The 126,286-nt window shown below is 52.9% G+C and overlaps 10 protein-coding genes, 1 long non-coding RNA gene and 1 other non-coding gene across 18 annotated transcripts; 8 read left to right on the top strand and 4 right to left on the bottom strand.

Moving 5' to 3' along the window:
- Positions 1 to 5,088: 5,088 nt before the first annotated feature.
- Positions 5,089 to 7,608, top strand: ZFP36 (ZFP36 ring finger protein). Its single transcript, XM_041741687.1, has 2 exons — positions 5,089 to 5,189; positions 5,932 to 7,608. Exons 1-2 carry the CDS (start codon positions 5,151 to 5,153, stop codon positions 6,883 to 6,885), a joined length of 993 nt encoding a protein of 330 aa, XP_041597621.1. The 5' UTR covers positions 5,089 to 5,150; the 3' UTR covers positions 6,886 to 7,608.
- Positions 7,609 to 10,491: 2,883 nt separating this feature from the next.
- On the bottom strand, positions 10,492 to 10,584 carry TRNAI-UAU. Its single transcript is given in 2 exon segments — positions 10,492 to 10,527; positions 10,547 to 10,584. It is a non-coding gene; the product is annotated as a tRNA-Ile (tRNA).
- A 350-nt stretch (positions 10,585 to 10,934) lies between these two features.
- Positions 10,935 to 24,235, top strand: PLEKHG2 (pleckstrin homology and RhoGEF domain containing G2). 5 transcript variants are annotated; one of them, XM_041742505.1, is made up of 19 exons: positions 10,935 to 11,723; positions 12,380 to 12,506; positions 13,331 to 13,602; positions 13,679 to 13,779; positions 14,549 to 14,615; positions 14,754 to 14,800; positions 15,046 to 15,196; positions 15,466 to 15,603; positions 15,767 to 15,967; positions 16,403 to 16,495; positions 16,586 to 16,672; positions 16,994 to 17,027; positions 17,121 to 17,222; positions 17,344 to 17,391; positions 17,471 to 17,509; positions 17,675 to 17,691; positions 17,817 to 17,993; positions 18,103 to 19,027; positions 19,106 to 24,235. In XM_041742505.1, the coding sequence occupies exons 2-19, from the start codon at positions 12,398 to 12,400 to the stop codon at positions 20,659 to 20,661; spliced, it is 4,164 nt and encodes a 1,387-aa protein (XP_041598439.1). In that variant the 5' UTR covers positions 10,935 to 11,723; positions 12,380 to 12,397; the 3' UTR covers positions 20,662 to 24,235. The 5 variants fall into 5 exon arrangements, with proteins under 5 accessions (XP_041598439.1, XP_041598440.1, XP_041598441.1 ...); XM_041742506.1 differs by having other exon boundaries at positions 12,230 to 12,506; XM_041742507.1 differs by lacking the exon at positions 10,935 to 11,723 and adding an exon at positions 11,732 to 11,929.
- Positions 24,236 to 24,383: 148 nt separating this feature from the next.
- RPS16 (ribosomal protein S16) lies at positions 24,384 to 27,343 on the bottom strand. 2 transcript variants are annotated; one of them, XM_041742514.1, is made up of 5 exons: positions 27,183 to 27,343; positions 26,947 to 27,048; positions 24,900 to 25,034; positions 24,770 to 24,853; positions 24,384 to 24,647 (listed from the first exon to the last, which is right to left on the bottom strand). In XM_041742514.1, the coding sequence occupies exons 1-5, from the start codon at positions 27,228 to 27,230 to the stop codon at positions 24,399 to 24,401; spliced, it is 618 nt and encodes a 205-aa protein (XP_041598448.1). In that variant the 5' UTR covers positions 27,231 to 27,343; the 3' UTR covers positions 24,384 to 24,398. The 2 variants fall into 2 exon arrangements, with proteins under 2 accessions (XP_041598448.1, XP_041598447.1); XM_041742513.1 differs by having other exon boundaries at positions 24,437 to 24,647; positions 24,770 to 24,817; positions 24,938 to 25,034.
- Positions 27,344 to 29,036: 1,693 nt separating this feature from the next.
- On the top strand, positions 29,037 to 32,655 carry LOC121483980. Its single transcript, XM_041742512.1, has 4 exons — positions 29,037 to 29,305; positions 29,781 to 29,939; positions 30,061 to 30,105; positions 31,213 to 32,655. Exons 1-4 carry the CDS (start codon positions 29,162 to 29,164, stop codon positions 31,465 to 31,467), a joined length of 603 nt encoding a protein of 200 aa, XP_041598446.1. The 5' UTR covers positions 29,037 to 29,161; the 3' UTR covers positions 31,468 to 32,655.
- A 901-nt stretch (positions 32,656 to 33,556) lies between these two features.
- On the bottom strand, positions 33,557 to 33,970 carry LOC121483982. The gene is made up of 2 exons (XR_005985906.1): positions 33,791 to 33,970; positions 33,557 to 33,609 (listed from the first exon to the last, which is right to left on the bottom strand). It is a non-coding gene; the product is annotated as an uncharacterized LOC121483982 (long non-coding RNA).
- A 120-nt stretch (positions 33,971 to 34,090) lies between these two features.
- SUPT5H (SPT5 homolog, DSIF elongation factor subunit) lies at positions 34,091 to 63,422 on the top strand. 2 transcript variants are annotated; one of them, XM_041742510.1, is made up of 30 exons: positions 34,091 to 34,165; positions 34,428 to 34,505; positions 40,228 to 40,393; positions 44,261 to 44,326; positions 44,870 to 44,881; positions 45,374 to 45,443; positions 45,558 to 45,626; positions 45,724 to 45,789; positions 46,046 to 46,076; positions 46,416 to 46,484; positions 50,980 to 51,231; positions 52,542 to 52,631; positions 52,740 to 52,810; positions 54,335 to 54,440; positions 54,668 to 54,761; positions 54,854 to 54,990; positions 55,449 to 55,604; positions 55,701 to 55,847; positions 56,667 to 56,813; positions 56,900 to 57,025; positions 58,108 to 58,192; positions 58,525 to 58,644; positions 58,736 to 58,838; positions 58,928 to 59,055; positions 59,155 to 59,260; positions 59,691 to 59,849; positions 59,967 to 60,135; positions 60,700 to 60,903; positions 62,816 to 62,911; positions 62,989 to 63,422. In XM_041742510.1, exons 2-30 carry the CDS (start codon positions 34,431 to 34,433, stop codon positions 63,130 to 63,132), a joined length of 3,264 nt encoding a protein of 1,087 aa, XP_041598444.1. In that variant the 5' UTR covers positions 34,091 to 34,165; positions 34,428 to 34,430; the 3' UTR covers positions 63,133 to 63,422. The 2 variants fall into 2 exon arrangements, with proteins under 2 accessions (XP_041598444.1, XP_041598445.1); XM_041742511.1 differs by having other exon boundaries at positions 34,098 to 34,172.
- Positions 63,423 to 64,812: 1,390 nt separating this feature from the next.
- Positions 64,813 to 72,744, top strand: TIMM50 (translocase of inner mitochondrial membrane 50). The gene is made up of 11 exons (XM_041746591.1): positions 64,813 to 64,965; positions 65,829 to 65,988; positions 66,530 to 66,561; positions 66,789 to 66,810; positions 69,741 to 69,799; positions 69,891 to 70,010; positions 70,401 to 70,505; positions 70,600 to 70,698; positions 71,069 to 71,225; positions 71,574 to 71,680; positions 72,534 to 72,744. The coding sequence occupies exons 1-11, from the start codon at positions 64,858 to 64,860 to the stop codon at positions 72,633 to 72,635; spliced, it is 1,071 nt and encodes a 356-aa protein (XP_041602525.1). The 5' UTR covers positions 64,813 to 64,857; the 3' UTR covers positions 72,636 to 72,744.
- Positions 72,745 to 77,190: 4,446 nt separating this feature from the next.
- On the top strand, positions 77,191 to 85,023 carry DLL3 (delta like canonical Notch ligand 3). The gene is made up of 9 exons (XM_041745306.1): positions 77,191 to 77,262; positions 77,376 to 77,657; positions 78,512 to 78,566; positions 79,631 to 79,873; positions 80,901 to 81,115; positions 82,020 to 82,242; positions 83,136 to 83,727; positions 83,935 to 84,019; positions 84,322 to 85,023. The coding sequence occupies exons 1-9, from the start codon at positions 77,194 to 77,196 to the stop codon at positions 84,325 to 84,327; spliced, it is 1,770 nt and encodes a 589-aa protein (XP_041601240.1). The 5' UTR covers positions 77,191 to 77,193; the 3' UTR covers positions 84,328 to 85,023.
- Positions 85,024 to 92,178: 7,155 nt separating this feature from the next.
- On the top strand, positions 92,179 to 95,965 carry SELENOV (selenoprotein V). The gene is made up of 5 exons (XM_041734608.1): positions 92,179 to 93,797; positions 95,256 to 95,280; positions 95,411 to 95,464; positions 95,571 to 95,645; positions 95,788 to 95,965. The coding sequence occupies exons 1-5, from the start codon at positions 92,179 to 92,181 to the stop codon at positions 95,863 to 95,865; spliced, it is 1,851 nt and encodes a 616-aa protein (XP_041590542.1). The 3' UTR covers positions 95,866 to 95,965.
- A 13,728-nt stretch (positions 95,966 to 109,693) lies between these two features.
- LOC121476148 (EP300-interacting inhibitor of differentiation 2-like) lies at positions 109,694 to 110,891 on the bottom strand. The gene has a single exon (XM_041729887.1). It carries the CDS (start codon positions 110,796 to 110,798, stop codon positions 110,262 to 110,264), a length of 537 nt encoding a protein of 178 aa, XP_041585821.1. The 5' UTR covers positions 110,799 to 110,891; the 3' UTR covers positions 109,694 to 110,261.
- Positions 110,892 to 110,921: 30 nt separating this feature from the next.
- Positions 110,922 to 112,125, top strand: LOC121476137 (ferritin light chain-like). The gene has a single exon (XM_041729879.1). The coding sequence runs from the start codon at positions 111,165 to 111,167 to the stop codon at positions 111,948 to 111,950; it is 786 nt and encodes a 261-aa protein (XP_041585813.1). The 5' UTR covers positions 110,922 to 111,164; the 3' UTR covers positions 111,951 to 112,125.
- The last annotated feature ends 14,161 nt before the right edge of the window (positions 112,126 to 126,286 follow it).

The following is a 126,286-nucleotide window of genomic DNA, read 5'->3' as shown; positions in this document are numbered from 1 at the left end:
TTCTCCCAGTTCTAACTGGGACTCTAGTATGAAGGGGGCTAGATTCTGGGAGCCAGACCCCTAGGCTACCTGGGGCTAGAGGAAGGAGTTTCATTTCCAAGGGCCGCAGCCAAGTCCAGGGATCCCCAGCACCTCCTTTGTCAGCCCAGCACCCCCAGTCCTTAGCCCAGGAAAGGGGAAGTGAAGGGGTTCTAGGCCCTGACCTCAGCATGCCTGGTCTGGGAGCAGCTTACTCCCCCACCCGAACCCGGAGCCTGCGTCAGCAGCACTCAAACTAGGGGCATTGTGCAATCCGTGGTGAAGCCTAGCCCAGCTGGATGCCTGGGTCCCTGTATTTTTAGCCCCAAAGGAGAAGTGAAAAGGCCCCAGCAGGGGTGAATCATCAGTCTTGGGGAAGAACCCAGGCGCCTGGGCTCCAGCTCCCGGAAGCAGGCCTTGGGGAGGGGGCTTCAGGGAAGGAGTGGCCCACCAGGCTCCCCTTTTCCCTGAGAGCAAGCCTCGGGAGCTCAGCCATGGCTTTCAGGCCTGGGCAAGTGCAAGGCGGAGCTACCAGCCCAGGCCCAGCTGTTGGGGTGAGTCAGCCGGGTTGCGGGACTGCCCCACCCAACACCTTCTGTGCCCTGGTTCCCATCTCGCAGCCCAGAGGCGTCCTGTCCTGGACTCCACATCTGCAAGGAAAGCCTGGGTCTGTGAAGACCTGTGATTCAGCCAGAGCCCAAGTCCCTACACTAGAGTCCTGGGAAATGGCCAGCCTGTGTGTGTGTGTGTGTGTGTGTGTGTGTGTGTGTGTGTGTCTGTGTGTGTGTATACACACACCCCAGGGAGTTCCTTCCTTGAAGTCCCAGGCAGGCATGTAGGGCAGACCCCCAGGAAGGGCAGCAGGCCTCTCTGGGCACTACCTGAAGATGCTGCCCACAGGAATAAATGTGACACAAATGCAGGGCACATGTATGGAAATTGGCATTACTTTGTTAAAAAACTTTAGTTTGAGAGCCTAGGTTGGGTGGCGGTCCGTGGGTATTCATTATCATTATGATCTGTAAATAGATGTTACGTGGGTTATTTGTTAAGTAGATGAGAAGATTTACTTTGGGGGAAAAAGTCCTTGACAGAGGTCACGAAGTCCTCACTGAGAGGCTGAGCTGGAGCCAGCTTGAAGGCGAGGGAGTAGGCATGTGGGCATTTGGAGGAAGAACATCCCAGGGAGAACGTGTGGGCATTTGGAGGAAGAGCATCCCAGGGAGAAGAACATGAGTGCAAAGGCCTCGAGGCAGGAATGTGCTGATGTGTCTGTGGAACAATGCGGAGGCCTGGACCACAGTGCAGGGGGCAAGGGTAGAAGTTGCGGAAGGTCACAAAGGACCTTAGTGGAGATTTTTACTAGATCATCAGACCAGAGGGAGATTACACGGCCTGGTGCCCCACCACGCACTCCAGGGAAGAGGGCACTTGAGATGCATGGCCACAGAGGGCAAAACAGACCCTGGGGACATGGGTGCTGGTGGCCCCCTCTCCCCCAGCAGAGAACAGCAGAACCTACCATCCTACAATCACAGAGTCCCCAGGTTCTCCGTCCCAGTGACAGTCCCCCAAACAGACTCTAAAGGAACAATCCAACCACACGAATATACAAACAACTCTCTAATCACCACTTAACCCACTATCTTTCACCCCATCGCAGACTTTGCCCATGACTGGCTGACTCAGCCCTCCGCTCAGCTCAACATTATCGAAAGTAGCCTTAGCTGCGGCTAGATAATGCTTCTCAGGTACAAGTGTGTGCGTGTGTGTCTCCGCTCGGCCCATGGAGGGGGCGAACAGTGACTGGCCACCCTCCCCGTCATGTGCGCCCTAGACGTCAGGAACCAAAGTTCACCAGTTTCACTGCCTTGTGACTGGGCCTCAGAGGGAACCTCAACCAGATTTCTGGCCTCCCGTGTTCTCAGCTTCCCCCCAGATAAGGACACACACGCTTGGGAACACTAGACAGCACACACAGCTCCGGGGACCCCGCACCGGGCCCAGCCTCCTAGAGTCCCACAGACGGAGGCACAGGGCTTCCCGGTGGGGGCGCACAGATCCTCCTCCGGCCAGAAGACAGGGCAGCCTGACCCCGCGCTCCTCGGGGGGTCACTCCAGCCCCCATAGTGCTTCAGAGCTACACGCAGATGTGCGGCAGTTCATGTAAGTCGCACGCTGCCGCGAATGCCGCCTGGAAGACACTTGCAGCGTACACATGCCCACAGCCAGGGATGCTCAAGCAGCCTAGTCAACCGCACGGCGGCAGGTGGTTTCGCACATCCCTTCGCGCAGCCGCGGCAGGCGGGCCTGTCCTCACGCAGGAAACGGGGCGCACACACTCGTGTCCCACACCTACGTCCCCCTCACTGTGCACCGGCCACACCGGAGCGCGCGCACACAAACAGCCACACGACGGCGGCCGCGGCCCGCCCACCGGCTGGCCCCGCACTCGCACCCTCGGCCGCGCCCGCTCACGCCCAGGCACGCCGGGCGCGCACACGTGCCGCGAGTACACGCTCCCCTGCTCGCCCGCGCACTCGCACCGACTCTCACACCCCCGCGTTTCCCGTCCCCGCTTGTTTTTCTGGAAACTGCTCTCCGTTCCCCTCCCCCTTGGCCGGAAGTGCTCGCCGTATTTTTAGCCTCTCTGGTTTCCGCCCCTTTCCTCCTCCCTCGGCGGGGCGGGGAGCTGCCCCCAGCACCCCACGGGGGACCCCGGCCATCCCCTTCCCCACCGTCATTCCAGAGGGGATTCCCGGCCGCCGCTGGGGCCACGGATTTTCCCGCTGGCTACGTGGGGAGCGGGGAGGAGTCCAGCCCCGAACTTCCTCCCGGGCCGGGCGTCCGGGGCCTGGACAGGGTCGGGGGGAGCCAGGCTCCTCGGTGGGAGGGAGGAGGGGCTGGGGGCTCGGGCTCGGGCTGGAGAGGGGGGGGGGGGGGCTGGCCGCCCGGGCTGGTGGATCCGACGTAGGAGGGGCTGGGGGCCTTGTGTCCGGGATCTGAGCAAAGAGGTGGTTTGGAGAGCTGCCCTGTCCTCCCCCAGATCTGAGCAAGGAGGGGGCGAGGCCCGGGGCCCTGGCTCCCACCCCCTGCATTTGGGTGGCGGTCGGCCCTTCCCCGCGCAGAGCCCCCTCCAGCCTCTAAGAGCGTCGCCCAATCCCTAGCGTCCTGGCTCTCGGGGCCGATGACTAAGCAGATAGGAGAGGGGACGGGGTGAGCCTGACTCAGGGATGGGAAATGCTCCCTGTCTCCAGGCAATCGAAACTCCTCTGGGATCGCGGCCGGAGCCGAGCCACACTCCGGGGACCCCAGGGTGTCCCCCCCCCCCCCCACCTCCCGCTCTCCCTACCGCCGCAATCCCACTAGCAGCCCCGGAGTTTGGAGCCCGGCCGGGAGGCGGGCGGCAGGCACCTCCCCTTTCCCCCTTGTTCCCGTTGTCCCCGAGGCTGTGTTTACAGGCGACACAAAACCTGGTTACTAGAGAGGAACCCGGGCGTCCGGGCCGAGCCTCCTCGTCACCGCTTCCAGGAAGCCCCCCTCCCCCGCCCCTTGCGAATGAGTCACGGGCGAGCGGGAGGCTCCAACCGTGCCAAAGGCGCCCGCAGCCGCCCAGCTCACGGGACCGGCCGGGAAGGCCCCTCGGCCCCAGAACGCGCCGCACAGGGATTCCCCCGAGCTCCGTCCGACGGGGCAGGTCGGTGCGCCGGGCAGTGTGTCCGCCTCGGTCCCAGCGCGCGGCCGCAGCCCGCAGAAGTCAACTTTCCGCCTGGGTAGAGCCGCACCCCGCGGCAACGACTTCAGCCCCCATGTGTTTGCACTCCGGGCACCCAGCCCACCGAGATCCCCTTTAAAAGTGAACTTTCTCCCCAGGCCTTTGTAACAGAGGGTCACGCAGGGCACCCCCTCGACCACAGCGGCCTTGCCAGTGTGGGGAGTCACCCCTGCAGACTGGGAGTTCTCATGGTACACCCCTCCAAAAGACGCCCGTGCGACCACCAGTTGGGGGGGACCCCTTCCTTCCACCTCCAAACAACTTTCCATCGGAGGCAAACCCTCGTCCACAATAAAAGACACACACGCGCGCGCACACACACACACGCACACGCACACCCCGCCCCTTCCAATCTTGAGTTTTCTCAGAGGACGAACTTTTACTAACAGGTTCGACAACAGTAACTCGGCCTGGGTCTCCTCGTGTGTGAAACGGGCACAATGCGTCCTCGAGTGGATGGCCGTAAAGTACTTTCACGCAGCAGAGCTGGGGGGCGGGTACCGATCAGAGGGGCCATCTGCAGCGTGAGCTCCAGGGGCCCCCTTCCTGCCTCGCCAGGGATCCGGGGCCCCCGCCCCCGCGAGTCTCGGGGGCCAGGGGGCTGGTGACCAAGGTCTCCCGAGCTGGGCTGTTTGACTGAGCCCGAGCCAGGCGCGCACGTCCCGGAATCCCCCACCTGGCCTGGGTCGCCCTTCCGTGTTGCTCCTACGGGACTTCTGGCCTGTCGGTGTTTGCTTCCCCCGGTTCATCCCCCCGCTTTTTCAGTTTACGCGACCCTCCCTCGCGCTTCCCCCTCTTTTGAGTTTGTCCCCCTGGGACTGTCTCTAACTTGCTCTTCCGTCTCCCAACTTCCCCGCCTCTCCCTGCCTCCGGGGCGCGCGCGGCTCTCCCGCCACGGCCGCGGCCCCGCGCGGTTCTCTCCCCGGCTCGGTTCCCGGCGCTCTCCTCTCCCCGCCCCCGGCCGTGGTCCCGCGCACGCCCTCTTGGCCTCGGCCCGTGTCGACTCCCCGGGGAGCCCTGCCCCCACCACGGCCCAGCTCGCTTCTCCGCGCCTCGCTCTCTCCAGCCTTGGAAACTGGGCCGACACCCCCCTGCCCCCCCCGGCCCCCCCCCCCCGGCCCGGGGCACTCCCCGCTTGCGGCCGCCCGCGGGGCCGGGCTCCGGTGCGTCCTGGCCGGGGGCCGGGCGGGCCTTGCTGGGGGCGCGCGTCCGGGAAGCGCCCCTTCTGGCCCCACCCACCCGGCCCGCCCCCCCTCGCCCGCCTCTATAAAAGCCCGGGCTCGGCCGGCCGACCGCAGCCTGACTTCAGCGCTCGCCCTCCCGGCCCGCTCCTCACCCCTCGGCCGCTCGCGCCGCCATGGATCGCGCCACCATGGACCTCACCGCCATCTACAAGGTGAGCCCCGCAGGCGACCCCCGGGGCCCGCCCGCCCCCCCAGGGCGACGAGCGCTAGTGCCCACAGCTCCGGCCCGGCCCGGGGGCCCTGCCTCCCTTCCCACAGCCGCGCGGCCCTCAGGAGGCGAAAACAGAGCCCGCGACTTTCGGGTCTCGGCCCTCGGGAGTCGGGAGGCCGGGGGACTCGTCGGAGTCCAGGGCTGCCTGGAGGCGGAAATGGCCCCACACCTGGCCTGACCCCCAGTGGTTGCTGAGGGCGCGGTTTGGCGCGGAGTCCCGGGGTGAGGGGGGGCCGACTCTGTCCCTCCGCCCCTCGGGCCAGCCAGAGCCTGGGAACTCTCGAGTCCGAGGGCTTCCCGACTCCGCGGCTAACTTTGCCCGCTTCTGCAGCTGTGAAACTGGAGAACCCGATGCGAGGGGTCAGCTCCTCAGGGGCCCAGAGGCTCGAAATTGGGAGGACAGTGGTGTTGTCTGACTCTGGGGTCTTGTTTTGATCCGGCCTGGAGAGCCGGGGACTCTGGGTCCCTCGGGAGACACTTCTGTCGCGGGGGGGCGGGGGGGCGGTGAGATTCTGAACTTCCAAATCGGGATCCCTGCCATCTGGCACCCATATTTTAATGTGGGCAGGTGGGGCTCAGGCCGGGAGCCCACAAACCGGACTGGCAAGCTCTTAGGTGCCCTGCAGCTGGGGTGGGGCGTCACCCAGCATTTTCGGTTTCTTAACCGATCCTTGTTCCCACAGAGCCTCCTGTCGCTGAGCCCTGACATGCCATCTGACCACGGAGAGACGGAGTCCATCCCAGGCTGGCCCCCCTCCGGGCTCTGGAGCCCCAGCTCACCCGAGAGGAGCCGGGTTGGGATCAGTGGCCGCCTGCCTGGCCGCTCCACCAGCCTGGTGGAGAGTCCAAGCTGTGGCTGGGTGCCACCACCCCCGGGTTTCGCACCCCTGGCTCCCCGCTCAGGCCCTGAACTGTCGCCTTCACCCACCTCACCTACTGCGACTCCCACCACCTCATCCCGGTACAAGACGGAGCTGTGTCGGACCTTCTCCGAGAGTGGGCGCTGCCGCTACGGGGCTAAGTGCCAGTTTGCCCACGGGCTGGGCGAGCTGCGCCAGGCCAGCCGCCACCCCAAGTACAAGACCGAACTCTGCCACAAGTTCTACCTCCAGGGCGGCTGCCCCTACGGCTCACGCTGCCACTTCATCCACAACCCCAGCGAAGATCTGGCTGCCCCCAGCCACCCTCATGTGCTGCGCCAGAGCATCAGCTTCTCCGGCCTGCCCTCCGGCCGCCGACCGTCACCACCACCAGCAGGCCTGACAGGCCCTTCCCTGTCTTCCTGCTCCTTCTCTCCCTCCAGCTCCCCACCACCGCCACCTGGGGACCTTCCACTTTCACCCTCTGCGTTCTCTGCTGCCCCTGGGACCCCGGTGGCCCGAAGGGACCCCACCGCAGTCTGTTGCCCCTCCTGCCGAAGGGCTACCCCCAGTAGCGTCTGGGGGCCCTTGGGTGGCCTGGCTCGGAGCCCCTCTGCACAGTCCCTGGGATCTGATCCTGAAGAATATGCCAGCAGCGGCAGCAGCCTAGGGGGATCCGACTCGCCTGTTTTCGAGGCTGGGATTTTTGGGCCACCCCAGCCACCTGCAGCCCCCCGGCGACTCCCCATCTTCAACCGTATCTCTGTTTCTGAGTGACAAGTGCCCGCCCAGTACAGATCAGCTGGATCTCAAGGGGGCCATTTCTCTTTTGCTGTGGGTTCCACAGGGGCCCCGGGGCTGTGGGGAACTTGGGGGACTCAATCAAGTAGCCTCCCCCTACCTTCCAAAGTGCATTAACCCACTCCCCTGACCCCACGCTGGGGCAGGTCCCCAGTGTGCAAGCTCCGTGTTCATGGTGTTGGGGTGGGGAGTTTTCTGGGTCTTGTAAAAAAAAAGTATGTAGCAGATTTGAGGAAGGCAGTGAGCCCTCTACCCACCCCTCCCTTTCCCAATGCTGTGAATAATAGGCTCCCACTGCCCCCTCCCAATTTCTCCTAGACCCTGAGGTTCCAGAGTCTGGTGGTGACTGGAGCCTCCCCCGAGGGGGAATCCTGGTGCTCGAATTTCCCTCCAAAAGCAAGTAGCCAAAGCCATTGCCAAACCCCCCCCACCCCCAATCCCCCCCAGCCATTGGGCCTTTTATTTATGACGACTTTATTTATTCTAATGGATTTTATAGTATTTATATATATTGGGTCGTCTGCTTCCCTTGTATTTTTCTTCCTCCTTTTTGTAATATTGGAAACGATGGAATAATTATTGTTATAAGTATGCTATAATAATATATTAAGTAATATATTGTTAAAAGTTTATTTTTGTGGTTTTTGGAATTTTTAAATAAAAGGAATCTGTGTGTAAACTGCAATCCCGGAGTCCTCTGCGGTCCAGAAGCGGTCGAGAGGGGCGGGGAGTGTTTGGAAGCGGGAGAGGGTAGGGTCCGCCGACGGCCCCTCCGCCCCCCTCCTCCCCGCAGGCCGAGCCGCCCGCGGCGCTTACCTGGCAGGAAGTGACGTCACCGGGCCCGGCCGTTCACCTGAGAGGGCGGGCCCAGGTGAGGTCACCCTCGGATCTCGGAGAGCCAGCTGCCGTCCGGCCGGGCTCCGTGACCCACAGCCCTCGGCCGGGCGCGGGCGGGACGGCATGTTTCCGTCCCCACGGGGCCGAGGGAGGAGGGCGGGGCGGAGAGGACGGAATGTGCCGGGGCGCGAGCCCAGGGCGCACGGGGGCGGCGCGGCGGGGGGGAGGGGGCATCCCTGAAAGTCGGGGCGCCCGGGGTGCCGGCGGCCTTCCGGGACGTGACAGCCTGGGGTGGGGGGTGAGGGGGACTCAGGCTTTCGGGACCCGGGGGGAGGCGGCGTGAAAGCCTCAGGATTCGACTCTCGCAGTCTCGGCGCCCTGGAATCCTGGACTCTCGTGGCTCGGAAACCTTGCGGGGCCCGCCCAGTGCCGCCTGCGGCTTCCCGGCCCGACCTCCGAGGGGCAGGGTCGTGGCCCGTCGGGCCCCGAGGAGCTCGGCGTTGCGGGCCGTCGGCGTCCGGGGGCCTTGGGGGCGCGCGGCCGAGGCGGGGGCCCCCCCCCCAGAGCCCGGGGCGGGTCGCGGCCGCGTCGGGCGGGGCCCGGGGGACCGCGGCGGCCTCGGACCATACAAGGCAACAGGCGGCGGGACCCACCCTGCGGCGGGGGAGCAGGCCGCCCCGCGCCCGGAAGCCGCCCCGCGTCAGCGCCGGCGCCCCGCCCCCCTTCCGCCGCCGCCTCCCCTGCCCCTTCCCCCGCTCCCCTCCCCCACTTCCCTCTCGGCTCCTCGGCCTCCCCCGTCAGTTCCTCCTCCCCTGACCCTCCCGCGCCGCCCTCCCCTCCCCCTCCCCTCTCCAAGGCCGCCCCTCCCCCAGCAGCCCTCTCCCTTCCCCTGGTTCCCCATCCAGCCCCCCCCCGCCCCTTCCCCCTTCCTCTCTTTCCTTCAGTTCCCCTCCTCTCCCTGCCCCCCCCCCCCCCGCCCCTCGGCCTGCCCTCTCCACCCTGTTCCTCCCTGCGTCTCACTCACTCGTTGTCTGCTCGGTTCCACCTCTGCTCCCCACCCCTCTGCGCCCTCCTGCTGGGGTCCTGCCTCTGCCTCTCCCTCTCCAGTCCCCTCCTCCTCCTCTGCCCCCCTCCCCTCCTCCGGCCTCCGGGCCCTCTCCTCTTTGGTGCTCTCTCGCCCCCTGGCCGGCCCTGGCCATTCATCTCCCCTTCCAGGACACTGGCCTCCCCTCATTTTTAGGAAAGGGCTCAGATCCCCACGCTTAGGAGAAAGGGTTGGAGTAAAAGACAAACACGGAGACCCAAAGACATTGGGGAGGCGGAGAGCAAGAACAAGCCGGGGCCGACGTCTACAGAAGACACGAAAGAAAGAGAAACTGACATCTCTGGCCCTTCCCTTAGCAAAAACAAAACAAAACAAAAAACCAAAAAACAGGTTCTCTGCCCCTTCGAAAAACAGAAACTTCATCTTTGAAAATGACCCATACGGCCAGCTACCAGTGCCAAACACCTGCGAGTGCCCTTGGCTCCTCTTTGTCAAACCCACACCCCCGTCCAACAGCACTTCTGTCTGATTCATCCTGTACAGAGATCCACCTGCCTCCTGGGGGCCTCACCCGGGTCCCATGCTGCGGCCCCCACCTGGGTCCCATCCAGCATCATCTCCCCCCTGAACCTTCCTAGTAGCCCCTTCCCCCTCTCCTGGCTCAGGAACCTCCCTCCCCAACAAGACAACCACAGGGAACCTGTCCTGCCACCTGAGTCGGTCAGGTCACATTAAAGGCAAAGTCCCAAGTCCTCACCAGCCTACAAGGCCTGGCTCTTATCTTTGGCCACTCTTTTGCTCCAGTCACTGGCTTCCTAGCCCCTCACCAATATAGCTGTCCTGCTTCAGCCCCCGGGCCTTTCACCGACTGCTGCCTCTGCCTGGAATATACCCCCCAGGTATCCTCGTGGCCTACTTCCCTCCTTGAGGTCTCTGCTCAGATGTCTCCTCAGTGAGATGGTGTTTCACTACTAGGATCACAATCCTCACTGAAGCTGGAACACCCTCATCTCATCCTCCCTACTTTGCTCTGCTTTTTCCCGGACATTCACCACCATGTAACATATAAAATGTAGTTTTCATGTTTACATGAAACCTCCTCATTGGAGTGTCAAACCTTCAGAAGCAGGGACTTGGTCTTGTTAATTGCTCATGCCTAAACCCTAAACAGAAGTCAGCCACGTATTGGATGTTTAGCATTTGTTCAAAGAAACACATCAATGCAGGAAAAGGGAGGAAGAGAGGGAGTAGAAATTAACTCCAAGACACAGGCGGAAAAAAATTAGTAACTATATGACGTGATTGATGTTAAGTAAACTTACAGTAATCATTTCACAATTTATGAATATATTGAATCATGTTGTACAATACGGTGTTATATGGAAAAAAAAAATCCTAGACAGAAAAGATGAAGAGGCAGTGCCATACACAGTTTGCGGAGGACACTACACCTCTACAGAAGTCTTAAACTGAGATTTGCAGACCCATTTAAGAGGCCATACTACCCTCTGGCGGCCCGGATGGAAACGGCACCTCCCCGCAACACAGGCCGCTCTCCCGGGAGATCGCCAGAGTTCCAGGAGTCTTTCCAGCCCGAAAACTCCGAAGATCAAAACATTCATTCCTATAAGTGACGATGTGATGTTTTTGGTGATTTTTAAGATGTATACATTTCTAAAAAGAGGCCGAGGAAAAAAAGATGCTCCAGGTGAGGATCGAACTCACAACCTCGGCATCGCTCCGCTCGCACTGTCGTATAAGTACCGCGCGCTAACCGATTGCGCCACTGGAGCTCCGGCCGCACCCTCGCGTCGCGAGGTCCTTCAGTCGTTCTTGGCCACGTGACTTTACTGGACAACTCCGCCTTTTACTGCATATGCAAATAAGAATCTTTTGGTTGACCAATGGGAGAAAGCGGGCTACCAGTTCCGGATTCTCACGCCCCGAAGGCCCTTGCTGTAAAAGGGAAAAGTAAAAGAGAGGCGTTTGGAATGCGGGGGCGGGGCCTGCCTGGGACTCGCCTTCTCATGAATATTCAGAGCCAGGGGAGGGGTCTTAACCCTTTACCCGCTGGCCGGCCGGAAGGCAGCCCCTCCCCCCCGCGGGCGGGAACAGGATATGAGCCCGGGCGGCTGGGGGGGGGGGAGGGGAGGCCCCAGGCGACCGCCCCCCGCCTCACAGCTGGGACCGGACTCTCCCGCCACAGATGTGGCGCCGCCGCCGCGGGAGCCCCGCGGTACTCGTCCCAGAGCCTGAGGGGCTCAAAGTCGTGGACTCGGGAGTCGCGAGTGTGCACCGCGCCCTGAGAGACCCCGAAGCGCAGGCTAAAGGAGCCCAGATATCCAGGTGCCCAGCGCCCCCTCCTGGAGGAGCCGGCAGTCCGGGACCTCAGACCGGCGCGATCCCGGAGGCCGAGCTTCCCGCACCCCGGTTTAAAGAACTTCGGATCCTGGACCGGTGACTTCCTCCAGGGTTCCCAGACACCCGAGCCCAGACATCCGAACTTGGCACACGGACTCCTAGAGCCCCAGCCAGTCTGGGGCTGAAACGCCCACTACTTCAAGGGGACCCAGGAATTTGGGACCCCGGCCTGGAGATGGTTTAACCTCTGCTCCTGGAGTTGGGAGAACTCGGGAATCCGGTCGCCCCACAGCCCTACCTAGAAGACTCAGGAATTTGGGTCCGCAGCGCCCCATCCGAGACCCAAGAGTCGGGACCCCCAGCATCCCTCGCTTAGAGGACCGAGCAGTTCGGACCGCTGCATCCCATTCTCCGAGAGACCCCGGATTCTGGTCCCCGGAGCCTGAGAACCCGAAGTGCACGCCCCTGACTCGCGGAGACCGGGGAGTCCGGCCTTGCGCTCCCCGGGGACCGTGCTGGGGTCGAATAAGCAGCGAGCAGCCTCGGCTCGGGGCTGGAGACTCCCTGGGAGGTGAGGGGGGAGGCGAGGGGCCCCGACGGGCTGGGGGAGGGGGCGGCGCCGCAGCCGCCGAACAATGAGGGGGCGTGCCGGCGGGGGGCGAGCGGAGGCGCCGGCGGGAGTTTGGGTCTGGAGGGGTGTGGGAAGGCGCTGGGGACCCGGGCTGCGGCGGTGGGGACAGTAAGCGGATCGCGGAGGGACCGGCCGGAGGAGGGGAGGTGGGTCGAGGGCTCAGGGCCAGCGCCCCAACTCGCAGTCCCGGGCGGGGGAGGGAGCCGTCTGCAGGACCCTGGCATCCGGTCCCCCAGCCTCCTCCGCCCTCCCCTGGGACCCCGCGGCCTCCCGCCCACGGCTTTTCCCAGCCCTGCCCCTCGCCCTCCGCTCCAGCCGGAGCCCGAGCGTTCCCAGGATCCCTGAGCCGCCGGCCCGGACAGACCAGGCTCCCGGCTTCACTCTTCTTTGTCTCAACCTTTCCATCTTTTCCTCTGTGTTCCCTCTCCTTGCGCCCCTCTTTCTAGCGCTCGGCCTCCGTCTGCCCCATTCGTTACTCTCGGGGGTCCCGCGTGGGTTTAGACCTGCTCCCAAGTCCCTGGCCCAATCTGTGAGTGTGGGCGGCGGGGGAGGCTGATGGGGTCCTCGCATCCCAGAAGGGGGTCTTCCTGCTGCAGCCGCTGAGCCGCTCAGCCATGCCCGAGGGAGCCCGGGGACCCAGCCTGTCCAAACCCAGCCCTGGCCTTGGCCGCGGCCCCACAGGTGAAGTGTGCAACTGTGCAGCTGTGTGTGAGACCCAGACAGGTGAGCGTGCAAGGGAGGGTGGGGGTCTGCTGGGCGTTTGTCCTTCATTCCGGGCACTGCAGCCCTCCGTGGCTGGCCGGGTGCTGGGCAGTGCTGACAACACAGGGTGACAGGGACAGTCCCAGCCCTGCCTACGCAGAGCTCTGCGCGGGCAGATGACACCGTCCCCAGATGGGGACAGCCCAGAGGGGGAAACCCAGGTCAGGGCTGGGACAGGGTGTAGGGGGGGTTGGTAGAGAAAGACCCGTCCCCTCACTGTGGGAGCCCCGTCTGGGAAGGCAGTGGATGCTGTGTGGAGGAGGGGACGTCTAAACAGAACCGAAAGATTAGGAGGACGGAGTTGGGAAAAGCAAGGAAGAGTATTCTTCACGGAGGGAACGGTGTGTGCAGAGGTGAGAGAGGCTGTTTGGGTTTTTTTTTAAGTGAGTGAAAGCCGTCGAATAGGACTGGTGAGAAGTGGTGTGGCTGTGCGAAGAGAGCAGAATGGAAAGGTCTTTAATGGCCGCGTTGCATAAGGCCCTGTGGATCTGATAAATTTGGACTTTATCCTCAGGATATGAAAGGGTTATGCTTGGAGTGACAGGGTCAAATGGGCCAATTAATAAAGATCTCCCAGGCTGACACATGGAGGTGGATTAGAAGAGTGGAGGCCAGAGCCCAGAGAAGACCTTGAAGGGAGAGGACTGGACAGGACCAGAGCAGACCAGGGCAAAGGAGAAGGGAACCCAGGGGAAAGCCCAGGCTCAACCGGGTGGGGGTGAGTGTAGGGCTGAGAGCACTCGCTGTGTTTGGGGAGACCCCCCTGATCTGCTCCACACCCCCAGCAGCCCCTGCAACCCCGGCCATGGCCTCCCCCCGAGGTTCTGGGAGCTCCACATCCCTCAGCACTGTGGGCTCCGAGGGGGACCCGGCTCCGGGGCCCACCCCAGCTTGCTCAGCGTCCAGGCCAGAGCCCCTTCCAGGGCCCCCCATCCGCCTGCATCTGTCACCTGTGGGCACCCCGGGTTCGGCCAAACCCTCGAGGCTGGAGCGAGTGGCACGAGAGATCGTGGAGACAGAGCGGGCCTATGTCCGGGACCTTCGCAGCATCGTGGAGGTGAGGCAGGTGGGCACCTGAGCCCAGTGGGAACCCCGGCCGGCCTCCACCCCCATAACCCCAGTCACCCCCACAGGACTACCTGGGCCCTCTGCTGGACGGTGGGGTCCTGGGGCTGAGCGCGGAGCAGGTGGGCATACTATTTGCCAACATCGAGGACATCTACGAGTTCAGCAGGTCAGAGGCAGGAGGGATGGGCCAGGGCACCGGCCGGCAGGGTCAGGGGCGGTGGGCTGTAGCCTGACCCAAACCTTGGAGCCCCATCGTGCCCCGTCCAGGCTGGTACCTGGGCTGTAGCGCCACCGGGCAGGGATCACGACGGGGAGTGAGGACCCAGAGTGGTGGAGGGTGAGGGGGATGGAGCCTGAGGACCCAGATGAGGTCTAAATATTGGGGTGTCTCAGCACCATGTCAGGTCTGGGATCACGATGGATCCGGGGCTCCCGGGCCTGAAGATCATGCCAGTGTGAGCATTTTCATCACCATCCCGTCCTGGGAAACCCCTCAGTCCCAGACAAACCAGATGGTTGGCCGGGACCCAGCGACGACGAGGCTGGGATCCAAGGATCTTGACACCTGCGAGCATCTTAATGAGATCTTGAGATCATTGCAGGAGATCTGAGAAGTCATGACAAGCTCTCAGGATCTTAAGATCATCACAGCTCTGAGGGTCATGATGCCCCTCTCCCGGGGTCATATCACAAGATTCCCCCTCCCGCCCCCCAAGGCTCATGTCAGCTGTAACAAGATTTTGGGCTGAGGAAGGTGACGCTGTCCGTGGATAAAGGCTGAGCAGGTTGTGACCTCCCGTGTAGCACTCGGAAGACTCCCTTTGGATAGGTGGCCCCTTGAGAGATCCTGACAGCCAAGTCCCCAGCTTCCTGGAGTCCTCCCACAGGGGGCTTGGGGGCCGGGGCAGTCCCTCACCTCCCCCTCTCCCCCACAGTGAGCTCCTGGAGGACCTAGAGGGCAGCCCCAGCGCGGGGGGCATTGCCGAGTGCTTTGTGCAGAGGGTGAGTCAGGGGTGACGCTGCCCAGTCTGGGATGCGGTGGCCTGGGTAGGGGGCGGGGCAGGCCTGGGCCAGGCGTGAGGGGCCCACGGGGCGGGACAGTCACACCTCAGCTCTCCCTGACTCCCGTGTCCCCCGCAGAGTGAGGATTTTGACATCTACACGTTGTACTGCATGAACTACCCGAGGTGAGGGGTGAGGAGCCCCTGTTGGGCCCCAGGCCTTGCCCACTGAGCAGATGCGGATGCGCCAGCCAGCCTCCCTCCACCCCCTCCACCTCCACCTGCCCTGCTTGACCCCTGCCTGACCCCCCCCCACCTCTCCCTAAGCTGCCCCCGACCGCCCCCCAGCCCCCCAGCCCCTGCAACCCTGGCCACTCCCAGCCCGCCCACTGAGACCGCCAGCTGACCCCTGACCCTTGCTGTGCCCCCAGCTCCCTAGCCCTGCTCCGGGAGCTGTCGCTGTCCCCGCCCGCAGCCCTGTGGTTGCAGGAGCGCCAGGCCCAGCTCCACCACTCGCTGCCCCTGCAGAGCTTCCTGCTCAAACCTGTTCAGCGGATCCTCAAGTACCACCTGCTGCTGCAGGTCAGCCGTGGCCCTGGGGGGCTGCTCGTAGTGGGGGGGGGGGGGTCCTGGTGGTACATCTGGAGGGTGGGCCAAAGGACAAGTCCCCTAGAAACCGGGACAGCAGTTGGGGCCGGGGCTTCTGGCGCCAACTGATCCCACTTTCTGTCTCTGCTATTTGTCCCCTTCTCTGGGTCGCCACGTCTGCCCCAACCTCTGTCTGTCTCCTGTCGTTCTCATCTTTCTCTCATGTCTGTCCCCTCCCTGGGTGCCTGGTGGCTGCCTGGCAGGAGCTTGGCAAGCACTGGGCGGAGGGCCCGGGCGCCGGGGGCCGCGAGATGGTGGAAGAGGCGATTGTGTCCATGACAGCCGTCGCCTGGTACATCAATGACATGAAACGCAAGCAGGAGCATGCTGCGCGCCTCCAGGTGACCCCGGCGGGGGAGGGGCGGCTGGACGGGGCAGGGGGGGCCTTTGGCAGGGGGAGGGTGGGGATCAGTGCTCCCCGGGTGGCCTCGGAGGGCCGTGTTGCTAACGCCCCTGTCTTGCTGTGCCCGCTTCTGTGCCGTTGCACCTGGCGGGGCCCGGCAGGAAGTGCAGCGGCGGCTGGGCGGCTGGACCGGCCCGGAGCTCAGCGCCTTCGGGGAGCTGGTGCTGGAGGGCGCCTTCCGAGGCGGCGGCGGGGGCGGCCCCCGACTTCGAGGGGGCGAGCGGCTGCTCTTTCTCTTCTCCCGAATGCTGCTCGTGGCCAAGCGCCGGGGACCGGAGTACACCTACAAGGGCCACATCTTCGTGAGTTCAGGGTTGGGGGCGAGGCCAGAGGGTTACCTGCCAGCTGTGTCCTTACCATACCAGTGTCCTTACAGGGAGGACCCGGGGCACGGTCTGCAAAAAAGGGACCACCCAGCTTAAAAGGGCCACATTTTCTTGAGTCCAAGGATGGGAGGGTGAGGTTTAATGAGGGGTGAGGCCAAGCAGGATGCAGGTGAGGACCTGGGGAGCCGGGGCTGGATTTGCCCACCTGGCAAGCATCTTCTTGATCCAGATGAAGGGGAGGGGCCGGTGAAGGAGGGCAGAGCCCAGCCTGGTGGGGAGGCTCACCAGGGGCAAAGAGGACCCACCACGCAACGTTAGGGGCACATCTGTCTGGGAGGTAGGGACCCAGATACGCACAGGAGGCCTCTGCCCAGTCTCAGGTTGCTGCCCCTCTGTCTCCCCTCACCCCAGTGCTGCAACCTGAGTGTGAGCGAGAGCCCTCGAGACCCTCTGGGGTTCAAGGTGTCCGATCTGACCATTCCCAAACACAGGCACCTGCTCCAGGTGAGTGCCAGGTGGGGCTGGGCGGTCAGGGTTCCCCTCGGTCCCTAGACCTCACACCCGGCTCCCTACTCCACCCCATCCCACCCCCAGGCCAAGAACCAAGAAGAGAAGAGGCTGTGGATTCACTGTCTCCAGCGCCTCTTCTTTGAGAACCACCCGGCCTCTATCCCTGCCAAGGTACAGCTTCTGCCCATCTGTGGGCCTTCAGCGTGCTGGAGGACTACCCCCGGGCCCCCCAGTACCGCAAGACCCTGAGTGCTGGGGGACCCACTTAGACTAATCCCAGCTCCACCCTGCGGCTCTGTGACTTCGGGCAAGTAACGCAACCTCTCTGGTCTCAGTTTCCTCCCCTGGAGGAATCAGCACCGACCCCCCAGAGTCGTGGTGATTGCTAATAATCATCAGCCTCACACGTAGCAGCACCCGTTACCGGGACTAGGACAGGGGTGCTCAGAGATGAGGCCTCTGGGACGCCACCCTTGTCCTTGTCTCTTTCAGGCGAAACAAGTTCTCCTTGAAAACAGCCTGCACTGTGAGTTGAGGCCTTGGGTTGGGAGGATGTGGGAGCAGAGGAATTCCTCCCCAAGGAGAAGGAGATTATTGGGTTCCAAATTTCTACCCCTAGGTGCTCCTAAAAGTAAGCCTATCCCAGAGCCCCTGACACCCCCGCTTGGGTCTCCCCGACCTCGAGATGCTAGAAGTTTCACTCCTGGACGAAGGAACACAGGTAAAGACGGAACCCTGAGGATCCCCCAACCTCTTCCCCCAGCAGCTGCACCCCCAGCCTTCTCCTCCTTCAGGAGCTGGGGCTGGGCCCCTCACGGGCTTCTAACCTGCCTCTCCCACAGCTCCGTCTCCAGGACCCTCTGCTACCCGCCGTGGCCGCAGACAGTCCGGTGAGTGTCCTCCACCTAAAGGTTGACTGGAGATTGCGGTGGGAGCTGGGCCCCTGACGTCACTGTGTCCTCTCCCCAGAGCCAATGAAGGACCCGTACGTTATGTTTCCACAGAACGGTACGTGACCGCCCTGGCCCAGCTGGGTGCAGCCCTGTCTGTCTGTCTTCACGGGGGATGGCCCATGTGCATGGGGGAGGGGTTGGCAGGGGCAGCTCATCGGTGGGGCAGGAAGGGCCTTATTCCTGCATCTCACTCTTCTCTTTCTCATCTCTCCATCCCCAGCTCAGCCTAGACTCAAGGTAAGAAGTCCCCTAGGGAAAAAAAAAGTCCTCTAGGACAGGGTCTGGGGACCCAGACTCCTGGGTCTGGGAGGAGGGGACAGGGCCCTGGACTCCTACCCTCCATCCTCTCTCCTTGCTCACAGCACGCTGGCAGTGAGGGGGAGCTGTACCCCACCTTAGAGCCTCAGCCACCAGTTCCAGCTTCCGGACCCCCTGAGGACCTGGAAGACACTGGACCCCCTACCCTGGAACCCTCTGGGACCTCGATCACTGAAGAGATCCTGGAGCTGCTGAACCAGAGAGGCCTCCGGGATCCAGCGGTGAGCTGGGCGTCCCAGCATCGTGTCCTCGGGGCTCTTGGCTGGGGGTCGGGGTGGGGGGCCAGCCCGCCCTGATTATCTTTGGCCTCTTCCACACTGCCCACTACAGCCATCGCCCCACGACATCCCCAAGTTCCCTGGAGACTCCCAGGTGCCGGAGGGCAGTGACCCCCTCACATTCCAAGCCCTGCCCAGCCGGGACTCTTCAGAAGAGGAGGAGGAGGAGGAGCTGGAAATGGACGAACGCGGGCCTTCCCCACTCCATGTCCTGGAGGGGCTCGAAAGTTCCAGCGCAGCTGAAAATCCTGACGTTCCCGGCCTTACGAAAAGTCCAGATACACCCAACCTCCCTGAAATTCCCAGCCTGTCTGAAATTCCCAAGATTCCCCACCTTCCCAGTCTGTCAGACATTTCCAGTGTTTTTGAAATGCCCTGCCTTCCAGCCATACCTAGTGTCCCTGACATTCCTAGTCTTCCCAGCGCTCCCACCCTGCCCTGTGACTCATGGCTCCAGGGACCTCTGCGGGGGCCCGATGAGGCCCTGGCCACCAGGAGAGAACTGTTCCCTGGAAGCAGTTCCATAAAACTGGGAGAGCCGTCCTCAGGCGGCAGGGCAGGGCGGGAGGAGGCTGCGGAAGGGGAGTCGTTCCCAGACTTCCAGCCGCAGGATGTCCCCCGAGATCAGGGATTCCCGGATGAGCTGGAATTCCGCTCCTGTTCGGAGATCCGGAGCGCCTGGCAGGCCCTGGAGCAGGGGCAGCTGGCCCGGCCGGGTTTCCCGGAGCCACTGCTCATCCTGGAAGATTCGGATCTGGGCGGAGGCAGCGGCGGGAGTGGGAAGGCAGGAGCCCCGAGTTCGAGTTCGGAGCGGGCGGCCTCCCGAGTGCGAGAGTTAGCCCGGCTTTACAGCGAGCGCATCCAGCAGATGCAGCGGGCTGAGACCCGGGCGTCGGCCAACGCCCCCCGCCGCCGGCCGCGCGCCCTGGCCCAACCGCAGCTGTCCCCCTGCCTGCCGCAGGAGCAGGCTGAGCCAGGTGAGGTCCAGGTGTGTGTCCGCAGAGACGGCCCACGCAGAGACGAGAGTGCTGACTCGGTTCTTTCTGTGCACACAGGGCCCCTGCCTGCCTTTGGACATGTGCTGGTTTGTGAGCTGGCCTTCCCGCTGACCTGTGCCCAGGAGTCTGTTCCTCTGGGTCCCGCCACCCGGGTTCAAGCCGCCACACCTTTGTCTAAGCAGGGAGGCTGCCTCGGGGGCGAGGGTCTAAAGGTTTCAAATTTGCCTGAGCAAGACCATCTGGGCATCCGGGTTCCAGCTGCGGCCCCGTTGTCTGAGCAGAGAGGCCTCTGGAATATACAGAGTGTGGCCGGAGCCGCCGCAGCCGTGCCGAAGCAGGAGGACGCCCCAGGTGTTCGGGTGCTGGCTACAGCTTTGCCTGCTCAGGAAGCCCCCCTGGAAATCCAAGTTCCAGGCACCGCTCCTTTGGCTGAGGATGGAGGCCATGTGGACATCTGGGATCCAAGCAGCCCTGCTTTGCCCAGGCGGGGATGCTGTTCCGATGTTACGGTTGTAGCCACGGCCACTATGCCGAAGCAAGAAGGTCACTTGCGCACCCAGACCCCAGCCGGTACCCTGCTAACTAAGCAAGGAGGCCCCCGGGATGTTCACTTCCCAGCCGGTGGCTGCGATCAGGCGGTGAACACTTCGCTTATGTGTGGAGGGAACCATCAGATCCCAGACAGCACCCCACTGCCCCTGCGACACGAGCTCCCAGACATTCAGGCTCCAGGTGCCTCACCTGTGCCTGCATGTGGAGGCCACCTAAGCCATCACGTCCCAGCCGGTGCTCCACTGTCTTCACCCCAAGACTGCTCAGACGTTCAGGCTCCAGACCCCTCGCCTTTGCCTGCACACAGGAGCTGCCTAGACGATCGGGTCCCAGCCAGCACGCCGCTGTGTGTGCCCAACCCAGACGTCCCAGCTACCACACCTTTGCACCAGCGACCAGGCCTCCCGGACACCCAAGTCCAGGCCCTCCCACCTTTGCCCGAGCAGGACAGCCTCCCAGACAGCCCCGGTCCATCTGCTGCACCTTTGTTGGAGCAGAAGAGCCTCACAGAAGGGCACGGTCCAGCTGCAATGCTTTCGCCCGAGCGAAGAGGCTCTCAGGACATCCAGGGCCTGGTACCCACCCCGGGCCAGAGCGCCGTGGTTATGTCCAAACCGGGAGGCCACCTGGTCTCTCCTGTAGTCCGGTCAGAGACTTCAGAGTTGACCCCGCCCCACAGTCCCGCTCCTCCAACCCGTCAGCTCCTGGGCCCCAATGCAGCTGCCCTCTCAAGATACCTGGCAGCCTCGTACATCAGCCAGAGCCTGGCTCGGCGGCAAGGGCCTGGGGGGGACGCTCCCGCAGCCTCCCGGGGTCCCTGGTCCTCCTCTGCCCCCGCATCGCGGGCACCTTCACCACCGCCCCAGCCCCAGCCCCCACCACCCCCAGCCAGGAGGCTCAGCTATGCCACCACGGTCAACATCCACGTCGGGGGTGGTGGGAGGCTGCGGCCGGCCAAGGCCCAGGTCAGGTTGAACCACCCCACTCTCCTGGCGCCCCCCCAGGAATCTGTGGGCCTTCGCGGGGCCCAGGGAACTCCTGATGCCCCTTTCCACACATGAGCCGGATGCCAGGCTTCTTGAAAAGCAAGGACCTCAACCAGATGCCGCCAACCCTCAGAACTTCACCCTGAAGTCCAGACACTGAACACAGGTGTAAAAATTGCTGCAGCTTTTCAACTCCTGGGAGCTGCTTTGGCAAATGGTCCTTTTTACTTGCCTTGATTAACTCAACAGGGATGGGGAGGGGGATATCATTAATATTTTGTTAATATTATGAAATTCTGTATCTTTTCCCATTCTGGAGGCAGTGGGAGATGACAAGACAATGAATGCGAAGCTCTGACACATCCATGAATCAGTGGTTCTGAAAACTGGAGGCATCTCAAACAGTCTTTGAGAATTAGAACTCTCCATTACCATTCGGTGTTTGCTTTCAGAGTTCAGGAACTGCTCAATGTCATCCAGAAAAGCCAAGTTAAGCAGCTTCATTCCAAGTAGACTTGGACAGGCCATTCCCTTAGCAGTTCAGCCTGTTCCTGTGTCCCAGCTCATCTTGTTCAGCAGTCTCCGTCCATCTCCTGCCTGGCTACCTATTCCAACTTCAATCCAAACGCCATGCTTTATTTCGTCCACTCTGCCTCTTCATCCACCCATCATCCTAACCCCCATTCTCCTACCCATTCATCCATTCCTCCACTGTCTCCTATCCATGTTGTCCAACCAACCCTTCTCCACTCATCCATCCCTCCAGATTTGCATCTCTACCCATTCATCTGTCTCTCACTGACTCAGCCATCTAATCCATCAGCGCAGCAACCCAGTATTCTCTACCACCATCCATCCTGCCTTAGATTCTTTTGGGTCTTGGAACGACAAGATCTCAGGGATTGTTTCACACTAACACTAGAGTGAATTGGGTTTGGGATTCTGGGAAGTCTGTTCCACATCGGATTTCACTCCCCGACACATGAATGTTCCAATTCTTGTGCCCACCTACACACATCGGATCTTCATACCCCCTCGCTCTAGTTCAGGACCTCTACAGTGCCTCTGTGCCCCCACTCCCAAGAAAGAAATTCAGGTCAGAGACAAAGGCTTTTATGTTAGAATCACTCTGCCTCCTCCCAGCAGTGGCATGCCTGGCGAGCAGCCGAATTTAAGCAGTTTCTTTGGTAATAGACTAGCTTCGTTCCTTGAACGTTAAACGTCTTGTACTTAGCACATTGTCTTACTTAATTTTCTCTGGAATTTCCTGAGGCACCACACCGTCATAGCTAAGTTCAAATCCTGACTTTTCCAGTTGCTATATGACCTTCAAGTCTGGAGTCTGGGTCTTCTCAACTGCTACAGTTGAGAAATTCTAACAGTACCTGCCCTGTAAGATCATTGTTTATAAAGATTCAGGGAGCACAGCCTCACTTCCCAAATGTATTTGAGCCTCTGACTCACCAGGGCATTGTTCAACTCACAGATCCCCAAGGACTCAGGCTCTTAGTTCCACCTATGGACTCAGAACCTCCAGGGCAGGAGCCTGGGAATCTGAAGTTTGAACAATCAGCTAACAGGAAAAAAAAAAAAAAAAAAGATTGAGTACCAGCTGCATAGCACGAGCATTAGTCACTTTATGTGAACTCATTCACTTTGAATCCTCTCAAAGTCCCTAAAAGGCACGTGAGAATGGTTTCTGATCCTTACTTTAGAGAAAAACAGGCGTATATAGAGAAAGAAGGATTTGCCTAGTCACCTAGCTAAGAGTCCTCTTACCTAAGTGATTCTCCTATGCCAGGCATGGTTCAAGAAAACACTTTCCTTAGAATAAGGCTTGTAGCCTAGCACTCCCAGGGCCCCAGGTAAGTCTTAGTTGAGGAAAGTAGCCTAAACAAGGCCTGGCTCAATAAATACTAGCTGCTAGCTTCTTTCATTTGTTTATTGGATGGTTACTGAGCCATACAGCAGGGCCTGGGCCCGCTTGCTGCAGCCTCCCAGAGGTCAGGACGGAGGCTGGCCCTCCCCTCCTCCGCCCCCAGCTGCACATTCCCAACTGAAGGAAAGTTCTCAGCCTGACCCGGGCTCCCAGTGGCGCCGGAATTCCCGGTATTTGAGGAGGCGGCAGGGAAGGAGAAAGAGGCCGGCTACTCCATAGCCTCAAGTGGGGAAGGAGAGGCGAGCCCCCTCAGCCTTTCCAGATGCAAGATGCATCCCAGCTGTGCTTCTGGCAGGGAGCCAGGAGCCTCAGAAGGGGGTCCCTCAACCCTGTAGGAAAACCTTGGACATCAGGCCTGCTTCAACCCCTCCTGATCCCTGCCCCTGGACTCCTACTCCCACCTGCCAGACTCCCAGCTCTCCCTCACAGCCCAAGCGGATACCTCCTCAGGTACACCTTCCTTGCAGGTCTACTACAACCTGCCCCACGTAAGCCCAGCCTTCTTCAAAGCCTCCAGTCAGTTCCATCAGGCTCTGCAGTAGGCTGCCAGTACCCTGCTGCCCTCTTTGGGACACTGAGGTTAATGCCAGCTAAACCTTTAACCCTTTACACCTTCAGTGCAAAACTTGGTGAGCTGCTCTTGTGGCCACCAGGTTAATTTTCATACCTACCATCTAGATACCTGCCCGCCACCAATCTCCCAGGAACACTTAGCTGGGCATCTACTTGGTGCGGTGCTCATCAACCCCACTGTCCATCTCTAAGAAGCGCTGAATATACTCCCTGTTACCAGTGCCGTCCTATAGAATTTTCCTCATAATAAAAGTGTTCTCTCATCTGCGTAGCCCAGTATGCCAGCCACACTAAGCTACTGTATTGAGTGGGGCATATACAAGCTTTCTTATAACTGCCCCACTAGACAGTAAATTTCAAGTTCCCTCTCATATATATATGTATATATATATATATAAATATGTAAAATTTTCCCTCAGCCAGCAACGTTCAACTGCCATACAATGTTCTTGCTAGTACCCCCAGCAGCCAGGGGAATAGTGTGGCACCCTGGGGACAATGACTGGGTTATCCAAGTTGGCTGCAAGGTTAATGTGGGCGGAGATGCCCTTCCCTCTCAATGAAGGGCTCTCGCTTCCTGCAAAAATGGGAGGGGAAGCACAGAACAAAAGTTAACTGAATCCACAAGCAACACTTTACTTTCCTATACATACACCAGCGCTGTCCCACAGAACTTTTTTAAACAATGGAAACATCCTGTGTTATATGTGTAGCCCAGAAGTAGCAACCGAGAGCCTACTACGTGTTGGCTCTTACTACATGGGAGGCACAACGGGTGAACAAGTCCTCAGTCAGACACACGTTCTGAGCCCTGCAAAGACAGCCACCACACAGTGTAAATCAGGACCTTTCCCCAGGAGGGAGTATTGACAACCTGAAGGGATGATCAGGGGAAATGCCACGCCCACCCCATCTCCCCACCACATCTCAAGCCTACCTACCTACAGGTTGATATTAGGAAAAATTCCTTTCCAATCTATGTGTGGCCCAAAGTGTGACTTTGGAATGCACCTAAATTGTTTCTCTGGTCCTTGTTAAAGTTTACCAATCTTACACATTTCCCACTCCTCCCTGACATTCCATGACAACAGCAGCAAAGGGACTGGAAAAAAAAAAAGGACAAACTCACAAAGACACCCCACACAACCACTCAACCTCAGCTGTGCCCACGCTGGACTCCACTGGAAGTGCAGGGAGATGAGAGCAAGCCTGCTCCCACCTGCCTCTCCAACCCGTCCACACTAACCCTGGGGTGATGCCGGCTTACCACCCAGACTGACACTGGGGTGTTTCTTTCCTTTTAGCCCAAGACCCACCACAAACAACCAAAGCACAACCTTTGAAACCTTAAGTCCCACGACAGCGGTTTATTATAAAGATGAACCCTCATCCTCACAACAATTTCATCGGTAGGATTTCTGGTAGCGAGCACGGGCACCAGGACCGCCAAACTTTTTGGATTCGCAGCGCCGGGGATCTGCCACCAGCAGGGTCCGGTCGTACTGGATAAGGATGTCTTTGATCTCCTTCTTGGAGGCCTCATCAACATCTGGGGGAAGGACAGTGAAAGGTGAGAGCGGTGGAAGCATCCCCCAGTCTCTGGGCTGAAGATGGGGGCTGGTCCTCAACCTGCCACCCACCCACCCATAGGAAGGAGCCGTTCTCACTCACATTTCTGGTAATAGGCCACCAGCGCCTTGGAGATGGACTGGCGGATGGCTGTGAGGGAAATACATGCACAGAAGAGTATATTAGCTTTGAGAAGGCCCAAGAACAAGGCCTGGCTCTCAGAGCCACCTGCCCATCCGTCCCCCCATACGCCCAATTCCTGGAACTCACCGTAAATCTGGGCCACGTGACCACCACCCTTCACTCGGACACGGATGTCCACCCCAGCAAATCGCTCCTTACCCAGAAGCAGAACAGGTTCCAGTAGCTGGAGAAACAGGGGACATGACAGGATTTCCTATCACAACCTGGACAGCTGACTATCTCACTGAGCACCCTACTCCTCTCTCTCCAAGTAACTGCCACCACTGACCTCAAAGCACTAGTGGGCAAGGAGATGCACGGCCAGGAGAGCAGGGAGCACTTGAAGATGGATGAGAGACTCCTGAAGGCAACCTGAGCTGGGCCCTCCTATTTCTGTCCCTCTGGGCCTCAGTGTTCCCATCTCTAGGACTGGTTCTTAAAAGTGTTAGCATTTTAACTGAACACGGCAAACCTCTACAACCACCAAAACTACTGCAAACGTTGAAAAGCCACTCATGGACCATGTCTTTTTCTGGATTTCTCCCTTGAGCTCTCCTCCCAGCCCTCTGAGCCTCCCATTTCCAAATTACAATACTACACACCCTATGCCATGCTATCCCCTTGCCGGCTCTAGATGTTTTGCAAGTGCCTGCGTGCTCCTGTTTTACCTACTCTAGGTCTCAGCTCACAGATCCCCATCATCACCTCCACCCACTCCCCAAGCCTGTCCTGATCCTTTCACCCAAGTGGAAGCATTCTCAGGGCTCTTCCATTCCAACCCAGACTACGCTGGATTAGTGTCTGGTACTGGGTCCAGTCGGCTTCCTCCAGTGGACTAGGAGCTTTATGAGGGTAGGGCCTGGGACCACCGCTCTGTACACAGGACACACAAGCAAAACTTTTGTATAACTGACAGATGGTAAGAGTAAACCACAGTACTCGATTATCTACTATGCCAAGGGATCTCAGACTCTATCCTATTAAATTCTAACTAATAAACCTACTACAGTAAAGTTATTTTCCGCACTTAAAAGTAACAATTTTACCACAACCCTACACACTGGAAACTAATGTAACACTGTGTGCCCACTACACTAAAATTAAAAAGTCAAAGGTAATAAAATAAAAGCAACATACTTTATGAAGAAACAAATGCATTTATTCACACGTTAAGCAGTTTACACTAACAACCTAATTTATCCTCACAACAGTCCTTCAAGGTAGTAAGCACCGCATTTATATAGAAGAACCCAAAAATGAAGTTACTTCCCTCGAACAATAACATATATAAAACAGGCAAAAAACAGACTCTGCTCTTTCCATTCCGAGCTCAAGAAACTGAGGCAAAAACACGCAGGGGACCACGAACCCCTTTCACAGCAAATCACAGCAAACCCAAATTCTGTTCCTGTTCTTCCAGTATTTAATTGTTGACCATCAACAGTGTCCAAACCCTACCCTTACAAAGTTTTAAGAAACCCTGACAGAAATAAATTGATTTCTGTCCTCTGAGTCTACACTCTAGCACGAAAAAAGACGTTAGATTGTGAACACAACACACGTCCCGCATTAACTTAGTGCAAGAAACCAGAATGCACCAACTCCTGTTGCCTTTCATTCCCCCAGTGAGTGGACTTCCAAAAATCCGAGTTTTTAAAGCATCTTCATTTTTTAAAAAAAGACTTTATTCATGAAAGACACACAGAGAGACAGAGACACAGGCAGAGAAACAGGCTCCGTGCAGGAAGCCCGATGTGGGACCCGATCCCAGACTCCAGGATCACGCCCAGAGCCGAAGGCAGATGGTCAACCTCTGAGCCACCCAGGTGTCCCTGAAAGCACCCTCTTTGGATGCTTTCCAAAGCAAACGTGGATATCTGCAATATCCACGTTTTTACTCTGCCCACTCAAGCTTTTATCACGGTATCTCAAACCCCCGAAAACCACTTCCCGAGGCCCCTTTTTCTCTGCCCCCAACTGTTTCTAAACATCCTCCAGCTTCCAAGGCCAATGAACTCCAGGAACCGACTTACTTAAACATCTCTTTCTAGCTAGAGGCCTCCACTCAACCCAAACGCCCCTCCCCAATCCAGCACCTTGTACTGCAGCGTGCGTGGCTCGATCATCTCCAGGGGCCGCCCGTTCACCTTGATGAGGCCGTTGCCCCGCTTGCAGTGCGCCACGGCGGTGGCCGTCTTCTGTGGAAAGCAAGGGAGCAACAGCGCAGCCACGTGAGCTTCGGCCCCAGCTCCCAAGTCCACCCCAGAACCCGCCCGTAGGCTTCGGCCGACCCCCGCCTCCCTCCGCCCCTCCCTTCGGGCACCCAGACTACCTTACGTCCGAAGACCTGCACGGACTGCAGAGGACCCTTGGACGGCATGGCTGCGACGGTAGGGAAGAGGTCTTCACCGCGCGGCGCTGCAACCGGAAAAGGAAAATGCGGGGCCGCCCCAGCCGCTTTTCAGGGTCTGCGCAGGCGCTTTGGGAGCTGCGTCGCGACGGGAGAGAGCTTGACGGCACATATTGCAGCCAGGGGGCGGGACTTCGGAATAGCGGCGGGAAGGTGGGTCCAAGGACCGGAGGAGGCGGGACCTGGGAGCGGAAGGGGCGGGGCCTGAAGTGCGCTGCGTGCAATCGCTGGAGAAGGAAGAAGACTCGCTGTTCTTCACACTCATGGTGGTCGTTGCCCACCGCCTCCACCTTTGCCTTTCGGCTCTTTAAAAATCTCCCTCCACCCAAAAACTCGAGTCTCACGGTCCTCAGAAGAGGCTCCCGTTTACCCCTCGCCACTGGCTGTCGTCCTCCCCTGCTCCGCAAATCCCCCTCCCTCGGAATCGCACCTACGGAACCCACAGCAGGAAGTCAGGCGGGATTTCCAGATTGAGGATTCAGAACCCACCTGCTCCGAGAATCCTCTCCCAGAATCTCCTTTTAGCGCCCCACGCTCAGAATCTACTTTTCACCAGAATTTCCTTCCTTTTAGAGTCTCCTCCAGACTCCCCCCTCTTCAGAGCCCTCACTCAGTTCCTCTTTCCCCGAATCTTCGTCCACTCAGGGGCCCCGGAATCTACTTATGCCCGCAATCCACCCTTCCTGGAACCTCCTCGGTAGAATCCCCTTTCACAGAATTTCTCTCCCTTTTAGAGCCCCCCTCCTTCAAAATCTACTTTTCTTAAGAATTCCCTTCCCTTCCCTTTAGAGCCTCCTCTTCCCAGCAACTGCCTCCCCTAGGATGTTCCTCCCCTAGAATTCTCCACACCTTAGAGACCCTCCCTTCATTTCTTTTTTAAAAAGATTTTATTTATTCATGAGAAAGATTTTATTCATTATAGAGAGGCACAGAGAGAGAGGCAGAGACACAGGCAGTGGGAGAAGCAGGCTCCATGCAGGGAGCCCGATGTGAGACTCGATCCCAGGACCCCAGGATCACGACCTGAGCTAAAGGCAGATGCTCAACCACTGAGCCACCTAGGTGCCCCGAGACCCTCCCTTCAGAATGCTCCCCCCTTCAGGGTCCCTACCCTAGAATCCCTCTTTCTCCAGGGACCTACTCACCAAGCTCCTCCCCACAGAATTCATCCCTAGCACCCTCCCATCCCATCTGAGGAATCTCGGGATTGAGTTGCCCTTTTACTCCCCCACACTCAGGATACTCCCTCCCCAGGCAAAAGGCTTGTCTCAGAGCTGCAGAGGGGCCACAGTTGCTTCAGTTTCTCTGGCAGCACTGAGTCAGAAGTCCAAGGTTCTTTTTTTTTTTTTTTATGATTTTATTTATTTATGAGAGACACACAGAGAGAGGCAGAGAAACAGGCTCCATCCTGGGAGCTCGACATGGGACTTGATCCCAGGTCTCCAGGATCATGCCCTGGGCTGAAGGCGGTGCTAAACTGCTGAGCCACCGGGGCTGCCCATAAGGTTCTTTTTTTTTTTTTTTTTTTTTTTTAAGATTTTATTTATGAGAGACACAGAGACACAGGCAGAGGGAGAAGCAGGCTCCCCACAAAGAGCCCGATGCGAGGCTGGATCCCGGATCCCAGGATCAGGACCTGAGCCGAAGGCAGACACCCAACCGCTGAGCCATCCAGGTGTCCCTGAAGTCCAAGGTTCAAAGGGCTGTGGTGACTCACTTTGCACCTGGAAGGTGGAGACTGGGTGGAGGTTAGTGGGCGGATCTGTGGCTGGAGGGAGAATCCTCCAGCCCAGAGTCCAGCTCCAACTAGGTGAGAGAGAGGAGAGGTGGAGGGAGGGAGCACCCAGACGCTGACTTGGGGGGACAGACAGACATACAAAGCACAAGAGAGACAGACACACATGAAGGAGAAAGACAAAGAAGGGGCCAATGGAAAAGAGGAAAAAGAAGATAGACACAGGGTCAATTACAGATGGACCCAGAAAACACAAGTGACGGCGATTCGGAGGCAGAGAGGCCAGCCCTCAGAGAATGAAGACAGACAGGTACAGGCAAGCATGGAGATTTCAAGATATTTGAAATATGGAGAAACGATGTAGGAATAGAAGTAGAAAGGAGAGCAGATCCCCAAATATGCACCTGCAAACACAGATAAAGCCTAGCAGGGGTGTTTTCCAATGAGAAGACAGGCCATGGGATTCACGTACTCACACACTCTTATGCTGCCTGATGCACCTGTTGGGGGAGGAGGGTGGGATTAGACTTCCCCAAATCCTCTAATCTCTCTGGGCTAATCCTCATTTGCTTGCTGAGTCTTTTATCTTCCTGTGTGTGTGTGTGTGGGGGGGGGTATCAGGGAGCCCTCTGACCTGGACCCTCCCTACTGTAGCATGACCATCTTCCCTGGCCTCTTGAAGAACATTCTCTGAGTATCTGTGGGTTGAGTGGAGCTGGACCAGAAGGGGTCAGGACACTTCAGTCTTCCAACTTGCTCTGTCTCTTTGCACTTCTTGCTTCCAGGACCCTGGGCTGGGACCAGAGAAAGCCTGGGTGGTGGGCAGGGTGCCCGTGTGGCCTCTCTGGACCATCCTCCTGCTGATACGGCCCTTGGGAAGCCTAGGATCACCCCTCTGTCCTCGGGAGGCTTTCTACTTCTTAATTGCCATCATGAAGATGCTGGTGAGGAGGAGGGAGGGGAGAGCCAGCAGATAGGCAGGGAGGGGGTTGGGGGGGGCATGTTTGAAGAAGGGTCCGGCTCTCCCCTCCAAGATCTGAATCTTCTCCCTGCCTCAAATTATAGGGAAACAAAAATGATGGCACTCTTTACACCCCAGATGACCTTTCGGTGAGTATTTCATTAGCTCCTTACGGGGCGTTGGAAATTTAGGGAGAATCCACTAACTCAGAATACATGTTGGCGGCAGGAGGCAGTGGGGCTGGTGTTTGGCTGTGCAGTTGCTGACCCAGCTCCCAGCCTTCAAATAGATTTTGTTTGCTGCTGTCTCCAATACCTATTTTTTTAAAAGATTTGTTTATTTATTTGAGAGAGAGAGAGAGAGAGCACACTTGCAGATGCATGTGAGCAGTGGGGAGGGACAGAGGGAGAGGGAGAGAATCCCAAGCAGACTCCCTCACTTAGTGGGGAGCCTGATGTAGAGCTTGATCCCATGAAACTGAGATCAGGACCCCAGCCAAAACCAAGAGTTGGGACGCCTAACTGACTGAGCCACCCAGGTGCCCTGTGCCATCTCCCAACACCTAGAACATAGGTGGCACATAGCAACAAATGATGATGGTGGTGGTGATGGTTAAATAGTGCTCCATCTGCCAGGCATTGGTCTAAATGGTTTAAGTATATGAGCTTGTTTACTCTTCACACTGACCGGGATCCCTGGGTGGCTCAGCAGTTTAGCGTCTGCCTTTGGCCCAGGGCGTGACCCTGGAGTTGCAGGATCGAGACCCACGTTGGGCTCCCAGCATGGAGCCTGCTTCTCCCTCTGGCTGTGTCTCTGCCTCTCTCTGTGTGTGTCTTTCATGAATAAATAAATAAAAATCTTAAAAAAAAAAAAAAACTCTTCACACTGACCCTATGAGGTAGAGAGGTCCACCGTATATGGATGTGAAGAACATACACCACACAAGGATCCCACATCAATTAGGGCAGTATTCACATCCAGGATATATTCATCAATTTCTGGTAGATAGCAGTAATGTATTTTGTTCTAACAAAATCAACACTTTAAAGTAATTTAAGAAAGAAGTGTCATTTTCTAGGTATAGGTTTGCATTAGCCCTGAAGGTAGGAATTATTCAGAACTCTGTTTCACAGATTAGAAAACTGAGGGCCAAAGAGGTGAAGGGGCTTATCCCAGGCCATAATTCAGAATCCCTGGGGTTGGGATTTTGGGATCAGACCCTTGCCCAGAGACACCAAGTCACTCTGTCCCCACAGGTGTGTCCTGCTGAGACTCTGGGGTGCTTCCGGCTGGAGCTGTCTGTGATCCAGTTCGAAGAGGGCCCATCCTTGGGGATTGCAGTGTTCCGGCTACAGCGTCTGCTGGATGCCCTGGGGTCTCGGCTGTGGGTGACTGGCCAGGGCCCTTGTCCACCCTGCGAAGGACATCCTCAGAGACCTGTCCCTCTCTTTCTGTTGAAACTCTTAGAGTTATTACAGGGGGCTTGTGCTCAGCACCTGCCCTCAGCATGAGCCTGGGAAGACACAGACTCCCTGGTACTGCTGGAGAGGCTGGGTGGAGAGAGGGAGAGAGGACTTGGGTTTCTAGCCCCAGTTCCCAGTCTTAAGCCTTCTTCTAGGCCAGAGGACCCCATCTGGAGCCCAAGGAGCCAAGGGGGAGAGGAGAGAAGGAAAATAAGATCTGAAACCTGAAGTCTCTGACCTCCTGGGATGGGGGTGGGTAGATAAATCGGCTCTCACCTGCCTCTGCTTTCCCTCTCAGATACTCCCTCCTCTCTCCTCTTCTGGTTAAGGACAGAATTGCACAGATGTCTTCTAACCTAATCCCACCCCTAGAGGACAGACAGAGAGAGGCTTGTGCCTGAATACAAATAATTACCACCTGGAGAGCTTTGAAATAATACTGATGGCAGGGCCCCAACCCAGAGATTTTGATAATTGGTCTCTGGTGGATCCTGAACATCCATAGTTTTAAAATCAACTTCATTGAGGTGTAGTTTATGTACAGTAAAAAGCATACATTTCAAGTAGACATTTCATTGAGTTTGGACAAATGTATACACACAGCCACATTTCCATCACCCCCAAAGCATCCTTCATGCCCCTTCCCAGTTAATCTTCACCTCCAGTCGTAGACACCCACCAGTCTGCTTTCTCTCTGGATTAATTTTGCTTTCTCTAGGGTTTCATATGAATGGAATTGTACTATGTATATATATTTACATATATTCTAGTGTCTGGTTTCTTTCATTCAGCATGTTTTTGAGATGCATTCATGTACCAACCAGCAATTTGTTACTATTCCATTGTATAGATGCACCCCAATTTGTTTATCCACTCTCCTCATGATGGATATTGGGCTGTTTCCACTTTGGGGCTATTGTGCATCGCTCTCTACTTGCATCTTATGTACCACTGGGGCTGAGGGTTGAGAACACCTGACACACAAAGGAAGAACTTTCTATGGGGAGAAAATTACTGTTTCCTGGAGTAAATGTCTTTTTGCAGCAAGGTCAATAAGCATTTTATATGTAGAATCCTATTTTGAAGGGCTGCTGTTTAAAGGAACCGAGCTTGGGGGACAGTTGGGTGGCTCAGCGGTTGGGCATCTGCCTTTGGCTCAGGGCGTGATCCTGGGGTCCCCGGATCAAGTCCCACATACAGCTCCCTGCATGGAACCTGCTACTCCCTCTGCCTGTGTCTCTGTGTCTCTTGTGAATGAATAAAATCTTAAAATATAAATAAATAAATAAATAAATAAATAAATAAATAAATAAATAAATACAAACGAGCTTGGGATGCTTGGGTGGCTCAGGGGTTGAATTTCTGCCTTGGACTCAGGGTGTGATCCTAGGGTCCTAGGATGGAGTCCTACATCAAGCTCCCTGTGGGTAGCCTGCTTCTCTCTCGGCCTATGTCTCTGCCTCTCTCTGTGCCTCTCATGAATAAATATATATACAAATAAATAAATCTTTAAAAAATGAATAAAGGTGAACACACCTGGGTGGCCCAGCAATTGAGTGTCTGCCTTCGGCCCAAGGCGCAATCCTGGAATTCTGGGATGGAGTCCCACATCGGGCTCCCTGAATGGAGCCTGCTTCTCTCTCTGTGTCTCTGCCTCTCTCTCTTTCTCTCATGAATAAATAAATAAAATCTTTTAAAAAATGAATACACGAACCAATTTTACAGAAAGGAAAACATAGAGTGACCAGCCCCTCCCCAGTTTATATTGGTTTCAGTCTGGGATTGTTGGATCAGGGAGTGTATATTCATTCCCTGGTAGCTGTCTTGTGAGCCAGTTGGTGGCCAAACCACGTATTACCCTGTACTAGGTGCATATTAAAATTTTGTAAATTGAATCCAGGTGTCTCAATGCTTATGCAAGAAATTTTAGCAATTTTTAAAAAGATTTTATTTATTCATGATAGACAGAGAGAGGAGAGAGAGAGGCAGAGACACAGGGAGAGGGAGAAGGCGGCTCCGTGCCAGGAGCCTGACGCGGGACTCAATCCTGAGAACTCCAGGATCGCATCCTGGGCCTAAGGCAGGCGAGAAACCGCTGAGCCACCCAGCAATGTGTTTTAAAAGTTTGATTTTTTTCCCCTTCATCAGATTAATTTTTCTTCTCTCTCATCGCCTGGTCCTCTTTGCCACCTGTCAGACAAATAATTACTAATATGTAAATTCCCGTTGATTTAAACTTAGGGATTTGTAAAGGAAAGCAAGGGTTTTTAAGCGTCACCCACACTTGGGGAGGAGTCTTAGGTCTGCCATTGCGCAGTTAGTTTATTTTTCTGAGCTTCAGTTTTCTTGTCGGCAAAATGGGGGTACTTACCTTCTAGGAATCTTTTAGAGGATCTAGGGAATAAAGCCTGATTTATCTGCTAATTCATTATTATTTAGTCATTCCCTGACTCCTCGCGGCTTGGCACACCACATCAGTTAAGTACAAGCTCGAGCTCCTGGTTGGAAATGCCCAACGGAGAAGGGGAGGAGTCTTTGACACTCCCAAGATGTCGACTCCATGCTCTACGTTAAGCAGACCTGCCACTTTCAAGATGGCGCCCAGGAAGTGCGTCACCGGAGACGAGCTCCGGAATCTCGCGTTAGGCGAGGCCAACGGGTAAGTTCTCGCGAGAGGGCACGTCAGTCCCAGCCGGGCGTCGTGTGAACAGCTGCTGGTACCGAAGGCTGAGGTGGAACCGGAGCGGTGAGGGGTGGGTCGGTCGCCGAGGTGGCAGCACCCAGGGTCGCCGGGGTCCAGGGAGGCTTAGAGCCCGGATTCGGGGACTCGGAAGGTGTACCAGGTGGCTTAGGGATAGCCTTTCGAGACCACGGTTGCCAGAACGAGGCTGCCGGAAGTGCGCTAAGGGATTTCTCTTCTCCCCGGGAACTGGCGGGGAAACTGAGGCTGGGGTGGGGCCGTTGTTTGGGGGACGCACTGAGGCCGCCGTCTTTTCCTGCAAGAGCAGAAGATGTCGGACAGCGAGGACAGCAACTTCTCCGAGGAGGAGGATAGTGAGCACAGCAGTGACGGCGAGGAGGCCGAGGTGTGTGGCTGGGACTTGGTGGGGAGGCATCGTGCCTGGGGCAGGACCAGGGCAGAAGGGCCCCTGTGGGAGCTCGGAGGACATCAAAACGAGCTCTGGCCTCTGGCAGCTTCCAGCTTGCTGGTAGTGATAGAGAAGTAGGCAAGCCTAAGTCCAGCAGAGGGATGGGTGCGCGAAGCCAGGGATGCGCTAGGTACAGTGAAATAACAGGACCCCGCAGAGAGCAAGCACTCCCTGTTCGCTTCTATTTTGGGGTGTGCATTTCATTTCAGAAATATATTTTTAGTGCCTACACAATTCTTTGCCCTGGGCCGGCACCAATAAACAAAACAGATTTTGAAAGTTCTTTGCTCCTTGTTTCTAAGTAAACATAACTAATAAGTTTATCGTTTAGTAAGGCAGAGGGTACCCTGGAGAAAAGTAGCGAAGGGGAATAGGAAGTCTTGGTCAGTTTTAAGTAAGGTGAGCCTGAGAGGGTGATGTTTGAAAAAAGACATGTTGGAGGTGAGGGAGTGAGCCATGTGTAGAAGTTAAAAGTGTTGCAGTAAGGGGGGCAGCACGTGCAGAGTTGGGAGCGTGGGCCTGCGTGTTCAAGAAGTAGCAAGGAGAGCGTGTGCCGCAAAGAAGTAGCAGGAGCCAGATCATATAGGATCTTGAAGGTTCTGCTGAGGAATTTGTTCTGGTTGAGTGGGACAGAGCCGTGAGAAAGGTTTTGAGCAAAGAAGGGGTGTGATCTCATGTTTTGAAAGGATTACTCTGGCTTTGGCTCTATTTGGTTCATCTGATTTTAAATATTCTGCTGTTGCCTATTTTCCTCTTTTGTTTACTTCTGGCTTTTTCGCTGATTAAATAAATGTTTGAGCAGCTACTCCTGTGTTCCAGATTCTTCCTTAGGTGTTGAAGAGAGTGGAGCCAGGCAAATTTTCTTTTAGAGTTTAGACTTAGTAGGCAACAGTTGCAAACTAACAAAGAGATGACTTGATGATTATAAATGTTTCTTTTAACCTCCAGAAAGGTAAATCAGGTTTTTTTGTTTGTTTTTGTTTTGGTTTTTTTAGATTTTATATATTTATTCATGAGAGAGCGAGGCAGAGGGAGAAGCAGCTCCATGCAGGGAGCCTGACTTGGGACTTGATCCCCGGTCTCCAGGATCAGGCCCTGGACTGAAGGCAGCGCTAAACCGCTGAGCCACCTGGGCTGCCTCTAAATCATTTTTAAAGTTAGTTGCCAACACTTGTAAGGACTATTTCATGTAAAAGTCATGATTTTCTGCTTTTCTGGGAAAGTGAGAGGAACCAGCAACATGAGGCCCAGGACTGTTCTACCCAGCAGCTCTTTTTTTTTTTTTTTTTTTTTAAGATTTATTTATTTATTCATTCAGAGAGAGTGAGAGAGAGGCAGAGACACAGGCAGAGGGAGAAGCAGGCTCCATGCAGGAAGCCCGATGTGGGACTCGATCCCGGGTCTCCAGGATCACACCCCGGGCTGCAAGCGGCGCCAAACCCCTGCGCCACCAGGGCTGCCCCCCAGCAGTTCTTGGCTTAAGAAGTGTCAGCCTGCTGTAGAATGGGGAATTTTCTCCCATTTCCTGGTATATATCAGTTGCCATTTATCATCATACCTGCCTTGTGGTGGATTTAAGTAAACACTTCATATACTTGTGTCCTAGGAAACATCAGGTAGAGAGTGCCATGGATTTCCTTTGACCTGCTCCACTTACTTTTGTTCTTTTCTTACTCTCTGTAGGTATTTGATTGTCAATCCTTGTGCTCTCTGGGGAATCCTCAGCCTCCAGTGAAGAGTTGAAGGAATTGGGAAGCCATCGTCAGGGTGGGGCAAAGTGGGAGGATGCTAGGAAGGGCTTTTGCTTCAAGCAGCACTGGGTTCTTGGTTTCTCTGACTCATGGCTTCAAGACACTGTTTGTGGTTAGATCCTGGTGGTAATAAGAAAACGATCCCTGGTCCTTTTCCTGGCTGGGGCATCTGGTTTGCTGTGTCCAGATCTCACTTCCCAACACCACACCAGGCTCTTGACTCACCTGCTGGCTTGTCAGCTATCACCAGATGAGGCAGGAGGACAGTGAAAGGCCAGCCAGAGATAGGACTGGATAGGCTTTTTGGACAGCCAAATGTTAGCATGGTCTTTGAAGGACCAGGCCTTGTGGAACAAAGAAGGTAGGGATGGCAGACGATGAGCCAGTGCTGAGGGGAATGAGCCGTTTCACCATTCTCAGTCCCAGTAATCTGCTCATTCATTCGATGAACATGTGTTACTAGTATTGCTGTCATGGTGGGTCCCAGGCTCCTTCATGGAGCTCTCTGTCCTGGGGTAGAGATAATTGTACAAACAGATGGTTACTTCAGGGGATTGTGAGGATGCCCAGCGTAAGAGCATGTTCAAGCTTCAGGATAACACAAAGATAGTAATGGGAGCTCTCTCCTCAGTGATTGGGGAGCCAGGTTTGAAGAGAAGGTTTTGCTGGGACTGAGCCAGGAGAATGGTGACAAGGTTCCTTGAAATCAAGCTGTGGTCCTGTTGTAGTTTGAGTTGTTAAAAAGTGGGACATTGTAAAAAAAAAAAAAAAAAAAAAAAAAAAGTGGGACATTGTGAACTAGTCAGGAATATGTATGAAACAAATATTTCAGTTGCTTCAGTTCCTATCCCTGGACTGGGTGATGTTAGAAACCTAGCAATGCCTAAGGTAGCCTGGGCCCTGCTCTTAGGGAGCTTACAGTGGTACAAGGCTGTGATGGAGGAAGCTCAGAGGATATGCCTGACTTTGCTGGGGATGGGGGGTAGCATGACTTCCTGAAAAGGGGGGTATTTTGATTGAAATATGAGTAAGAGTCAAAGGAGAATAGCTTTTTTTGCAGAGGACCAGCATGTGCAATGGATAGTACAGAGAGCATGGTATGAGTAGTTCAGTATGGCTGGGACCTAGCATTTGGGTGAGTGGGGAGCCTAAAGAGGCAGGATGAGAAGGAGAGGCAGTGGGCAGAGTGTGTGCTTCTAGTCTAGGCTGCTAGGGAGCTAGTTCTTTACCTGAGGGCAGTGGGAAACCATGGCCATGTTGTTTCAAGCAGGGAACCAAATGACCCATTTTTGTGTTGATCATATTTAGTTTCCCAAGACTATAGGTTACATTCCAGGTAGGGGTTGATGAGAGGTGGTTTTAGGTGGGATAAGAACAAGACCTCAAGCCTCATTGAGTCATCATGAAGTTATTTCCTGTATAAGTTGCATGTCCTGTCTTTTGGTTGGGTCACAGAGAAAGTTTCATTTTGGTGCTACTGTGCCTTGAACACTTATAATAAGAGCTTGTCTCCAAGTTTATTAGGCGAACAGGTTTTTGGCTTAGACCCTGCAGCAGGCAATAGTATCATACTAGTGCTTAATAACATTGTTTTGCTTTTATCTTTATGGTTACTTTTTGCTTATAACAAGTTAACTTTATTTATTTTTAAAGACTTTATTTATTTACTCATGAGAGACAGAGAGAGAGGCAGAGATATGAGCAGAGAGAGAAGCAGGCTCCATTTAGGGAGCCTGATGTGAGACTCGATCCCACGGGACTCCAAGATCACACCTTGGGCCAAAAGCAAGACACTCAACCACTGAGCCACCCATGTCTTGTCCCATGACAAGTTAACTTTAAAAACATTTTTACTGGGATCCCTGGGTGGCACAGCGGTTTGGCGCCTGCCTTTGGCCCAGGGCGCGATCCTGGAGACCCGGGATCGAATCCCACATCAGGCTCCCGGTGCATGGAGCCTGCTTCTCCCTCCGCCTGTGTCTCTGCCTCTCTCTCTCTCTCTGTGACTATCATAAATAAAAAAAAAAATTGGGATCCCTGGGTGGCGCAGCGGTTTGGCGCCTGCCTTTGGCCCAGGGCGCGATCCTGGAGATCCGGGATCGAATCCCACGTCAGGCTCCCGGTGCATGGAGCCTGCTTCTCCCTCTGCCTGTGTCTCTGCCTCTCTCTCTCTCTCACTGTGTTCCTATCATAAATAAATAAAAATTAAAAAATAAATAAATAAATAAAAAATAAAAAAAAAAAACATTTTTACTTGTGAAATATTTCAAAATATGGAAAAGTTTTTCTGTTAAGTTAAATGAAAATTGGAGTGAATTTAAAGAAAATAGCAGATAAATGGGTTGTACTGATGTGAACTTGGCAAGAAGGCATGAAGTTAATGAGGAAAAGATTGAAGTTGGCAAACACTGCTTTGTGTGGATCATCTCCTTTTGTGACTGGTACAGAAAGAGGGCTTAGAGGCCAAGAGACCAGAAAAGAGGCTGGGCAAGGGGCTGGGTTTTGTTTAGTTTTAAAGATTTTATTTATTTATTCATGAGAGACACAGGGAGAAGCAGAGACACAGGCAGAGGGAGAAGCAGGCTCCATTCCACGCAGGGAGCCTGATGTGGGACTTGATTCCAGGACTCCAGGATTACGCCCTGAGCTGAAGGCAGGTGCTCAACCACAGAGCCACCCAGGCGTCCCAAGGGGCTGGGTTTTAGAGGGCAGCGTTCTGGCTTATGCTGGGGGATATGGGGATGGGGAAGAAGGGACAGATTGGAGGGATAATGTTCCAAAAGCAGGAAGGTCAAGAGTTTGGTGCCTCCTGGAAGCTAGAGGGAGTCAGCAGAAACCTAGGGGAGGACATTGAAGTCAGTGTAGGACATGGTGTGTGTGTGCTCGGAGGACCTCTCGGGGAGGCATCTGTGGAGGCTGCTGACACATGGGGGCCTCTAGTTCTGGAAGAAAGTGGGGAACCGAAAACAGATGGGGCATCACCTGCAGAGACTGAAGGCGAGACTATGGAAGGTAAAGTGGCCGAGGGGGAGAGTGTCTGCAGGCAGAAGCAGAGTGGGCCCCCTGCTGAACCCTGGGGACTGAAGCCAGTACTTGAGGGTTGAACAGAGGAGGAGGGGCTTGCAGAAGATCAGCCAGAGAGGTTGGAGAAAAGCCAGGGGGATGTGATGTGACAGATGCCAAGGGAAGAGCTTTTCCTTAGGGAGGATCAGTGGTGTGAGGTGTTTTGTAGCTGAGGAGTAAAGATTGTGCATAGAATTAGCAACAAGAGGGCAGCCCCGGTGGTGGCCCAGCGGTTTAGCAATGCCTTCATCCTGGGGTGTGATCCTGGAGACCAGGGATCGAGTCCCACATTGGGCTGGCTCCCTGCGTGGAGCCTGCTTCTCCCTCTGCCTGTGTCTCTGCCTCCCTCTCTCTCTGTATCTCTCATGAATAAATAAGTAAAATCTTAAAAGAAAAAAAAAAAGAATTAGCAACAAGAGGCAGGCAGTAACTTCAGGGAGCAGTGTAGACTGGGATTAGAGATATAAGAATCATTGTTGCAGAGATGTCCACCAGCCAAGGGAGCGGAGGAGATGGCCTAGGGAATTGTAGGGTGCAGAGAGATGAGGGCCAAGAAGCAAACCTCGTGGAGCTGCAGCATTTACAGGCCAGGTAGAGGCTAGCAAGGTGGTCCAGTGGAGCATGGAGTCTGACCGGCTCCCGGGTATTGGTTGGGCGGATTGGGGGGATGGCAGTGCTGTCATTGAGATAGGATGGCTGCCAGAGAGGCCTGGCCAGGGCGGAAGGGAGTGTATGCAGAGCACAGGGGGTGATGACTAGCTGGTGTCAGACTTGGGGGTGGGGGACTTGGTGTCTGGATCTGGGGGTGCAGAACCTTGGTGCCTCAACCCTACCTGACTCTCCAGGTAGAGGAAGAGCGGCGGAGTGTAGCAGGCAGTGAGAAGGAGGAAGAGCCGGAGGAGGAAGAGGAGGAGGAAGAGGAGGAAGAATATGATGAGGAAGAGGAAGAAGAAGATGATGACCGGCCTCCCAAGAAACCCCGCCATGGCGGCTTCATTCTGGACGAGGCCGGTATGTCACAGGACTGGCGAGTGCTGAGCGGAGGCTGGACTTCCACCTTCACTTCTGTTTCTTGAACATACTTTAAAATTTTTTTTTTATTTTGGTAAATGTCAAACACACACTGGTGGGATAGTATATGGAAAGTCCAAATACTAATCACATAGTGTCAAGAGTAAATAGCTTAGTACCAATCCTGTTTTGATTTTTCCTACTCACTTCCACTCACTGCTTGATGATGTCAAAGCAAATACCAAATGTAGAATTTTGCTTTGAAATATTTCTGTGTTCCTAAAACATCAGTCCTTTTATTTTTACTTTTTTTTAAGATTTTATTTATTCATGAGAGACAGAGAGAGGCAGAGACATAGGCAGAGGGAGAAGGAGACTCCATGCAGGGAGCCTGATGTGGAACTCGATCCTGGGACTCCAGGATTGTGCCCTGAGCCAAAGACAGATGTCCAGCTGCTGAGCCACCCAGGCGTCCCTATCAGTCCTTTTAAAATAAATACACAGTTACAATACCATTATCATTTCTTAAAGACCTGAAGTCTGTGCTCATCGTGAAAACCTCTGATGACCTAGATGTAGGCAGCATGGGAGTGGAGGCCGACAGGCCTGGATTCCTTTGGCCTGGCTCTGCTCTCTTCCCTGTGTGGCTCTGGATGAGTTGCTGTTCATCTCTCGGAGCCCCTTTTCCCCTCTCTACCAGGGAACAAACAGTCCTTCATAATCCAGCAGGGATATTTGAGGATTTTGGGGGGGCCAAATCAAGTAATGGCAACCCAGAGTGAAATCCCCAGCCTAGAAGCCCCTCAGAAAAGGTGGTTATCTATTAACAGTATACAGGCTCACATTATATTTACTGATCCGTAACCTTTTTTTTTTTTAACTTTCAGCGATTGTGCAGGTAGATATAACATAGATAAGTTAAATAAGTTAATTCATTTAAAGTTTTCTGATCAAAAAAATATAAAGTTTTCTGATCAACTTTTGGCACCTCAGTGCTCTATAAACTTTAGCTACTGTCATCATCATCATCATCATTTTGGAAATACCCATTTTCCCCCAGTGGCTACATGGTAGTATTTTCTCCAGAATCTGTTTTATTTAACCAATCTCTTCTTAGACATTGAAGTTTGTGTTTTTCGTTATTACGAGCAACACTGCTGGGGAACACCTTCCTATGTGTTTAGACGTAGACACAACTTATTACCTGAACCAGGGTTTTTTTTTTTTTTTTTTTTTTTAAAGATTTTATTTATTTATTCATGAGAAACACAGAGAAAGAGGCAGAGACATAGGCAGAGGGAGAAGCAGTCTCCCTACAGAGAGCCTGATGGGGGACTCGATCCCAGGACCCCGGGATCACGCCTTGAGCTGAAGGCAGACGCTCTACTGCTGAGCCACCCAGATGTCCCTGGACCAGCGGATCTTAATCTCTTTTGTATTGCGGCTCCTTTGGCAATCTGAAGTCTGCAGACCCCTTCCTAGAATTATGCTCTGAAATGCTTAACAGAAAAATAGCATAGGATTCCAAAGAGAACATTTCTACTGAAATACAGTACCTAAATATTCGCAGAACGTATGGGTTTCATCATGAATGTGTTGAAATAACAAGGTTTAGTGGAGGGTCTGATAAGAATCTAATTTTGAAGTAACAATGGATGCAAGTGACATCTTGAAATATCTGTAGCTGTAACGTGAAAATATCTGAATTTGCTGTTAACATTGTCGTGATTTATTTCCATTGCTTGTAATTGACATAAATACGTTTTCTTTAGAGATTAGAGAAGATGTATTTTATCTAACATGGCCCCCGAAGATTTTCTACATGGTAAATCTCTATAAGTCAAACTGCTGGGCAAAGGGCATGTATATGTTTTTAAAACCTTTTGATGTCTGTGTCCAGATATTGGCCCCCATCTGTGAGAGTGCTTGTTCCCACGCCCATGTAAAGTAGAACTTTTTTTCAAAGATTTTATTCATTTATTTAAGGGAGGGGCAGAGAGAAAAGGAGAAGCAGACTCCCCGCTGAGCAGTGAGCCCATTTGGGGTTAGATCCCAGGATCTCGAGACCATGACCTGCAGATGACAGATGCTTAACTGACTGAGCCACCTAGGCACCCCACGTAAGGAGAACGACTTGGAATGCCAGCCACCATTTTCTTGGGAGAAGATTGGGGAGCAGAGGGGCAGGAAATGCTTGAAACACTCCCGGTCCCCCCTTAAAGGCTGAGGGGAAGGAGTCCTTTCTTTGAGAAGAAATCTTAGGTAGCTGATGGGCCCAGATCGAGAAAAGGGATAGCATGCTGTGTGACACAGACACGGACTACTAGGGACAATCATGTTTCGGTGGGGGGAGTGGCATTGGGCATTGCCCATGGTAAGGTGTGTGGCAGTGCCCATTGACGTTTAACAGGCAGGGACCCTTCGATCCAGCATTTCTTTTTTTTTAGGAATTCACCAGACAATTAAACTTGCACAGGTGCAGAAAGATATGAGGCCAAAGATAGTTGCTGCACTCCTGTTTGCAGTTGTAAATGTCTGGTGACCTAAATGTCCGTTGATGGTAAGGACCTGGTAAAATGTGTTATGGGGCAGATCATCAGCAAATGCGGCATATTCTCCTATGGAAGAGCCCCAGGCTGGTATGATTGCTTAGAAAAAGAGGAAAGTACCCAACAGTGTGTTAAAAAGTTGCATTGGGGCAGGTAGTGGTGGGGGATTTAGATGCATCTTTTCTATATGCACAGATGATTTCTATAGAGGCAAGAAACTGGTCACAGAGTTGCCTCTGGGGAAGGGAACTGAGCTAGTGGGAGCTAGATGGGAGGGAAACTTCATTGCACACATACATCCTCTGCTTTGGATTCTTTTATCATGTGGGGGGTATCACTCTTCAGCTTTTAGCATAATATTCGCTATGTACGAAAGAGTATGAGTATCTTAGTGAAGAGGTTTGGTGCATGAGCCCTGGAGCTAGCCTGTTTCTCAGGGACCAGTTGAGAGTCTTTGGGCCAGTTAGGTCACTTCTCTGGGCCTCAGAGCCATCACTGTAAAAATCAGAACGGTGGTGGTACCTCCTTCAGAGTCGCCCAGGGGATTCAGCTGGGACTCGGTGGCACGTACAACAGAGCAGTGTGCACAGGACACTAAGTGTCAGTGTTACAAATGTAAGGGGAAGATAACAAAACCAATAGACTGTAAACCCTGTCTTTAAAAAAAACATATAATGGTCTTGATAGTTTGGAGGAAACTTTTGTGCTTATTTTGATCTGATATATATATTTTTTTAAGTTTAGTTTATTTTTTTTGTAATCTCTACACCCAGCATGAGATTTGAACCAATCTCATGGTTCAAACCCCAAGATCAAGAGTCACATACTGTACAGACTGAGTCAGGCTGGTGTCCCTGATCTGATTTTTTTTTTTTTAAGATTTTATTTATTTATTCATGAGAAACACAGAGAGAGGCAGAGACACAAGGTAGAGGGAGAAGCAGGCTACTTGCAGGGAGCCCAATGTGGGACTCGATCCCAGAACTCCAGGATCATGCTCTAAGCCGAAGGCAGACACTCAACCACTGAGCCACCCAGGCATCCCCCGATATGATTTTTTAAGTGGACTTATGGGTGGGGTTGAGGGAGGGATGGCTTTTAGAGCCAGGTGGAGGTGGAGCTGCATGGAAGACCTGATCCTGTGGCTTGAAGCAGCTTGGTGGCATAGGGCAAGAGCCTCACCTATGCAGGCCTCTGTCATGATCTGCAGGATAGGTGGTTGTCTTGCCAATTTCCCAGTGATGTCTCCCAGGAGCCACTGTTCTGAGGTTGCCTTTGCTGCACCCACCTCCCTGACTACTTGGCTTTTCTGTTGCAGATGTGGATGATGAGTATGAGGATGAGGACCAGTGGGAGGACGGAGCAGAGGACATTCTAGAGAAAGGTGTGTGGGGGCCCCACCTCTGCAAGACCACTTTGGGGTGTGACCAATGGTCTTGAGAGCCCATTCCCCACCCCATGCCCTGCACCACCCCCACCCCCCACCCTCCTCACCTCGCTTCTTTCTGTCGTTGCCAGAGAGACCAGCTCTGTACCCTTTTCCTTTTAGGCCCATGAGTTGGGGGGTGGGGGCTGTGGGTGGTGGGTGTGGTGGGAAGAGGACTCTGGGATCCCAGGGCCCCAGTGAATCCCTTCTAGGGGTTGTAGGGGGGTGGGCTCTGTCCCGAGATACCCCCCACTTCCTGGGCCAGTGACCCTACTTCCCTGTTATTTTCCGTTTTGTGCGCCTCATACATTTCGGCTTCTCCCCCAACCACCTGATGCCTGGCCTTTACTTTTGATTTTCAACCTTCCTGTGTCCCTCCCTTCCCCTTCCCCCAACCCATTGGTTGATTTCGCTGCTATAATTTGGCTCATACTTTGTCTGCCCTCGCCCACCACCACCACCACCACCACCACCACCACCACCTCCTCTTCCTCCAAGTAGAAGAGATTGAAGGTAAGAGTCTGAAAACTGTGAGTCCCCGACCCTCCTCCCATATCCTGACATCTCCTTCCTGCCCACAGCACCCTCCCTAACCCCTGACCCCCAACTAGCCCTGGGGGCTCTGACTCATATAGGATCCAGAATCAGGGAGTCCTGAGGCCAGGTCTCCAGCCATTGGCCTGGGAAAGTGTGTATGTGTTTGTGCGTGTGTGTGCGAGCATTGTGGGTGGCAGGGATAGGTGGAGTGAGATGGAGTTAAGGGCATACTTAGTGGTTGTGAGACAGGGAATGGCTGGATGCCCCCACCTGTTGGGCCCTGTCCCCAAGTCTTTTTTGTGAGAAGCAGGATGCTTAGCAGGACAGTAGAGGGTGAGGGTTGGGGGTTCCTAAGTGAGGTGTCTCCTGCCCCAGGGCCCAGCTCCGGCCCTCTCAGCCCCTATCACTTTCTCCAGATCCCTGCCCTTCACCTCCCTGTATTCACCCCATTTGCACATTTTTCTGCAGCTTCCAATATCGATAATGTTGTCCTGGATGAAGACCGTTCTGGGGCTCGCCGCCTACAAAACCTCTGGAGGTAAGCAGGAAGGCAAAAGGGTGAGATTGGCTCCCAGGGGAGATCTGGGGGCAGGTCAGCCCACCCTCCTCTCCAGCCTTTCATTCATGTTTACTTTCCCCCTTCACATTCCAGGGACCAGCGAGAGGAAGAACTGGGCGAGTATTACATGAAGAAATATGCCAAGTCGTCTGTGGGAGAGACGTAAGGGCACGGAGTGGGGACAGGTGGTCCCTTTTCGGGAAGGGTCAAGGCTCTGACAGAGCATCACCCCCCTTCCCAACTGCTCTCCCCTCTCCAGGGTATATGGAGGATCCGATGAGCTCTCAGATGACATCACCCAGCAGCAGCTGCTCCCAGGAGTCAAGTAAGGGAGGGGTGGGATAGGCAGGCTGAGATGGGGGAAATTTTGTATTGAGAGTGGGGGCATGTACCTAGGCAGACCCAGAGTGCTGGATGATGGGGACTGGTGGCAGGTTGGCACTTGCCCTCTTTCCCCTGCTTATGGATGGCAGGATGGAGAAGGGGGCATGGAGGGAGGGGAAGAAAGATGGGTGTGGTGCTTCAGGTCTCTCGTGATGAGGCCATTTCACTGAAGGGGTTCCTTTTCCTCTCCTGACTAGGGATCCAAATCTGTGGACTGTCAAATGTAAGGTGTGTACTCTGGGTAGCAGGAGGCTGGGGGAGGTGGCCTTGTCCGGGAGAGCTTGCCATCTTTCTGTCCTGGGTCTCCTGGGCCTGTGAGTCTCTGCCTCTTCATCCCCCACCTCCCAGCCCCCTCCCCCCTCTCCGCCTGTCACTCACTGTCTCTCACCCGGTCTGTCCTGCTGCCCATCCCTCTTGCTCTGGACTTCATCTCTCTTGCTCCTCTCTCTCTTTCTTCTATTTTATCTTTCTTGCCTGATGACTCTGCCTTGCTGCTGTCTCCTACCCCCTTTACTGTGTCCATGTTTCGTGTCGTCATCTCTCTGAAGTCTGTGTCTCTCCTTCCAGATTGGGGAGGAAAGGGCCACAGCCATTTCCTTGATGCGCAAGTTCATTGCCTACCAGTTCACAGACACGGTAAGTTGGGTAGGCAGGTAGCTTGGAAAAGAGAGTGAAGCCCAGAGGGAGGGACAGTATAGATCCAAGGGTACCAGGTACCCTTGCAGCCAGGAGCAGTGCCCGTAAAGTGAGCTGCTTTAGCTGGAAAATGACCCCTCCCTGGATTTGAAAGGCTCTTCAGTGCCTGACAGAGGTACCGTCTTCACTTTTTTTGCCCTTTTGGTAGGGCTCACCAGCCCCTGTAGCCCCCCAAGAGCCAGCCTTCTTAGCTTCCTGAGCCTTTTCTGCCTGTTCCCCAACCCTGTTCACTCACAGCACACAAAACAGGAAGATGCTGCATTAGGTTCTCAGATCTCTCTTTAAATTCTTGGAGTTTAAAAATAAATAAATAAATAAATAAATTCTTGGAGTTTGAATCCTGCCCCCGCTGTGTCCTAGCCCTGTGACCTAGATCAAGCCACTCCCCGTTTCTAGGCACCTTGCTTGCCCTTCAGCATCATTAGGATTAAGTAGCTTTGGACATGTCCAGCTTTCTGCTGGGACTTGTCTTGCAGCTTGTGTTCAGTAAGTATAGTTATTGTCAGAGATGTAATTGTCAGTTTTGGAACAGGGGCAAACCCTACAAAGGGTATACTCCAAATTCACGAAACATGGGCGGGGGGTGGGGGCTACTACCAACCCTTTGCTGGCTGGTGATTTTCTCACTTACTATGATCCATGTTGGGCCAAATGCATTGCTTTTACTTGCTGAAGCAGTGGATGTATGTCAGTGGGACTAAGTGGATAGTTTGTAGGATTTGCAGGTCATTTTAAGTGTGCTCAAACCTCGATTGTGCATCCTAGGCAAAATTCCAGTGACCATTTGAGTCATGACTGATTATTGTTTTTGTTTTTGATGACCAAAGAAGTATATGTGTGTTGGAGAAGGCCACATCTCCATCCCTGAGTCCCAGTTTTCAAAAGGAATTACTGTTGGTGTGTGTCTTTCCAGGTCATCTTCTCTGCAAGTCAAGAAATGTCAGTTTTGGGGGGTGTTTTTTGTTTGTTTTGTTTTGTTTGTGTAAAACAATATTATGTAGTGTATATATTATTCTGTAGTGAGTGTTTTGTCAATACCTTAAGTATCTTTGTATGCCCAGTAAATATAAGGCTGTTTCTTTTTTCCACTATTACAAGCAATGCTGAAACAAAACAATTACTAACAAAACAATTAGTTGTTTTGTTTTGTTTTATTTGATTGTGATATAATTTCCGTACCATAAAATTCAGGGTCGTGGTGTATGATCTTATGTGTTGCTAGATCCAGTTATGCTTTTCTATTAAAAATATTTGCATCCAAGGCCACTTGGGTGGCTCAGTCAGTTAAGCATCTGACTCTTGGTTTCGACTCAGGTCATGATCTCAGGGTGCTGAGATCGAGTCCTGCATAGGGCTCCCTGCTGTTCCCCCTGCTTGTGAGGTCTCTCTCTCTCTCTCTCTCTCTCTCAAATAACATCTTTGGGGGGAAAAAGTTACTTGCATCCACATTTGATACTGTTTTTGGTATCAAGTTAATGGTAGATTCAAGGAATGAGATGGGAAATATTCCTCCTTCTTCTAAAAAGAGTCTGTGAAGGAACAATATTATTAAAATGTTGGATAGAATTCACCAGTGAAGCTATCTAGTCCTGGCTGTTTGTGATGGGCTGGTGATTTTCTGTTTGAGTGCATGTATAAATTTTTCAATTAGAAAAAAAAAGAAAATTTTCAATTAGTTATTCAATATCTTTACTTCTTAGTAGGTCTATTCAGATTTTCTTTTTTCCTTTTTTTTTTTTTTTTTTTTAGATTTTATTTATTTATTCATGAGAGACACAGAGACAGGCAGAGACAGGCAGAGGGAGGAGAAGCAGGCTCCACGCAGGAGCCTTATGCGGGACTCGATCCTGGAACTCTAGGATCACAACATGAGCCAAAGGCAGACACTCAACCAGTGAGCCCCCCAGGGCGTCCCAGATTTTCTGTTCTTTTTGAGTCAGTTTTGGTAGTGCATGTCTTTTTTGTGGAAAACATTCATTTCGTTGAGGATATCTAATCGCTTGGTGTGATTATGTACACTTGCTCATGTACATAGTAGCATAGTATTGCTTCATTATCCTGTAAAGTTGGTGGTGATGTCCTTTCTTCCATTCCTGGTTTTACTCATTTCAGTCTTGAGTAACTTGAGTCTCTTGTCTTTTTCTTGGTCAGTCTGGCTACAGGTGTGTCAAATTTGTTAGTCTTTTCAAAGAACCAGCTTTTGGTTTTGATGGACTTCTCAATTTTTCTTTTATGTGTTTTATTTATTTCCATTCTGATGCTTGTTATTTCTTTTTTTGTTTTTCTGCTTGCTTGGTGTTTAGTTTTCTTTCCCTTTTCTTTCCTTTTCTTTCCTTTTCTTTTCTTTTCTTTTTTTCTTTTCTTTTCTTTTCTTTTGAGTGGAGAGAGGCAGAGGGACAGGGAGCAAAAGAATCCCAAGCAGGCTCAATGCCCAGCTTGGAGCCTGACATGGGGCTCAATCCTACAACCCTGAGATCATGATCTGAGCTGAAATCAAGAGTTGGGATGCTTAATAAACTGAGCCACCCAGGCGTCCCTCCTTTTCTAGTTTCTTAAAGGTGGAAGGTTAGGTTATTGATGTGAGACTTTTTTTCTTTTTTACAGGTGTAAATTTACCTCTAAGCACAGCTCTCTCATATCTCTTAAGGTTTAGTGTTTTTGTTTTCATTCATCTCAAGATTCTTTTTAAAGATTTTATTTTAATAAAAAAATCTTAAAATCTTTTAAGATTTTATTTATTTGGTAGAGAGAGAGAGAGCACACATAAGTAGGCAGAGAGGCAGGCAGATGTAGAGGGAGAAACAAGCTCCTTGCTGAGCAGAGAGTCTGATGTGGGGCTTGATCTCAGGACCCTGAGATCATGACCTGAGCTGAAGGCAGACACTTAACCAACTGAGCCACCCAGGCACCCCTCAAAATACTTTCTAGTATCCCTTGTAATTCTTTTTTATATATATATATATATATATTTTTTTTTTTAAGTAATCTCTGTACCCAATGTAGGGCTTGAACCCCATAACCATGAGATCAAGAGTCATATGCTCCACCCACTGAGCCAGCCAAGCACCCTGTAATTCTTAATTTAAATCCATTGGTTACTTAGGAGTGTATTTCCACATAGTTGTGAATTTTCTAAATCTTTACTGATTTCTTTTTTTTTTTTTTTTAATTTTTTTATTTATTTATGATAGTCACAGAGAGATAGAGAGAGAGGCAGAGACACAGGCAGAGGGAGAAGCAGGCTCCATGCACCGGGAGCCCGATGTGGGATTCGATCCCGGGTCTCCAGGATCGCGCCCTGGGCCAAAGGCAGGCGCCAAACCGCTGCGCCACCCAGGGATCCCCTCTTTACTGATTTCTAATTTCATTTCTATGTGGTTGGAGGATATGTCTCATATGACTTCAATTCTTTTACATTTATTGAGACTTACCTTAATGGGCTAACATATGGTTTATTCTGGAGAATGTTAAGTATACCCTAAGAATGTGCTGCATTCCACTGCTGTTCGACAGAATTGTATCTGTAGATGTGTGTGAGGTCTAGTCGGTATACAGGATTGCTTAAATGCTGTTTCCTTGTTCATCTCCTGTTTAGTTCTGTCTGTTGTTGAAAGTGGGGTGTTGTCCCCAGTTATTATTGGTGAACTATCAATTTCTCCTTTTATTTCTGTTGCCTTTTGCCTTGTGTATTTTGAGGTTCTATTGTTAAGTTCATACAGGTTTGCACTTCTTGTATCTTCTTGGATGATTGAACTTTACCAGTATAAGACATCCTTGTTTGTCTCTGGTAACACCTTTTGTCTTAAAGTGTGTTCTGTTTGCTATTAGTATAGTCATTTCAGTTCTCTTCCATCCAGTTGTTTTTTATACATGGTATGTGTTGTTTACCTTTCTTTCCTTTTTTTTCCCCCCTTTTTTGGGTGGCAAGGGGATGTGTGAGCAGCAGGATGGGAGGGGCAGAGGAAGAGAGAGAACCTTAAGCAGGCTACACACCCAGCATAGAGTCCAACATGGGGCTCCATCTCACAACCCTGAAATCGTGACCTGAACTGAAATCAAGTTTTGGATGCTTAACTGACTGAGCCACCCAGGCGCCCCTCTGTTGGTTTCCTTTCTACATCACTATGTGTAGATTCATTATTTTTTTTGTTGTTTTTTTTTTTTTTTGCTTTTAGATTCATTATTTTTTAAGTGTTACATTATATTTTGTGGAATGGTTATGCTATAGTTTAACAAATCCCTCTTGGGGGCATTTAAAAATTTCCAGTCTTGTTTGTTTGCTGTAATCAATAACTGCAGTGGACATCCTTGTGTCCGGGTCATTTCACAAACATTTCTGTTGGATAAATTCCTGGGAGAGAGTGCTGTAGTGGCAGCTGTTACTGTTCATGTCACTTGTGTCTCACTGTCTCCTGCTACTGGGTCGGTCCTACAGCCCCTGCAGATTAAGTCAGTGGTGGCACCAGAGCACGTGAAGGGTTATATCTACGTGGAGGCCTATAAGCAGACACATGTGAAGCAGGCCATTGAAGGTGTAGGCAACCTGCGGCTTGGCTACTGGAACCAGCAGATGGTGCCCATCAAGGAGATGACAGATGTTCTCAAAGTCGTGAAGGAGGTGGCCAACCTGAAGCCAAAATCCTGGGTCCGCCTGAAGAGGGGCATCTATAAGGACGACATCGCCCAGGTGCCAGGGGTGGGGGTGGGGCTGGGTAACTGAGGGGCCAGGGCTCTTTTACACTCCTGCTCCCCTCTTTTGTCCCCTTCCTTTTCCTTTGGTCGTTCCCAGCCCCTACCTGGTGCACAGCAGACCTCCACTCAGGTTAGGTGATGTAGAGCCTAGATTTTATTGGGAACACGTAGGAAATAGATGACCATCTTCTGTGCATGTTCAAAGCATGCTGAGTAAAAATCTGAAGGAGGTAAGGGAGGGAGCCTTGTGGAATTCTTGGGGAAGAGTGTTGCAGCAGAAGGAACAGCATGTGAATAGGGCTGCCCTGGCCGAAGCAGAGTACTCAAGGGTGAGAGTGGTAGGAGGTGGGCTCAAGGAGGGAACTGTGCTTGTGGCCCATCCTAGGGCTTTAGCTTCTACTGGAGATGGAGGGACATAGCCTGACTTGGAATTTAATAGGATTATTCTGGTAGTTTCATTGAGAATCAATTCCTGTTCTCAAGCTGGGGCAGTATTGTCCGGCAGGGGACTTTTCTTGGTTGTGTCAACTGAGGGGGGTAGTTACTAGCATCTAGTGGATAGAAGCCAGGGTTGCTGCTAACGTCCTCCAATGTAGGGAAGAGCCCCCACAACAAAGAATTAGCTGGCTGTCAAACCCTGGACTGCATCAGATGGGGCTATAGAAGCACAGAGACCAGTGAGGAGACTGCCACCATAGTCCTGGGAGCAGGTTATGGTGGGACAGGCCCTGAGTTGCAGTTGAGAGGAGCAGGGAGAGGTCAGATTTTCTGAAGACAGAGCTGACAGGAGTTGCTAGCACACTGGAGATGGACGGGAGAGTAAGAAGTCAGTTCAGAACGATTCCCAGGCTGTGTGCCAGTGCAGAAGGAGTGATGGAATGGGAGAAGACTAGAAGAGGAGCAGGATTGGGGGTAACCAGGAGGTTAGTTGTGGTTGTACTAGCTTTGAGGGGCCTTTTATTTCTTTTTATTTTTTTAAGGATTTTATTTATTCATAAGAGACACGTAGAGGCAGAGACATAGGCAGAGGGAGAAGCAGCCTCCCTGCAGGGAGCCCAATGCCAGCCTAATCCCAGGACCCCAAGACAGACGCTCAACCACTGAGCCACCCAGGCGTCCCTGAGGGGCCTTTTAGACATCCAAGTAGATACGTCAAGCAGGCACTGGGTAATCTGCTTCAGAGTTGAGGGGAGACAGGCTACAGAGAATGGGGAATTGTCAGCAGTCCAGTTTCTTCCCCATCATCCCCTGTCCTGCCCTTCTATGTCTAGGGCCAGAACCCTCCTGACCCCCTCCTCCCTTCAGGTGGATTATGTGGAACCCAGCCAAAACACCATCTCCTTGAAGATGATCCCCCGCATTGACTACGACCGCATCAAGGCCCGCATGAGCTTGGTACCAGGGGGACACACTGTGCCTCATGGGTGGGGAGGATGCTCCATCCTGCTGGGGGCTGAGTGCTCCTCCTTCACCCTTCCCACCCATGCCCCCTCTCCTCCACAGAAAGACTGGTTTGCTAAAAGGAAGAAGTTTAAGCGGCCTCCCCAGAGGCTGTTTGACGCCGAGAAGATCAGGTAAGTGTCCTTGGGGCCTGGCTGGGCAGAGTTCCCTGAGCTGTGATGCAGAGTGCACCTTTGCAGGTTCCCCCAAGGGAATGGGCCCCCTGACCCATCTGTGGCTTATTTTGTGAGTGGTCAGCTTGGGAGTATTGCCTCAGCCAATTTAACATCCCTGGGCCTCTGGCTCCTGTGCTATAAACATCCACAGTAATGATCCCTGCCTCTTGGGATTGTCGCAAGAATCAGATGAGTTACAGAGCACGTGTACCCAGAATAGCACTTGGCTTCAGTATCACATGCTAAAATGGGGTTTCTCAGCCTGTCAGGCTTTGTAAGGTCTCTTTCCCTGACCTTCTGATCCCTGAACAGCAGAGATGAGGCCACAGAGCCCTTCCTCGTCAGGATGTACCCCTCGCCCTCCCCAGCTGGAGGAAGCTTTGGAGCAGCGCAGTGACCCCAGTGTTCCAAGGCTAGTCAGAGGGCTCCTGATGGGGAGGGAGGGAGAGGAGGAACTGGAGGAATGAGAGCCGCACTGACCCTTTTCCCACTGTCCTGTTCTGGAACCCCTCGTGAGCCACCAGATGGTTTTTCATTCTGTTAAGGGGATTATAGAACATCTTTTGAGCTGCATCCCAGGACTTGGCTAATACGTCATATGCCTAAATTGGACCTACTTACCCTCCTGCTGTCCCACCTGATCAGACCTCCTTTTCCTGAGCGCCCTGACATGGCCTGCAGAGCTGGCTTGGGCGTCTACCAAACTCAGTATTCAAACAAGAAGAGGGTTGAGTGAGTGGCAGGAGGAGCTTGGCCTGCTCCCCCACACTCCCTATTTTGGGAGTGGGGCAGGCTTTCCCTCCTCACTCTAGAAGCGTGGGCAGAAACTGAGTGTCCCCCACCCCATATGCAGGGCCAGGAAAATTAAGGCATAGGCTTGGGAGTCTCATCCCCCGCCTTTGAATCCTGACTCAGACCACCCTCGCCATGAGGTGTGCCCCAAGCGAGCCTCACTCTCTCATTTCCCTGGGAAATGTGGATCATGTTAGTGACATCAGAGACTTTGGGGAAGAGTCCACAAGGTATGTGGCCAGGTGCAGGCTGAATGCTCCAGGCATGTTAACCATTGGCACCGTCCAGTATTCCAGGCATGTTAACCATTGGCACCGTCCAGTACGCCAGCTAGTATTCTCTGAGTGCCTCTGGTGTGCGTGTGAGGTGTTGCTCTAGAGGAAAGATCAGTGAATGAAAAATGTTAAAGGTCTGCCCTTTGGGAGATGTATCAAACAGTAACTCATCAGAGGGTAAGGTGTACTGTGCTGAACAGTTAGGTAGGGAGAGGGCAGCAGAGTACAGGGAGGAGCCCTTGGGCTTGGGACAGGTCACTTGATGGGATGGGATGGGATGGGATGGGACGGGACAGGACAGCCATCCTGCGATCCTCTCCCTGCTCTGCTGTGTCTGCCAGCAGAGGAGCCTGAGACTCAGCAAGATTCTCTTCTTAATTTCCCTTGCAATCTTCTCTCCCCCACAAAATCCCAGGTCCCTGGGTGGTGATGTTGCCTCTGATGGTGACTTCCTTATCTTCGAGGGGAACCGTTACAGCCGGAAGGGTTTTCTCTTCAAGAGCTTTGCTATGTCTGCTGTGGTGAGGGTCCCAGAGGGCATCTTGCTTACCATGGTGGGGTGCAGGGAGGCCAAGTCCAGGTCCCAGAGCAGTGGGTTATCTGGGTCTCTCTTGCTTAATCTGCCAAGCCGTTAGTGTAGGAGTGTCCCTGGGGAAATAAATCTCACCATCTCACTAGCCCGCATGGCTGGGTTGTGACACTGACCTTTGTCTACTTCCTCCTCTTTCCTTTGTCTCTTGGGGCTCAGATCACAGAGGGTGTGAAGCCAACACTCTCCGAGCTGGAGAAGTTTGAGGACCAGCCAGAGGGCATTGACCTTGAGGTGGTGACCGAGAGCACAGGTACTTGGTCCCTGTCAGTAGCTCAGGCCTCCAGAGGACGGGGTGGCTTGTGGCAGGCAGCCCTCACATCAGCCCGGCATCTGTCTCTGCAGGGAAGGAGCGGGAACACAACTTCCAACCTGGGGACAATGTGGAGGTGTGTGAGGGTGAGCTCATCAACCTGCAGGGCAAGATCCTCAGCGTGGATGGCAACAAGATCACCATCATGCCCAAGCACGAGGACCTCAAGGTAGTTACCACACGGCCCATATGTACTTTTGGGTTGAGAGCATGGTGTCATCATAGCATAATCTAAGCTGGCTGCCTGGTTTTAGTTTGCTTTAAGGGTGTGGGTGTCTGTGTCTGTCTGTCTGTTTTGAGGGTTTGTCCAGGCTAGCATGATGTGTCTGGGGTGAGGCTTTCTCTGGCTAGGTCTGAGGAAGTGTTTAGTCTGTGTTGTATGTTTTGGGGATAGGCTTTCTGTGTGTGGAGTAAAGGGGTATCCAGGCTGATTTCCTGAGTCTGAGGTGAGCTGTCTCTAGGGCAGCCTGAGGGTTGTGCAAGGAGTCTGTGGTTGGGTGGTGTAAATCTGGAGTGGGTTTTGGCAAGGTCTTTTCTGAGAATATGAGCGGCTTCTGGAGATGGGGAAGCAGGTGGGCCATAGTAGCTTTTCTTGACCTGCTCAGTGTCCCCATACCCAATCCCCAGGACATGCTGGAGTTCCCGGCCCAGGAGCTCCGGAAGTACTTTAAAATGGGGGACCACGTGAAGGTGATTGCTGGTCGATTTGAGGGTGACACAGGCCTCATTGTGCGAGTGGAGGAGAACTTTGTCATCCTCTTCTCTGACCTCACCATGCACGAGGTAAGTGGGGGACTGGGGTCGAGGTGGAACATGCCCAATGAGACCCAGGCTAAAGAGCCACTTGGACCCTGCTTCACCCTTTCCTGTTTCCCACAGCTGAAGGTGCTCCCCCGGGACCTGCAGCTCTGCTCAGAGACGGCATCGGGTGTGGATGTGGGGGGCCAGCATGAGTGGGGGGAGCTGGTGCAGCTGGACCCCCAGACCGTGGGTGTCATCGTGCGACTGGAGCGAGAGACCTTCCAGGTGTGTGTGTGTTGTACTCAGTGGTGGGGCCTGCCTTCCTTCCTCTCCCTTGAGCTCCTCGTCCTAGGGAGGTGGCAGATCGTGGTGGCTAAGACCCACACTGCTCTGGGTGGCAGATCTGGCTCTGTCAGCCGTGGCTGGCTGTGTGGTGTTAGGCATGTCATTACCCTCTCTGTACTTGTTTCATACCCTGTAAAATGGAGATATTGGTATCATGTATTTCATTTGTTGAAGCCCTGAGATCAAATATTGTAAACACAGGTGCTTGCTCAAGGGCTGGGAGCTGCAGGTGCTCTCCTCCCCTCCATCCCTTCCCAGTGGACGTGGGAGTCAGAGTCCTAATGCTTAGGACCCTGGACTCTGGATTCATATCTTGGTCCTATTGCTCCATGCTGTGTGACCCTGGGCTCGTGACTTGCCCTCTCTGGGCCTGAGATCTGCCCCCTCCCCCTTGTAAAATGGGAATCATGACCACATCCATCTCAGAGGGAAGTTTTGAAGCTTCAGTGAAATGTTGTGTGAAGAATTTAGTACATGACCTGGCACACAGAGATGGGTAAAAATTATGTTAATATTTACTCCTTTACCCATTTTTCAGGTCTCTGATGGAGTCTCTTCCCAAAAGTGTTTTGAAATGATTGGGAACATTTTTGTTTGACGCAGTGCCTCGGCAGCAGTGTCCTCAGAGCCAAGGAGGCTAGATTTCCGCAGAGCTTGAGATGGTTTCCCACAAGGAAGGATCATTCCACCTTAGGAAAGCCCTACTCCACATCGCTTCTTTCTACTCTCACAGCTCAGCATCCCCCCCTCCCTCCATAGGTGCTGAACATGTATGGGAAGGTGGTGACCGTCAGACACCAGGCTGTGACACGAAAGAAGGACAACCGCTTTGCTGTGGCCCTGGACTCAGAACAGAATAACATCCATGTGAAAGACATCGTCAAGGTCATTGATGGCCCCCACTCAGTGAGTATAAGCTCCTGCCTGTTGACCACGCCTGAAATTGCTGGGGTGGGCATGGCCATGAGAGTGACCGTCCTTTCCCCACTCAGGGCCGGGAGGGCGAAATTCGCCATCTCTTCCGCAGCTTTGCCTTCCTGCACTGCAAGAAACTGGTGGAGAACGGGGGGATGTTTGTCTGCAAGACCCGCCACCTCGTCCTGGCAGGGGGCTCCAAGGTGAGGCGGGTGTGATGGCCTCCTGGCTCTTGGGTTCCTGGCTCAGCTCTCCAGCCTTCTCTGGCCCCCGCAGTGACAAGAATGGGCTTGTGGAGGGTTAGGAGAGCGGATGTCAGGCTTAGGTCATTGGTAGAGTTTACTGAGATTCTGAGCTTTTATTTTTATTTTTTTTTTATTTATTTTTTTTTTTTAATTTTTTATTTATTTATGATAGTCACAGAGAGAGAGAGGCAGAGACATAGGCAGAGGGAGAAGCAGGCTCCATGCACGGGGAGCCTGATGTGGGATTCGATCCCGGGTCTCCAGGATCGCGCCCTGGGCCAAAGCCAAGCGCCAAACCACTGCGCCACCCAGGGATCCCGGATTCTGAGCTTTTAATCAAATCATTCATCCATTCCGTTTTATTGAGCACCTGTTAGGTGCCTGGCACTGGAGATAGAATAATGAACAAAAAGTCTCTGCCCTTCTAGAGATGCTACCCCAGAGACGAACAGATCAATAGATACATCGTACAGTGTGAGGTGATGATAGGCAATCTGAAGGAAGGTTAAACAGGATAGGGAGAGAGACAATAATGGGGAGAGAATACGGGGTTGCTGCTTTAGATGGAGGTCGTCAGGGAAAGGCATCTTTGATGTGACACCTGAGCAGAGATCCGAATGAAGGGGCCCAGAGCTGCCTGTCTCTGGGGAGCAGCAGATGCAGGGGCTCTGAGTTAGAACATGTAGGAAAGCTATGCAGAACCAAGTATTGGAAAGGAAATCAGGCCCTGGATCTGGGGAGCTGGGACCAGGGGTGGTCCTCACAGCCCTAAACATTGGGCTGAGAAATTCTCCTGATTTGCAGTTTTTAGGTCACCAGGGCCATAAAGTCCTGGCCAGGGGAGGACCACGCCTCTTGATTGACAGGCCCACACTGGCACAGGGGTGGTAGTTTCCCCAAAGGGAAATCGAGGCATTGTCACTAGGAGTTGGGAGAGATGGCTGCCAGGCCTGTTCAAGCAGGAGGCAGGCAGAGGCATGGGGGCCAGGAGTCTATCACCCAGGCCCTGCCAGCCAGTTCACTTCTTGTCCCTTCCCTAGCCCCGAGATGTGACCAACTTCACAGTGGGCGGTTTTGCCCCTATGAGCCCCCGGATCAGCAGCCCCATGCACCCCAGCGCTGGAGGTGAGAAAGAGTGGGGCGGGGATGTATCTGGGGGCTGGGGGGGTGGGATCATTCAGCTCACACTCACTGAGTGCCTGCTCGGCTGGCCTGGCCATGTAGGGGCTCACAGAGACCAGGACCTTCCCACACCACTGCCCCCAATGGCAGGCCAGAGTGGCCACAATTGTGCTGGGGCTCTGGTGGGGGCCCCCAGAGGAAGCTCCTAAACCAGTGGGGGTGCACTGGGGGAGTCAGGCAGGTGAAGAGGGGGCTTGAGAGGGTGCTCTGTCAATGGACACAGCATGTGAGGGGAGGACATGGCCCTGGGGACTGGTGATCTTCTTCCTCCCCAGGTCAGCGTGGTGGCTTTGGCAGCCCTGGTGGTGGCAGCGGAGGCATGAGCAGGGGTCGGGGACGGAGAGACAACGAACTCATAGGCCAAACTGTGCGCATCTCCCAAGGGCCCTACAAAGGTGACCTTCAGCCTTCAGGGCTGTGTTGGAGGGCTGGGGGAGGGACGAGGTGGAGAACCTCATTCAGCCTGACCTCCGGTCTCCTCACCAGGCTACATTGGTGTGGTGAAGGATGCCACTGAGTCCACAGCCCGCGTGGAGCTGCACTCTACCTGCCAGACCATCTCTGTGGACCGTCAGCGGCTCACTACAGTGTACGGGCTGGGGCAGGGCAGGGCCAGGAGGGGGGTTGCTGGGTGGGTAAGGGGGCCCTACTCACCCCACTACTTCTCTGTGTCCACAGGGGTTCACGGCGCCCAGGTGGCATGACCTCAACCTATGGACGGACGCCCATGTATGGCTCCCAGACGCCCATGTATGGCTCTGGCTCCCGCACACCCATGTATGGCTCCCAGACTCCTCTCCAGGATGGTGAGTGTGCCCAGCGGATGGGGTTAAGGGGTGACATAGGGGTGGGGCTGGAGACAGGACACAACAGACAAACTCATTTCTCCCACTCTCCCATTTCAGGCAGCCGCACCCCACATTACGGTTCACAGACACCCCTGCATGATGGCAGCCGCACTCCTGCTCAGAGTGGGGCCTGGGACCCCAATAACCCTAACACACCGTCGCGGTGAGGATCAGGGGTGGGAGGCATGGTTCCTTGAGCCCATGTGTTTGTGTGTGGTTGGAGGGGTCTACATGGCCCTCCCTGAACACTCTGCTTCCATCCCCACGCTGTTCATGTGCGAAGGGTTAGGTATGGCTGGGATTAGAATGGCTGGGATTAGATAATCTCTAATCCCCACCATAGTAGCATGCTATGCATCAGACCTGAGCTTGGAGACAGATTTGTGTGACTTAGATCATGTGACCAGTTGTGTGACCTTGGGCAGGCAGCCTTGTCTCTGCCTCCCAGGCTGCTCAGCTATGAAATGGAGGCCTCTGGTTGGGGCTGTTGTGGGGTGTTCAGTGCCATTGTGAGGTGTTCCTTGCTGTTCTGGAAGCATTTGCTACATTGCTGTGATTACCAGTCTTTCTCAACAGACTTTTCTCTCCAACAGGGCTGAGGAAGAATACGAGTATGCCTTCGACGACGAGCCCACCCCATCCCCACAGGCCTACGGGGGCACCCCCAATCCCCAAACACCCGGCTATCCTGACCCCTCATCCCCACAGGTCAACCCACAGTACAACCCACAGACACCAGGGACGCCAGCCATGTGAGTCCACTGGGGCTAACCCTAATCAACCCTTGCCCAAACCCTCTCTGCTGCCACTACCTTCTTCTCTTCTGCACCGTCCCCAACAGCTGCGCCCTTCTGTCTTTGACTCTCCAGGTACAACACAGACCAGTTCTCCCCCTATGCCGCCCCCTCCCCACAAGGCTCCTACCAGCCCAGCCCCAGCCCCCAGAGCTACCACCAGGTGGCGCCAAGCCCAGCAGGCTACCAGAACACCCACTCTCCAGCCAGCTACCACCCCACACCCTCACCCATGGCCTATCAGGTACTGGTGAGCTTGCATGCCCTTAAGGGTGGTGGGCTAGGGGGCACTTGGGTGGCGCAGTTGATTAAGCAACCGACTCTTGGTTTCTGCTTACGTCGTGATCTCAGGGTCTTGGGATTGAGCCCTGCATCAGGCTTTACGCTTGGTGAGGAATCTGCTGAAGTTTCTCCCTTTCCCTCTGCTCCTTCGTGTACTCCTGCATGCACGCATGTGTGCTCTCTCTCTCTCTCTCTCTTAAATGAATAAACTTTTTTTGTTTTTTTTTTTTAAGATTTTATTTATTTATTCATGAGAGAGAGCACGAGAGAGGCAGACACACAGGCAGAGGGAGAAACAGGCTCCATGCAGGGAGCCAGACATAGGACTCGATCCCGGATCTCCAGGATCACAACCTGGGCCGAAGGCGGCGCTAAACTGCTGAGCCACCCCGGCTGCCCTCAGATGAATAAACCTTTAAAAAAAAGGGGGGTGGGTGGGTTAGGATGAGTCTTGGGTCTATGGGGGCAACCAAGCTAGATGACCGATGACCTATTTTCAATAACGCCACCCCCCTTTCACCTATAGGCCAGCCCCAGCCCGAGCCCTGTTGGCTACAGTCCGATGACACCCGGAGCCCCCTCCCCTGGTGGCTACAACCCCCACACACCAGGCTCAGGCATTGAGCAAAACTCCAGCGACTGGGTAACCACTGACATCCAGGTGAAGGTGCGGGACACCTACCTGGATACACAAGTGGTGGGGCAGACAGGCGTCATCCGCAGCGTCACAGTAAGTGGGGCCCAGGCCGGTGGGTGGGCAGGACCCCTCATTTGGGGTCCCCAACCTCTGTGGTTACTGGTTTTTTCTTTTTAACCATCTAACCATGTTTTCTGGTACCTGTTTATAGCTAGAAAGGCAAGTGTGGACGGTCTGGCCTGCAGGCTCCACAGGGCAGGGGTTTCTGCATGTTGTGTACATGGCTGGGGCCCCCTTAGCCTGGAGTAGTGACTGGCACCCAGGAGCTAGATTACACGTTAACGTATTCTTCTGAGACCAGTTCAGTAACACGGACGGAGAGCTTCCCTATGCCAGGCCTCGGCTTAGAGCCAGGCACCCTACCCCTAGTGCTCCTCCTGCTCCAGCATTACTGGTCTTTCCATCCCTCACAGTCACTAGGTTCTCTCCAGCCTCAGGGCCTTAGCTTGTCCCTTTCCTCTGTTTGGGACGCTCTTCTTTTCATCCTTCAGGGAAGCCTTTGAGCTATCTCAGGTCTGTCTCTTATACGTCCATGTGATTTTTTTTCACATTACCTACCTGCTGCCTAAAATTAGCTTAAAGTTTATTTAGCGTGTGATTCTTTGGTTACTAAGCCTGTATTTCATTCCTAAGCAGCCCTAGTTCCTAGATGAGGAACCAACAGAGTGTTGGTCTTCTGGTAAATGTTACTTGAATGAACTAGACACCAGAGGGGCAGCCCGGGTGGCTCAGTGGTTTAGCACCATCCTTGGCCCAGGGTGTGATCCTGGAGTCCTGGGATTGAGTCCCACGTCGGGCTCCCTGCATGGAGCCTGCTTCTCCCTCTGCCTGTGTTTCTGTCTCTCTCTCTCTGTCTCTCTCATGAATAAATAAAATCTTTAAAAGAGAGAGAGAGAGACACACACACACACACACCAGAGACCAAGATGGCTCCAGGCCCTTCCCTCACAGAGGCTCACATCCTAGTTGGGGAGGCAGATGTGTCCCAAACAGGGACAGCCTGAGTTACCTGAGCTGGGATACCAGAAGCCCTGACAGCAAGGGGAGCTATGGGAACCTTAGAGGAGGCAACTTAATCAACTTTTGAGGGGTTCAGGAGGGGTGCCTCCTGGAGGAAGCAGCATTTGCACCAAGATCTGAAGACTGGATAGGAGTAAGCCAAGAGAGGTAGTGGGGGAGGGGGGAAAGTGTGTTCCAAAGACAGGGGCCTTACAAAGGCCTGGAGATGAGGGAAAGCCTGGCACATCTGGGGAGTTGAAATATGTTCATTGTGGTTAGAACATAAAAAGCCCAGGGGGAAGGTGAGTGACAGGGCCAGAGAAGTGACTAGGCCAGGTCACATGGCAGCCTGGGGAACTTGGACTGTGTCCGGAGGAATCCAAGCAGGCAGGGCAGTGGTGGACCAGGTCTGTGGTTTGGAATTAATTCACTGTGTTGCTCTAGCAGGGATGGACTAGGGTGGTGAGACTGGGGGCTGGGAACCCAGGGGGAGCTCTGGTTGTGAGGAAGAGAGGAGGGAGGCAAGTGGTAGAGACCCTCAGGAGGCCAAGTGAACACACCCCAGCGCTGAAGGTTGTTGGTGAAAGGGCTGACCTAAATTGAGGTCAGAGCTCTGGCCAGGGACTAGGTAGGGCCTGTGAGGATATCCCTGAGGTATAGGTGGGGCCAGGAGGGGAAAGGTGAGGAGGCCCACTTGGGACATAGAGTCACATGCCTGAGAAGCAGTCTCTTTTGGCCTAAGTTAGCTTCGTTCTGGTGCTTCCCTTGCTGATCTGGCCACCCCGCCCCCACACCCCACAGGCCCAGGAACCAGGCCCAGCTTTTGACCTTTCCTGCCCATCACCTTAGGGGCAAGTAACTTGTTAGGACGAGCCCTGAGCGGGTGGCCTCTGAGCGTGGGCAGCAGTGCTCTGTTGGACACTGACCAGGCTGTCCCTACCCACAGGGAGGCATGTGCTCTGTATACCTAAAGGACAGTGAGAAGGTTGTCAGCATCTCCAGTGAGCACCTGGAGCCCATCACCCCGACCAAGAACAACAAGGTAAGGAGGTAGGGCAGGGGACGTGGGGGCCTTGGGTTGCTGACATGGACCCTGACCCCCGTTCCTCCCCACCTCAGGTGAAGGTGATCCTGGGTGAGGATCGGGAAGCCACAGGGGTCCTGTTGAGCATCGATGGTGAGGATGGCATCGTCCGCATGGACCTTGATGAGCAGCTCAAGATCCTCAACCTCCGCTTCCTGGGGAAGCTCCTGGAGGCCTGAGGAACGCAGGGCGGGTGGACTTGGCAGATTATCTGGCAGATAGAGAGTGGAGTGTCTGTCCCTCCTTCGTTCCATGGCCCTTGGCTCTTGACACAGGGTCTGGGGTCCGGACCAGGGCTAATCTGGTCATTTAGGATTTCTTTTATTTTCCTTTTGAGTTCCTATCTTCCTCCCTGATGTTCATGGGAATCAGAATAGAGTCTGGGGGAGGGTCCCCACCTTCTTGTACCCTCCCTTCCCCAGCTTGCTTTTGTGTTTCGGTCTTTCAATAAAAAGCTGTTTGGTCAGAAGGGGTGTATATGTGTGTGTCTGTTTTGTAAGTGCGGTCATTTGTAGACCCCACTTACTTCCTGGGCAAATAACTAGATGGGGCACCTAAGCCTCAGTTTCCCCATCTAGAAAATGATGCTGCCTACCCCAGCATGAATGTATGAGGAGACACTGGAAAGATTATTAGAACAGAGCCTGCCCCTCATTGAAGTTAACATCCCACTCTCACTTGAGTTACGTGAAGTGAAAATCAGTAAAACCCCCCAGGAAAACCGAAATTCCTCCTATGGTGCAGGATACCGCAGTTGAAGGTCCTCTTCTTGAGCCCACAGAGCAGCGACACCAGAATTTCTGTGGCTTGTCTGGTGGCTTGAGGGTAGAGACGAGCAAGCTGGAGAATGGGGCTTCAGTACCCTGACCTTCCTTCACCTTATTCATTTGACAAATGTTTTTTTAATTAATGCAATATAAAACATTTCAAATATTCGAAAAGGGGGCAGCCTCGGTGGCGCAGCGGTTTAGTGCCGCCTGCAGCCCAGGGCGTGATCCTGGAGACCCGGGATCAAGTCCCACATCGGGCTCTCTGTGGAGCCTGCTTCTCCTTTGCCTGTGTCTCTGCCTCTCTCTGTGTGTGTGTCATGAATAAATAAAATCTTTAAAAAAATTTTTTTTAAATATTCGAAAAGATATTACAACCCCTAGAACATCCATGCCTCACCCACCACCCAGCTTGGCAGTACGTAGTACAGTACGTAGGAGAGAGAGCTTTAAACAGCAACCCCAGTCCGTGCCCTAAATGTAACATGGTGATTTTCCATGCTTTCAAAGTTCCCATAAGCAGTATGAGACTTCCCTTCCTTTTAAAGTAAGGAGGGAGAGTCTTCGCGGCCACCTGTCACCCCTTACTCATGGATTTCTGTCTCGATAAGCCCCAACCCGGGGAGGCAGCCGCTGCTCCTTTGGCCTAGCCTTCGCTTGAAAGCGCTGGCTTTCCAGACCCTTCCTAGAGCAGCTCAGGGGAGGAGGGGCAAGAAAGGGCCGCGAGGTCGGGAGAGACTCGGCCTCCAGGCTCCTCAGGAGGAAGGGTTTGGAGGGCTGGCTTTCAGCCCGCTTCCTGGGCGGACCACGTGGGCGAAACGAACTAGCTCGCTGCTTTGCTCTCAGGACGCGATCCGCAGCCACAGGGTCCTACGCGGCGGCCTCAGCCTTGCCCCCGGCCCTGCGTGAGCCGCTCCGCGCCGCTGCAGGGGCGGGGAGGCATGGGGTCGGCGGAACGCCTGACGGCGGCGCGCCGGGTCAACCCGAAGCGAGGACGCGGGCAGCTCTGCTCCGCAGCCCTTTGTCCTTCTCGGGCTCCCGTCCGCCCGCCCCACCCCCGAGCCCCCATTGGCCCAGGCCGCGGCCCGGCCCGGGCGACGAGAACGAGTGGGCGGGGCCTCGTGGCGTCAGCGCAAGATGGCGGCCTCGGCGGCGCTGGCCTTGCGCTTGCGGAGCGAGCTGCGGCGCGGCGCGCGGGGGCTGTGCGCGAGGCTGGCGACGCCGCCGACCCGGACCCCGGACCAGGTGAGCCGGATTCAGGTGGCCCGCGAGTGCGGGGGGTGCCCCTTCCTGAAGTTCTGGGCGGCCCGCGCCGCGCGAGGGTTCTGGGACGCAGCACCTTAGGATGCTGAATGGAACGCCGCCCGCGTTTCGGGGCGCTTCCCTGCCTCCCGGGTGGGCAGCGCTTGCGCCCCCGAGCTAGATCCTGGGGGCCGAAGTGCGTCCTCTGAACGCCACCTCCTCTGGACCCCACGTGGGTACCGGGGGAAGGGAGGTCACCTGTTTCCCATCTCGGTGACCTCTCAGGTAATGCTTGGCGGGGAGGGGCCCGGGATGCTGGGGTCCCAGACTGGCCTGGGGGTACTGTCCCCGCGGTGGTGGCGGTGATGATGAGGTCCATGCCCGGGCTTTTGATTCAACCTGCCTGCACACTGACGGAGATCCGGCCTTTCCGACCTCACTCCGTGCCCTTACTTCCCCAGGCAAGCGATGGCCGCTCTGTCCCCACTCCCAACCCTTCCCCTCGGTACCCCACTGCTGTGAGCCCCGGGCATCTGCATGACTTAACTACCCGTCCAATCCACTTTTGTGCTCTCCATCACCTTGCTCCCGGCATTCAGCCAGGCTCCCTGACTTCATTTCCCTGCCCTGCGGGATCCTGGGCGCCCAGCCTATCAACCCTTGGGCACCTGGCCCAGGACAGTCAAGTTCTTGACTATTCTAAGAAACCCAATCCCCTGGTTGCCTGTGCAGAGAAGCAACACCCTGAGGCTATGTGGGTGTCTGCTTCCTGGCTCCCAACCTTGATTCTTCTCTGACCAGGGTGCCAGAATCATCCTGACCTTTCTCACTTCTCTTTCGGCTAATCTACCTCCTCTCAATTGCAGGCCACGGAAATTGGGAGCCGCTCGGGCACCAAGGCCCAGGCTCAGGGGCCACAGCAGCAGCAGCGGGGCACAGAGGGTCCCAGCTACGCCAAAAAAGTCGCACTCTGGCTGGCTGGGCTGCTCGGGGCCGGTGGGACTGTGAGCGTCGTCTATATCTTTGGTGAGGGACATATGCCTGTTTCCCAATTTTGTTCCCTTGACTCTCTCTTCTGCAGAACCTCTCCCCTTTCTCTTAAGAGTTTGGCCCATCTTCATTCCCTGGCTCCTCCCTCCTTAAGGCAGCCAACTAGAACATCAGCCTTGGAAATGGGAGACCTTTCTTCTCCCCCTGCCCACTTTGCTCAAGGTTGAACTCTTAGTTGGTTCTGCACTAGGATACAGAGAGTCATTTGGAAGAGGGGAAGATGGGGAAGGAGAGGCCTGGAGCAGCCTCCTAAGCTACCTCTTCCTGCAGCCCCCAAAACTCCAGCCCTCCCCGTAGTCCCTTCCTCCTTCAGAGACTGAGGAGACCCTGTCTCAGTCCCTCTTCTCTTGGAAACCCAGGATCCTGACTACCGGCCCCATCCTCTCTTGACCTCTGGAGACCATGCCTCTTCCTTCTTCCCTCAGACCCAGGAATCCAGGCCCCCTGCCCTCTTCCTTCCTCAAGACTCAGGAGACTGGGCCTCAATTTCTCTCATTCCTTCCTGTCTCCTTTACAGGAAACAACTCTGTGGATGAAACTGGTGCCAAGGTGAGGAGGAGAGAGACCCAGATGGGACCCTAAGCCTTGCCAGGGGTCCCATCCTGTGGGTCTTTTCCCCTTTGGTCTGCTCAGGCTCATTGCTGGTCTCAGGATGAGCCTCTCCCTTCCAGGGACCTTTGCCTACAACTCCCAGGGCCCTGGATATTCCTTTTTTGGGTTTGATGAGTTTCATCCTCTGCCATCCCAAACCGTACATTTTTGTCTCCACTTTCCAGATTCCTGATGAATTCGACAATGGTGAGTAAAAACAGCCACAGGTTCTGAGGTCCCCCTGCTGAACCTCCCCATCCTGCAACTTATAGGGATGTTACCCTTCCCTTCTGGTGCCCCCCACCCCTCCTCCTTTCTTTGGTGGGGGGGGGGGGAGTCAGCAGCTGGATGGCTTTGGGGGGAGGGGCATTACAAAGCCGAAGTCCTCTTCAGTCTTCTTCACTGGCCCAGGAGCAGATGGTCAGGGAGAGATGGGGGAGGGGAGTCCACCGGTAGGAGTGCTTGGAGAGAGGGGGGCCTGTCTACCACCAGACGCATGGCTTCCTGTGCCTTAGATCTGAGCGGCTGCAGCCCTTAATCCCCTCCTCTTTCTGAGGGCCTCCTCTTTCCCCCTAAGCCCCCCACCCCATCAGGCTCATTTCCAAAACAATGTCTTTCCTCCCTCCCTTTTAGTTAACCAGCTTTTGGGAGAGAGTTTCTGGCAAGTTAGATAAGTAGAGAGTAGTTGTCAGTTCTGTCACACCTGACCCTTCCCCAGAGAAAAATACAATTGGTAGGTCCAGAAAGCCACCTGTTCGTGCTGGGGAAGTTTGCAAATGTTAATACATTGGTTAGTTAAGCTGGCCAGGTGGGTAAGTAATGGTGTTTTAACCGGGTAATCTTCCTAGTTTATTTTTATTTTTATTTTTTTTTAAGATTTTATCTATCCACTTATGAGAGAGAGAGAGAGGCAGAGATAGAACCAGGCTCCATGCAGGGGGCCCAATGCAGGACTCCATCCCGGATCCGGGGATAATGCCCTGAGCCAAAGGCAGACACTCAACCGCTGAGCCACTCAGGCATCCCATATTGATTTTTTTTTTTAAGATTTTACCTATTCCTGATTTAAATAAATCAACATACTGATTTAAATTGGGCAGGTAAAAATGATAGATAGATAGATAGATAGATAGATAGATAGATAGATAGATAGATAGAGTGGGTAAACCTGCAGGTTTAAAATGTGTGTGTTTGCTAGCATAACTAGATTCAACATTTTGGGTTTTGTTTGTTTTGGTTTTGTTTTTTTTATTCATGAGAGACACAGAAAGAGAGGCAGAGACACAGGCAGAGGGAGAAGCAGGCTCCTTGCAGGGAGCCCAATGTGGGACTCAATCCTGGGACTTGGATCACTCCCTGAGCCAAAGGCAAATGCTCAACCGCTGAGCCACCCAGGTGTCCCATCAACATTTTGGTTTTGAAAAGGCAAGCCCTTACATAGGCAGTGGTTTAACTAAACTAAAAGTACCTAATGAAGCAGGCAGTCAGATAAACTTCCTGCTTTAAACTGGATTCAGGGCAGCCCGGGTGGCTCAGCGGTTTGGCGCCACCTTCGGGCCGGGGTGTGATCCTAGAGACCCAGGATCGAGTCCCGCGTCGGGCTTCCTGCATGGAGCCTGCTTCTCCCTCTGCCTGTGTCTCTCGTGGATAAATAAACAACATTAAAAAAATGAATATACTGAACCCAGTTTATTTTTATTTATTTATTTTTAAGATTTTATGTATTTATTCATGAGAGACATATAGAAAGAGGCAGAGACACAGGCAGAGGGAGGAGCAGGCTCCATGCAGGGAGCCCGACGTGGGACTTGATCCGGGTCTCCAGGATTATGTCCAGGGCCAAAGGGAACATCAAATCACTGAGCCACCTGGGCTGTCCCAGTATATTCATTTAAGCCAGGATTTTTCAACCTTGGCCCCACTGGTACTTTGTTTTGTTTATTTTATTTTATTTTTATTTTTTTAAAGACTTTATTTTTTTTTTAAAGATTTTTTTTATTATTTATTTATGATAGTCACACACACACACACACACACACAGAGAAAGAGAGAGAGAGAGAGGCAGAGACATAGGCAGAGGGAGAAGCAGGCTCCATGCACCGGGAGCCCGACGTAGGATTCAATCCCGGGTCTCCAGGATCGCGCCCTGGGCCAAAGGCAGGCACTAAACCGCTGCGCCACCCAGGGATCCCAAAGACTTTATTTATATATTCATGAGAGACACACAGAGAGAGAGAGACAGAGACACAGGCAGAGAGAAGCAGGCTCCATGCAGGGATCCCAGTGTGGGACTCGATCCTGGGACTCCAGGATCATGCCCTGGGTCGAAGGCAGATGCTCAACTGCTGAGCCACCCAGGTGTCCCATGTTTTGTTTTGTTTTAAAGATCGTATTTATTTATTCATGAGAGAGACAGAGACATAGGCAGAGGGAGAAGCAGGCTCCATGCAGGGAGCCTGATGTGGAACTCAATCCTGGCACTACGAGATCACACCCTGAGCTAAAGGCAGATGCTCAACCACTGAGCCACCCAGGCGTCCGTCCCCCTGTTGGTACTTTGAAGCAGGTAGTGCATTGTTGTGGGAAGTGGTGGGTGCATTGGAGGGTGTTGAGCAGCATGGTAGGCCTCAGTCCACTATTTGCCAGTATCGTGGCCATCACATGTGTCTTCAAACATTGCCTCGAGTCCCTGGAAGATACCGGACCAGATTCCTCCGAGTTGAGAACCACTAGATTAAGAGTATGTAAGTGTATATGTGCATTTAGCATGGTTTCAGTAGACTTAGCATATTAGCTTTAACAGACAGATGTAGAAGAAGCCTAGTGGTTCAAAACGGACTGAACACGGTGGTATAACGTCAGCAGAGTTACATGTATGCATAAACATTCTGTTTTATATCTGGGGTGGTGTGTGAGTAGAAGTATTCACATTAGAATTGGGCAGGTGAATAAAAGTATCTACTCCTGCCTGGCGGTTATGTCCCTGCCTTCTACTTTTTGACTTAGAAATGAGCTCTTTCAAACCAAGTGGGTGTATAGACTTGTTTGTGTTTGGTAGGTAAATAAACCCCTGGTTTGTTGGGGAGGTTGAGCAGTGGCTCATCTTGGAATCCCTTTGTGCCCCTGTATCCTCCTAGATCCAATTCTGGTACAGCAGTTGCGCCGCACATACAAATATTTCAAAGACTACAGACAGGTGAGCAGGAACTCTGAGTCAAGTCCCCACCCTCCAGCCCCAGCCCCTGCCTCCTTGTCTGAGTGCTCCCATTCCGTCCCTGTCCCCACAGATGATCATCGAGCCCACCAGTCCCTGCCTCCTCCCAGACCCTCTAAAGGAGCCGTACTACCAGCCGCCCTACACGCTGGTCTTGGAGCTCACAGGCGTCCTCTTGCACCCTGAGTGGTCGGTGTGTCCTGGGGAAGGCAGCGGGCTGGGGACACTAGATAGACATGGGTGGCCAGATCTCAATACAGTTGAGAGCAGAGATTCTGGAGCCAGATCCATCGTGTGATGTGGGGAGGGGGCGTCTCTCACTGGTTTTCTCAGCTGTGAGACTGCCCACCCTGTGGGTTGTTGTGAGTGTGGCTGAGCACACAATATGTGCTACACCCTCCAGACTCCTAGACCCTCAGTCACAGCCATATGCTTCTGAGCACCCCCCACCCGGAGCTACAAAGATGGGGGAGAGCACTCTAGTTCTGGGGATCCCCTGGCTGGGGCTTTGTTCTCTTTGGGGTTTCTGAGTCTTGGCGTTTCACTGTCCTCATTGACTCCACTGTCCTTCCTGCCTCCCCAGCTGGCCACCGGCTGGAGGTTTAAGAAGCGTCCAGGCATCGAAACTTTATTCCAGCAGCTTGCCCCTTTGTATGAAATCGTCATCTTTACATCAGAGACTGGCATGGTAAGGCCCCGGGACAGGGGAGGGATGGTCGGTGTGGGAGGAGATCCAGAGGGTCAGGCTCACCCTGATCTTGTGTCTCCCATCCCACCCCCAGACTGCATTCCCACTCATCGACAGCGTGGACCCTCATGGCTTCATCTCCTACCGCCTGTTCCGGGATGCCACAAGATACATGGATGGGCACCATGTTAAGGTGTCATGGTTGGGGGGGCGGGGCATAGGTGGTCCTCTGGGACTTGGGGGGTGGGGTACTGACGCCTTCTGAGGAAAAGAAAAGAGACCTCAGCTCTGACCCCAGCCTCAACCCTTCTTCTGCCCCAGATCTGATTCTGACAGGACTTTAGCCTGCCCTCAGCACAGGCTGGGCTCCTAGGTTCTTCTCCCTTCCTGGGTATCTGGGGATGGGAGTGGGGGGAAATGAAGGCTCTCCAAAGAAGACAGTTGGGGGTAATGGAGGGATATGAGGTTTGGAAGCTGTCTGTTGTCGCTGTGTGGAGCTGAGTGTCTTTGGGATTGTAATTGTAGTAGCTTACACGAGACTCTGGGCCTGTGTGTACTTGCAGGATATTTCATGTCTGAATCGGGACCCTGCCCGCGTAGTAGTTGTGGACTGCAAGAAGGAAGCTTTTCGCCTCCAGCCCTACAATGGCGTCGCCCTGCGGCCCTGGGACGGCAACTCTGATGACCGGGTCTTGTTGGACCTGTCTGCCTTCCTTAAGAGTGAGGCTAATCCCTGACCTCCTGGCTACTGGCCTTGGAGCCCTTGAGTCTCAAGAGGAATAATAGATGCTTAATTCTGGCTGCCTCCCCCCACCCACATGTAAAATTGGGTACTTGAGATATGAGAGATTCACAAGCATCCTGCAGTCTTTAGAAGTTTCTGAGAATGTTTGGGGTGCTCTGGAATATTTAGGGGATTCTTGGGGGGATGTCCAGGGGAGCCCTTTTAGCGTGTTAAGAAATGTTCGAGGTAGCTCTGACCAGCCCCAGGGTCTGACCTTTACCCTCGTGGGCTCTGCTTCCCTGGGGCCTTTCTACCTGCCTGACCCCTACCTACTGTGCCCACAGCCATTGCGCTGAACCGAGTGGAGGATGTCAGGACCGTGTTAGAACATTATGCCCTGGAGGATGACCCACTGGAGGCTTTCAAACAGCGGCAGAGCCGGCTAGAGCAGGTGGGTGCTCAGACTGCAGATGGGTGGGGTCATCACGTCAGTTCCCAAGGGAGGGCCCCTAGAGCAGCCTGTCTCTGCTCTGGCTGCAAGACCTTGACCAAGGACCTGGTCTTCCACACAACTGTCCTGTAGGGCTCTTGTAATGGGGAAGGAGGTGGTCGATTTCCACAGCCTGCTTTGAGAGCAGGAGGCAGGAAAGCCAAGCATGGATCTTGGAGAGGTGTAGTCCGTGATGATTTCAAGCAGATATGAGGGCCCAGGTTTTGTGTGGACAGGAGGTTTGGGTCAGGCCTGGAGAATGGGGATCCCTGGACACTTGGCCCAAGGGACAGGGCAAGGAGTTCCGGTGTTCTCAGTGTGATCCTGGTAATTTGGAAATGAGGCTGAGAATATGGATTGAGCCTGGGAGAGAAATCCTCTGGGGTCTAAATTGAGGTTGACCAGATTCTGGGTTAGATGCCTGCGAGTAGGGCTGGAGCTCCTGAGTGCCCAAAGGATGAGTCTTTGGAGATTTGGGCCTGGGATTCCCCCAACATTCAAACTGGGGTCCTTTGGCTGAGGGCTGGACACTGGGGCTCAGAGACCAGAACAGTATAGTCTGATGAAGAGCCTGGGGTCTCACCAGCATCTATGTTTACGGTAAAAAGGATCTGGGGTAGGTTCCCGGGGTTCAGGAGAGGGGGATCATGACAGTACCAGGACTTGAATCTGGGCTCCTGTGTCTGGGCTGGCATTCTAGGAGCTTGGGGAAGGGGTTTAGGGCTGGGCAGAGGTTTAAGGAAGATGGCCCCTTGGAGGAGGGAGTCTAGAATACCCAGCCCGGGCTGACCCTCCTCCCTGTCTTTCACCCCAGGAAGAACAGCAGCGCCTGGCTGAGCTCTCCAAATCCAGCAAGCAGAACCTCTTCTTTGGCTCTCTTACCAACCGCTTATGGCCTCGCTCCAAACAGCCCTGACTTCTGAGCCTCTTCAGACTCACTGCCTGGGTCCTGGGCCCGAGGCCCCAGTGCTCCCAGATCATGGCTTGGGCAGCCACATCCAATAAAGTCCATCCCAGATGCCACACTCCTGTGTCCGGAGAGTCTCCAGATGGGGGCATCGGGGTGAGGTCCGGGACTCTTGGGACATTGTCCCACAGTGCCTAATTGGCTGCCAAGCACAGTGTCGGTTGTTTGATGGATCAGGATTGGTTTTGAACCCTGGCCTGGGAATCCGCAAACCCAGGTCCTTCTAGCCATGGCTTGTGTGCAGTGTGACCTCAAAAAGTACTTCTCACTCTTTGACCCTGTGAGTCCTCATCTATGGAAAAGGGAAGAGAGGTCAACACTGGGGATTTAGAGCCAGGTCACTGCCAGGGTGTTGTGTACAAGCGCGAAGCCTGGGCTCCTTGGGGTTCTGGGGGGGACCAGAGGACAGCTGTTACCCCCTCTGCCAGCTGTGGCCCTGTGGGAAGGTGGGCCTGGAGTTGCTTGATCAGCTTTTTCAACAGAAGCCAGAGGTTGTTTTTGTTTTTTGTTTTTTGTTTTTTTAATTTGGGGTTTTTATATTAAGTCTCCCAATTTTTAAATGTTGGGTCCTAACTAGGACAGGCAGACTGTCGTAGCCCTGAATGGTGGCGTTTTCTGTGAGACTGATCCAGTCCAGCAGCCAGTGGTCATACGGCATCATGATACTGAGGACTGGAGTTTCTGTATCATTTCAATTAACTTTAACTTAAGCAGCCATGCGTGGGTCCTGGCTCCTGACGTGGACAGCACAGTTGCGTGGCACTCCACGGTATGGGATCCGGACTGTCCAAGTTCAAGTCCCAACTTCACCACTTCTGTCTACCATGGTCTTGAGCAGGTTACTTCACCTCACGTGCCTCCATTTCCCCGTCTACAATGTTAACAGTACCTGCCTCGTAGGCTAGGCTTGAGGGCTGAGGGAGGCACTCCATGGAGGCACCCGGATGGTAGCTGTGTACCTTCTGCCTCTGCCTCCTCATCTCACAAATGGGGGTGATGGGAGGACTGATCTTGGAGCAGCTGTGAGGGGTAAACAGGACAGCCCGTGCTCAGGCGGTGAGCCTTCTTACCAGGTGACCACACTGGCTCTTCACAGACTGCAGCATCCTGGACCAGCTTGACGGCCCCCACACCCGGCTGGCCCAGCCTCTCCTCCAGCCAGCACTTAGTGTCAGGACCAGCTAAATATTTTGGTGTTGCTATAATAATTAAAATGTAACTTTGTGGGCCAGATTGATGGAGCCTTTGAACTCTAGATTTTTTTAAAACCTTACTGATGTCTACAAAGAAGTTAAAATTTGCCTAACTTCCCAGCCCCAAGGTCTACTATCTATACCTGGGGCTAGGTTTTAGGGGTCTTGGTTTACTCATTCATCAGAGATTAATGATAGTACCTCTCTCGTCCATTCACTCCTAAGTCCTGAGTGCCTGGCCTTGTTCTAGGCAGTAGGGTGCATCAGTGAGCAAATTAGGTAAAAAGCTCTCACCTCGAGGAGGAGACAATGGTAAGATATTTCTCAAGGTAATAAATGCAGTAAGAAAAATAAAGTATGGAAAGTAGATAGAGTGGTTTGGGGACTTGTGCTGATTTAGACCAAATGGAATAGTCAAGGCCTCTTTGGAGGGTGCATTTGACCATAATGAAATGAGGATCTCTGAGCGTGTCAGGCACAGTCACCTCGGGGCCTTTGCACTTGCTGTACTGGCAGGAATATTTTCCCAGGATCCATATCACTGCCCCTCTTCCCCCACCTCAGGTCTTGCTCACATGTCACCTCAGTGTGGCCTATCTGGCCCTAAGATCGGCCTGTAAGGAAAAGTCCTCCATAGCCAAAGACACTCAGGAAACTCTCCTCCAGTGTACTCCATACACGTGACAGAATCACCTGAAATCCCATCATGTCTGGCACAAACCTTCAATAAAGCCTGGCTATTTCTGTGACCTTGAAAATGTTTAAGCTATCTCAGACCTGGAATCTGTTATCTTCCCAAGTTACTACCCAAGGCAGGACTTTACCTTCTCCCACAGCAGGTTCTAAAGATTGTCCAAAATCTATTTGAATGTCTCCTGTGATGGGAAGCTCACTCCTCCATCTATTCCAGTACAGGGCCTACTTTGCCTCCTGGTAGTTGGCTCAGGGGTGTGGCTCTGCTTTGGGCCACAGAGCCAGTTAGGGTAGGGGGATGTGGACGGAGGGCCACAAGTGTCAAACTTAGGGTCCTGGAGTGTATGTTTTCCTTCCTTTCTTCTCTTTTTCTTTGTAGGTTCCACACTCAAGTGTGGAGCCCAATGCAGGACTTGAACTCACAACCTGAGATCAAGACCTGAGCTGAAATTGAGAGTGGGACACTTTACTGACTGAGCCACCCAGACACCCCTCAGAGTGTATTTTGAAGGCACTGGGGAGCCTTGCAAGAGTCCGCAGGAGAGGGTCCACGGTCAGATTTAGCCTTAGACCCCATATGCCAGAAGGGTCATGGCTGGGAGGAACTGGGGGGCTGTGGGACTCAGAGGAGGTACCTGCCACCTTGGTGAATGTCAAGGAAGTGCCTGCAGGAGGAGGAACTCTGCTGAGAACAGAATTCAACAGAGGAGGGAGTGGAAGACCTATGCGAAGACAGAGGCTGGGGGCGTCCATACAGTGACCATGGCCCTCCCCAGCCTCTGAGCAGACCTTCCATGACTCCAGTCCTCAGGATTAAGAGGAAATTTTTTTTTTTTTTTAAGATTTTATTTTTGTGGTGCCTGGATGGCTCACTTGGTTGAGCATCTGACTCTTGATTTCAGCTCAGGTCCTGCTTTCAGGGCCTGTGGGATGGAGCGCTGGCTGGTGGAGCCCTGCATCCCCTGCACTGGGCTCTGCGCTCAGCGGAGAGTCTGCTTCTCTCCCTTTCCTCCCCCACACTCCCCTCCCCGCCCCCTCCCGACCACTCGCCCTCTCTCTGTAAAATAAATAAATCTTGGGACACCGGGGTGGCTCAGCGGTTGAGCGTCTGCCTTTGGCTCCGGGCATGATCCCAGAGACCTGGGATCGAATCCCACATCGGGCTTCGTGAATGGAGCCTGCTTCTCCCTCTGCCCTGTCTCTGCCTCTCTCTCTCTCTGTGTCTCTCATGAATAAATAAATAAAATTTTAAAAAATCTTTTAAAAACGGTTTTTAAGTAATCTCTCCACCCAGTGTGGGGCTTGAATTCCCAACCTCGAGATCCAGAGCCTCTGGCTCCAGAGGGAGCCAGCCCAGCATCCTAAGAGGGGGCTCTAACTCTCCTTCATTAAAGCTGGCTGAGCGCCGGCCCCCTCCGGGGTCAGCCGGGCTGTACCCTAGTGACCATCCTGAAGAGCTCTGTAAACCGAACCCCATTTCCCCCAACAATTATTAGCCTCGAAGCATTAAAATGTTTTCTCTGGGGCGAAAAAGGGAGTTGGCGTCACCTAAGGGCTTTACTCAGCACCTGGCGCTGCGCGACTAAGATCCAGAAGCCGGAGCATCTGCGCCGCCCCGGCCCTGGCTGGCCTTGGCCCGGGGGTGCCCCCTCCCCCCACTGTGAGGGAGCTGGGGGCGCCCCTGGTCTGTGAAGACGGAATTTCCTGCCCATTTGCTCCTCACACCTTCCGGAGGCCAAACGGGCGGCCCAGCTGCGGCTCGGGGGGAGGGGCGGCCGCCCGGCAGATGGCGGCATTTACATACAGCTGGGGCCGCCGGCCGGGCGCCTCCCCCAGCCCCGCGCCGCCCCGGTGCGGGCTTTCGAGCGGCGGCTTTGTCTCCGGGCGGGGAGCGCACGCACCACGCATGTCCACACGCACACGAGGGCCACAAAGAGCCCCTGATCTGCATCGTATCCACACGTGGCTACGCCCACGGACCTCCCACACCTGATCTTCACACGCGCACGCTCGGTTATTCGCAGCTGACACAGACCCCGACACACACACACGTACCTGCACGGACCACCAAGTTAGAGATTCCTATGACTCCACTCAGGGGTCCAGGATCTCAGGCTTCCTCACCCACGCACAGAGAAGCATCCAGGACCCCCAAAGTGACACAATCCTGAAGTCACGGACGCCTCCATCCTCCCATGCAGGTGCACACGCGTACCCCACCCCCCCCACACACACACAATGACCTACAACCTCACAAATCGTCTTAACCGCATACCGGTGTAGGCACACACGATCACAGGCACAGCCTCAGCAGGAGCGCCGGCTCACCCCACACACAGGCGCGGATCTTAAAATCATATATAACCTCGCACGCCGGCCCCCTGGCCGCACCCCAGCCTCAGCCACACACAGTCGTGCCAGAGCCACACGAGATCACCACGCACGACATTGCCTGTGCCCACATCACAATCTCACGGGGGCTCCAGCACGCTCCCCTTCCCCTGCGACCTCCTCCCCTAGGGTCTCCCGGAGCCCGGCGGCTGCCCGAGGGGGCGGAGCCGTCCCCTCCGATATAAGGCCGGGGAGCCAGCAGCTGCGGCTCCAGCACCCCCCGAAAGGCCATGGTCAGCCCGCAGATGCCCCAGCTCCTGTCCCGGACGGTGATCCTGGCGCTTATTTTCCTTCCCCAGGTCAGAGCAGGAGTGGAAAGGGAGGAAGGGAAGGGGTGCGACCCAGGGGTCTTGGGGCGGACGGGACGCCTGGGCCCCGCGCCTCCTCATCCTGTGCCCCTTTGCGGCCCCAGGCCCGGCCGGCAGGCGTCTTCGAGCTGCAGATCCACTCTTTCGGGCCGGGACCAGGCCCGGGGGCGCCGCGGTCCCCCTGCAGCGCGCAGGGCCCGTGCCGCCTCTTCTTTCGGGTCTGCCTGAAGCCAGGGGTCTCCGAGGAGGCCGCCGAGGCTCCGTGCGCCCTGGGCGCGGCCCTGAGCGCGCGCGGACCGGTCTACACCCAGCAGCCCGGAGCCCCGGCGCCCGACCTGCCGCTGCCCGACGGCTTCATGCGCGTGCCCTTCCGGGAAGCCTGGCCGGTGAGAACCCCGTGCCGGGGGCCTTACCCAACCTCTCCGGCCTTCTACCCTCCAACTTCTATGGCCCCAACTTTGCCCCCACCCAGGGACCCCAAATTCCCAAACCAGTAACTATCATCTAGAATCGTACATTCTTAGACCTGTAAACCCTACCCACAGGGCACCCCAAATTTCTGACTCCAGCTTCCACTTTGGGGATCCCAAATGTTCTGACCCCCACCCTGCATGCGTGGGACCCCAGGTTCCCAGAACCTCAAACTCACCCTCTGTAAATCCCAAATTCTTAGAACCCTTCCTCTGTTCCCTGGGGGTCCCGAAACACTGGAACCCTTATCTTTATCTTTAGATCTCTCTGCACTTAGGGACCTTGCCACAGCTTGTCTTTGGGACCCCAATCTCCTCTCACCTTATCCCTTCTCACATCTTCCAGTTGGGGCCCATATTCATGACTTCTACTTCCAAATTCCTACCTCCCATCTCCCAACCCCAGAAGCAGACAGGTGAACAGAACTTTGCTTGAATTCTAGACCCCTGTCCTTTGGGCAAGGTGGCTTTCCCTGTCCCAGCCTCAGTTTCCCCATCTGTAAAATGGGATCATCCTGGTACCTTACAAAGGGATTTAACCCTTTGAGGGATTTAACCAGGTATCTCCAATTTAATGTTTACCCACAGGAAGCGCTCAATAGAGGAAGCCCACACTGTCCTTCCTTCCCCGAGCCAGCCCCTCTGGGAATTGTCCCTTGTCTGCCTGGTCCCTGGAATGATGACCACCCCTAGAGTCTGGCCTTCATCAAGCACCCATCCTGACCACTGTCTTCCGTTCTTTCTTCTCCTTCCTTCCTTCACCCAACCAGGGCACCTTCTCTCTTATCATCGAAACCTGGAGAGAGGAGTTAGAACAGATTGGAGGTGAGTGTCTTCAGTCATCAGACTGAAGTGAGGAGTGTGGGGGCTCCAGGGAGTTGGGGCCCGATGTAAGGTCCACGACAGTGACATGTGGCCGTCTGTGGGGTGGAGCATTCACGGGATTGCCCATCTGTGATGTCCTCACAGCTCCCGGAGTGGGGTGCTGGGTGTTGGTAGCCCCAGGACTCTAGGCATGTCGGTGTAGAAGTGTCCTTGTGCCGGACGTAGGAGTCTCTGGCCTGATACCAGGCAAAGGACACTCTTCCTATCTTGGAATCGAAGCCACCAGAGCAGGATATAGCACCTCACAGGTCGGCACTGTCACCATCTGAGTTTGATAAGCTGGGGTACAATGTCCGTTACTTCTGTTTTCTTTTCAAAGCTGTCATGACGTCCACGTAGAGGTCCCAGGAGCCCTGTGGGATGTTCGCAGGTTCCCCAGAGACAATATTGAGCAAAGGTTTCAGGGAGGGAGATGGGGTGGTTTTATTCTTAATTTGAGGGGATTTGAGTGTCATGTACAGCTCACAGCCAGGTCTGTGACCATTGAGGCACAGAAAGCTCCTGTGGCACAGTGTCGGGGTGTGACAGCTTTGCTGGGGACAAAGTGCCACTCTCGGTATCCGGAGGCTTCAGACAAGAAGGGTAATTTGTGGTCTGGTAATTGGGGTCTCTGTCACCGTTTTGATATAGGAAGATCCGAGGCACGGTTTGGGCGTGTGTTACGACCTCCCTTCAAGGGACTGGAGTTGCCCCTTGGCCATAGAGATCTCGGATGTCACAGGGTCTTAGGGGGCTCGTTACTACTTTAATATAAAAGATTCTGGGGCAGGTGGGGGGTATTTCGGCTTCTGGGGGAGGACTGTTATCGCGATGGCCATAGGGGGCCAGAGGGTCCCAGTGGGACGGCGACATCGTTATGGGAGGTCGCGGCCTTGCCAAGGGGTGGCCGCCATCCTCAGGGCACTGTCGGGGCCTCGCTGAGAGGGGCAGGGAGAGGGCAGAGTGCAAGCTGCGTGGGCACCGCCCGAGTCCGCCGCCCCAGAGCCGCTCCCTTGTCCCCGCAGGGCCCGCCTGGAGCCTGCTGGCGCGCGTGGCCGGACGGCGCCGCCTGGCGGCCGGGGGCCCGTGGGCCCGGGATGTGCAGCGCGCAGGCGCCTGGGAGCTGCGCTTCTCGTACCGCGCGCGCTGCGAGCCGCCCGCCGTCGGGGCCGCGTGCGCGCGCCTCTGCCGCCCCCGCAGCGCCCCCTCGCGGTGCGGTCCGGGACTGCGCCCCTGCGCGCCGCTCGAGGACGAGTGCGAGGCCACGCGTGAGTGCTGCGTCCCAGCGCCCCCCACCTGCCGCCCTTCCTTGGCCGCCTCTCACCGCCCGCTTACCTCTGCAGGCAGCCGGGTACCCCGACTCAGGGTGCTCTGCCCGCGTCCGCAGACGCCCCCTCCGGGAAGCTAAAGCTGCTGCCTGCTGGCCAGGCCCCCCCAGGCCCCGCTCCAGCCCCCTTCACCCCTGCGCCGTCCTCACCCCCCTCCCACGGTCCAGCTACCGCCCCCTCGGGGAAACTGAGGAGCCCAGACTTCTCTCCAGCCCTGCCTGGGCACTCCAGCCCCCTTCCCTCTTTCTAGGGCACTTTTCTAGGAACCTCACACCCATTTCCCATGCTGGGACCCACCCCGGGTTCCTCCTCTAACGGGGGACCACAGCCCTTTCCAGATGCTAGGACCCTTTAAACTCTTCTCATGCTGGGGCCCTTCTCACCCCCACCCAGGAGCTTTGGAAACTGCAGTTTCCCGCACCCCCCACCCCCTATCCCCGCCAAGGGATCTTTATCCTCCTTCTCTGCAACTTGCAGGCCAGATATCATTGGTTTCCAAAGCTTGGAACCTCAGACCGCCCCCCAAACTTCTGAATCCCACGGAAGCCCCTAGGACTCCCAGGCTTATCCAGATGCTCCCAAACCTGCCCTAAGCCAACACCCTCCCATTTTGCTTGAAAGGCCAGGGGCCGCTCCCCAAACCCTCATCGCCTTCTCTCATTCTGCTCTCGCCAAGCTCAGACCCTGGGGACCCCACTCCATTCTCCTTCCAAGAGCACAGACTCTGGAGCTCAGTGGCCTGGGTTCACATCCTCCATCTGCCACTTCCCATCTGCCTCTCTAGGCCTCAGTTTCCCTGTGTGGAAACTGGGGGGTCACAGTACCATCTAGCCCGGGGGTGGGTGTTGTTGTCACAAGGATGAAACAAAGCAATGCACAGAAAGTGCTCAGAAACTTCTCTGATTCCTTTCCTCCTGAGCTGCCCTCGTCACTATTACTCTTCCCTCTGCCTCTCCTTCCCCCATAGCGGCATGTCGAGTGGGCTGCAGTCCAGACCACGGCTTCTGTGAGCAGCCCAATGAATGTCGATGCCTGGAGGGCTGGACTGGGCCCCTCTGCACCATCCCAGTCTCCAGCAGCTGCCACACTCCCAGGGGCCTGTCCTCTGCCACCACCGGATGCCTTGTACCCAGGCCCGGGCCCTGTGACGGGAACCCGTGTGCCAACGGGGGCAGCTGTAGTGTCAGTATCACCCCCTCCTACCTCATCCTGAGGGAGTTCCGGGTGGCCCCCTGTCTGGGGCTCCCTGAGATCACAACCTGGAGAGGGCTGGGGGCAGCTGTCAGGGGAGGGCTGCCTGGAGGTGTCCAGTCTTCATCTGGGGCCTTGAAGTAGGATTAGGGAATGGGATTGGGAAGAGCCGATGCAGTGGGTGGCACCTAAAGGGGTGGGCATATGGGTGTGGCTACCAACTGTCCCCCACCCCCTGCCCCTGGAATGAGGGGGCACCCTGAGGACAACTCAGGGTGCAAGGAAGGGAGGGGGTGGGAATTTAGGATGAGGGGGCATCAGAGAAGGTTTCCTGGAGACGGGCCCAGGGCTGGGGCTTCTGAAGTCCAATTTGGCCGAGGGGCAGTGGAGCGGGTGGACCAGGTGAGTGGCCTGGGGTCAGCAAAAGTGTGGCGGTGGGAATGAGTCTGGTGTGTACTGGGATAAAGTGGAGCCCAGTGTGGGCTCCCGGACACTGCCGCTAAGGGACAGCGAGAAACAGGGTTCAGGTTAGGGGGAAGGCCTGAGAAAGGGAGATCCAGAGAAGGCTTCGTGGAGGAGGTGGGCTTAGGGCTAGGACCTGGAGGTAGGAGGCGGCTATGCGGACAGAATCGGGGAGACCTGCCTGGTAGCATCTGTGGGCAAAAGTGTAGAGGAGGGAATGGGATCTCTCCGGGCCCCCAGAGCTTCCCCTCTGCGGGGTTGGATGGGCAGATCCAGAAACGCCCAGTGATTTCAGGAGGACTTCCCAGGTGAGGCCCCTGAAGACTGGGAGGTAGGACGGGACCAGGAGCAGCCCTCCATGGCCAAGGTAGGAGGGGAGATGGGATTTTGCTCCCAGGAGACCCTGTGCCGAAGTCCCCTTGCTGCCACCCAGGAGACCCCAGGATCCTTCGAATGCGCCTGTCCCCGCGGGTTCTATGGATTGCGGTGTGAGGTGAGCGGGGTGACGTGTGCGGATGGACCTTGCTTCAATGGTGGCCTGTGTGTGGGAGGCGCAGACCCTGACTCTGCCTACGTCTGCCACTGCCCGCCCGGATTCCAAGGCTCCAACTGTGAGAAGAGAGTGGACCGGTGCAGCCTGAAGCCATGCCGGAACGGTGAGGGGGCGGGGCGGGGTGGGGGTCCCTGCATGGTCAGTGGCTCACACGGTCCTGGGTGGGAATCTGGCTGTGCTTTGTCTGGCCGTGGCCCGGGAAAGGGACTCTCTGTGCCCAGTCTGTTTGTTCTGGGCAAGGTGGTGTCCCGATCTCAAAAATACTTGAGTCAGGGACGCGTGGCTGCTCAGTCGGGAGAGCATGTGATTCTTGATCTCAGGGCTGTAAGTTCAAGCCCCATGTTGGGTGTAGAGATCCCAGGACCCGGAGATCATGACCTGAGCCAGAGGCTGACACTTAGCTGACTGAGCCACCCGGGGGCCCCAGCTCAGTGCATTCTTATAATAATAATAATAATAATAATAATAATAATAATAATAATAATAATAATAATTCTCTCCAAGACAGAGGGCGTGCACTCTGGGCTGAGTGGTACTAGGGACACGGCAGTGACCCGGGCAGCTCTGGCCGCGCCCTCAGAGGGTACCAGCCCAGAGGAGAAGCCACGCTTGTCCTTGAAACCCAGAGCCGTCAGGGTTAGGACGGGGGAGCGCGGGGCTGGGATGGAGAGTCCGGAAGGCTTCCTGGAGGAGGGGGCATCCGAGCAGAGACCTGAAGGCTGAGCTGGGGAAGAGACACGGTGAAAAGAAGGGGAGGAAAGGAGTGAGGGGCACAAGGCACGGGCAGGGCCGGCGCTGCAGACGTGTTCGGGGACGCTACGTGAGAAGGCCGGCGGCGGGAGATAAAGGGAGATCGGAGCGCGGCCTCCATCCAAGACTGGACGGGCCTACGCTCCGGCCACTCCCAGGGGCTGGCCCTGGAGGCGGCGGCGGGGACCCCGCGGCCGGCGGGCAGAGCCGAGGGTCCCCGACGCCGCTGACGCCCCTTCCCCGCAGGCGGGCTCTGCCTGGACCTGGGCCGCGCCCTGCGCTGCCGCTGCCGCGCCGGCTTCGCGGGGCCGCGCTGCGAGCACGACCTGGACGACTGCGCCGGCCGCGCCTGCGCCAACGGCGGCACGTGCCTGGAGGGCGGCGGCGCGCGCCGCTGCTCCTGCGCGCTGGGCTTCGGCGGCCGCGACTGCCGCGAGCGCGCCGACCCGTGCGCCGCGCGCCCCTGCGCCCACGGCGGCCGCTGCTACGCCCACTTCTCCGGCCTCGTCTGCGCCTGCGCGCCCGGCTACATGGGCGCGCGCTGCGAGTTCCCGGTTCACCCCGACGGCGCGGACGCCGGCGCGGGGGCGCTGCCCGCGGCGATGCCGGACCTGCGGCCGGGGGACCCGCGGCGCTCCCTTCTGCCCCCGGCTTTGGGACTGCTGGTGGCCGCGGGGCTGGCCGGCGCTGCGCTCCTGCTGGTCCACCTGCGGCGCCGCGGCCCGGGCCGGGACGCTGGGCCCCGCCTGCTGGCGGGGACCCCGGAGCCGTCGGCGCACGCGCCGCCCGACGCCCTCAACAACCGCAGAGCGCAGGACGGCGCGGCCGCGGGGCCGAGGTGAGCGGCCGCGCGTCTCCCGCTGCCTCGTCAGCCCCGACCTCGTTAGGCCTTCCCGCGCGGTCCCTCCTTTTCTCTGCTCCCGGCCTCTTCCGAGTGCGTCTTCCCGCAGCTCCCTAGTTGGCTTCGGGTCCTCTCCGTGGCGGGTGGGGCAAACCCAGACGTGAGAAGACGAAGGGCCTGGGCCTGAGGCTTTTCCTCCCGCAGCCAGCCCGAGGGTTGGAGTCACCCTGAAGATGGAGGCTCGCGTGCCATTTACGTCATACCCGCCCCTTCCGTCTACGCCCGGGAGGTACCTACCCCCTCTGCCTTCCCCGCACACTCTGGGGGCGCTGGGCGGAGGCAGCCCCTGCGCTTCCCCCAGCCCCCCTCTCCTCCGGTCTGCACGAATGAGGAGGGTGGAGTCTGGGACGTCCTTGAGGCATGTCTTGCAACCCTCTTGCTGTCCTTTGGAGCTACTTCCCTCTTCTCTTTGGAAGACCCTAAGGGCTTCTAGAGGTCTCGGTGGGGAGAGCCGCAGCCCACTCACTGGGGGGCGGGAGAGGAGGCCCGGGGGCAGCCCTTTCTAATGCCTCCTACTTATTTCATTTCTAGGCCTGACCTGCCCCTTCTCCATCAGCGCCTGGAGACAGAACCTGGATATTTTTCTATTTACCTGGTGGTGCCCAGTCTCTGCCTCAGACACCTTGGAGCTGGAGGGGTGGCCGGGAGAATTTTCCCTTGGGGCGTTGTACATAATGGTTATTTAAATCCTATTTTTTCCTCTCTCCATCTCTCCAGAGACATCTATAAAGGTTCATATTTTGTATCAGCTTTGACTCCTTGGGCTGAGTGCTTTGGACTTAGTGTTGGGACGGAGGGGGGAGACACTGTGTCCTGAGAAGACTAGGACTTTGCTGGAGGGAGCAGAAACACCTCAGAGTGGCTTAAGTAGGAGGATTTAATAGTTCACAAAAATGAAAGATCTTGTGGTAGGGGTGGCTTCAGCAGGCCTGCATTCAGGTACCTTCAGTACCTCTTCCCCAGTTGTGTCTGGGAATAACTTGGTTGATTTAAATGAGGCTTCCTTTGGCTCTGGCTTGTCACATGGCCTTGAGGGACCAGGAGGATTAGGGACCAGGCAGAAAGGTTTATTACGATTGGCCAGGCTTGGTTGTCCAGTGCGTGGTGGGAAGTAAGGCCAGTCAGCCTATCCAAATCAAGTGGGGCACATGGATGGGTAAAGCAGTGTCCCTCCCTCTACCCAAATTCTAGGTTTGTTAATAGATATGAGTATTGCATTGGGTATTGCATTGGGCCGGCAAACCAACTGTTACAAGAACAAAAACTCAATAAATTTGAAGAGTTAATTGGCTTCATTAAGTGATTCATAATTGGGCAGCACCCTGTCTGGTGAGTAGAGGGGAGCTGGGAGGAGTTGTATAAAATAGAAGGTTTTTATAGGAAGGAGGGTGGGATGAGAAAATGAGCAAAAGAAAAGGAAGGGTTGTTCCAGGGAAGGTCACCTTCAGGAAGGGCTGGAGTCTTATTGGGGAGTTACCTCATTTTTGGGGGGATGGAAGGGGTCCATGTGATGGATTCCATCGTTGGTGCTGACCAGAGAATTCCTGACCGGCCTGTTGAGACATATTTTTGAGTGAACTTGAAACTGCAATTAAGTATTAAGTCCCAGTTTGGTGACTTAGCTTAAGTGATGCCATTTTGTGCCTGGGTTTTTGTTTTTGTTTTTGTTTTTTTTACTATTTTATTTATACATGAGAAACACAGAGAGAGGCAGAGACACAGGCAGAGGGAGAAGCAGGCTCCCCACAGGGAGCCCAGTGTGGGACTCATACCAGAACTCTGGGATCGCGCCTCGAGGGGAGGACAGACACCTAATCACTGAGCCACCCAGGTGTCCCATTTTATTTATTTGTTTGTTTGTTTGTTATCCATGATAGAGAGAGAGGCAGAGATACAGGAGGAGGAAGAAGCAGGCTCCATGCGGGGAGCCCGACTCGGGACTCAATCCCGGGACTCCAGGATCGCGCCCTGGGCCAAAGGCAGGCGCCAAACCGCTGAGCCACCCAGGGATCCCTGTTCCTTTTTTTTTTTTTAAGATATTATTTTTTTAAGTAATCTCTACATCCAGCGTGGGGCTCGAAATCACAGCCCCAAGATCAAATGTTGCATGTTCCACTGACTGAGCCAGCCAGGCTCCCCAAGCCTATGCTTTCTTTTTTTTTTAACACAACAGAACAGTCAGAGTGGAAAGAATCCATTTTGGGATGCCTGGGTGGGTCAGTGGTTGAGCTGCTGCCTTTGGCTCAGGGCTGGGAGTCCAGGGATGAGTCCCCCATTGGCCTCCCTTCAGGGAGGGAGGGAGAAGAGAGCCTGCTTCTCTCTCTGCCTATATCTCTGCCTCTCTGTGTCTTGAATGAATAAATGAATAAAATCTTTTATTTATTTTTTAAGATTTATTTATTTATTTATTTATTTATTTAGAGAGGCGGAGAGAGACACAGGAGGAGGGAGACACAGGAGGAGGGAGAAGCGGGCTCCATGCTGGGAGGCCCATGTGGGACTTGATCCCAGGACTCCAGGATTACGCCCTGGGCCAAAGGCAGGCGCTAAACCACTGAGCCACCCAGGTATCCCCGAATAAAATCTTAAAAAAAAAAAAAGTTTCATTTTACAGAAGAGAAAATTAGGCTCAGAAAGTTGGAAGTAACTACTGCAAAGACAGTGTGGGCTTTGCGGCGCAGTCATCCTGCATGATGCCTTTGTGCTAAAGAGCTTGTAGGAATTTTTTTTTTTTAAGATTTTATTTATTCATGAGAGAGACACACAGAGAGAGGCAGAGACACAGGCAGAGGGAGCCGGATGCGGGAGTCGATCCCAGGACTCCAGGACCATGCCCTAGGCCGAAGGCAGGAGCTAAACTGCCAAGCCACCCAGGGATCCCCAACTTGTAGGATTTTTGTGGATCCGTGTTGCGCTTCCCTGTTTCTAGAAACCAAAATGCAGGGACGCCTGGGTGGCTCAGGGGTTGAGCATCTGCCTTCGGTGTGATCTTGGAGTCCTGGGATCAAGTCCCACATTGGACACCCCTTGAGGAGCCTGCTTCTCCCTCTGCCTATGTTTCTGCCTCTCTCTCTCTCTGTGTCTGTGTGTGTCTCTCATGAATAAATAAATAAAATCTTTAAGAAAAAAAAAAACAACCCCAAAATGCAGCTATGTTGGCTGCCTGCAACACCCTGATGTTTATAAGGTATCACAAAATAAAACATCAAAAAAGTAATTTAACTTCTAACGTGAGAAAAAAATTCACATTCCTTTTTTTTTTTAAAGATTTTATTTATTCATTCATGAGAGACACACACAAAGAGAGGCAGAGACACAGGCAGAGGGAGAAGCAGGCTCCATGCAGGGAGCCCGACATGGGACTCGATCCCAGGACTCCAGGATCACACCCTGGGCCGAAGGCAGCGCTAAACCACTGAGCCACCCGGGCTGCCCTTCACATTCCTTTAGATCTAATGGTCTCAGGTCTAGGACTTTATGTGTAAACTTTGACTTGAGCACAAAGCTCTCTGTGCACAAAGCAGTGATTTGTAACAGCCAAAGGCAATAAACAATCCTAAATGTCTGATAAGAAGGGACTGGTTATTTTAATTTGGGGCATTTATAAGTGGGATATTTCACAACCCTTAAAAATGCTGTAGATATGCTAATATGAAATTATCTTTGATAGATTTTGTCCAAGGGGGAAAAGTAGAAGGTACAGAAGAACCAATAGGGTGCTACCATTTGTGTTTTAAAAATGGACTATATGGAGTTCCCACTTCTGGCATGGAAGGAGCTCGGCGGACCTGCCCGCTAGCACACTGGTGGAAGTTATAAAAACAAAATGACAAACCAACCATTTGAAGCTTCTGGGAATGATCCGGAGGGCACATAGCAAATTAATAAACATTTATTCAAGAAAATCGGGATGCCTGGTGGCTCAGCAGTTTGGCACCTGCCTTAGGCCCAGGGTGTGATCCTGGAGTCCTGGGATCGAGTCCCACGTCGGGCTCCCTGCATGGAGCCTGCTTCTCCCTCTGCCTGTGTCTCTGCCTCTCTCTCTTTCTGTGTCTCTCATGAATAAATAAATAAAATCTTAAAAAAAGATCTACTAAAAATTTGGTGAACACAGGGAGAATCAGTGATGGGTGAATCAAGACTCTCTTCTTCCCTCCCCAGTGCTCCCACCATCACCACGCCCCCCGCAACCCCCCCCCCCCGCAGCTCTGCAAACCCCCTCCCATTCCTGACTGGGCTCCCTCTCTGCCCCCAGCTCCCAACTCCCAGTTGGAGGGCTATCCTGGGAAGGGGTAGGGCAGGGTGTCAGCCTTTCTCATCCTGCCCCCAACTACATGTTGCTGAGGCTGAGTTCTGGGGGAGCACAGCCACGAGGTGGGAGCGCCCATCTTCAGCCCAGCCCATACTTGTGGGGCTGTATTTTGGTCATGGTATGGCTGAAAATACTGGGGCCCTGGTTGCCCCTCTGACTCCCAGGGCAGTAGTTTCACATCAATAAAGCAAGCCAGGGGCACCTGGGTGGTTCAGTCATTTAAACTTCTGCCTTTAGTTCAGGGCATGATCCCAGGGTCCCTGAGTCTGGCTTCCTGCTCAGTGAGGAGTCTGTTTCTCCCTCTTCCTTTGCCCCTCCCCACTGCTTATGCTCTTTCTCTTTCAAATAAATAAGATCTTTGTAAAGATTTTATTTATCCATGAGAGACACAGGCAGAGACATAGAGGGAGAAGCAGCCTCCTCACGGGGAGCGCAATGTGGGACTCGATCCCAGGATCACGTCCTGAGCCTAAGGTAGATGCTCAACTGCTGAGCCACCCAGGCATCCCTAAATAAGATTTTTTTTGCGGGGGGGGCGGGGGGAGCATCTTGGGTGGCTCAGCGTTTAGTGCCTGCCTTCCGCCCAGGGTGTGTGATCCTGGAGACCCGGGATCGAGTCCCGCGTTGGGCTCCCTGCGTGGAGCCTGCTTCTCCCTCTGCCTGCATCTCTGCCTCTCTCTCTGTATCTCTCATGAATAAATGAAGTATTTTTTAAAAGATTTTTAAAAAAATTAAGATCTTTTTTTTTTAAGGGCAAGCTAGGAGATCTGGGGCTGCCGCCTCACCCCACTTAGGACTCCCCTCCTAAAGTGGGGTCCCTCTGAGCAAAGTCAACCATCCTCCCCACCCCAACCATCCTCCTGCTCAGAGATTTTGTCTGCAGGAGAAGCAGGCTGCGGAGCAGAGAGCTCCATGTCTTTCCGTGGCTCTCTTCAGGACAGAATATGGAGAAGTTCAAGGCTAAAGTTGCCTCGGAAACAGCAGAGGTTGTGGTGGAAGGCCAGAGGGAGGAGACTGATAGATTCTGGCTACTTTGCCAGAGAGCCAGGGAAAGAGGCAGCTGGCAAGAGCCCTCCCTGAGTCAGAACTAATCTTAAACGTATTTGGGGAGCTTGGGAAGTAACCCTTCCAAGGATCCCTAATTTGATTGGATCAGTCTCCCCACCGTGTTGAAAATTATTATGAGACCAGTAGAGCAACAGCTGATGATTGGTGGAGCCTACTAGCCAAGCAAGGTCAGAGAAAGACCCAGAGAACCTGCCCAAACCCACCAGCCCAGGATGCCTGGGCATATCTAAGGCCTTGTGCCTCCCACCCTGGCTCTACACTTGTTTGCTATCTGAAATGTCCAGTTGCTGACAACAAAAAAACGAGCTAGGTGAGGAAACTGGAAAATAAGACCCATATAACGGAGGAAGGGGAGGGAGGCAACAGAAACTGTCCCAGAGAGTGACCAGACCTTGGGATGAACAGACAAAGCCTTCAAAGTAGCCTCCTCAGGGATGCCTGGGTGGCTCAGACTCTTGATCTCAGGTCAAGTCTTGATCTCGGGGTGGTGGGTTCGAGCCCTGTGTTGGGCTCACACTGGGCATGGAGCCTTTCAAACCAAAGCAAAACCAAAAACCCAGTAGCCGCTGCAAACATGTTTGGAGAAGGACAGGCAACCGTGAGTAACGGAAGTACAAGCACCGAATCGAGAACACCAACGGACAGGCAGGTGTTATTTAATAAAGAATCGGATGGAAATTCTGGAGTTGAAAAGTACAATATCTAAAATGCAAAATTCTCTCGAGGGGCTCAGTAATAGATTTGAACAGTCAGAAGAAAGAACTCTCAAGCTTGAAGATAGAGTAAAAGAGATTGTGCAATCTGAACTAGAGGGAAAGAGCCGGAAAAGGAACAGAGCCTCGGAGAAATGTCTTAAATGTGCACAAAGCATTTTCTATCAGAGGCCGGCAGATAACATGCTCAGTAAGTGTGAGCTCTCAATATGACGCTGGCAGAGAAAAGCCCATTTCACAGAGAGGCAAACTGTAGCTCAAAGAGGGGTAGAAACTTGCTTAGCATCGTGCAGGAAATTCGGTGTGTCCCATGATTTTTTTAAGATTTATTTATTCGTGAGAGACACACACACACACATACACACAGAGACAGAGACATAGGCAGAGAGAGAAGCAGGCTCCTCGCAGGAAGCCCCATGTGGGACTCGATCCCTGGACTCTGGGATCACAATCTGAGCCAAAGACAGATGCTCAACCACTGAGCCACCCAGGCATCCCTTCTCATGATCTTTATTTATAGTGTTTGAGACGCAGGCCCAAGGGTTAACACAGGAAGTGCTCAGGGCTCGCAAAGCACAGTAGGTCATAACTCTTCCTTTTTTTAGACTTATTTATTTTAGAGAAAGGGAGGGAGGGAGAGAGTGCACGTGAGTGAGTGGTGGAGAGGGGCAGAGGGAGAATCCTAAGGACACTACCTGATGAGCCTGGACCCTGACCTGGGGCTTGGTCCAGGACCCGAAGGTCATGACCCAAGCTCAGATCAAGAGTTGGGACTCGGGATACCTGGGTGGTTCAGCAGTTGAGTGCCTTGCCTTTGGCTCAGGGCGTGATCCTGAAGTCCAGGGTCGAGTCCCTAGTCGTCGGGCTTCCTGCAGGGAGCCTGCTTCTCCCTCTGCCTTTCTCTGTCTCTCGTGAATAAGTATAAAATCTTAAAAAAAAAAAAAATTTAGTTTCCTTCCATGGAAACTAAATTTAGATTTAAATTAAAAAACAAAAACAAAAACAAAAAAACGAAAAAAGAAAAACATCCATGGGACACAAGGGCGGGGAGGTTCAGTCAGTTAAGCAGTTAAGCCTCTGCCTTTGGCTCAGGTCATGATCTCAGGGTCCTTCGAGCGAGCCCCACATCTTGCTCCCAGGGAGCAGGGAATCTACTTCTCCCTCTCCCTGTGCCCCTTCCCCTGCTCTCTCTGGCTCTGTCTCTCCCTCTCCTCCAAATAAATAAAATCTTAAAAAAAAAAAAAAAAAGAAAGAAACTCTTCCATGTTTCAAAATAAGTTCTGCACCTGACCTAAAGGTATTGGAGCAATGCCGGAGTCCTGGTTTTGGCAACGCACCACGGTTACATCTGATGTTATTATCAGCTTTCAAGCTGGGTGGAAATTATACAGGATTCTCTGTACTATTTTTCCAATTTCGTGTGACTGGTAAACTTTGAAAAGACAAATATTTAGGAAGCACCTCCTGTGAACATGCCAGGCCTTGTTCTAGGAGCTGGGGATTCAGCAGTGAACAAGACAAGTCCCCATGGAGGAGCTCCCAGTGCCATGGGGCCAAGTGGTTCAAGTGCCAGGACTTGAGCCTGACAGTGTCCATCTGAATCCTGGCTGTGCCGCTTACTAGCTATGGTTATATGTGTAGCACTTAACAGTGTGTAATTGTAAACTCTGTTTTTTGTTGTTGTTTTTTACTATTATGTTTCTTTCTCTCCAGATAACCCGGGTACCCCTTTAGAGAGCCCTCTCTGCCCCAGGCTGGTTGGAGCACCTTTTGGGATCCTGTAGATTACTGTGCCTCCTTCACCGCATCTCTGATCCCTCTGCCGGGTGCCTCCCCTCCTCCAGCCCCCACCAGGCTGCGCTGTCCGTCGTTTGGTGATAGGTATGTTTCCCTCATTGGGCTGGGAACTAATCACTGGACCGGGCCTTTGCCGATGAGGACTCTGACCTCAGAATCTCGCAGGACAGGACAGTGCACACGGCAGGCCCTCAAGAAATATATACTGGACATGTGAATGTTAGCGACAGTGAGAACACTGGAGGAGACATCTCTGCTTCTTACCTCGGAGGTGGGGTTTTAGGGATGGGAATTTTTGGGTGAGACCTAGAGGTCCCTCCCACCGTCTCCCCGGCCCAGAGCAATGGAACCTGAGCGCCGGGTGGAACACGATGTCACAGTGCCCCCTTGTGGTCACCTTCCATTTTAGAACCCTGGTGTGAGTGAGGCTCTCCCTGCCGGAGGAAGGAGGACCGGGCGGGGATCCCAACCCCCGTTACCCCGGGGCCCCTGCCCCCCATGAACAACCAGGCGAGGGCCCCACCCCGCACCTCCGCCCGGGTCTTGGCCTGGGTCCGGGCTTCGACCCCCGTCAGGACCTCGATCCCTGTCCGGACCCCAACGCCTGCCCGGGCCTCCTCCACTCCTGCCCAGACCCCACATCCTGCCCAGATTCCGACCTCGGCCCGGACCCTGAATCCTGTCCTGATTCCGACCTCCTCCCGGGCTCCGACTTCCGTCCAGACCCCAGCTCCGGCCAGGACCCCGAATCCCGTCCAGATGACCAGCCCGGCCCAAACCCCGACTCCCATTCCAACTCTGGCTCGGGCTCCGACTCCCGTCCAGACCTCAGCCTCGGCCCGAATCCCGAATCCGGTCCAGACGCCCACCCCGGCTCGAGGCCCGACTCCCATCCCGACTTTGGCCCGGACCCTGACTCCCGTCCAGACCCCGGCCTCGGCGTGGACCCCGAATCCGGTCCAGATGCCGACCCCACCCCGAGCCCCAGTTCCTGTCCCAACCCAGCCCCGGACCCCGACTCCCATTCAGACCTACGCCCGGACCCCAACTCCCGTCCAGACTCCGAATCCCATCCAGATGCCGACCCCGCCCCGAACCCTGACTCCCGTCCCGACCCTGGCCCGGCCCCCGGCTCCCCTTCCGACCTCCGCCCGGACCCCGACTCCCGGCCCGACCCTGGCCCGATCCCCCGCCCCCCTTCCGACCTCCGCCCGGACCCCGACTCCCGGCCCGACCCTGGCCCGGCCCCCGGCCCCCCTTCCGACCTCCGCCCGGACCCCGACTCCCGTCCCGACCCTGGCCCGGCCCCCCGCCCCCCTTCCGACCTCCGCCCGGACCCCGACTCCCGTCCCGACCCTGGCCCGGCCCCCGGCCCCCCTTCCGACCTCCGCCCGGACCCCGACTCCCGTCCCGACCCTGGCCCGGCTCCCCGCCCCCCTTCCGACCTCCGCCCGGACCCCGACTCCCGTCCCGACCCTGGCCCGGCCCCCCGCCCCCCTTCCGACCTCCGCCCGGACCCCGACTCCCGTCCAGACCCCGACCCCGCTCGCAATCCGGACTCCCGTCCGAACTCCAACCCGGATCCGGACCCCGACTCCCCTGCAGATGCCGACCCAGGTCCGTGCTCTCATTCCGGCCCGGACGCCTACTCAGATCTGGACCCCGACTCCGGCCCGGACCCCAACCCCAATTTCATCCCCGGGGGAGGTCGAGGCCGCGGCCCCTGCCTCGGAATCCTTCGGGAGCTCGGCCCTGCCCCTGGAACCGCCCCCAGAACCTGCCTCGGAGCCCACGACCGCGTCGCCCCACCAGGATCTTTCGCCCACGCCGAGCGTGAAGCCCCTCCCATCGGTCACAAATGGGTTCGGGTCCACCCAAGAGCCCCTTCCTGTCCTCACTCCACCGGCCACTGATTTCCTGGGGCCCACCCTTGGGTCCACCTCGAGGGCAGACTCCTCGGCCACCAAGTTGACCGATTCCACCTCGGAATTCGTTCGGGTGCCCATCCCGGGGACCGACCCCTTCGCGGCCACCGCCTTACCCACGCCCACCAACACCTTCGCCCCCGTCGGCGAGAGCTGCTCGGTGGACAAGATCGCGGTTCGAGTGATCTACTGGTGAGGGCCGTCCGCGTCCGCCCCTGCCCTCCTGGGGGGGGTGCGCGGCGCGGGGGCTTCGAGGAGGGGGAGGCGAGGGAGTCGCCGGTCCCAGGTTGGAAACGGGGCTCCACCTGCCCTTTTCTCTGGGGCCAGAGATCTGTGGCTTCGCATCCCTGCTCTGAGCTGCGCTCATTCACCCTCATTCACTTTTCCATCCTGGAGCGCGCGGCCGCCCTGGGCCATCCTGTGCCGGGCCGAGCGCGGAGCGGAGCCGCCCGCCTTCCCCGCAGCCCCCGCTGGGGGGCGCATCGCAGACGCAGAGCTGCGCCCCGGAGGACGCGGGCGGGGTGATTTCGGGCTGGCCCCTGGGGAGGGCCTCTCCGGGCGGTGAGAAGGAAGCCTCTGGGTGAAGAAAGAGCTGGGGCGGCGGGAGGGGCCGAGGTAGCCAGGGGGAGGGGAGCCCGAGCGCAGAGGTCGAGGGAAGGTGGCTTGTGTTCTCAATGCTGATCCCAGCGCTGACAGTAACAGCAGTGACCTGGGAGGGGGGGGGGGGGAGGCTTGTTTTTCCCTGCAATCCCCGTGCCTCTCTCCTGCTTAAAATGTCCCCTCCTCTCCCCTCTTCTCCCAGCCTCACTATTCCCGCACCCCCCTACCCCCACCCCTGTTTCTGTCTGCCCAGGCCATCTCTCCAGCTCTCTCTCCCCAACTCAGTGTTCCTTTCCCCATGTTGTGTGTGTCTCTTTCTCCTTCTCCCCATGTTTCCTTATCTCCCTCCCCCCTCCCTTTCTCTGCCTTCTCCTTCCTAGCTCTATCCCTGACTCCATGGATTCATGAATTCACTAATTCATTCATTTATTATGCACCTACCTTGTGCCAGGCCCTGTCCTCGGCACCAGGGACATAGCAGTGAGTAAGACAGACAATCTCTGTCCTTGTGCCACTCACATTCTGGTGTGCAGGGGACGGGAATGAACAATAAATATGACACCCAGTAACTATCTGGCATCTTAGAAGGCGATCAGTGCTAATGGCAGAAGGCATGGGGAGGGTCACAATTGTAACTGGGGCGGTCAGGAAGGCCTCCCTGAGAAGGTGATGTATGAGCAAAGATTTGAAGGAGGGGCAAGAAGGAGCCATGTAGATACCCAGGAAAGAGCATTCTGCAGCGGGAGCAGGCAGTGCAAAGGCCCTGAGGCAGGCCTGCCTGGAGTATTGGAGGAGGAGCTCCGAGGTCCCTGTGGCTGGAGCACAGTGGGCCTGGGGAGAGTGGCGGAGATTTGGGGCGGATCCCGTGGGGGCTCATGGACCATGCAGAGGACTGGTGTTTTCCCTGCGTGAGCTGGCACGACGAGAGGGTTCCAAGCAGGGGAGGGACGGGATTGGACTCATGTGCTCCCTCTGGGCTTGAGGAGATCCTGATGCAGTGTCTTCCCTCCATCTCTCTCCACCCTCCCTGCTCTTACCCTCGGCCTCCAGCGGCCTCTGAAGCTATGGCCTTCGGGTAAGTAGTTTTTGACTTTAGAGGGGGTGGGGGTGGTAGTATATGACATGAATCTGGAAGGATTCCCCAAGACCTGGGACCCCATGATCCTGGGATCCCATGACCCCATGATCTCGTTTCCTCTCTGCAGTACATTCTACTGAAAAAAAGTCTGGAGCAGCAATTTCCAAACTGTCTACTCTTTGTGAGTGTGCCCGTGGCCTGGAGGAGGGGGATGGTCAGGGGTCCGAGAACCCAGGGGCTTGGGGGGAGCTCTCACCGCCCCCCAACCCCCAATATTCCCTCCCCAGGAGGAGGAGAGAGCTGCCCAGGCTACAGGGGAGTTTGAAGTGTTTGTGGATGGAAAACTGGTCCATTCAAAGAAGGTGATTCTGAGCAAGGGTTCCAGACAGGGAAGGAGGGCCTTGCTGGCATCCCTGGGGATGGGGGTGAGGGTGAGGGTGAGGGTGGGTGGCTGGGTGGATGGGGGAGACAAACATGTCTGTGCTCTTTTCCCTCCGTGCCCAGAAAGGTGATGGCTTTGTGGATGAGGCCAGGCTGCAGAAGATTATGAATGTTATCGAGGAGGAGGTCAGGAAAAGGTAGCAGGCAAATGGCAAGCTGGAGGAGAGGTGAGGGAGGTGAGGTGGGGGGAGCAGAGGGAGTGGCGGGGAGGGCAGGAGGCAGGGCACTGGCTTGGAGTCAAGGGCACCCTAGTCCCAGTCCTGGCTCAGCCCGTCCTCCCAGTTCAGATCAGGGTAAGTCATCTATACCCTTTTCTGAAGTTGTGTCTTCTGTAAAATGGGTTTGTTGAGATGCTTCCACAAGATGCCTCATAATGTAATAAATTTACATGGGTCAGTGGATGTCAGCTAACTTTTTTTTCAAAAGAGCTCTAGACTTTTTCCTTTCTTTCCTTTTTTTTTTTTTTTTTTTAAGCTTTTAATTGTAAAGCTGTACTATCCAGTAACAGCCCGGAGCTCTGCAATTTACAGTTAATTAAAATGGAATACAGTAAAAACTCAGTTATTAGTCACACTGGCCACATGTGGCTACTGGATTGGACAGTGCAGATATAGGACTCAGAAAGTTCCGTTGCTAATGTTGTTTTTAAGGTATTAAAGCATATGCACAGTAATTTCTTTTGGGTTTTTATTTATTTTTTATTTAAAAAATTTTTTTAGATTTTTATTTATTTACTCATGAGAGAGAAAGAGAGGCAGAGGGAGAAGCAGGCGCCATGCAGGGAGCCCGATGTGGGACTTGATCCTAGGTCTCCAAGATCAGGCCCTGGGCTGAAGGCAGCGCTAAACTGCTAAGCCACCCGGGCTGCCCTGGATTTTTATTTTTAAATGTTTATTTTTAAAAATTTATTTACATAATCCCTACACCCAACGTGGGCTCCAACTCATAACCCTGAGATCAAGGGTCACATGCTCTTCTGACTGAGCCAGCCAGGGGCCCCAGATAGTGGATTTTCCCCCCCAGATACTGGATTTTAGAAACCACTTACTATAGGGGTCCCTGGGTGGCTCAGTCAGTTGAGCATCTGTCTTCCTCGGCCCAGTCATAATCCCAGAGTCCTGTGATTGAGCCCCCCCATCAGGCTCCCTGCTCAGTGGGGAGTCTGAGTCTTCCTCTCTCTGTGTGCTCTCTCTCTCTCAAATAAATAAATAAAATCTTTTTTTTTTTTTTTTTTTTTTTTTTTAAATTTTTATTTATTTATGATAGTCACAGAGAGATAGAGAGAGGCAGAGACACAGGCAGAGGGAGAAGCAGGCTCCATGCACCGGGAGCCCGACGTGGGATTCGATCCCGGGTCTCCAGGATCGCGCCCTGGGCCAAAGGCAGGCGCCAAACCGCTGCGCCACCCAGGGATCCCAATAAATAAAATCTTTTAAAATAAAAAACAAAAAACCCATTTACTATATACACATTTTCAAGCCACTACTCATTTAATACTTTATCTGTTATGTATCCATTTTTTATAAAAAGTTTTCACCTTTTTGGGGTATAAGTGATGTGTAAGAGATAGTATGTTGATGAGTTTTAACATATGAATGTACCTGTGAAACCACCAGGCACCCCAGATACCCCTACATTTTCTGGATTTTTTGATGTTTTTATTTTTTATTTATTTTTTTAAACTCCATCTTTTTTTTTAAAATTTTTATCTATTTATGATAGTCACACAGAGAGAGAAAGAGAGAGGCAGAGAGAGAAGCAGGCTCCATGCACCAGGAGCCCGACATGGGATTCCATTGGGTCTCCAGGATCGCGCCCTGGGCCAAAGGCAGGCGCTAAACCGCTGCGCCACCCAGGGATCCCTTTTTGATGTTTTTAAAAAACATTTTATTTACTTAAGAGAGAGGGAGAGAACAAGCAGGGGGAGGAGCAGAGGGAGAGGGACAAGCAGGCTCCCCACTGCGCAGGGAGCCAGACATGGGGCCTTGACCCCAGGACCTGAGATCATGACCTGAGCTGAGCAAGACACTTAACTGAGCCACTCAGGCTCATTTCTAGACTTCTCATTTTCTAGACTTCTTACATAAATGGAGGTGATAATGTTTTTAAACATATTTGTTGGAAAATTTTAGACATATACACTAGTTCAGAGATGAGTATAATGAGTTGCATGTACTCACCAACCAGGTCTTATTTTTTTTTTTTTTTTACCAACCAGGTGTATTATCAACCTACATTCATTCCACTGTTTTCCTCCCTGCTTTTTTTTGCGTGTGTGTGTGTGTGTGTGTGTGTGTGTGTGTGTGTCATGGTAGTATGAAGATATATTCCAACCTCACGTTATTCCACCTGTAAATACTTCAGTATGTATCTCTAGTAAGTTTTTAAAAAATATTTTATTTATTTATTCATGAGAGACAGAGACACAGGCAGAGAGAGAAGCAGGCTCCATGCAGGGAGCCCGGTGTGCAACTCGATCCTGGGACCCCAGGATCACACCCTAAGCTGAAGGCAGACGCTCAACCGCTGAGCCACCCAGGGATCCCTAATGAATGAGTTTTTAAGACAGAAGTACAGGGGCAGCCCCGGTGGCTAAGCGGTTGAGCACTGCCTTTGCCGGGACATGCTCCTGGAGACGTGGGATCGAGTCCTGCGTCGGGCTCCCTCCATGGAGCCTGCTTCTCCCTCTGCCTGTGTCTCTGCCTCTCTCTCCCTCTCTGTGTCTCTCATGAACAAATAAAAAAATGAAATAAAACAGAAGTACAAAGCCATTCTCACACCCAACAGAAACTTTAATTAAATTAATTTCTTTATTAAAGTTAAATCAATTAATTAGTTAAAATTAATTTAAAAGATTTTAGTTAGTTATTTGATAGAGAGAGAGAACACAATCAGGGACATCAGGCAGAGGGAGAGGGAGAAGCAGACTCCTGCCAAGCAGGGAGCCTGGTGTAGGGCTCGATCCCAGCACCCTGGAATCATGACCTGAGCCAAGGGTAGACGCTTAACCAACTGATATCCCCAGGTGCCATTTATTTATGTATGTATGTATGTATGTATGTATGTATTCATTCATTCATTCATTCATTCATTAGAGACACAAAGAGAGAGAGGCAGAGACACAGGGAGGGAGAAGCAAGTTCCATGCAGGGAGCCCGACGTGGGACTTGATCCTGGGTCCCCAGGATCACACCCTGGGCCCAAGGCAGCGCTAAACTGCTGAGCCACCCGGGCTGCCCTATTTTATTTATTTTTACGTAGGTTTCCTGCCCAACATGGGGCCTGCACTCATAATGCTGAGACCAAGAGTTGCATTCTGCATCAAGTGAGCCAGCCTCTCAAAATTTAAACAAATTAAAAAAATTTTAATGGCATCTAATACTACTCAAGTGTCTCAAAAATATCTTTTTAGGGCAGCCCCAATGGCGCAGCAGTTTAGCACTGCTTGCAGCCGGGGGTGTGATCCTGGAGACCCAGGATCAAGTCCGTCGTCGGGCTCCCTGCATGGAGCCTGCTTCTCCCTCTGCCTGTGTCTCTGCCTCTCTCTCTCTCTCTCAATAAATAAATAAAAAATCTTAAAAAAAAAAAGAAATTTAAAAAAATATCTTTTTAGAGGTGGTTTGAGAATCAGGATCCAGACAATGTCCACATTGTATGTTAGGTGTTTTTTTTTTTTTTTTTTTAAGATTTTATTTATTCATGAGACTCACAGAGAGAGGGAGGCAGAGACACAGGCAGAGGGAGAAGCAGGCTCCATGCAGGGAGCCCGACGTGGGACTCGATCCCAGGACTCCAGGATCAGGCCCTGGGCCGAAGGCAGCTCTAAACTGCTAAGTCACCGGGGCTGCCCCCCCCCCCCCACTTTTTAAAAAATTACAAACAGCGTTTGGACCCCTATTATGTGCCAGGCTCTGACTAGGTCTTTGTTCAAGCAGCCATGCTGGGGTGGGGGCAGGGCAGGCAGAGGAGAGGCCTGTGTCTCACATCTGCCAATAAGCACAATGCTATAGTGGTTGTGCATGCAGCTTCCAGGGGCACAGCGACTTAGGTTCAAACCCTGGATCCACCAGCCATACAAGGCGAAGCAAATGATATTAGATGTTGTGAATTAAAGACCTGTCAAAACCCTTCTTCAGTAAGTGACGACTGTTGTTATTGGAATAAGTCCTGACTGTTTTACTGAAGCAGAGAAACCAGTTCAAATTGGCTTAAGAGAAAAAAAATCGGCTCATGAGAATAAAAATCTAGAGATTTCATGCAGCTTCAGGCATAACTTGATCCAGGCACCAAAACATAGTCATTGGGAATCTGATCCTCCCTTATCCTCCCTTACTCTGTGTTTTGTGTCCGTACCGCCCCCCCCGCCCCCCCTCCCCCCTCGCCAACTTTATTCTCAGACTGGCTCCTCCTCCTGGTGGCATAAATCCTGAAGAAAGTTCCCATTGGAAAACAAAGAAAGAAAGAAAAAAAAATCATAAAAAAACTTCGTTCCTATTGGCCTGGATTAGGTCACATGTTCATCCCTGAACCAATCACTGAGGCCCAAGGGAACAGTGCACCTGATGGACATTGCAAATCCGGAGGGTGGATAATGGCTAAGTCAGTGCTGTGTGGCTTCAGTCCCAGCTCTGCTATTTATTGGCTGTGTGACTTAAGGCTGTCACCTCTCTCTGTCTTGGGGACCTCCTCTGTAAAGCAGAAACTACGGGAGCCTTTACCTCCTTGGATTTCATTCTACCCGACAAACACTTGCTGAGAACCTACTGTGTGTGCTCTAGGTGGTGGGGACGATAGGACCTCGGCCCTAGTGAAGCTGGTAGTCTAGTGGTGGGGACGGACAACCAAGACGCCAGGCAGACAGAAGATAAAAATAAGGAGTGAGACGAGAGGAAAGCAAGAAAGGAGCGGGCCGGTGCTGGGAGTTCTTTGCAATCCGAGATTGGGTGGTCAGGGAAGACCTTTTGGGGAAGAGGGCATTTAAACACTTGAGGGGGGTGCCTGGGTGGCTCAGCGGGTTGAGCGTCTGCCTTCGGCTCAGGTTGTGATACTGGGGTCCTGGGATCCAGCCCCATATGGGCTCCCCCCTCAGCAGGGAGTCTGCTTCTCCCTCTGCTCCCTTCCCCCACTCATGCTGTGTCTCTCACTCAATAACAGAAAAAAAAATCTTTTAAACACTTGAAAGAAGTAAGGGGTGGGACTGTGCATATCTGGTGCAAAGTATTCCAGGCAGAGGGAGCAGCAAGTACAAAGGGCCTGTGGTAGGACTGTCTGGTGTGTTGAGAAATGGCAAGGAGACTCAAGGGGGGAGCGTTAGGACGGTGCCTGACGCATAGGAAACCGCAACATAAAGGCTGTTTTTGATGGTGTCGTTACTTTAAATAACCACTATTTATTGTATCTCAGAAAAATTTCTCTTTCTCCATTTCAGGAGCCTCAGCGGGATGCCGAGAAGGGCTGAAATGTTGCCAAGTCAGGTCCTTCTCTGATGGGGGCTGGGGCTGGGGCGGGTCGGGGAGGGGGACAGGGAAATACATACAGTCTGCCTCCCTGCATCCTGGGCTGCCCGCGTCTAGTGTTGGCACCCCGTCCCCCCAGGTGTGTGGCCGTCGCCTGCTCCTGGGCTCCCAGCATCGCCAGCGGCCTGGACTGGGTGGTGGTGGCGGGGAGCAGGGGCAGCTGTGAAGAGAAGCCTTGCCCTGTTGCTCCCCAGGTTTGCACCCCGTCATCTGGCCTCAACTCCTTGTGCTCTCAGGTCCGTTTCTTCCTTGGCAGCTTCTCCATTTCCCATCCCTGGCTTGGGATACATTTGGAAAATTTCCAGTTTTAGCGGTATTCTTTTAGGGGGTGGGACAGAAATGGGGGTTGTGGCAGGTGTCAAACCCTCGACGTCCCAAACTTCTTTACACCCTGGAGCCCGCATTCTCGATCCCCAATGTTGGGAGGTGTCTCGGCGACCAGGACAGGGAGGGTGGAGGGCCATTTGTGGATTTATGGGACAGGGATGGGCCCCCCACTCTGCACCTGGTGCCGTGGGGTCACTGGGCACGTGCCAAGAGGTCACTGCAAGGTGTGGGAGTCAGACCTTTGCTGCCTAATTGCTGTGACCTCCAATAAGGGACACCACCTCTGGGAGCCTCAGTTTCCTCCTCTGTAAAATGGGCATCACACCACTATTTGATCGTGGAATTCCCAAGGCCTGGCACAGAATAAGTAGGTTTCAGTTGGGGTGCTCCTCTCTGCAAGTGACAGCAAGCCAGACCACCAGTGGCTCACCCAATAGGACAAATCAATTGTTTTCCTTATGAACTGGTAGGAGGGGCTGGAGCTGGCTGGCTGTCCAGCGATGCCATCAGAGACCCAGTCTTTCTGGATTTCTTTTTTTCTTTTTTTCTTTTTAAAAGATTTTATTGATTTATTCATGAGTGACAGAGAAAAGAGAGAGAGGGAGAGAGAGGCAGAGGCAGAGGGAGAAGCAGGTTGCCTGCAGAGCAGAGCCGGATGCGGGACTCGATCCCAGGACTCCGGGATCACGACCTGAGCCAAAGGCAGATGCCCAACCCCTGAGCCACCCAGGCGCCCCCTGTATTTCTTTTCTGCCATGAAAAGAAGTGTTGGCTTTGGGACCCCCCATCTGGGGCTTTGGGGCTCACACAGTTTCATTGTTGCACCTCTACCCATTATGTGTGTATTGTAGATGGAAGAAGGTTGAACAAGGAAGCCCCTCCCCCGCCCCCCAGTCTTCTGCTGTGACGCCAGGACGGTGCCCTGTCCCCTGCCCCTCTGCACCCCCTCAACCTCACCTCCCTGGCCTCCCCTCCAGGTTGCCGGCTCCTGCTCCTTCTCCCGATCTCCTCATTGATAATGCTCACAATTTCCTGCAGCCTGGCCTCATCCCCCAAGCCATCACCTTTCTGGGCACAGAGGGGAAAGAACACGGACATGTTTGTCTCCCTCCAACACCCCCCCCCCCATCCCAGCACCACCCACTCTCCATGTCAGATCACCTTCTTCAAATACCTCAAACTCCCCTGCTGCCTGGGCGGGTCTGTCCTCCTCCGGGGGAGGGAATGGTGGGCGGGTGGAGGGGAGAAGGGGAGACCTCAGGGTTGGGCTCAGCACGGGGTTTGGCTCCAATGAACAGGATGGAACAGGATGGAACAGGATCTGCCCCAGCACAGTGGCCGCCGTGGTGGTGGCTGGAGGGAGGTCGGACACGCCGCCCGGACTTCCAAAGTGAAGCTCTGCACCTCTCCGGAGTCTGGACTCTGTTCCCGGCAGCGATTAGCAGGTGCAGCTCATGGGCAGACCGGAAAACCCTAAAACCGACCAGTTAAAAGCACAGACCCTGGAGCCAAATCCCTGCCTGGATTTGAATCCTGGCTTTGCCACTTCCTGGCTCTGGCATGGCTCTCCATGGCTCTCCCTGTGCCTCAGTGGCTCCATCTGTAAAATGGGGAACATAATAGCACTTAGCTCCTAGGGCTGTTGAAAAGAGTCAACAAGTTAAATATGTGAAAATCTCGGAAGATGCACAGAAGCCATGTGAAGGTTAAATCTCTTAGGGTGTATTTATCTTCTTGAAAGAACAGAAGTCCTGCCCAGCTCCTGTAAGCAGAGAATCCGGGGGCCGTGTGTCTGCGGAGCCCAGGACTGGTGCTTCAGTAAATTCAGAAAATTCTCATGCCGTCCACAACCCCACACGCAGACACGAAGTGACAACCATGAGAGAGACACCTTCATGGCCCTTGTTTGTCAAATCTATTTCCCCACCTTCATTTGTCTGCCTTTCCCTGCACCAGAGAGGAGATACTAGCTTTCTTAAGATTTTATTTATTTATGAGAACACACAGAGAGAGGCAGAGACATAGGCAGAGGGAGAAGCAGGCTCCCTGCAGAGAGCCCGATGCGGGACTCGACCCCAGGAACCCAGGATCAAGCCCTAGGCCGGAGGCAGGTGCAACCGCTGAGCCACCCAGCCAAGATGTTAGCTTTTCTCAGCTGGTAAAAGCCCTGGTCTTGGGCTACGGTACAGAGGATGCCCCCCTCTCCCCCCGCATTGATTTATCCATCCCTTTCTGGTGACATCTGCCCTCCAAGCTTGGTGTCTCCAGTCACAAAATGAAGACAAAGACTTGCCATCCCAGCTGTGGCAGACACCACTAGGTGTCCCTCCGTATATCTCCTCCCTTACTCCCAGATAGCCCCCAAAGGAAGACTACAGTTCCCAGCCTCCTTTGCCACTAGGTGTGGCCACAGGACCAAGTTTGGACAATAGGAAGTGAGAAGTGATATGTGCAGTTTTGGGGTTGTGCTCCTACGAGAAGGGGTGCCATCCAACCTTCTGTATTGAATGTGGAATTTGATGGTGCGCCATCTTGGTATGAGACAGGGAACATTCCATGGGGGTGGAGTTGGGAGGATGGAGCAACAATAGGGAAGGGGCCTGGGATCCTTTGGTGGAGTTGCCAGAAATGGACCGTTACAGGAGGGAAAAGTAAGCTTTCTTGTTTAAGATGCTGTTATTTTGGGTCTCTGTCACACGCTGTCAAACCTGAATCATAACAAATGCCCCAGGATAGGGAGGATGTGATGCATGAGTTAGAGCAATGGGTTAGAGCAACTGTAGGGTTTTTGTTTTTTGTTTTTTTACTATGTCATAAGATAAATGTAAGATTTCATAGTAAGGTAGTAAGTACTTTAATAAAATATTTACTTTTTAAAAAATATTTTGTTTATTCATGAGAGACACACACAGAGGCAGAGAAACAAGCAGAGAGAGAAGCAGGCTCCATGCAGGGAGCCCGATGCGGGACCTGATCCGGAACCCCAGGATCACGCCCTGGGCCAAAGGCAGGTGCTAAACTGCCGAGCCACCCAGGGACCCCCTAAAATATTTACTTTTAATGGTAGGCAGAATTCTAAGGTGACCCCCAATGACCTACACCTTCATATAATCCCCTTTCCCTTGAGTGTGGGATATGGGAGTGTGATGGGCTAGTACTCCCATGACTCTGTCATATTAAATGACAAAAAGGATTTTGCACCAATTTTGAGTTAATCAAACTGGAGATTACCCCAAACAGGCCTGACACCAAATGTGTGGGTTTTATCTAAACCAGGAACCCACTCTCTGGACACCAGCTGGGTGTCCTACCATTCAACTCAGTGCTGACACTATCTCCTGGAATTCGCATCAGATCCCACAAGTTAAGGGCTGAGCCTCACAAGTCTGCCCCATGTCAGATGCCACTCAGGACCCCCAGGTTGTCACCGGCACTTCTCACCAACGAGCTCTAAGTTCAGGGGTTCTCCTAGCCCCTCCTTGAGTTTGCTAGTTCACCAGAATGATTCACAGAACTCAGGAAAGCACTTTACTTACTATTACTGGTTTATTATAGAAGACATGACTCAGGAACAGCCACAGGGGGAGAGACGTAGGGCACGGTGTGCTGGGAGGGGCACGGAGCTTCTGTGTCCTCTCTGGGTGCCCCATGCTCCCCACATCTCATGGTGTTCACCCACTTGGAATCTCTCCAAACTCTGGTTTCAGGGTTTTTATGGAGGTTTCCTTATGTAGATGTGACCGGCTGTGGGTAACTCAACCTCCACCCTGTCTCCCTTCTCCAGAGGTTGGGGGTGGGGCTGGGAGCTTCTCATCAAGGCCTGGTCTTCCTGGCAGCCAGTTCTTATCTGGAAGCTAGCTATGGGGCCACCGAGTCACCTCGTTAGAACAAAAAATGCTCGGGACGCCTGGGTGGCTCAGGGGTTCAGCATCTGCCTTCAGTTCAGGGCGTGATCCCGGGTCTGGGGATCGAGTCCCGCACCGGGCTCCCTGCAGGGCCCTTGCTTCTCCCTCTGCTTGGGTCTCTGCCTCTCTCTCTGTGTCTCTCATGAATAAATAAATGAAATCTTAAAAAGGAACAAAAGATGCTCACATCATCCTCATCATTCAGGGAATCCCAGGTTTTAGGAGCTCTGTGCCGCAACCAGGGACAGAGACCAAGTGTCATTATACCAGAAAGGCTGTTTCTACTTTGAGGTGGAAATGCTTCTCACCTGGGTGTTTGCTCACGTTGGCGTCCTGCCACCCATCCATTTCCAGAGAAATAGAAGTATTCTTCTCTTTTCTTGCAGAAAATGATGGGTATGGGTAGGTCTTGGGGACAGGAGGAAGGAGAAACCCCTTAGCCATTTTTATTAGCTCGCAGAGAACTACCTACTTTCCTTTTCTGCGTCTCTCAGTCCTTGAAGAAAGCAGAGACTTACCCACGATCCTAGTTATATCCACTTTGGAACTGACGGTCCAAAGCTATTTCTATTGGACACCCAATGGCAGGTGATCATTTCTCTAAAGCAGCTGAGTCTGGGACTCTTGCTAGGATGTCCTATACTCAGGTTTTCATAAAAGAAAACTTAATTTGGCCACATGACAATATGCATTGACACATTCTAAGGATGTGCGTTGGTCTGGGAAGTCTAGATTCTTGTGTTCCCCTCAGCTGAAATTCTGAAAGTGTATATATTTAACCTCTTTAAGATTTCATCACTCAGAGAGATGTAGAAGGAATGGAGTGGGAGAAATTTAAGAGACAAACAGAGCATTGGGTATTAAGCCTGGGGCCTCACAGATAAATGTCAAAATCAGAGCATGAACCCAAGTAGTCCGACCCCGGAAGTGATGCGGTTTATATGCACCCTCCCTGATGCCACCCCCCTCCCCCCAGTCCCGCTCCCCTGCTGAGAGGCTAGCCCCACTTTCAGGTCCATGACCTTTGGTGGGAAGAACACATGATCTGGAGTCAGATGGACCTGGAGGCTTCTAGGCCTGTGTTCTTTTCTGGACAAATAAGGGACAAAATGTCTGAGCAGTTGGGAACCATGGAAGTCTGAGTTCACACGATGCTTCCTGTTTGGGCAACAGCCTCTTTTTCTCTAAACTCGAGTTCAGCTTCTCTGTGGGGTAGACACCTGCAGTGTCTGTCTCAGGCCAGATCCCGGGAGAACTCTGAGACTAGGTCACTTGATAAGTAGAAACTCCAGGCTGACCTCCCACACCCAGGGAGACAGTTTTGACCTTGAGATGCCCACCACACCGGAGAAAGTGAAACCTGGTGCTTCACGGAGATTATTTGTAGTTTTATGTGTCACGACGCACTTTCATCTATTGCATGCCGCCCTCCGAGTCCAGCAACTCCCTTCTGCTACCGTAGAGCGCGGGGAAAGGCATCTGATCAAGCAAGTCAGGAAAAACGCTGCAATCGGACTCTGTGAGGACACGTCTGTCTTCTAAGTACCTACAACTACTGCTTTTACCACGGGGAAAAGGAGGGGAAGTGGCGACAGGACCCTCACCCTTTCCACCACAAGTACGGGCTCGGTCAAAAGGAACGTTACCAAACCTTAGCAAGATAATTCCGGTGGATTTTAAAGTGTTCCAGAATATAGGAAAGGAAGGCTTCCAGATTATTTATATGATGTGATAACATTAATATCTAAAAGTAACAAATACTGGGATGCCTGGGTGGCTCAGTGGTTGAGTGTCTGCCTTTGGCTTAGGTCGTGATCCCGGGGCCCTGGGATCGAGTCCCACATCGGGCTCCTCGCAGGGAGCCTGCTTCTCCCTCTGCCTATGTCTCTGCTCTCTCTGTGTCCCTCATGAATAAACGAATAAAATATATTTTTTTATTTTTATTTTTTATTTTATTTTTTTTTTAAAATTTATTTATGATAGTCACAGAGAGAGAGAGAGAGAGAGGCAGAGACATAGGCAGAGGGAGAAGCAGGCTCCATGCACCGGGAGCCTGATGTGGGATTCGATCCTGGGTCTCCAGGATCGCGCCCTGGGCCAAAGGCAGGCGCCAAACCGCTGCGCCACCCAGGGATCCCTAAAATATATATTTTTAAAGATTTATTTATTTATTCATGAGAGAGAGAGAGAGAGAGAGAGAGAGAGAGAGGGGCCAAGACACAGAGGGAAAAGCAGGCTCCATGCAGGGAGCCCAACGTGGGACTCGATCCCACGACCCCAGGATCACACCCTGGGCTGGAGGCGTCCCTCCCTCTCTCAAAAACAACGACAACAAAACAACAACTTTGCCTGAAACAAGATAAGTTGACTTTGACGCTGATCAGTAAGGTAAACAGAAACAGCCAAAAGCTCTGAAAAAAGAAGTATAACGAAGAGTTTTAGCACTTCCAGATTTGAAAGTACGTAGTCAAAAAATCGAAAACAGGGATCCCTGGGTGGCGCAGCGGTTTGGCGCTTGCCTTTGGCCAGGGCGCGATCCTGGAGACCCGGGATCGAATCCCACATCGGGCTCCCGGTGCATGGAGCCTGCTTCTCCCTCTGCTTGTGTCTCTGCCTTGTCTCTGCCACTCTCTCTCTGTATGACTATCATAAATAAATAATAAAAAAAAAAATTAAAAAAAAAATCGAAAACACTGTTTAGTATAAGATGAAGCAGCATCTTTAACAAAGTTAGTGGGGAAAATATGGACTAGTTAGTAACTGGTATTAGGACAGCCAGTAGCCATCTAAAAAAGGAATTTTGAATTCTTACCTCCTACTGTACATCAGCATAGATTCCAAGTGGTTCAAAGACTCAAATATACACAAACTATACACACCCCCTCCCCCAAGAAAACCTTGAGATTCAAAACCTTACCAGTTTAAAAGAGAACAGCAAACAAAAACAAAGGGAAAACTCTCCATGCCAAAAGGCTTTCAGGAAAACCAAACGCAAAAGACCAGCTGGGAAAAAATACCCATCTTGCATTATAAGCAATTGTCATTATCTCATATCGCTATGACATAAACAGCCACTGGAATCAACAGAGAAAGAACAAAATTCTTCAGGCGAGAAATGCATAAAAGATATAAAGACAGTTCATGGAAAAGGGAATATACAGAATTCTCAGAAGAGATTCTTCACTTATAAGAGAAAAGCAAATTAAAACTGATATTGGGACGCCAGGGTAGCTCAGCAGTTGAGCATCTGCCTTCCGCCCAGGGTGTGATTCTGGAGACCCGGAATCGAGTCCCGCATCGGGCTCCCTGCATGGAGCCTGCTTCTCCCTCTGCCTGTGTCTCTGCCTTTCTCTGTCTCTCATGAATAAATAAAATCTTAAAAAAAAAAAAAACTGTTATTATTGGGGCACCTGGGTAGCTCAGTTGGTTAAGTGTCTGCCTTCAGCTCAGCTCATGATCTCAGGGTTCTGGGATCAAGTCCCACATCCAGCTCCCTGCTCAGTGGACAGTCTCCTCATCCTTCTCCCTCTGCCCTGCCTTCCCACTGTGCTCTCAAATAAATAAAATCTTCAAAAGAAAGGAAAAGAAATCTAAAGAAAAAGAAAAAGATGGGGAACCACCCAGATGCCCATCAGTACATTTCTAGAGAATTACAACATAACCAGCCACAGGATGAAACAAAATGCAGCTCTAAAAAAGAACGAGGAAAACGGAGCCATTTGGAAGGATCTTCAAAATACATTCTTACTGAAAAGATCAACGCATAACTTAGTAAATACACCAACTTTTGTGAAGAAATGAAAAAAACACAACCCACCCAAATTCGCATTCACTCGTGTGTACACAAGAAAACATTTAAGACAGAAGAGGCAGGGATCCCTGGGTGGCACAGCGGTTTAGCGCCTGCCTTTGGCCCAGGGCGCGATCCTGGAGACCCGGGATCGAATCCCACGTCAGGCTCTCGGTGCATGGAGCCTGCTTCTTCCCTCTGCCTGTGTCTCTGCCTCTCTCTCACTGTGTGCCTATCACAAAAAAAAAAAAAAAAAAAAAAAGACAGAAGAGGCAACTACTGATGTGGGTTGTGGTACCCACTGGATTGAGGGGACAGGGATGGAAGGCTTTTCGGAGTATAGTTTTACATTTTGGGGCTTTGTGAATACATTTACCAGAAGAAGCTTGAGTAAAAATAAAAAAAGAAAGAAAATTCACAAACTTCAGATGTTCTCGAACACATATTTATCAGGGAATATGTACAACAGTGACACTGCCTGCCATTTGAAATGCCTCAGAAAACACAAAATCCATTTAGATTACAACCTTCCGTGGAACCTGAACCAGGAGAGCACGCGTTCTGCCAATTTCAAGTTCTGTCCGTAGCCTTCTGGGGTCTCCCAGGGCATCTCCGCTGGGACTCCTCACTCCTCCCATCATTATTTGATAATCCCTTCCATCATCCCGGGCTCTGCTATCGTCAACACTTCTTCATCCAGTCTCGGTTTCCTAAAACCCATCCTTCGCCTTTCGGGGAAGCAATTCTGGAAAGGCCTCTCCACGCCGCAGGGCAAAGAATCTGTCATCAATCGCAAACTCAACGTGGGGAGGAGGCACGAGGCTTTGAATCCCCCCCCCCTTCTCTCTTTCCTGGCGCTTTTTCGTGATAAACTCGTCCCCTGCCACTCCGCCAGGCCAGGCTTTATCTCATATACGATGACTTTTTAAAATGCGGCGACAGGATTTGGCGTTAGGTCCTGAACGCAGGGGCTCCCCCGGAAGCAGTTCCATCGCCTGGCTATTCCCTGCTGATGAACTTATCGCAACCAAGTTCTTCTATCAGGGGATTGATAACCTCGGATGCAGTGAGGGCTATTGTAAACGTCAAAATGTCAAAATCCATCCTCTGGGGATTCCGCTGGTACTCGGCGTCGAACGCGGCTTCCCGGGCTCTGCAGGCTTCCACAAACCTCCGGCGGCGCTCCTCCAGCTCCTGGATCCTGCCCGGGGCGATCGGGTAGTGCTCCAGGTAGTGGCGGAGGAACTGCTGGTAGTTGATCCCTAGGACGCTGAGAGGGTGGCGGAGGCGGAGGTACGGCAACGCAGCCAGCCCGGGGCCGTTGGCGGGCCGGGGCCGGGGCCTGGCCTGCGCGCCCTCTTCCTCCGCCGGCCCCGCCAACTCGCGGGCCTCCCTGGCCACCGCCGCCGCCGCCGCCCCTTCCCCGGGCTCCGCAGGCCGCGCCGGCGCGGGCTCCCGCCTCCCGCCGCCTACCTCCGCCTGCCCGACGTCGCGGGGGCCATTCGCCGCGTCCGTGTCGGCGGGCAGCTCGGACATCTCGGACCGCGCGCTCCGCTCGGCCGCCGCGGGAGCCACCGCAAGAGCGCGACCGGCCGGGATGGCGGGCGTGCAGCCGGGTGCGCGTGCGCGAGAGGGGGTCCTACGACGCACCCGGGGAGCACTGCGCACGCGTCATTGCCGGGCGCCCGCGCTCCCGCCAGGCGCCACCTGGCGTCCGGAAGCGCCGTCGCGGCTGAAACTGCCCGCGGCCGGGGGGGAACCGAACGTCGAGGGGCGCAGCCATATTTTCCACTTGGACCAGCTTAACGTTTCCGAGGAGAGCCTTACAAGACGGCTTCTTGTCGGCTTTCCCGAGAGCCCATCCAGGATGCTTCGCTCTGAGCTTCGTCTCCGGTGACCGTAATGCCCCACATGCAGAGCGCCCGGCGGGCCCCTGGGCCTGCCCCGTGCTTCAGCCGACCTTGGGCTGAGCAGACGCAGGGACACCCCTTATTCCCGGCTCCGGCCACCTTCCAGCCGGTTTTACAGCCTCAACCCCCCGAACCGCCTCCTCAGCCACCCTCTGCCTCCGGGGGTCCTGCGGGGTGCAGCCAACCCCGCTTTGTGAGCATAGCCCCTCGTTGCACATCAACTACGAGCTGTTGGGGTCGTCAGAATTATTCCGCCGAGGTGGAGTCCTCCATCAACTGCCTGGCCAACATGCACCTGCGGGCCTCCAACACCTACCTCTCCCTGGCCTTCTACTTCGACTGCAGCGAGGTGGCCCTGGAGGCCTTGGGCCACTTCTTCCGCGAGTTAGCCCGGGAGAAGCACGAGGGCGCCCAGCGGCTCTTGAAGTTGCAAACCCAGCGCGTCGGCAACGCCCTGTTCCAGGACGTGCAGAAGCCGTCCCACGACAAGTGGGGCAAAGCCCTGGACGCCATGGAAACTGCTGTGGTCCTGGAGAAGAACCTGAACGAGGCCCTTCTGGATCTGCATGCCCTGGCTTCTGCCCAGGCTGACGCCCATCTCTGTGACTTCCTGGAGGGCCACTTCCTAGGCCAGGAGGTGAAGCTCCTCAAGGAGATGGGCGATCACCTGACTAACCTCCGCAGGCTGGCCTGCCCCCCGGTTGGGCTGGGCGAGTATCTCTTCGAAAGGCTCACCCTCAAGCATGCCTGGCAGCCTCTGGAGCCCAGCGGCCTTTGAGGACCCCCCTCTGTGCCAGGGCCTCTGTTTGTTTTGTCCAGCTGCCGCCAGGCAGCTTTTTAACCACCCCGGACCGAATGGAAACAATAAAGCTTTTTCCAGGGGGAAAGAAAAAAACGCCGTCTGTATTATATACCAAAATATTCTAGATTCATGGGGAATCTAGAATTTTTGTTGGGAGGGGGAAAGGGTGTTCTTTATTATTTTCCATTTATTCATTTGTCTAGCTTCCCCACAATAAGCCTCTTAACTACCGAAGCTCTATAATTACACTCCCTTCTTGTAATCTTGAAAATTGCTTTGGCTACCTTTTTTTTAAAAATTTTTATTTATTTATGATAGTCACAGAGAGAGAGAGAGAGAGAGAGGCAGAGACACAGGCAGAGGGAGAAGCAGGCTCCATGCACCCCGGAGCCCGACGTGGGATTCCATCCCGGGTCTCCAGGATCGCGATTGGCTACCTTTTTAAAAAATATTTTATCTATTTATTCATGAGAGACACACAGAGAGAGGGAGAGACACAGGCAGAGGGAGAAGCAGGCTCCATGCAGGGAGTCGGATGTGGAACTCAATCCAGGGACTCCATGATTACGCCCGGAGCCGAGGGCAGATGCTCAACTACTGAGCCACCCAGGCGTCCCATACTTTTTTTTTTTTTTTTAGATTTTATTTATTTATTTGAGAGAGAGAGATCACAAGCAAGGGGGAGGGGCAGAGGGACAAGCCGACTCCCTGCTGAGCAGGGAGCCCTGGGACTGGATCCGAGGTCCTGGGGATCATGACCTCAGCAGAAGGCGAATGCCTTCTTCTGCTAGAGAACCTAGGAGGCCTCTTTGGCTACTCTTGGATTTTTTTTTCTAAATCTTACTTGTGCAATATAACATATGCAGAAAGATATATGAAATATAAATGTACAGGGATCCCTGATGGCTCAGCGGTTTGGTGCCTGCCTTCCGCCCAGGGCATGATCCTGGAGTCCTGGGATGGAGTCCCACATCAGGCTCCCTGCATGGAGCCTGCTTCTCCCTCTGCCTATGTCTCTGCCTCTCTCTCTCTGTGTATGTGTCTCTCATGAGTAAATAAAATCTTAAAAAAAAAATACACCTGACTGAATTATCAGAAAGCGAACATCCAGTGTAACTACCATTGGAAATCAATTTCTGGTATTCCTGAGCCCTTCCCCCTTCTTCACTGTCCTCTCTTTCCTACCCAGAGGTAACTACCATCCTGGTATTTGTGGTAATTTTTTACTTGCTTTGTTTTTTGTTTTACTACCTAGGGATAGGGATGCATTTCTGTATTTTAGTTTTCCTTATTTTTTTGAACTTTATGTATGCTTATGTCTGGTTTCTTTCGCACAACATTATTTCTTTGAGATTCATGTTTTTCATTGTGGGTTTTTTTCATTGTGGTTATAAATAGTTCATTTTCTTAAAAAAATTTTTTTTAATGTTAAGTAGACTCAGTCCAATGTGGGGTTTGAACTCACGACATGGAGATCAAGAGTCGCATGCTCCACCGTTGCAGCCAGCCAGGCACCCCAATCGTTCATTTGCTTGAGAGTTACATAGTCATTACTATTTTTTTAAGATTTATTTATTTATATTAGAGCGTGTGCAAGCGAACTGAGGTGGGGAGGGGCAGTAAGAGAGGGAGGGAGAGAATCCTGAAGCAGACTCTGCTCAGCACGGAGCCAGATGCAGGGCTCCATCTGTGGACTCAGAGATCATGACCCCAGCCGAAAACCAGGAGCCGGCCGCTCAACCGACTGCACCCAGGCAACCCCACAGTCATTACTATTGTTATGTGGCTCAGAATATTACGACATGCAACTTAAATACTGGTTCTCAGTTACTTTCTCTATTCTAAGTTCGTGAGAAAACTTCAGATAGGGAAATCCCACCTTTGATTTTGCTGGTGGTGACCCCCCCACCCCCCATCATGGTGCTGTGATTCATGAGCATCAGCAAGTAACCTTAGTGACATTGCTCTCTGCCCTGTCAGGAGTAGCTATTCTTTTTTTTCTTTTTTTTTTCTTAAGATTTTATTTATTCATGAGAGACACACAGAGAGAGGCAGAGACATAGGCAGAGGGAGAAGTAGGCTTCCTGTGGGGAGCTCAATGCAGGACTGATACCAGGACCCTGGGATCAAGCCCTGAGCCAGAGGCAGATGCTCAACCACTGAGCCACCCAGGAGTCCCAGAAGTAGCTATTTTGAGGCAGTTAAGTCTTCTTCACAGATCATGAGGCTGCATTTTTATTTTCCGGTCCAAGCCTACTTGCTGCTTCAAACACAACTTCTCACCAGCATCTCTGCAGTTATGTGTGTGGCTTTTAATTTTATGTATGTATGTATGTATGTAGGTATGTATGTATGTAGGTATGTATGTATGTATTTGAGAGAGAGTAAGCAGGAGCAGGAGTGGCAGACGGAGGAAGAGAGAGAACCTCAAGCAGTCTCTAGGCCCAGCACGGAGCTGATCTAGGACTCAATCTCACAACCTTGAGATCACAACCTGAGCCAAAACCAAGAGGCAGACGCTTAACCATCTGCATTACCCAGGCGTCCCCAATGAACATGTTTAAAGAGGAGATGAAGTTTATAAGGAAAGGAACAAGATCCGCTTCTCTCAATGGTTGCAAAACCTCTAGTAAAGAGCGCTGAGTGGGAAATTTGTCCTTAACGTTTTTAACCTAAATAAATAAAACAGCTGGTGATTTTGCCAGCAAAACAGGTTTATTCAGGAAAGGCAGAGAATTGCAATTCAGGACATGCAAACTACAGCAAAACCATAGGAGGTCTAACAAAGGAGAGGGAGATTGTTTTATGGAGAAGGACAAGGAGGTTGGAAATGGTGTTTTGGATGGAAGCTCATTTTAAAAATTTATTTATTCATGAGAGACACACACAGAGAGGCAGAGACACAGGCAGAGGGAGAAGCAGGCTCCCTGCAGGGAGCCTGATGCGGGACTCATCCCCAGCCCCTGGAGTCACGCCCTGAGCTGAAGGCACACGCCCAACCACTGAGCCACCCGGGCTGCCCTAAAGTGTGTTTCTTATGAGTAGTATATAGTTGAGTCTTTCTTTCTTTTTTTTTTTTTAACCCTATATAACTTCTGCCTTTCAGTTAGAGTTTAGATAATTTGCATGTGATTATGAAACGGTTAAGTTTAAGTCTATCATATGGCTATTTGTTTTTTTTTTATTTTATTCATTTATTCATGAGAGACACAGAGACACAGGCAGAGGGAGAAGCAGGCTCCACGCAAGGAGCCCAATGTGGGACTCGATCCCCAGACTCCAGGATCATGCCCTGGGCCAAAGGCAGGCACCAAACCGCTGAGCCACCCAGGGATCGCCTCATATGGCTATTTGTTATTTACTTGTCCCATTTGTTCTTTGTTCACTACTTCTTTTTCTTCTGTCTTTTAGATTACTCAAGTGTGTTTATGATTTAATTTTATCTTTGTTGGCTTACGAGATAAATAAAAATCTTCATTTTGGAGATGCCTGACTGGCTCAGTTGGTAAAGCATGTGACTCTTGATCTTGGGGCTATAAGTTTCAGCCCCACGTTGGGTGTAGAGACTACTTAAAAATAAAATATGAAAAAAATCATTTTAGTTTAGTGGTTGATTTGGGGATTTTACTATATGTATTTAATTTATTACAGTTTACCTTTAGGTGGTATACATTCCATAAACAGTATAAAAATTAAAATTTTTGGGATTCCTGGATGGCTCAGTAGACTAGCGCCTGCCTTTGGCCCAGGGCCTGATCTCGGGGACCCGGAATCGAGTCCCATGCCGGGCTCCCTGCATGGAGCCTGCTTCTCCCTCTGCCTGTGTCTCTGCCTTTCTCTGTGTGTGTGTGTGTCTCTCATGAATAAGTAAATAAAATCTTAAAAAAGTAATAAATAATAAAAAATAAAAATAAAAATTTTACTGTAGTGTATTTCTATGTCTTCCCTGATTTTTATGCTATTATCATGTATTTTATTTTTATATATTATAAACTCTGCAATACATTGTTATTTTTATTTATTATTTTAATTCAACAGTCAATTACATAATTACACATGTAGCAACAGTTTCCAGCATTCTTTCTTCCTTTGTGTAAACCCAGATGTTCATCTGGTATCATTTTTCTTCTCCCTCAAGGATATAAGGATGTTAACATTTCTTATAGCATGGGTCTGCTATGGAGGACCTTTTTTCTTTCTTCTTCTTTCTTTCTTTCTTTCTTTCTTTCTTTCTTTCTTTCTTTCTTTCTTTCTTTCTTTCTTTCTCTCTTCTTTCTTTTTTCTTTCTTTCTCTTTCTTTCTTTTCTTTCTTTCTTTCTTTCTTTCTTTCTTTCTTTCTTTCTTTCTTTCTTTCTTTCTTTCTTTCTCTTTCTTTCTTTCCAGATTTTATTTATTTACTTGACAGAGAGAGAGAGAGCGCGCGAGCCAAAAGCACAAGGGGGTGGGTGGGAATAGCAGAGGGAGAGGGAGAAGCAGATTCCCAACGACAGAGGTCTCAATTTCAGGACGTCAGGATCATGACCTGAGCCAAAGGCAGATGCTTAACCTACTGAGCCACCAAGGTGCCTCATAAGGACCTTTTTCTTTTCTGAAAAACATCAAGAGTTCACATTTGTTTTTGAAAGATATTTTTCACGGATTAGAAAAAACACACTTTAGGGGCTCCCGGCTGGCTCAGTCGGTTGAGCATGCGACTTTTGATCTTGGGATTGAGAGTTCAAGCCAAATTCATTGGGCATGGAACCAATTTAAAAAAGAAAAAGAAAAAAGAGCACCACAGTAATAACCATCCCAGGCAAGATCCACTGATGGATGCTAAAATCAGGAGGAGGAACGTGAGGTGAGACAGGCTATTTGCACAGCCTCAAAGTCTCTTCCCATATTCATTAGTTACTGTGATGGTTTTCATATATGAAAACAAAGTCTTTGACATTTTTCCCTCCAGGAACTGAGGAGGGACAAGTGTGCAGGAGTCTCATGCAAAGCCAAACACTATTGTCAAGGGTTTGATCTTTACCTGAGAGCAACGAGAAACCATTGGTGTGTGACAAGGGAATGTGACATGCTTCAATATACATCTGAAAGGATGCGTCTTGCTACATCCTGGAAAATGGGGTGCGGGAGGCAGGTCACTTGAGTCTTGGCTACCACAGTTGTGCAACTGGATGATGTGGATAAGCAGGCCTAGGGTTTGACAGAGAAAGTGGCCACACCCAAGGGATGTTTAGGAGGAAAACCTGACTCTCATGGATGGAAGGGGACTGGCTTTCTGACTTGTTTGCCATGGATGGATGATGTCGGCAGTCCCAAAGATGGGAAAAGCTGGAGGATGTTTGTTTGGAAAAAGGAAATCAGGATTTTGATTTTGGAGATAACAGTGATCCTTTGAGATAGTCAAGATGAGATCAGAAGTCAAGACACGCAAGGCTCCAGCTCAGAGAAGAGGCTGATAACAATATCATTGTGATTAAGACAGGAAATTTTGGACCGGAATTGGCTGGATTCAAAGCCTGATTCTACTTGTTAGCCCAGGGGTAGAAACCAGTTACTTCAAAACGTTTGTCCGACATCACAGGGTTTATGTGAAGATAAAGAAGATAATATACTCTCTTTGCCTAGAGTGGATTAGTTTCTCATGCAGTGAGAATGAGGGGCAGGGTGGGGGGGCGGAAGACACATTCTTTTAATCCAAATAGTGTCTGAGTTGATTAGATTCAGTCTTTGACTGCTCCGAGAGCTGATTGGTTCACTTCTTCCCCTAGGGTGTATTCCTCTGGGGCTCCGACTTTAGGGGAAGGTGTTAACCGGATCTCCTCCCCCTGGCAAATACCAAGTTCCCATTTTTGTACCTTCCACAAAACAGCCATTCTGCTCTGCTCCTGCTAAAGAATAAGCGACTAATGTACACTCCACAGTTAAATCTTCTCAATTGTCAAAAAACATGTCCCTTATAGCAGTTTTAAAGATCATAATCCATTGTACCAGGGTGTCTCAGTCAGTTAAGCATCTGCCTTCAGCTCAGGTCATGATCCTACATTGAGCCCCACACTGGGCTCCCTGCTCGGCAGGAAGTCTGCTTCTCCCTCTCCCTCTGTCCCTCCTCCCTGCTCATTCTCCCTTTCTGTCAAATAAATAAAATCTTTAAAAAAAAGAAGTCCAGGGATCCCTGGGTGGCGCAGCGGTTTGGCGCCTGCCTTTGGCCCAGGGCGCGATCCTGGAGACTCGGGATCGAATCCCACGTCAGGCTCCCGGTGCATGGAGCCTGCTTCTCCCTCTGCCTATGTCTCTGCCTCTCTCTCTCTCTCACTGTGTGCCTATCATAAATAAATAAAATAAAATTTAAAAAAAAAAAAAAAAAAAAAAAAAGAAGTCCAGAGTCCAAGTGCCATGCATTCCATGGGGTTGCTCTGTCTCTTTTGTCTTTCTTAATCCAGAACATTCCTCCTGTCTTGTTATGTCATTTTGTGAAGTTTCCAGGACAGTTGTCATATAAAAGGCTCCGAATACAAGAATGAGCCTGGCGTGCCTGGGGAACTGAAAGGAGGTCAGTATATCAGGATTTTTCTGCATCCCATTATAACCTCTCAGACTTACCTTTACTGCAGCCATTACTGAGGTGACCGGGGCCACAGTTTTCCTGCTAGCTTCACGTAGGTGCATGCTGACAGCACTTTTCCTCAGCACTGTTCTTTGCCTACCACTGGGCTTCTTTCACACTTGGCCCAACAGTCCTGCAGAAGCACTCTCGGCATCCATGTACTTGCAGGGAAATTGATGCCAGGAGGGTGGCATTTTAACAACTGGGGATGACAGCAGATGAACAAATATTTCCTTTTATCTACTAGACAGAGGGTGAAGAAACACTTCACAATTTAGAGGGAAGTGTGGAAACCAAGCTGATGCCAGAAAAATCCTAAAAGGCAGCTGGAGCCTTATAATGGGAAACTGAAGCTGGATCTCTCATTGATCCAGTCACAATAAAGACCTATCACTACTGTGAAAACACATGACATAGTATCATGATACTAAGCCATCTTCTTCTTCTTCTTTAGAAGAAGAGAGAGAGACAGAGAGAGAATCTTAAGCAGGCTCCACACCCAGCACAAAGCCTGACATGGGCTCGATCACACAACCCTGAGATCACGACCTGAGCCAAAATCAAGAGTCTGACTGAGCCACCCAGGCACTTCATAATGTCATAAATTTAAAAGGCTTTTAGTTTATTTTTTATTTTTATTATTTTTTATTAAAAGACTTTTTAAAACAAAACTACCATTGAAACTTAATTTTGGTAACATTTGTAAAAATAAATTTTATTTATTTGACAGAGAGAGAGAGAGGAAGAGGGAGAGAGATATTACAACCAAGGGGAGCAGCAGAGGGAGATGCAAACTCCCCCACAGAGCAGGGAACCCGATGTGGGGCTTGATCCTGGGACCCGGGGATCATGACCTAAGCCAAAGGCAGATGCTTAATTGACTGAGCCACCCAGGTGACCCTTTGGTAACATTTATAACAGATATAGAGTTGGCCTAAAGCTTCATAGTTCATCCAAGAAGTCAGCACGAGGTCTCAGTATCTATGAAAAGATGACCCTGGGATTTCCAGGAACAGTGGCTCTCAAATGTGGTTTCCAGACCAACAGCATCAGTATATTTGGGAACTTCTTAAAATACATATTTGTGGCTCCCAGCCCATACCTACTGACTTAAACTCTCGAGCTGGGACCCAGCTGTGTTTCACAAGCCCTCCGGGCGGTTCTCATGCATGCCAAAGTTTGATCTTTCATCAAAATCTTAAAAAAAAGTTGTCCAAAAGAAATAAAGAATTGTTTTTAACAAGTAGATGAACAACCCAATTTAAAAATGGGCGAAAAACTTGAACAGACACCTCACCAAAGAAGACATACAGATGGCAAATCAGCATATGATAAGATGCTTCACATCATATGTCATTAGGGAATTGCAAATTAAAACAATGAGATACCACTCCATACCTATTAGAATGGCCCATATCTGGAACACTGGCAGTACCAAACGCTGGTGAGAGTGTGAGCAAGAGGAGCTCTCATTCACTGCTGGTGGGAATGCAAAATAGTACAGCTACTTTGGAAGACAGTTTGGTGGTTTCTTACAAAATTAAACATATCTTTAAAAAAAAAGTTTTTATTTATTTAATTAATTAATTATTCATTCATTCATTCATTCATGAAAGACGCACACATACAGAGGGAGGCAGAGACACAGGCAGGAGGGAGAAGCAGGCTCCATGCAGGGAGCCTGATGCGGGACTCGATCCCGGAACTCCAGGATCACACCCTGGGCCAAAGGCAGGCACTAAATTGCTGAGCCACCAAGGGATTTCCCTAAACATATCCTTTTAAAAATTTTTTAAAAAATTTATTTATTACCCAGGCATCCTAATTAAATATATTCTTATGATTCAGCAGTTGTGCTCCTAAATATTTATCCAAAGGAGTTAAAAATTTATGTCCACACAAAATCCTGCATACAAATGTTTATGGAATGTCTATTCATAACCGCCCAAACAAGATGTTCCTCGGTATGTGAGTAAACTGATAAATAAACTGATCCATCCGGACAATGAAATATTATTCAGTGCTAAAAAGAGATTAGCTATCAAGCTACAAGAAGATGTGGAAGATCCTTAAATGCATATTACTAAGCAAAAGAAGCCAATTTGCAAGAGCTCCATACTATATGATTACAGCTATATGACATTCAGGAAAAGGAAAAATTATGGAGACAGTAAGATAATCAATTGTAAAGTCTACTTAGAAAAAGGCAGGGGGGATCCCTGGGTGGCTCAGCGGTTTGGTGCCTGCCTTCGGCCCAGGGTGTGATCCTGGAGTCCTTGGATCAGGTCCCACATCTGGCTCCCTTCATGGAGCCTGCTTCTCCCTCTGCCTGTGTCTCTGCCTCTCTCTGTCTCTGTCTCTCTCTCATGAATGAATAAATGAAATCTTAAAAAAATTGTAATGTCTAAAATTTTGTTGATAATAATGTAGCAATGTAAATTTCTTAGTTTTGGGAAATGTACTTGGCTATGTAAAATGTTAACATCAGAGGGAGCTGAACAAAGTGTATAAGGACACGTTGTTCTATCTTTGCAAGGTTTCTGTAAGTCTACAATTATTCCAAATGAAATGTTTATTCAAACAAATGGAAAACCACTACAAACCCTCCCTGGAAATCTTAGAGTCCAGGAGGCCTCAGTGACCATTTCAAAAGATCACACAATTAGAAATAAATTCAACAAGGTACATAGGGTCTTTGGGAAAGGGTAATCTCCAAGGCTGGATCCTGGGAAAATCTCAGAAAATATGGAATGTATGCTTACATGTGTCCACCGAAATACATGTACAGGAATGTTCGTAGCAGCACTGTTTGTAATAGTCCAAGTTGCACAAATACTCATTGACATTAGGATGAATTTATAAATTGGTACATTTACACAATTGAGTATAATACAGAAATGAGAATGAATGAGTAAACTATTGATGGAAACCATATGTTTAGCAAAGAAGCTAGACAGGAAAGAGCACCACACTGTGTGATCCATTTAGATAAAGCTCGGAGGCAGAACTACTCTGATGTCATCAGTTGGAAGAAGAGTTACCATTAGATGGCAGACACTGGAGGGGCATGAAAGAGGCTTTTAGGGTGCTGGTCATATTTGTGTTTCAAGATCTGGGTGCTGTGTGTGTGCGCGCGCGAGAAATCACCAACTGTGCACTCGTTTGTGTACTTCTCTATACATATGTTAAATAAAAATAGAAAATAAAATCGTGGTTTATAAACTGGAAATGCCTGAGACAGGCTAGCGGAAGTGTCCTGTGGTCCAAAGTACTACCTACAGTGACAAACTACATATAGTTAGTTAGTTTTGGCTTTTAAAAAATTGAGTGAAATAAGTCAATCAGAGAAGGACAAAAATTATATGGTCTCATTCATTTGGGGAATATAAAAAATAGTGAAAGGGAATAAAGGGGAAAGGAGAAAAATAAGTGGGAAATATCAGAAAAGGAGACAGAACATGAGAGACTCCTAACTCTGGGAAACGAACTAGGGGTGGTGGAAGGGCAGGTGGGAGGGGGGTGGGGGTGACTGGGTGGCGGGCACTGAGGTGGGCACTTGACGGGATGAGCACTGGGTGTTATTCTGTATGCTGACAAATTGAACACCAATAAAAAATAAATTTATTAAAAATAAAGTATGCATGGTAAAACTTCAAAAAATTGAATTATAGTTGACACACAAGGCTACCTTAGTTTCAAGTGTACAACATAGTGATTCGACAAGTCTCTACCTTTAGGCTGTTTATCACAAGTGTAGCTACCATCTGTCACCATGAAACCCTATTATAATGGCATTGACTATGATCTCTATGCTGTACCTTTTGTTCCTATGACTTATTCACTCTATAACTGGAAGCCTGTGTCTCTTACCCCCTTCACTCATTTCGCACACTCCCTACCCCATAATTTCCTATTTATTTTTAAAGATCTTTAAAAAAAAAATTGAGAGGCCGAGCACAAGCAGGGAGAGCTGCAGAGGGAGAGGGAGAAGCAGACTTCTCACTAAACAGGAAGCCTGATGCAGGGCTTGATCCTGGGACCCTGGGATCATGACCTGAGGAGAAGGCAGATACCTAACTGACTGAGCCACCCAGGTGCCCCATAATTCACCAACTTAGAAACATGTTCACAATTCTGCAATAGACACTAAAAACAGTGGACCCTTGAACAGCGCAAGGGTTAGGGATGTTGACCTCTGGCATAGTGGAAAAAGCCACGTATAGCTTTTGACTCTCCAAAATGTAACTACTAATAGCCTACTGTTGACCGAAAGCCTTATAGATAGCATATAGTTGATCAACATCTATCTTGTATGTTTTATGTATTATATACTGTATTTTTACAATAAAGTAAGCTAAGGGTCCCTGGCTTGCTCAGTCAGTGGAGTGTGTGAGTCTTTTTTTCTTTTTTTAAACATTTCATCTATTTATTCATGAGAGAGAGAGAGAGAGAGAGAGGGAGAGAGGCAGAGACACAGGAGGAGGGAGAAGCAGGCTCCATGCAGGGAGCCAGATGCGGGACTCGATCCTGGGACTCCATGATCGTGCCCCGGGCCAAAGGCAGGCGCCAAACCGCTGAGCCACCCAGGGATCCCTTTTGTTAAAAAGGAAATTAAAAAAAATATTTTATTTATTTATTCATGAGAGACAGAGAGAGAGAGGCCGAGACATAGGCAGAGAGAGAAGCAGGCTCTCCATGAGGAGGCCGATGTGGACTTAATCTCAGGACCCCGGGATCACATCCTGAGCCAAAGGCAGATGCTCAACCGCTTAGCCACCCAGGCGTCCCTTTGGCTCAGGGTGTGATCCTGGAGACCCAGGATCGAATCCCACATCAGGCTCCCGGTGCATGGAGCCTACTTCTCTCTCTGCCTCTCTCTCTCTCTCTGTGACTATCATAAATAAATAAAAATTAAAAAAAAAAGAGAAGGGTCCACTGTAATAAAAGTTCTATTTTCAAAATCCTGCAGTAGCAAGGTCAATTATAGCCTCCCTTTCCTCCAGGAGTTCAATATTTTTTCATGCCCCTTAAACTCTTGTTATGAGCAACTACCAGGGACTGGGTCCTCTGTAGGTTTTGAGGATCACCGGGGAGAGAAGGAGCACCCCCCACCGTGGAGAGAAGCATTATCAGAACCCATACAAATAAACCCAGAAAGTTAAAATGAGGTACGGGAATGCTGGCACATAAAACAGAGATCCTGACCTGGTTCAGAAGATCAGAGAAGAGTTTTTTAAAAAATTATTTATTTATTTATTTATTCACAAGAGACACACACACACACACACAGAGAGAGGCAGAGACACAGGCAGAGGGAGAAGCAGGCTCCATGCAGGGACCCTGACATGGGACTTGATCCCAGGACCCCAGGAACAGGCCCTGGGCCCAAGGCAGGCGCCAAACCGCTGAGCCACCAAGGGATTCCCCTCCTCCAATGTTTTCATTGGGTTCTTTGGCTCTTTCAAGACCTCTCCAAGCCAGGCTAATGAGTGTGTGGGGATGAAGGATGAGGGTGGAGTGGGGGGGCAGGTGAGATGGGCCAAGGCCAGAGTCCCAGCTCCACTTCTGAGAAGTTGGGTCCACATTGGGTGTGGGGCATCCAGGGAGGATGACCAAGCACTAGAGCCAACTCGTCCATCCAGTTAGACCCTTCTTATGAATAAAACCTGTCTTGGAGAAGAACACCATGGGAAGGAATAAAGAAGAGAGCAAACATGTCTTCCAGAGATGGAGAAAATACAGAACAGAGGCACAGGGAATGGGAAGCTCAGAGGCAAGAGGGAGGTATGATTGAAAAAAAAAAGGCAATTTGTATGTTGAGTTCCGTTACTCAGAACTCTCCTTGGGTTTTCAACTGTCCCAAACCCAAACTCCTTAACAGAATTTACGAAGATGTCTATGATTTAGGCTCTGCCAAGACCTTCACCCTTGCCTGCTCTTGCCTCATTTGGGAACGGCCAGGTAGCGGGGTGGTAGGGGCTCTCCCGTGCTCCCCATCCTCTCTCCCCTCTGGTACCTTATCCCTGGGCCCTGCTCAGCACTGGGCACAGAGGTTCTCTATGAGCGCATATTAATTGGATTTTTGGAGGGTGTGGCGTTAGGGAGGGGCAGAGCAGGGACCTGATTGCATCAAAACTGGTCTTAAATGAGAGGTCCCTAACCCAGCAGATACATAGATGAGTTCAGGAGCTTGGAGAACACACAGCTGAAGTCATTGCACTTCAAGAGGACAGTATGGCAGGTAAGCTGGGGCAAAGGTATGCTGCAGTCCTAGGGGTTGAGCGGTTGGGTTGCGGACAGGCCGAGGTAAGTGGGTGGGATTTCGGTAGCCTCTTGCCAACATCAAGTGGTAGGTTTGGGAAACCACTGGGTTGTGCCAACAGCAAGCACTGGAAAACTATTTGTAACTGGATTCCACCATTACCTTGATTTTGTTTTTCCAAGTCTTTTTTTTTTTTTTTGAAGATTTTATTTATTTATTCTTGAAAGACAGACAGAGAGAGAGAGAGAGAGAGAGAGAGGCAGAGACACAGGCAGAGGGAGAAGCAGGCTCCATGCAGGGATCCCGGCATGGGACTCGATCCCAGGACCCCAGAATCAGGACCTGAGCCAAAGGTGGATGCTCAATCACTGAGCCACCCCCGTGTCCCTTTCCAAGTCCTTTTTAACACCTGGTACCGCCAGATGTTCAAGTGTCAACCATATGGGGGTGTTAAATAGTGAAATTCAACTGGGTAAATTGTTAAGATCTTACTGGCAATATCTGATGTTTCATGAATCAGGCAGCATCCAATCTAGCAGATAGAAAGGGCCTCTGGGGAGCTGTAGTAAGAGAAAGACTTTTCTGGGCAAACAAGTGGATTGGTTATTGCAGGGTTGCGTTCCCCTGCGGGATGGCAGAGGTCTACCAGGTGGTTCCCTAACTAGTGGTGATCAAGCAATTCCTGATTGGTTTAAGGTTTCATTCTTGGGAGAGCAGAAACTCAAGTCTCAGTATGGTGATGTGGGGACAGCAGGAGCCACTCCTTTTTGAGCTCATTGTCTTTTTTGTTTGTTTTTAAAGATTTTATTTATTTATTTATTTATTTATTTATTTATTTATTTATGAGAGAGAGAGAGAGAGAGAGCAGAGAGAGAGAGAGGCAGAGACACAGGCAGAGGGAGAAGCAGGCTCCATGCAAGGAGCCCAACGGGGACTCAATCCAGGTCTCCAGGATCGCGCCCCCCGCCAAAGGCAGGCGCCAAACCGCTGAGCCACCCAGGGATCCCCCTTTTTAAAAAATATTTTATTTATTTATTCATGAGAGACAGAGAGATACAGAGAGAGAGGGGCCGAGAAATAGGCAGACAGAGAAGCAGGCTCCCCACGAGGAGCCCGATATGGAACTTGATCCCAGGACCCCGGGATCACATCCTGAGCCAAAGGCAGATGCTCAACCGCTTAGCCACCCAGGCGTCCCAAGTGTGTGACTCTTGATTTCAGGGTTGTGGGTTTGAGCCCTGCGTTAGGTGTAGAGATTACTTAAGAATAAAATCTTAAAAAAAATAAAATAAAAAAGGTAAGCTGGAGAAAACAAAACGTGGTTAAGAAAATCATAAAGATGGGGATCCCAGGGTGGCTCAGCGGTTTAGCGCTTGCCTTTGGCCCAGGGCGCCATCCTGGAGTCTCGGGATCGAGTCCCGGGTCGGGCTCCCTGCACTGCTTCTCCCTCTG

The sequence above is a fragment of the Vulpes lagopus genome, chromosome 2 (assembly GCF_018345385.1).
Source record: "Vulpes lagopus strain Blue_001 chromosome 2, ASM1834538v1, whole genome shotgun sequence".
NCBI classification, from domain to species: Eukaryota; Metazoa; Chordata; class Mammalia; order Carnivora; family Canidae; genus Vulpes; species Vulpes lagopus.
Note: the sequence above shows the minus strand (reverse complement) of the source record. Positions and strands in the feature narration are given on the sequence as shown.

What these genes read in the sequence shown, in the direction of transcription:
- LOC121476148 (XM_041729887.1), bottom strand. Translation starts at nt 110,798, where the DNA reads ATGTCCGAGCTGCCCGCCGACACGGACGCGGCGAATGGCCCCCGCGAC.
- TIMM50 (XM_041746591.1), top strand. Translation starts at nt 64,858, where the DNA reads ATGGCGGCCTCGGCGGCGCTGGCCTTGCGCTTGCGGAGCGAGCTGCGG. An exon ending in TCCTGATGAATTCGACAATG is followed by an intron (nt 66,811 to 69,740) that starts GTGAGTAAAAAC and finishes GTATCCTCCTAG; the next exon opens with ATCCAATTCTGGTACAGCAG. An exon ending in ATTTCAAAGACTACAGACAG is followed by an intron (nt 69,800 to 69,890) that starts GTGAGCAGGAAC and finishes CTGTCCCCACAG; the next exon opens with ATGATCATCGAGCCCACCAG.
- PLEKHG2 (XM_041742505.1), top strand. Translation starts at nt 12,398, where the DNA reads ATGCCCGAGGGAGCCCGGGGACCCAGCCTGTCCAAACCCAGCCCTGGC. An exon ending in TGTGTGTGAGACCCAGACAG is followed by an intron (nt 12,507 to 13,330) that starts GTGAGCGTGCAA and finishes CCACACCCCCAG; the next exon opens with CAGCCCCTGCAACCCCGGCC. An exon ending in TACTGCATGAACTACCCGAG is followed by an intron (nt 14,801 to 15,045) that starts GTGAGGGGTGAG and finishes CTGTGCCCCCAG; the next exon opens with CTCCCTAGCCCTGCTCCGGG.
- RPS16 (XM_041742514.1), bottom strand. Translation starts at nt 27,230, where the DNA reads ATGCCGTCCAAGGGTCCTCTGCAGTCCGTGCAGGTCTTCGGACGTAAG. An exon ending in TGCAGGTCTTCGGACGTAAG is followed by an intron (nt 27,049 to 27,182) that starts GTAGTCTGGGTG and finishes TGCTTTCCACAG; the next exon opens with AAGACGGCCACCGCCGTGGC. An exon ending in GGTGGCCTATTACCAGAAAT is followed by an intron (nt 24,648 to 24,769) that starts GTGAGTGAGAAC and finishes TCCTTCCCCCAG; the next exon opens with ATGTTGATGAGGCCTCCAAG.
- ZFP36 (XM_041741687.1), top strand. Translation starts at nt 5,151, where the DNA reads ATGGATCGCGCCACCATGGACCTCACCGCCATCTACAAG. An exon ending in ACCTCACCGCCATCTACAAG is followed by an intron (nt 5,190 to 5,931) that starts GTGAGCCCCGCA and finishes TTGTTCCCACAG; the next exon opens with AGCCTCCTGTCGCTGAGCCC.
- SUPT5H (XM_041742510.1), top strand. Translation starts at nt 34,431, where the DNA reads ATGTCGGACAGCGAGGACAGCAACTTCTCCGAGGAGGAGGATAGTGAG. An exon ending in GGTGGTGACCGAGAGCACAG is followed by an intron (nt 54,762 to 54,853) that starts GTACTTGGTCCC and finishes CTGTCTCTGCAG; the next exon opens with GGAAGGAGCGGGAACACAAC. An exon ending in AACCCTAACACACCGTCGCG is followed by an intron (nt 59,261 to 59,690) that starts GTGAGGATCAGG and finishes TCTCTCCAACAG; the next exon opens with GGCTGAGGAAGAATACGAGT.
- LOC121476137 (XM_041729879.1), top strand. Translation starts at nt 111,165, where the DNA reads ATGCCCCACATGCAGAGCGCCCGGCGGGCCCCTGGGCCTGCCCCGTGC.
- DLL3 (XM_041745306.1), top strand. Translation starts at nt 77,194, where the DNA reads ATGGTCAGCCCGCAGATGCCCCAGCTCCTGTCCCGGACGGTGATCCTG. An exon ending in CCTTCCGGGAAGCCTGGCCG is followed by an intron (nt 77,658 to 78,511) that starts GTGAGAACCCCG and finishes TCACCCAACCAG; the next exon opens with GGCACCTTCTCTCTTATCAT. An exon ending in GGCGCGGCCGCGGGGCCGAG is followed by an intron (nt 83,728 to 83,934) that starts GTGAGCGGCCGC and finishes TTCCTCCCGCAG; the next exon opens with CCAGCCCGAGGGTTGGAGTC.
- LOC121483980 (XM_041742512.1), top strand. Translation starts at nt 29,162, where the DNA reads ATGAAGGAGAAAGACAAAGAAGGGGCCAATGGAAAAGAGGAAAAAGAA. An exon ending in TTGCCATCATGAAGATGCTG is followed by an intron (nt 29,940 to 30,060) that starts GTGAGGAGGAGG and finishes CTCAAATTATAG; the next exon opens with GGAAACAAAAATGATGGCAC. An exon ending in ACACCCCAGATGACCTTTCG is followed by an intron (nt 30,106 to 31,212) that starts GTGAGTATTTCA and finishes CTGTCCCCACAG; the next exon opens with GTGTGTCCTGCTGAGACTCT.